General features: G+C 38.9%; 2 protein-coding genes across 4 annotated transcripts; one reads left to right on the top strand and one right to left on the bottom strand.

Annotated features, from left to right (window-relative positions):
- Positions 1-7,876: 7,876 nt before the first annotated feature.
- On the top strand, positions 7,877-74,374 carry LOC127653587 (signal transducer and activator of transcription 1-alpha/beta-like). 3 transcript variants are annotated; one of them, XR_007971833.1, is made up of 27 exons: positions 7,877-8,022; positions 28,860-28,991; positions 29,655-29,802; positions 29,922-30,017; positions 30,103-30,195; positions 30,319-30,403; positions 31,750-31,826; positions 32,401-32,552; positions 32,654-32,812; positions 32,910-32,999; positions 33,603-33,662; positions 33,782-33,802; positions 34,248-34,341; positions 34,615-34,662; positions 37,113-37,196; positions 37,285-37,383; positions 37,498-37,633; positions 38,333-38,385; positions 38,484-38,578; positions 38,678-38,817; positions 38,961-39,149; positions 49,063-49,120; positions 52,101-52,159; positions 53,669-53,701; positions 53,869-57,964; positions 71,168-71,602; positions 73,234-74,374. XR_007971833.1 is itself a non-coding variant. In XM_052140309.1 (25 exons), the coding sequence occupies exons 2-25, from the start codon at positions 28,861-28,863 to the stop codon at positions 54,258-54,260; spliced, it is 2,592 nt and encodes an 863-aa protein (XP_051996269.1). In that variant the 5' UTR covers positions 7,877-8,022; position 28,860; the 3' UTR covers positions 54,261-58,356. The 3 variants fall into 3 exon arrangements, 1 of the variants encoding a protein (XP_051996269.1); XR_007971834.1 differs by lacking the exon at positions 71,168-71,602; XM_052140309.1 differs by lacking the exons at positions 71,168-71,602; positions 73,234-74,374 and having other exon boundaries at positions 53,869-58,356.
- Positions 74,375-101,406: 27,032 nt separating this feature from the next.
- Positions 101,407-106,670, bottom strand: LOC127653595 (G-protein coupled receptor 84-like). Its single transcript, XM_052140322.1, has 2 exons — positions 106,482-106,670; positions 101,407-104,115 (listed from the first exon to the last, which is right to left on the bottom strand). Exons 1-2 carry the CDS (start codon positions 106,667-106,669, stop codon positions 102,894-102,896), a joined length of 1,410 nt encoding a protein of 469 aa, XP_051996282.1. The 5' UTR covers position 106,670; the 3' UTR covers positions 101,407-102,893.
- Positions 106,671-114,431: the final 7,761 nt, after the last annotated feature.

The raw sequence follows: 114,431 nt of genomic DNA, 5'->3' as shown, positions 1-114,431 counted from the left end.
CGTTGATCAACACGGCACAAAACACCTAACTGCTTCCTGCAATGTTCCGGCAGGAGCTACTGTATCCTTTTTCAATATATATAGCTAAACTGGGCCAAGCCCACATATTCATAAAATGAGCCGTTTGCGTGTAACGCGTCTTTTTCATGATGTTGTTCCACAAGTGTTCCACATGCAAGTGGCACATTCCGCCATCAGGCAAACTTGAGAGCTGCGTTTACGTTCACTCCATGAGCTGCATGCCGAAGCATCTCTGGATGTTACGCTCAATGATTGCCCTCGTTGTGAGGGACGATCCAGCCTCCTACACCCATCCACCTCCTCTGTGTTATCCCAAGGGACCACATGAGGAGGGACGGCAGGGCCACGATGTGGAAATGGAAGAATTTGAGGAGGACCTTGTGCCAGCACAAGCCCATCGAGCCCCCAATCTTCCGATGTAGCGTCCACGCCTTGTGCAATATACACGTGATGAGCTCTGGTCCTCTATTGGAGCACACAGCCTTATCACATTTGGTGGTTCTGATGATGGGTCCCTCGCAGCTTTAGGCAAGTGGTCTGGGAAAATGTTGCCACTCCTTCTCCCAAAGAGGGTGAGGAGCGTGCACACGCTACTGGCAAGGAGCTTCTTCACGTCCTCACTAGGGCAGTTGAGGAGATCAATCTTGAGTGGTCCACTCCAGAAGAGCTGGGAAAGTTTTGCCTGGATGAGTCATTTCTGCAAGCTGGCCATGGTCAGCAGACCGTGGTCTTGGAAAATGCACCATTCTTCCCGGAAGTGCACTAGGAGCTCACAAAGACTCCCTACTTGTCGCACACTCAGATTGGTGGGTCTACTGTTCTCACTACGGTGGACCACGGCTAGGAAAAAGGCTATTCAAAGCTTCCTCCTGTGGAACAGGTGGTTGCAACCCACCTCTGTCCGGCTATCGCCATGGAATGGAAATCCCGCCCCACCCATCCCTCCAAGCCATTGACGTCCGCACTGACTGGAAGGGCTTATAAAGCCACTGCTTAGGCCATCACAAAAACGATAAGCAACCTGGTTGTTCTGGATCTTCTTATTTGTATGACTTTCACTGAGATGAGTGACGCAGAGAAATTTGTCCACCTCGACACCCTGGCGTCTCTTGATGGTCTCTTTGGCAATGCTGTGGAAGGCTTTGCAGAGTGCTTAAAATGTACTGCTTTCAAAACCTCAAATGGTGAAAGTGTTAAATCTATGCTGTGTGAATTCATATAGTTCATATAGATTTCCAGGCTACATTGACTTACCATCTGGTGTTCACCATGTGGGGTTATTCACAGTGCTGGGCAGATTACTTGTGAATTGTAATTTGGTACTGATTACATATTACATGACAAAGAATGCTATCAGTATTGTGTTACAGATTACATTTTGGGGTAATCTAATCTGATTACTTTTGGGATACTTTTAACCTAATTCTATTTTTTTCTATGTCATATGCATTTGAGTAGAATAATAATTTTAACATAAAAGTACAAAGAAGAAGAAAAGTATTCCATTCTTTATACTAACAAAAAGAGCCTCACAAAAAGAGCTCATTATGACATATTTAAAAAGTGCATTAAACATTACATGAAAGAAATAAACATAAAATCTAACAGCAATGACAGTGCATGTCCAAAGTTTACAATTCAAAACATTGAGACATCAAGTTAATTTTAAGTGCTTAAAACATTGGCAACAATACAGCATGAACATTAATGACCATAAAATCAACAGAAAACAATCATAAAATGAACGAAAATATATGTCAAATCTTTCATCTAAAAACACTGAAACACTTTTAGAAGAAACAGCTTTCTCTAGAAATTCATAGGTCAATCATTGTGTTAAGGAATGAAGGCTATACAATGCTTGAAATTGCCAAAACACTGAAGATTTCATACAAAGGTGTACACTACAGTCTTCAAAGACAAAGGACAACTGGTTCTAACAAGGACAGAAAGAGATTTGGAAGGCCAGATGTACAACTAAACAAGAGGATACGTACATCAGAGACTCTAGATTGAATTCTACCCACTCAACACTAGTTTCATGTACAACAGTAAAGAGAAGACTCGGGGGTGCAGGTCTTATGGGAAGAATTGCCTAGAAAAGCCACTTTTGAAACAGAAAAACAAAAATGAAAAGGTTAGAGTGGGCAAAGAAACACAGACATTAGACAACAGACAATTGGCAAACAATTGAGCTTTTGTGGGATCAACTAGACTGTAAGCTGTGTGAGAAGAGCCTGAAAAGACAGCCACATCTATAGCAAGTGCTACAAAACGTGGGGTGAAATGTCACCCGAGTATCAGGACAAAGTGACAGCTAGAATGTCAAGGATCTACAAAGCTGTCATTGCTGCAAGTGGAGAATTTTTTGATGAGAACTCTGAAGTAGTTTAAGAAGTTTTGAACATTTTTTCAAATTGTAATAGTAATTTTTCATGTTATTAATATCCTGACTATACATTGTGATCAGTTGAATGCCACTTTGGTCATATTCCCTGTTGTCTTTTGTTTTTGTACTTTTATGTTGAAATTCTTGTTTAGTTCCTGTTTCCTGTTAGATTTGAAGGCCTTTGTAGTTTTATTCCTTGATTGGTTCTCCCTGATTATTTCTCATTCCCTGATTGTTTCCACAAGTGTTCCTCATTCCCTTGTTTGTTCCCTTGTGTATTTAAGCCCTTGGTTTCCCTGTGTCCTGTGTCAGTTCTTGCATGTTTAGCTTTCATGTGCTTGGTTCCCAGTGTTTTGCTTTTCCTTTTGCTCCGTGTTAACTTGTTTGTTTTTCAGTTTAATAAAGCTGCGTTTAGATTCTTATGGCTTCCACGGCTCCGCCCCCAGAGGCTTCCACGGCTCCGCCCCCAGAGGCTTCCACGGCTCCGCCCCCAGAGGCTTCCACGGCTACTCCACCTGAGCCTTCCACAGCTCTGCCTCCTGAGCCTTCAACGGCCACCTCACAGGCCCCCTGACCCAGTCCCAGTCCTACGGCCGTCTCCCGGATCTGCTCTGGTCCCCTTGGTCTCCTGGCAGCCCGTCTGTTCTGCTCCCTGACCTTGCCATTTTCCAGCATTTCCGTCATGTGTGTGTGTTTGTCTTTTGTTTAAGTTAAGCATTAAAATATTATTTATATTGACAAGCCGGTTCTCGCCTCCTCCTTTCCATGGAACTGCTTTACAAGGTATTAGACAAAATTGACTGGAGGTGGAAACAATATTTGTGCAGTGAAGCAGCTCAATGGAGCAGAGCTATTGTCGGGATATTGATGGGAGTAAAAGTTGTGTGTTTTAATACAAGCCGATTTGTATGATTCAGCCATATTGTAGTAATCGCACTATTATAAGTAGACTTATTAGTAGTAGTATTATTAGACTTCTCATGAGACTGGATTGTGTTTGCAGCAGCAAGTTTTTTTTTTGATAGAACTGGACAAAAAAAAGAAAGAAAAGGAGGACAGGACATGAGTACAAAAGGATAAAATGATGAGCACATGAACTTTAATATTTAATTAACATTTTAGACACATTTGCATAATTTCCTACTTTCCAGCCTTGGTAAGTCCATTGCCAGTGGTGTCTTAGATATTCTCATGCATATATTTACTTTTCTGAAAATACATTATTTCACAAACATGTATATTCTCAGATTTGGTTAAAACAATTATTAACTTCTAACAATTCAGATTGTACCTCTGTGTTAGGATCTGACCGTTACAAAAACAAATGCATCCCCTATTTTTTGTCCTCTTTCTCTTACTGGCCCCTTTGCCCAGTGATGAATGTGACATCACGTGGAGAGAGGGTTGATGTGTTCTATGAATGTGTTGTTTATTTACCCTCATGTCCTTTCTCTTCCTCTTATTCTCTCTCTGTTTTCTTTCAAAGACTACAAATGCTTTGTGTGACCCAGATTGCCTGGGAAGACTGTGTGTGTGTCTGTGTGTGTGTGTGTGTGTGTTAGAAAGAAATTGAGAGAGAGAAGTATTGTGCACCTGTGCATATGTATTTAGCAAAGTTGTGTTAAACATTGCCCCACTGCCCAGACCCCACATTTTAATATGTACTACTTTCAACATCGGTTTAGAAAAAATGACAAAAAAGAAACCACCTGTTCAGACATGGAAAAACCTTTATCCCCCTCTCTCTTGCACACTCAAGCACCAAAACACACACATTACTTTTAGATTATAGATTTTAGTTGTTTCTCAATCAGTAATTATTTAGATCAAAATACTTTCCTGTTGGCTGTTTATATACAGTACTGTGCAAATGTTCTGGGCACTTGTGATACATTTTGCATAGTGATGATTGTGACGAGGCAGGCAAGGAATAAGGATCTAAGCTTTATTAAACTGAAAAACAAACAAGTTAACTCGAAGCAAAAGGAAAAGCAAAACACAGAGAACCTGGCACAGCGCATAGACAAAAACATTCATACATGCAAGAACTGACACAGGAAACAGGAAAACCAAGGATTAATAACAATCTGATGAGTTTGAGAGATGAAGAGATGTTAAACAGGTGAGGCAATTGTTTTATAATATATAAGAAGCCTAGTCCTCGAAGAACAAGGATGGTCAAGAGCACCAATTTGCCAGCAAAACATTCTGTGCTTTGAGAACAATATTCCTCTAAGACAAACTGGAAAGATTTTCTGCATTTCACCCTCAACATTGCATAATACAGTATAGTTAAAAGATTCAACAAATCTCAGTGCATAAAGGGCTAGGCCGAAAACCACTTCTGAATGCGTGTGATCGCCGATCCCTCAGCTGTCACGGTCTTAAAAACCGTCCCGCATCTGTAATGGATATCATGACATGGGCTCGGGAATACTTCGGTACACATTTGACTGTCAACACCATTCGCCACGGCATCCAAAGATGCAAGTTAAAGGTGCAGTATGCAACAATTTCATGTAATATTCGTCTTTTAACGCAACTTTCTAGGTTGCCTATTAAAGCCTGTAGATTGATTTTCATGCAAAGGGAGCAGGTCGCTTTTGCCAGGAAAATTCAAAGGATGTGATGTTTATGCGTGCTCCTGAGAGCCTTCTGCTGAATTCTGTCTGACTAAGCGGGAATGTGATCATGGTCAAGCGAAAACTAGAGTGAACATCGGCAAGGCATTTGATTCCTGGAGGGACCTTTGTTCGGTTTTGGGGATCAAACGACCCTGAATTGGCATTCTTCTTATTCGACAGGTAAGCCTATACCTGCAAAGCATGTGAATTATAGTGCCATAAGGATTGATCTGTGTAATTTTAGCTAACTTGATCTTGCCTGCTAACACTGACGAATTGCAAGCTACCTTGCTTCATAACTTTCAAATAATTTCAAAGATCTTTTCTTTATAATAAAAGTCAGGTTTAAAGGATCAATTTAAGCAAATACGCTGGTTTCTTGATCGTAGTACAACATATGACATATAAAACATTCAATAGTGCAACATAATATTGCAGTGCAACAGTAAACGGTCTGGTATAGTTTGGTAGTATGTAACTGTATGTGTGTATCAGTATGCTATGTTAGCTGATAAGTAGTTTTAGTTTAGTCCCAAAGTTTGTAGTAAAACAATCATAGCTGTAATTTTAATTATGCTACCTCATCTGTCAGCATGATGCTGGGGGATCATGTTCAGTCTCTTTGTATGTTACATCATTGTTTTGGTAGATGCTCGCTCGCTCGCGTCCCTATGGAGCACAAGTGCCAGCACGAGCTACAGGTAGCTGGCTGCAGTTCACTTAAAGGCCACAGGTAAAGTTGTTGACTTTAGGAGAGCACAAGGTGAACACTCTCTGCTGAACATCGACAGCTCCTCTGTGGAGATCGTCAAGAGCACCAAATTCCTTGGTGTTCACCTGGCGGAGAACCTCACCTGGTCCCTCAACACCAGCTCTATCACCAAGAAAGCCCAGCAGCATCTCTACTTTCTTCGACGGCTGAGGAAAGCACATCTCCCACCCCCCCCATCCTCACTACATTCTATAGAGGGACTATTGAGAGCATCCTGAGCAGCTGCATCACTACCTGGTTTGGGACTTGCACCGTTTCGGACTGCAAAGCCCTGCAGAGGATAGTGAGGACAGCTGAGAAGATCATTGGGTTCTCTCTTCCCTCCATCAAAGACATTTACAAAAAACATTGTATCCGCAAAGCAACCAGCATTGTGGACGACCCCACACACCCCTCACACAAACTCTTTACCCTCCTGCCGTCTGGCAAGAGGTACCGAAGCATTCTGGCCCTCACAGTCAGACTGTGTAACAGCTTCTTCCCCCAAGCCATCCGACTCCTCAATACTCAGAGACTGGTTAACACACACACACACACACACACACACATGCAAGTGTCCTGAGTTGCACTTTAATTACTGTCACTTTATAACTGTCTGCTACCTCAATAACTGTTATATGTGCATAGAACAATATGTTTCTAAAAAATATTTGTTTTTAGAAACAAATCTTTTTGCACTACTGTTTACTGGTCGGTACTGCACTGTCTCTCACTGTGCCTATTGTCCTGTTCATTTTTAGAAATTTCTTGTACTGTCCCGTACTTTTTGCACATGTTTGCACGTGCACTTTATATATAGGTATATATAGGTATTTATTTAGTTGTGTAGTCTCATGTGGTTCTGTGTTTGTCCTATGTTGTTTTATTTAGCACCATGGTCCTGGAGGAACGTTGTCTCTTTTCACTGTGTACTGTACTAACTGTATATGGTTGAAACGACAATAAAAACCACTTGACTTGAGGTGTCATATATAACAAGGGTTTCTGAATCTTACATCCTGCACATTTAAGTTTTACTATGCAAAGCAGAAGCCCTACATCAACACTGTCCAGAAGCGCCACCATTATACAGAGGTAAACCAAACACAAACACAAAGTGTTTTTAGAAGAAATTAAGTTACACAGTGGTAAACACTCGACTGTCCCAACATTTGTTGAAGCCTGTTGCAATCATCTGATTTGAAATTAGTGTATATTTAAAAACAACAACAACAAAAACTACGGTAAAACATCAAATAATGTGTTGTTGTAGTACTTTTAGCACAGGGTGAGCAGATTTATAAATCACTACTCTGTTTTTGTAAGCATTTTCCATACAGCCCCAAATTTTGGTAATTGGGGTTGTATATGTTTGGATCATAAAGGATAATGTTCACAGTGACAATTAACAAAATCAGTTACATAAACAGGCAATACTGGAAAAGAAATACTGGAAAAAAAAAAAAAAAAAAAAAATCTTTCCAAGACATTTTGGTTGATAAAACAGAAAACGTGTGAAACATTAGATGTGATATAGGACATTTTAAAGTGGATGTCATCGAAATATGTATTGTATGAAATAAATATGAAATATGGAGCTGCTGCGAATAAGGTCTCTATAAGTGAACACGCTTCTGATGTATAACATGCACTTGTAAAATTGTTAAGACATTTTGTGTCTCTACATTTATTTTGTTCATATTATTTGTTATGGTTCAATGTATAATCATGTTTTATTTGCATAGCCTGAAATCCTGATTAGTGTGGAGTAGGATATATTGTCCCGATTACATTTCTCCCAGTTTTATCTCGAAATACTTTCACAGAGTGATTACATGATGACATTTAAAATTTCCGCGGCATCCCTCCACAACGCCACTCTCGCTTCGTCATTTCTTGGAAAACGAGAAGAGAAGTCGTGAGTTTCGTTCTACTGCTCTTCTATCAACACCCCTCTGCTCAGAAGGTAATGATTGACGGGATCTTCAACCAATCGGGTGAAGTAATGGTTCCATATGCACCAATAAACGAACGCTTGAACGCTCACAGCCGACGTCACTAAATGGGTGGGGTTAGTGGTTTAGTGGGTGGGTAAAAATTGCTTTAGCTGGAAGGGACAGCAGAGGGAGGTTTATTAAATTGCCATCGGTTTCCTGAGAAGAGCAAGACTTGTGTTTATTTACTATTCAACTGAATACATTACATTACTTCTCCCAAAGTGCATACGATTGCAGCAGGTAAGTTAGTCAATTATCTTTAAGAGTTCGCTTTTAGATTAGTTGCCAGTAACATGAAAATGGCAATGCATCACTATATGCGCTTATTTCACAATATACCTTATTTACGCTAGCGCCATCATTTTTAATGGAAATGACAGCGAGACTGTGAGGGATAAAGTTACACGAACGGTATAAAGCTTCTGTGATTAAGGTCTATACACCATTAGTACAGTAATACTAATACAGTTCGTCATAACCGACGTCCCACACGTTGACCTCATTATTACAAGGGTAAAATGTTTTTCCACTGTTTGCGAGGAGTGGTTTTATTGCAAGTGCGTCCGTGTCAATAAGCTCATAAGCAATAAGTCACGAGATGCCGTGAGGTAAAGTGATGCGAAAGTCTCTTAGATTTATTTTTTTGCACAGGTCACTTCGGGGGCTCCTTACAATGTTGAATAAATTGTAACTTTTTTATTATTAATGATTATCAGAAATGACGTTGCCTCCACTAATTAGTATACACCTTTAGGCATTTTAGAGTTGTTAAACGTGGTAACTTTAATTTTAATACAATGATGCAGTTATACATAGTTCGCTATTTTATGTTAAAATGCAGTTCTGCCTAGTTTGCATATGTGTGTAAAAATAGCTTTTTTACCCACAATACCTGAAAATGTTTCATGTATTTATGTAATTACAGCCAAATGTGACATGCTATGTTCATTACATAAAACATACAGTATGTTTATGTATGTTTTTAAGTTATGTATAGCCAGGGTTGGTGAATAACGAAATACGTGTAACGGGATTACATATTTAATGTACAAAATATAAGTAACTGTATTCCACTACAGTTACAATTGAAATCATTGGTATTTAGAATACAGATACATTCAAAAAGTATTTTGATTACTGAAGTGATTACTTTGCATTTTATTGTCATTTGTTTAATTTCATATTTAGTGCTTTCAGATGGAAAACATTTATACAAATGATGCGATCCAAAGTGCATTTAAACAGCGGTGAAACACTTTATGATTATGTTACATTCATACGAGCAGACAGAGAATACATTTGAAGTAAGTTTGGAACAGAAGAATTAGAAATAAACCTTGTGTAAATTTTCAGCTGTACGCTAAGTTAAATGTTATTTCTAGCCATTTTGCATGCACGTTACCAGGCACGATCATATTTTTTATCAAGAAAATTCACGTTGAATCATAATTTCTTTTTTCTAGTATGACATTTGATATTAAGGCAAATTTTGTTTATAGTCAAAACAAGTGAAAAAAATCTACCAGATCTGAAGAAGTAATCCAAAGTATTTCGAATACGTTAATGACCTTGAGTAATCTAACGGAATACGTTACAAATTACTGTAGTGGAATACATTTCAGAAATAACCCTTCCAACCCTGTACATAGCATTAGGTGTGTAACGATTCACTAGATTTCTCGATGCATCAATTAGTAATCCAGCCGATTATGCATCGATCTTGAAATATGATTTTTGATTTGAGAATCGTGATCAATAGTTGATTTAGACTGTTAAAAATAGAATGAATCGCGATTCAGCAAATCAGTAAAATATTTTAGAATATATAAATATTAAATTAGTTACATGTGTGATTAAAATGAGATATGAGTGGCTTCATTATCTATTCTAGTGCATCCTGGAGCACGCGACTGTGAGGGGAGAACTGTGAGGGCAATCTCCATCACTCTTCACAGGATTGCACCTGCTCTCCGTTCCATCCGTAACTCTCACTGAAACTGAGCAGCTTTTCGAGACTTCCAGATGGGAATCTCGTTAGCAAATGACAGCTCGCGATAGCGGTCTTGTCGTGAGTCAAACAGACTCAAACCTTTTGATACAGCATTCCATTCAACTTGGAGTGTCTGAATTTCCACCTTTCAACTGAGGAAAGTGCAATGGAATGACACTTTATATCAGATATCTAACTTGGAAACTCGAGCGGAAATCTTCATTCATTTAATCTAGATACAGGTGTGTGTTACGTCACACAGGGCAGGGAGGTTTAGTCAGTGACAAACATTCACTTTTGTTAAATAATATCCATTAACATGTTGTTTTGCAGAGACCGGTGTTCAAAACACTGTTAATTACACACTCTTTTTTTTTTTTATTATTTTAACGATAACATTGCAGCGTCGTGTCAGTTTGTTTGCTATGAGAAGTCTCTGATAATCAATGTACCCCTCAAAGTCACAATGTAATCAATCTCAAAATTAAAAATAAGCTCCCTCGTTGACATGTTTATGTTTAGTTATCAGGTAATTGTCACTGGATTTTTAATTAATTGAAAAGTCACATCATGCGTGATCACTCTATCATCGTTTTCATGATCTATCATTGCTGTACCCGAGTACTCGTGCCCATCCCTATTTTTTATTTGTTACCTCTGATATAGTTAATGTTGATGTAATTTTTAGGGCAAGACGTAATACATTCTCTGACTGAAGAATTTGTATTAATAAATTGATTTAATTGACATTTTGACATAAACGGATAAGACACAGTTTAGGTTTTGAATTGTTAGGAAAAATAACATGCTGCCAAAAAGGTAAAAAATACCCCTAAAAAACATTCAAGTCAAGTAATTTTTATCTGTATAGTGCTTTTCACAACACACATGGTTTCAAAGCAGCTATACAAAAGATTATGCATTAACAGAAAATGAAGCTGTAATATCTATAATGTCTTCTATGAGTCATCAGTGTGTATTTTGTTAATAATTTATAACCCCAAGGTGACTGTGGTAAGGAACACAAAACTCCATAAGATTTTGGTTAATGGAGAAAAATAACCTTGGGAGAAACCAGGCTCACTGTGGGGGCCAGTTCCCCTCTGGATGGGATCATGAATATAATGGCAATATTACTTATGTATAGTGCAAGTCATGGTTTAAAATGATCAAAATTATTAAATGTTAAGGGTCAGTGTTTAAACAAAGATTTTGTATGAACTGTAAGGTTAATGACCAATGTCTTTGAAGTCCATCCTGGATTAACTGCATCAATTCACATAGATGCAATTGTCCTTGTTAGTTGGTTGATGAAGGGTTTTATTTGCAATTAATTGATTGTCTATGTAGTCCATCATCAGACCGAGGTGATGTAGGCAGAGATCAGTTAGGTGCATCGCAGTTCAACCTGGTCAGTAATTTTGGTGAGGTCTATCATAAGTCCAAGGTTCAGGCAATGGCAGATGAAGTATCCTATGTCTTATTGTTGGAGCTGGCATCAGTTCATCCTCTGAAGTCCATCGTAATAGACTGAAGTGATGTTTGGCTGGCACCTGATGCTATTAGTCATCATCGCTCGGTGACATGTAGCATTGGAGTCCAACACGAAGCAGGAATAGAGCTGGATCCAGCAGGTTCTGGTGACCTCAGTATAGGAGTCCCGAGGTTGAGACAGGGAAACAAATATAATAAAATTAGCATAGATGCCATTCAATTTATTGCAGAGTTATAGATCACGATCAGTGTTTCTGGTGTCTGGTTCTGGCAGACCTAACTAAAGCAGCCTAATTGTGATATGATGTATAAATTAGGTGTGTGCCTGGCTAAATAGATACAGTGCATCCGGAACGTATTCACAGCGCTTCAATTTTTTCCACATTTTGTTATGTTACAGCCTTATTCCAAAACTGATTAATTTCATTATTTTCCTCAAAATTCTACAAACAATACCCGATAATGACAATGTGAAAGAAGTTTGTTTGAAATCTTTGCAAATTTATTAAAAATAAAAAACGATGTACATAAGTATTCACAGCCTTTGCTCAATACTTTGTTGAAGCACCAATTACAGCCTCAAGTCTTTTTGTATATGATGCCACAAGCTTGGCACCTATTTTTTGGCAGTTTCTCCCATTCTTCTTTGCAGGACCTCTCAAGCTCCATCAGGTTGGATGGGGAGTGTCGATGCGCAGCCATTTTCAGATCTCTCCAGAGATGTTCAATCGGGTTCAAGTCTGGGCTCTGGCTGTGCCACTCAAGGACATTCACAGAGTTGTTCCGTAGCCACTCCTTTGTTATCTTGGCTGTGTGCTTAGGTTCGTTGTCCAGTTGGAAGATGAACCATCACCCCAGTCTCAGGTCCAGAGTGCTCTGGAGCAGGTTTTCATCAAGGATGTCTTTGTACATTGCTGCATTCATCTTTCCCTCGATCCTGACTAGTCTCCCAGTTCCTGCTGCTGAAAAACATCCCCACAGCATGATGCTGCCACCACCATGCTTCACTGTAGGGAAGCCTGGTTTCCTCCAGACATGATGCTTGCCATTCAGGCCAAAGAGTTAAATCTTTGTTTCATCAGACCAGAGAATTTTGCTTCTCATGGTCTGAGAGTCCTTAAGGTGCCTTTTGGTAAACTCCAGGCGGGCTGTCATGTCCCTTTTACTGAGGAGTGTCTTCCGTTTTTCTTCTGGAATGTTCACCTCCACAGAGAAACGCTGGAGCTCTGTCAGAGTGACCATCGGGTTCTTGGTCACCTCCCTGACTAAAGCCCTTCTCCCTCGATAGCTCAATTTGGCCAGGCGGCCAGCTTTAGGAAGAGTCCTGGTGGTTCCAAATGTCATCCATTTACGGATGATGGAGGCCACTATGCTCATTGGGACCTTCAATGCTGCAGAAATTCTTCTGTACCCTTCCTCAGATCCAATCCTGTCTCGGAGGTCTACAGACAATTCCTTGGACTTCATGGCTTGGTTTGTGCTCTGACATGCACTTCTTCTTCTTCTTTCTTTTAATGGCGGTTGGCAAACAACTTTTAAGTGTGCATTACCGCCACCTTCTGATATGGAGTGTGGATCACAATAGCCTTTCCTCACTACCCTTAAACTAAATATATAAATACCTACATACATCCATACTAAAACCAATAAATAACTTCATAAATATCTAATAACATTATTAATATTCATACATTTTCATTATTAATAAATAAAATTTTCTACGGAAACTAAACTCATATCCTTCTACTAAGCCCTGTATTACTCAAAAACACAAATATCGCTCTATACCCTACATGCCCTGAATTCATTTGTAATAGTTCCTTCATTTCAAATCTAATTTTTTCTTTCCTAAATCAGTCTTTCAGCCTCATCCTTTCCTCCTTATACTTATGACAATTAATAATTACATGTTCTACTGTTTCGTTAATATTACAGACCTCACACATCCCAGTTTCATGCTTCCCTATTAATTTAAGCGTACTATTCAATCCAGTATGCCCAAATCTCATTCTTGAAATAATGTCCTCTTCCCTTTTATTCCTACTATTTTCTCTCATACCTCCTACCCTCTTCTGGATACTGTAGTACATTCTTGCTTTTGTTTCTATATCCCACTCCACTTGCCACTTCTTTCTCATTTCTTCTTTGATTATGCTTTTAACTTCCGCCTTACTATAACTTATTACCTATCTACCTCTGTTTTTTTTGTTGCATTATTGGCATATTTTTCTGCCATTTCATTTCCTTCTACTCCTATATGGGCTGGAATCCAGATGAATTTTACTACTGCTCCTACTCTATTAATTCTATAAACAGCTTGGGCTATTTCCAACAAAATATCCTGTCTTGCTTCTGATTTCATGTTCTTAATACTGGTTAACGCACTGCTTGAATCTGACCCTATTAACACTTCCCTTGACCTACTATTCCCACTCAAGGGCTAAGAGAATGGCCAGCATTTCTCCTGTATACACTGACATTTTATCACTTACTCTCTTATTTAACATAACATTCACTTCTGGTATAATGAACGCAGCTCCTACTCTATTATCTTCTGTTTTTGATGCATCTGTATATATCTTAACAAACATAGAATACTTCTCCTCTATGTATCTACTAACCTGACTCCTATCAATACTATTATCTTTTTTCCACTCTAAAAGGTGCAAATCTACCTCTAACTCCCCTAATATCCAAGGTGGAACATTAGATAATGGCACAGTTGGACTTACCGTCATATCTCCTATCCCTATCTCATCGACTGCATACCTTATTATCCAACCAAAGCTCTTAATCTGTCGTCTTTCCCTTTCTTGACATGGTTGTAACACCTTCTGAGTCAGGTGTCTTTCCTTATGCCCTTTTAAATTTGCCCAGTACGTTAATGCTATCTGATTTCTTCTAATCTCCAATGGCATCTCATTCATTTCTACTTGTAATGCCGCTACTGGGGTTGTTTTAAAAGCACCACAACAGAGTCTCAATGCCTGACTTTGAATAACAGCCAACTTTTTTTTTAAAGTTCTTGAAGCAGACTGGTAAACTGTACATCCATAATCAATAACTGCCCTAATTAATCCAATATAAACTATTTTCAATGAGGTCCTATTTGCTCCCCACTCTCTACCTCTCAAACATCTTATTACATTCAATATTCTTTTACATTTTTCAACAACTTTCTCAATATGTATTTTCCAGTTAAGTTTTTTGTCAAACCATATCCCGAGATATTTAAAACATTCCACTCTCTCTAGATTTTTGTCATAAAGTTTAAGTTGAATCTGTTCTTGATTTTTCCTTTGAGAAAAACAGATTACTTTGGTCTTTGCCACTGAAAACCTAAAACCCCATTCCATTCCCCAACTCTCTACCTTCCCAATTGCCTCTTGCATCTTCCTCACTATATATTCTATATTTCTTCCCTTTTTCCACATAACACCGTCATCTGCAAATAAAGCAACACTTATAGATCTATCAACTCTACTAAACACTTCATTTATCATAATTAAAAACAAAACTGGACTAACTATACTCCCTTGAGGAGTTCCATTTTCCACTAAATACTTTGTACTCAATTCTGTCCCTACTCTTATTAGCGATCCATCTATCAGTTAAAAAGTTTTTGATCCAACTATACATTCTCCCTCTTATTCCCAATTTATAAATCTTAATCATAAGTCCTTGTTTCCACAACATATCGTACGCCTTCTCAACATAAAAAAATACAGATAATATACTTTCTTTATTAATTTGAGCTTTTCTAATTTCACTTTCTAAACATATAGCCGGATCTATTGTGCTTCGTCCCTTTCTAAACCCACTCTGGTAATCCTTTATCAATTCCTTTGTCTCCAAATAATACTTTAATCTTTCATTTATCATTTTTTCCATAATTTTCCCTACATGTGAAGTTAAAGCAATCGGTCTATAACTTTCTGCCAAACTCGGATCCTTACCTGGTTTACATATAGGGACAATAATTGATTCTTTCCACTTTTTTGGTAAACATCCCACTTCCCATACCTTATTATATAACTTTAATAACATTTCTTTACTCTCATCATTTAAATTTTTTATCATAAAATAACTTATTTGATCATTCCCTGGCATTGTTTTTCCCGATTTTCTTAAGACATTATTCAACTCACCCATTGTAAACATCACATTTATGGTACTTTCACTATCCCCACCATCCTGTATTACTTCAACACTATCTCTTATTGTTTTCTCCCTCTGCGTCTTTTCCTCATTACTCAAATTACTATTACTATGTATTTTAACAAATGTCCTTGCCAGCAACTCTGCTTTACCTTTGCTCTCTATTATTACTTTCTCTCCTTCTTTCATTATGGGATAACCATATTCTTTTTTATTTCCTGACATTCTCTTAATCATACCCCATACTCTATCTAATGGTGTACTTCTTCCTAGAGATTCACAATACTTCCCCCAAAAGTTTTTCTTAACTCTCTTTATTGTCATCCTTACTACAGCCTGCTTCCTCTTATAATCAATTAAATTCTGGAAGTTATGTGTTCTTTTCAGGATTTTAAATGCTTTATTTCTCTCTTTAATTACCTTTGAGCATTCTTGTGTCCACCACGGAACGATTTTCTTTCTAATACTGCCTCCTCTTTTTGGTATCGACTCTTTTCCTGCACCTAAAATAATACTACTTATTTCTTCATTCAGATCTTCAACTCCCTGATTTATACAAACCTCCTTTAATTTTTCTTTGGACAATATTCTAAACTTGTTCCAATCTGCTTCCTCAAATTTCCACATACTTACTCTCTCTTTCTTTTGCATATCCCTTTCTATTCCAATTTCTATGTATATAGGATAATGATCACTCCCTATAGTACTTTCCTTATTTACTTCCCAACTACTTATCCCTACCAAAGACTGGGACACCAATGTAAGATCTATTGCAGTCTCTATACCCTTACTTAAATTTATTCTTGTACCAGACCCATCATTTAGACATACTAATTCCTTTTCATCCATTATTTCTTCTAAAATTTCTCCATTTAAATCTTCTTTTTCACCCCACACCTTACTATGTGCATTAAAATCCCCGCACCAAATAATTTTTTTCCTCTCCACTCCTCTAGTATTGATTCTAGTTGTACTCTCTCTAGTTTTTTACATGGGTTGTAGAAGTTAATCACTTTGATCTTTTCTTTCTTGTTCCACATTTCAACAACTATTACCTCTAATTCTTGTATTGTTTTTAACCTCCTATAAACTATACCCTCTTTAATAAATATTGCACATCCCCCTCCAATTCCATTTCTTCTATCTTCACGTATGGTATTATATCCTTTAATAATGAAATCCAGATTAGTTTTGAGCCATGTTTCCTGAATGCAAATGATATCTGGTTTCTTTCCAAGTTTATCAATATATCCCTTAAACTCATATCCATTTGCTATCAATCTTCTAGCATTCCATTGAATTACCAACATTAAGTTATGCTTTGAGAAGCTGTATCTGCGTTCTCTTCTCCATGGTTAAGATCAGCATGTATCTTTTCCCATGACAAATCTTTCATGTTTAGGAATTTAGCTGCTGCCTTAACTATGATTTTTATCTTCTCTGTTTTTGTTTTTGCTTGTTCTGAACAATTTATGACATATGCTACAAAAAGCACTATCCTATCCATTGACATTCCTGTATTTTCCTGTTTTGACCCCGTTCCTTCTTTATTCGTACCAATGTCTTCATTTTCTCTTTCATTATTATATATTTTCACAGCCTCTGCATATGTTATTTTCTGATTTAATTTTACTTTTTGAACCTCAACTGCCTTTTTTCGGATTTCACAGCCCCCATATGCTGCTGTGTGGTTCCCTCCACAATTACAACACTTTATTGTAACATTACTCCCACATTCTCCATATGCATGTTCTCCTCCACATCTACCACATCTCTGTTTCCCTTTACATACATTTTCAGTATGTCCATATCGCTGACATTTATAACATCTTAATGGAGGAGGTACATATTCTCTGACATTAAAGCTCATATATCCTACCATCACTTTCATAGGAAGTACATCATCTTTAAACTGTAGCATTACAGACTCACTATCTGTTTTTTCTCCATTTCTGAAAGCCTGCAATCGAGTGATTTCTGTGATCATTCCTCCTTTAATTACTTTCCTTAGTTCTTCCAGATTCTCTTCTACAGGAATTCCTGTTATCACTCCCTTAGTTCCTCTCTTCTCACCAATTATTTTTTTCTCCACTATTTCTTTCTTACATACTGATTGCAGTTTCATAGTTTTATTTTTCTGCTCAATATTTTTGCATTTCACCAATAGGCTCCCATCACGTAACACTTTCGCCATTTCTATTTCCCCAATCGCTTTCTTCAATCCATTTGTAAGAGTGATCGGGCTAACTGATGTAATTTCATTCCCCACTTTAAATTTAAGAATGATCTTAAACTCTTCCATCATTATCTTTTTCCTTACTTCTCGAATTTCTTCATCCTCTTCTAATGTTCTCTTCTTTGTCATCTGACTATTTCTATTTTCTTTTTTCCCTCCTCCTTTCCTACTCGTACTCTTTTCCCAACCCATCTGCATATCTTCATCCTCTGACAATCCACTATAGTTTGCCATTCTGATCCAGTCACAAATCAGATTATGCCATGAACCCACAAACAAAACTAAAAAAAAACTTTCCTTTTCAGCAATGTCTCTGCTCGTCCTCGCTGGCCCGTCCTGTCACGTCAAATGTGTTGATTACAGACAGCAGCCGAGCAATGCTGACCTGACATGCACTGTTAACTGTGGGACCTTATATAGCCTTTCCAAATCATGTCCAATCAACTGAATTTACCACAGATGGACTCCCAATCAAGTTGTAGAAACATCTCAAAGATGATCAGTGGTGTCATGTTCATTGGTGTCTTTTGTCTTTGTGCTTTTATGTTGAAGTTCAGTTTAGTCCCTGTTTCCTGTTTCCTGTTTGGTTTCTGTCATGTTCATTGGTGTCTTTTGTTGTTGTGCTTTTATGTTGAAGTTCAGTTTAGTCCCTGTTTCCTGTTTCCTGTTTGGTTTGTCATGTTCATTGGTGTCTTTTGTTGTTGTGCTCTTATGTTGAAGTTTAGTTTAGCCCCTGTTTGCTGGTTCCTGTTTGGTTTTTGTAGTCCTTTGTAGTTTGTTATTATGATTGGTTATCTTTCTCTGATTGTTTCCTCCAGGTGTCCCTCATTCCCTTGTTTGTTCCCTCCTGTATTTAAACCTGGTTCTTTGTTCAGTCTTTGTTGATCGTTGTATGTTTATGAAGGGTTCTCACGTGTTTATGTTTCGCTGTTTTAGATGTTCCTGTGTTTTCTCCGTTTCCCTTCCAGCTGTGTTCATCCTGCCGTGTTCTCCCAGTTCCGTGTTCCTCTGATGTGTTCGTGTTTTAATTTCAGTTTTCCCATTGTGGATGTTTCTTTTGTTCTTGTTTGTTTTCACTCTGTGCCTAATAAAACCTGCGTTTAGATCCCACTCCTTGTCTGCCCTCGTCTGCATCATTACAAGTGGAAACAGGATGCACCTGAGCTCAATTTTGAGTGTCATGGCAAAGGCTGTGAATACTTATGTACATGTGATTTGTTTTTTTTTTTTAATTTATTTATTTATTTATTTTTTTCATTTTTCTTTTTTATAAATTTGCAAAGATTTCAAACAATCTTCTTTCACGTTGTTATTATGGGGTATTGTTTGTAGAATTTTGAGGAAAATAATGATTTAATAAATTTTGGAATAAGGCTGTAACCTAACAAAATGTGGAAAAAGTGAAGCGATGTAAGTCTTTATTCTAGACTTAAACTGAGTGAGTGTGTCTGTATCTCGAACAGTGTTAGGGAGACTATTCCATAGTTTAGGTGCCAAATATGAAAAGGCACTAACTCCTTTTGTGGATTTTGATATTCTAGGAACTATTAACAGACCAGAATTTTGTGATTGTAATGAACATGATGGAATATAGTGTGGTAGAAGGTCACGTAAGTACTGTGGAGCTAGACTATTCAAAGCTTTGTACGTAGTTCTCATAATTATAAAATGAATACGAAATATAACAGTTAGCCAATGTAACAATGATAAAATTGGGCAAATATGATCATAATTCTTGGTTCTAGTCAGCACTCTGTCTGCTGCATTTTGAACCAAGTTTATTTATTGATCTTTCTGGACATCCTCCCAGTAATGCATTATAATAATCTAGTCTTGAGGTCATGAACGTATGAATGAGTGTTTTTGTCCAATAATTAGTACCTCTGTTTTGTTGGAATTGAGTTGATACACACTGCTAATTTGGAGAATTGTGAAATGTTTTGAAGAAATATAAAGTTGGGTATCATCGGCATAACAGTGGAAACTTATTCCACGATTCCTGATATCTCCCAGGGGAAGCATATACAAGGAGAAAATCCCTAAAACTGATCCCTGTGGCTCTCTATACTTTACTTTTGTTTGGTTTGACAATTCCTCATTTACATAGACAAAGTGATAGCGGTCTGCTAAATAGGACCTAAATCATGCTAATCCAACTCCACAAATGCCAAAATAATTCTCTAGCCTATTAAAGAGAATGTTGTGATCTATCGTGTCAAATGAATCACTAAAATCCAAAAGCACTAGAAGTGAAATGCAGCCACGATCAGATGATAAGAGCAAGTCATTTGTAACTTGTAAGTGCAGTCTCTGTACTGTGATGTGGCCTAAATCCTGACTGAAAATGTTCATACTATTTCTCTATAGAAATTAACATATTTGGGAGGATACTACCTTTTCTAGTATTTTCGACATAACATAAACTATAATTAGCCAGTTCTCCAGGATCAAGTTGTGGCTTCTTAATAAGTGGTTTGATAACTGCCATTTTTAAGTTTCTTGGGATATGTCCTAAGGATAGTAGAGTGCATTTTTTTTTAACATAATCGGCAACGGCCAATATCCAAGTATATCAAGCCGATTATTAGGCAGGCGCATCTGTGGGCAGCCTAGTGTTGTTGTGGAACACGTGTTCGACGCACGCTGCCCCTAGAGTCATTTTCCAGCAGAGTGAGCAGACCTCATCCAGTGCCTAAGGAAGGAGCTAAGTTCCTTGGAGAAAACAGTAAGGATTAAATTTGTATAACTTATTTATATTTAATTAAAAACTTTTGATATGTTACTGCCAACTTCAAGAAAAAACGCGACAAACGTGACGTTCGGCTACTTTGGATATTGATAGTGTAGTTGAAGTTGCATTATCACAGCAGAAGGGTTGCTATCATGTCACAATAAGTAAGCAAGAATTTTGCAATTACAGACCGTGAATCTGAGACTTTTATTTGTTCTGTTTGTGTGTCTTATATTTGAAAGGGTTGTCACTCAATGCAGAGAAATAAGTAATAAAAAAGATACCAACGCACTATAGGCTATTGAAGGACTGGCTTTGGTAAGCTCGGACGTTATCGGTTCTGCTGTTGGTACTGGAGAAATTAAGAAAATAAATGTATTATTGCTATAAAGAGAAAGTTATTTTATCTTGCTAGCCATTTCTATGTATAATAATATGAAACCATTCGTCTGTGATGCAATTTAGCTATTCGCAGTCAGAGAGAGAGAGAGAGAAAGAGAGAGAGAGAGAGAGAGAGATCTCTCACGCGGTGCTACAGCGAGCACAACACGAGCCCTGCTTAATGAGTGACAGAACTAAACATTCAAACATAGCCTGGTTTAGATCTGTGATTATAGTCTGATTTTATTTTAGATTTCGCCTTCGAAAGATTATAAAAAGAATATTTATACATAAGCAGCATTCTGTCTAGCACAACTTCCTTCCCTTCACAGCGGTGCACTGACATTTCTCCCTAAAACTCAAACTTAACGTCAGAATCAGCACGATAGGTGATTGTTGTAAAATGCAGTCTAGCTACTGTTGGTAAATTGCAGGACGCGTTTAATAATAAAAAGAATGCAAGAGATACCGTTCCCAAGGCGGCACGCGCTCCGAAACAGACCGCAAAGTATAGGCTACTTTGGGTTTCATGTGCACGTCTAAACGATCAAATATACACAAAAATATGTCAAAACGACCGGCTTAAACAAAGTTTATGTCTTAAATGGATGTAGTTATGGAAATAGTTGGGAGAAAATATGCTGCATCAGGAGCCTGTTAGATCTGAACACGGTCTTAAAGGGGAAGCTGTCTAATAAACATGCTGACGTTTGAGAACCGTTAAAGTACCGGATCGATCAGCAGTATCGGTAAGATAGTAATACCATTAAAACCTTAACGATATCCATCCCTAGTTATGCCTGTGCTTCTCTTGGATGCTGTGAATATTGGATTACGTCTCTGGATTGCCCCTTAATTAAAGCTGCATTTGGATCTCAACCTTCGTGTCTCGGAGCAGTTTGTAACACCTGCTTTGTTTATTTAATATATTTGTTATACATTATTTATACAATATGTTTTTACATTATACATTTTTAATTTAAGTGTACAAGTGCAGATTGATCAAGTGTTCAATAAATGTATTTGTTGAGAAATTTTGTCTAACTTAAGTAATTATTTGTGTTACATTTTATCTTTCAAATAAAAGGTTCAAATAAGAGGTTAAAAACAAGCACATATCGCCAAATATCGCCAAAATAAATCGACAGCATTAATCGACCGTCGGCCGACCCGGATATCAAAAGACCGGCATCGGCCTGAAAAAACCAATATCGGTCGACCTCTAAAGGATAGTGAGGATTTAATAATATTAAGAAGAGGTTCTGAGATTACAAGGAAAACCTCTTTTAAGAGCTTGGTTGGTATTGGATCTAACATGCATGTTGAGGCTTTTGATGTTTCAATAGGTTTTGTTAGGTCTTCATGACCTATGACCGCAAAGGATTGAAGTTGCACATGAGGAAAATTATAAGACACGGTTTTCTGAGATGGTGTGACATATGATTGCATAATTTAAATTTTATTTCTGATTATTTACATTTTATTAGTAAAGAAATTCTTCAAGTCATTAATCTTGTGCTGCGACGGAATATCTGTTCTGTTGAAGCTTTATTCCTAATCAATTTAGTCACAATACTGAATAAAGACATAGGATTGTTGTTGTTATTTTATATGAGTTTGCTCAAATATGCTGACCTAGCAGCTTTTAGTGCCTGTCCGTAGCTACAGACACTATCCTTCCATGCACCGTGAGATACCTCTAATTTTGCATTCTTCCATGTGCACTCCATTTTACGAGCTGCTCTGAGTCATGAGTGTGATCATTTTACCATGGTGCAGGGCTTGTTTCTTTCATCGAAGGGGGGTGACACTATCAAGAGTGCTAGAGATGACTATTTATTTTCTGTTATTTCATCAAGTTCTTCTAGGCTTTGGGGTTTACTGAGTGTATGAGATAGATCTGGAAGATTATTAGTGAAGATATCTTTAGTGGTCTAAAGAATAGTTCTACCTGAACGATAGCATGGTGTAGATTGAGTAATATTAGTTGATTGCAGCATACAAGATATAAGGAAATTATCCCAGATGTCATCGCTCTGCGGCAGAATTTCTATAGTATCAACATTAACTCCATATGACAGAATTAAATCTAGTGTATGATTATGGTGATGAGTTGGTCCTGTTCATTCCAAGAGAGATGAGAATATTGATAAATGCTAATCCCAATGTGTCATTTTCATTATCTATGTGAATGTTGATGTCACCGACAGTTAAATCTCTATCTACAGTAACTACAAGATCTGATAAAACATTTGCAAATTCACCAAGGAAATCAGAATAAGGCACAGATGATCTATATACTGTAGAAAGGGTAAAATATGAAAAAGTTCTGTCCTCTGAGTAACACCAAAAACTTCACTGTAGATTGTAGCAACATTTTCTCCTTGACCCTTCAATGTTTATAACAATAACCTGGGGGAGTAGATCAATTTAAACTAATATATTAATCTGGTTTAAGCCAGGTTTCAGTCAAACAGAGCACATCCAAACTATGATCTGTAATCATTTAATTTAAAATTAGTGCTTTGGTAGAAAGAGATCTAATGTTTAGTAGCCATACCTTCATACGATTTTTATCTTACATTTTTTTGTTTTGTTCAATTTGACCTTAATCAAATGTGTTCTAAATTATTTAGTGAGAGTTTTGCGTTTTGTTGTTCGGGGAACAGACACAGTCTCTATGTGATATCTAGGTGATACAGTCTCTGTGTTGTAGTTTATATTAACTGTGTGACGTCTCAAGACAGCTAGCAGTTGCACGGATTAACTAGTTTGTCTGCTTCTTGACCTCGGTCCCAGTTAGTCAAATACTATCATTATTAAGACTATGAGCCAAATTACTAGAGAGGAGAGCAGCACATTCCCTAGAGGGATGGAGTCCGTCTCTCTTTAGCAGGTCAGGTCAACCCCAAAAACTCTTCCAATTGTCTATAAATTCTGTTCTATTGTCCAGACACCACTCAGACATCCAGCCATTCAGTGACACTAATCTACTATAAACCTCATCACCATGACGAGCAGGGAGAGGGCCAGAGCATATTACAGTGTCTGACATCGTTTTTGCAAATTCACACAGCTCTTTAACATTATCTAGTGATTTCTGACTGGTGAAGCCGGACAACATTAGTGACGACATAAATAACAATTTTAGGAAGTCTATGTTTAGCATTAGCAAGCACTTGCAAATTTGATCTGATGTCAGGTGCTCTGGTACCCCGAAATGCATTTAACGATAGTGGCTGTTGACTCTATTTCCACATTCCTCACAATAGAATCACCATTATCAAAGGCTATTTCAGCATGATTCTCAGTGGGTGCATTAATTAACTGTGTGGGCTGTACAGCCGAAACCAAAATGTGTGTGGGTTGCTCTCTGTACTGCCTGCATCCGAAACCATATCTACTGGCTTCTCTTTCTCACTGACCTCTACTAGCGTTTGGATGTGTGTCTCTAACTCATTAAACTTCTCTGTCAGCCTGACTAATTCCTTATATTTATCACACGTGAATCCTTCACTGCTGATGGAAGAAGCTATTGTAAACATGTGACATGCAATGCAGGAAGAAATAACATGAGCGGATGCCATGACTTGTTGCCGAGTGGTGAGGGTTTGAGATCAATGTGAATCCCTCAAACAATTGTTTGTTGTTATGTTTGTTCTTTATAAGCGGTGCTTTGAGATCGATGCAATAATCCATGTAACACAGAGGAGAAAAATGGGTGCACGCAATTTAATCGCAATACAAATAGAAAGCAGATGCACGCGGAAAATGAACGCAGTTCAATCGAGATAAGAGAATAATGCGGGGGAAAAACTGATGCATGCTGAAAAATGGCAGACGTTAAGGATTAAAAGCTGAAATCAGATAGATAAGTGATGCTAAAAAAGCTAGCAGGCTACAAACACAGACTCGAGCTAGGCTCCAGCAGTAACAGGTAAAAACACACACAGATAAACAGTAGAAAAGTGGAAAAACCCGAAACACGCATTAAAATGACAAAGGATAAAATGACGAACGTATGAGAATAAGAATAACCCATGCTAAGCAGGCTACAAACACTCGTGCAGCATGCTGTCAGAAACAGGAAGTCCAATGACGTAACCAATCTGTCTGTGACACAACACAATGCTGGTAATGTCCTTGGTACTGGACAGAGCAAACTATTATGTGTAAAATCAAATAAAGGGGGGCAGATATTGACCATAAATGTAATTTCTGACACTGGGTCACTACTGAAAATAAAGTGATTTAATAGTGTGGAAACTTTAAGCCGTTACTTTTATATAAGATAAAATAGTGCCATTTTACTGATTAGTTAGGGACTTGGTGTGCAGAAAACATTTCAATTGAAGTCATCAATATGGTTTCTTTTCTATTTTCTTTGTAACTTTAATGTTGTAATATTTGGATTAGTTTACTAATTCAGTGTCCCCACAGTCATTGGAAACCTGAAAATATCAGGGAATTTTAAAATTGTGATTTTATGGTCTGGAAAAGATAATGCAGATAATAATAACAAAAATTACTTTTTATAGTGAAATATGGAATACTTTTTTAGCTATGTTCAGCTCTGAAATACTTTATTGTAGGGATGCACTGATCTGATACCTGGATCAGTATATCAGATCTCCGATACTGACTTTTTTTAAACTGATTGGGTATCGGTCCAATGAGCCCGATCCAAATCCGATACTATGTGTTTGTCATGTTCGTTACTGTCAAGTAGGGCTGCATGATTTGGGGAAAATGTCATATTGCGATTATTGAGGCTAATATTGCGATATGCGATTGCGAAAAAATAAACAAATGGTAACATGAGTCAACTTGTTTGGTTATCAAGGAAAATGCACAAATAGATTACTGATAATGCTGAAATATGTCTCAACTCAAACATACAAACTAGCAACAACAACAACTATAAATGCAGTGTTTTCAAATTAAAATATTTTTACAAAACTAAATAATATCTTTGCATTACTGCAAACTTGTTATTTTCTCAATATTACACTTAAATAAAATGGAAAAATAAATAAGAACATAATTTTTTTTCATGAAAATAAGATTGTCCAAACAAACAGGGACATTTAATCAGGATGTAACGTACTTTCTATAAACTCTTTTGAAAAGGAAACTGGATATAAAAGTGTGGTTCACTAAAACTTGTGTGCGTGTGCGTGTGTGTGTGTGCGTGTTTTTGTGATTTACGAGGACAATTTTGTAAGTTACAAATTAGTAATTACAAGGTTATTATGCTATAAATGTGATTTATGAGGACATTTCTAGTGTCCCCATAATTCAAATCGCTTAAAAATCATACTAAACAATGTTTTATTGAAAATGTAAAAATGCAGAAGGTTTTCTGTGATGATTAGGTTTAGGGGTTGTGTTAGGTTTAGAGGATAGAATCTATAGTTTGTACAGTATAAAAGTCATTTTGTCTATGGAAAGTCCTCATAATGATAGGTAGACCAACATGTGTGTGTGTGTGTGTTTTTAAATGACCAACTGGTATTTCCAAATCCTCTTTCTAAAAAGTTCTACTTATCGCTGGTACCTCTTGTCCGGTGTGTGTGGATCATTTTCTGAAATCCCACTTTGCTAACGGTGCATGTCTCTTTATATCTCTGTGAAGACTTGTCATATGGCGTGACACTGGCAAACACATCTGTAATTGTGCTTTGTTTTGTTTGGCTTACTGGCCTTTTTAATGTCGTTTTAGTCAATGAAAACTGTTGACATTTTAGTCATATTTTAGTAACATTTAGTCATATTGATATTTTAGCCACTTAACTCTGTAAACATTTTAGCCATAAGATTATCATTGATAAGCATTTGTCAATCTTGTCTATCCAAAACCTATATATATATATATACACACACACACATTTTATTATTGTTGTCCTTTTAGTGTCATTTTTCACATAAGATTGATCTTATGATGATCTCATCAATGATGCTACACGTTGCAAGCTTCAGACAGCGGGGGTGAGAGAAGAACGTCTCCGTGTTAGAGTGCGCATCACCCGGCAGAACTTAATATCTCTCCCGGTCTCGACTCCCGCTCAGATTGTGTCTCTTCCGCGACTGGTTGAAGCGGCTCTTACGGCACCGAGAATGACAGTTTTGGAGTTTGTGTTTATTTACATGGCATGCTCCCGTGTTATATGAACTTTAAGGATGAAATAAAGATACATCGCCAAGCTATGATCGTTGATATTTTTTCTGGCCACCAGTTCAGTGTCGGTCTGCTTGGCATCCATCTTCACCTGATTTCCACGCTGCACATCGGAAACTCACATGACATGACCACACGTGCCACTCCCTAAATTGAGACTGACTGGTCATCTTTTTATTAGCGGTGTAGAAAATGGGCAAACAGCTCTTCGAGAGAATGGGCTGTCATGTCCACACATGCACTTATTTATTTAATAGAATTGCAGCATTTTGCTGTCATATAATCGCACAGGATGACATCGCGATTGCGATATGATTAATCGTGTAGCACTAGCTCAAAAATGACATAAAAGAACCATAATTACACAATTAAAGTATTTCATAGGACTCGTGCATATTATTCAAAGCCACTTGAAGACGTGTAATAGCTCTGTGAATCACAAAAGGCTGTATCTTATAAATATATAAAATGCATGCGCAGCTCCAGCACATCAGTGAATGGCGCTGCTCTGTTTGCACAGACACTCATGGCTATTTTTAGCCTTCACCCAGTGCAAAATATTTGAGCCCTACTCGCAAACAGCATCTCAGATGTAAATGCTCAACAATTTGGTTCACTTATAATATGCATTTAGAATGGCACCAGAGGTGCATTTTACCAGAATTTGAATAAGATGCTAAAATACTGTGAACTTGCCTACAAACAGACACATACAGGACTTCCTGGAAAGTTCAGAATGTTCAAATAAAAGCCAGATGGTTTTAAATTTGAAGGTGCAGATATATTACTATTATAAGATATTGAGATATATTACTATTATAAGATATTATCATTTGTTTACAAATAATATTTAAGTTGAATGGGTTCCAAAAAATATGAATGAATGAAAAGTGAGCCGATATCTTACAACTAAATTGAACAAAAAAGAGCTCTGAAGTCCAGATACAAGTTGAAAAATGTTTGCACAAAGGCTTCTTTTCTACTGTTTAGAATATCTTTACATTATTGTGTGGAACTAATTGGGATTACTCTTTAATATGCAAAGAAACCCAAACCTCTAACTACATATTATTTCAATATAAATGTAAAAATGTATCCTCAGTAGAAAAGAAGCCGTTGCTTTTTTTTTTTTAAAACAAAATGTTGTACTTGTATCTGGACTTCAGATCTCTTTTTGTTTCAATTAAGTTTTAAGGTATCAACTCACTTTTCATTCACACAGTTATTTTTTGGAACCCATTCAACTTATGATAACAAATGATAATAATATATTATAATAGTAATATATCTCAATCATGCACATTTAACTTTAAATCCATCTGGCTCTCCAGGAAGTCCTGTATGTGTCTGTTTGTAGGCAAATTCACAGTAGTTTAATTAGCTTCTTATTCAAATCCTGGTAAAATGCACCTCAGTGCCATTCTAAAGTAGCTGTGAGTGTTTGCAAACAGAGCAGCACCATTCACTTACGTGCTGGAGCTGTGCATGCATTTTTTATATTTACTAATAAAACACAGCCTTTTGTGAATCTCAGAGCTATTGCACATCTTCAAGTGGCTTTGAATAAAATGTATGAGATATATGACTACTTTAATTGTGTTTTTATTGATCTTTTATGTCTTTTTTTTGAGCTTGACAGTAACGAACATGACTAACACACAGTATCGGATTTGGATTGGGCTCATCGGACCGATACCCAATCCGTCTAAAAGCTTCAGTATCGGAGATGATCCAGGTATCAGATCGGTGCATCCCTAGTGTTTACTCTATCCACCTTGTGTTGCTGTTTCCGCAAAGTTGTTGTTCTTTTTTTAAACTGTGAAACAAGGTGTTTCGAGTGCTTCTGATCATCATTTGTTCATCAAATTAATAGCCTTTCAGCTGACATGTAATATGTTTCAATTTTTAGAATGACACAGTGGGAAAGCTTGCAGCGGCTGGATACAGTGTATCTGCAAAAGGTTTTCGATTTGTACAATGGAGATGAATTCTCTATGGATGTGAGACATTACCTGGCTCATTGGATCGAGGGCCAGGACTGGTGAGTGTTGTACCTGTGGGATAAACCAGTAAAACCTGCATTGCCACCTGAACACCAATTGCTTGTACAGTTCTTAATTCCTAAATGTTATAAATAACTATGGATTACAGATTTTACTCAAACATAATATGACCTTACCAAGGAATATCTATTGCACCAATGTTTCCTACACAGCAATACAGCCCCAAAAAAAAAATTATATTTGTGTGCTTGCACTTTGAAATTGAATTTCATGAGGTAAAAATGTACTGCAAAATAATTGCAAGAAAATATGTTAGTCTGTTGCATTGTCTTTACTGACTGCTCTCGAAAACAAACATATTTACCATGAATTACTTTTATAAGCTGACACAATGTTTAACAGACTCTCAAGTGACCATTTTGAATCTGAACTACTGTCTGAATCTGAAAATCCATCAGAGGGGTTAATGAATTAAAATCTGATTTAATGAACTGCAATTATTTTATTTCTGTCAAGTCCAGCTAAAAATTAAGAAATGTTGTGTATTTAAGATTCATGAAACTAATGAATTATTGAGTGGTTGTTCATATGACATTTAATTAAAGATACACAAAAGCTTTTGTAATAAATAGTATAGCTCCCCTGCTGCAAAGACACACTGGGCACACTGTTTAATGTGATGTTTGTTGTTTATTTTGCAGGGAGCGTGCCTCTCGGGACTCTTCCCAAGCAGTGCTTCTGTTTCAGGTGTTGTTGGAGAATCTGGACAACCAGTTCAGTCGTTTTGCACAAGAGAAAGAATCTTTCCTACTGCAGCGTAATTTCCGACGTTACAAACAAAACTTTCAGGTCAGTTGATTTCTGTCCCTTGCACACTTTTTTTCTTTTGACCACAGGAAAAATGAATAAATGGCAAGGTAAAATATATGACACCTGTCTCATGATGGGTCATGTTTACTGGTTCCCAGAAGTATCAAGAGGAGCCCTATTCTCTAGCTGCTATTATCCACTGGTTCTTAGTAAAGGAGAAAGAAATCCTGAATGAAGCAGAGCTTGCTCAACAAGTCAGTAACTTAAAGCTTCTAAATTATCACTTGTCATTGTCATTATCATCCACATTTTCTAAATTGGTCTTTCCCATTGGCTCAGGTGAAAATGTTGCAGGTTCAACCAGCTGCAGTGGAGTTGGAAAGCCAGAGACACTTAGAAAATATTTTAAAAGCTCTGAAGACCAAAGTAGAGGTGTGTGTATACATGTACTGTGTGTGTGTGTGTGTGTGTGTGTGTGTGTGTGTGTGTGTGTGTGTGTGTGTGTGCGCGCAAGTATGTTTTCTCAAGATAATGATTCGTTTCTCGTTGTGGTAGGTGATGGAACACAACATAAGGTGTTTGGAGGAGCACCAAGATGAGTTTGACTTCAAATATCAGACACACCGAATGGAGAGTGGAGGTATTTTATTACACTTCCCTTTTTTGTCTTTTATTTGTCTCTCTGGTTCTCTATTGCTACATTCACACTGCAGCTGAATGTGGCCCAAAGCTAATTTTTTCACATGTGACAGATCTCAGGGTACCCACGGGTCCTTAAAAAGTCTTGAAGTCTTAAATTCACTTTTTAATATTTAAGGCTTTAAAGAGTCTTAAACATCTTTAATAAAATACAAGAATTGTTATATATCATTTTGGAGGTCTTATATTTTGGGGCATGAATAGAGGATATGCTTAAAACTGTAAACAAGCTGTTAGAGCTTTACAGGATGTGCTTTGGTGGATTATGAGGTGAAGTCATCAAACACCAAACCAGCAAAGAAGCCTGTTGTTGTCACAAATTTACTGAATTTATGAGGTTACAGATCAATATACAGAGTTTTGTGGGTTTTAAAAAGTCGTAATTTGCCCATCTGCAAATTAAGTTCTTAAATCGGAGCAACAAGTGTATAATTCATAAGGTCATGGCATTAAATGTTGCATGAGGGATTGTTTTCGTGTTGTGCTTTAGTTTGATCGCTAAATATGAATTGAACAGTGTACAGTAGGTGGCGGTATGTGTTGCTTTATTTGTCAGTAAGTGACACAGCAGTGTCATAGAGGAATATAGCTGATACAATGAGTCTGACCAGAAGGTAAAAGTCATTTCCACATTCTGATGGTTGGGAGGTATTCAAGCCTTAAGATATATCACTTTTTGTAAAATAAGTTAAAAGTAATGGAGATCTATGGAATGATGCATTTTTTAACTTTGTATAGCAGAAGTGTTGCTATAAATATGACTTTTTATAATCATACTGTATTGCTGTTGTTCCCTTAAATTTATTCCTTACATTTTCTTTAGTTGGTCTTAAAAAGACTTATATTGACTTTATTTAAAATTACTTCATCCATCTGGTCTTCCATCACATGCTGATATTTTATTAGATAGTCAGAAGTGTCCTATTCAGGTTAAAAATAAGAAAATAACTGCTAATAACAATTTTAATTTGATTAATTCAGTATACATATTAAAATAATGAGCATGTCTGGGTTTGTTATACACATACAGGTAATATCAAACATCAGCTGTTCAGACCAGTGTATGATTTATGTTAAATTTAAAATATTGTGTGAACAAAACCAAAAATAATATCTGATTTGGGCCACATTCAGCTGCAGTGTGAACATAGCCTTTCTTTAGTGTCTCTTCCTGGCTGTAATCATATTTCTGTTGGAAGAACAATTGAAGTGGCAGGGGATACATCAGATTTTGTCCACTGGTAACTGATGTCAGACCTTTGTGTGTTTGTGTCCATTTGTGTTTAGCTTGCACAGAAGAAGAGGAAAAGAAGCAGACTGTAGGGCTTCAGAAGATGCTTAACGCACTTGATAAGTCTAGAAAGGTAGGTACATGGGTATGTTCTGTTCTGTAATTGCGAAGATTATCATGTCATGGGTGGTGTGCTAATGGCTTCAGGCTGGTAGCTGGAATGTTGCTGACTCAATCACCACAAGGAGCAAGCCAAGGAATATTATTGTATTCTTGTCCACGTGAAATGCCGTTTGCAACCTATTTTACTTTTGTAATCTTGCACATTTCCAAGTGAAACTGGATATTCGGCAAAGAAAAAAATATTTAGGAAGGGACTTGATTTTTATTCATCAGAACTTGAGTGCAGTATACCTCAGTGGTGTTGGGTGAAAGGAGGGGTTGAAAAGTAAGCTTTTGTAATATCATCCAAATAGGCATGTTCAGAGTCATAATAAGTTGTAACATTTTGATAAAATATTAAAAAAACTTTTGGAACAGCGTGCACTGATGAACAATGCGCAAAAAGTGGCTCATGTCAGGCACATGAATAATTCTACCAGCACGAATCATGCGTTGATAAATAAAACCATTTTATTGATGATTCCCATGTTTTCAGTACTCAGTTATGTCTTTGCCCTGTGCCTGCACTTGTATCCTTGTCTCAGACCTTCCTATCTGACATGTCGATTGTGTTGGACTCTGCTGATTCTTTGCGCTCCGTACTTGTTGATGAGGAACTGGTGGACTGGAAGCGGAGACAACAGAAGTCCTGCATTGGCGCTCCAGATGACACAAATTTGGAACAATTAGAGAAATGGTATCCACCAGACAAGAATTTATTTTTTTAAGTGTTGGTCAATTTAAACCACATTTGGACCAGTTTCTAAACTTTGTCTGTCTTTTAATGATCTTTGACAGGTTTACTCAGATGGTGGACTCTGTTTTCCAGCTGCGGAAGTTTTTACAAAAGCTTGATGAGCTGGTGGGGAAGATGAGCTACAACAATGACCCCATTCCAGTGCAAAAGCCCATCTTAAATAACAGAGTGGACACTCTACTGACCCACCTGCTGAAGAGGTACACTGAAATGCACACATAGCATATTCACTACTATAACTTTCTACATCTATGTGTCTATGTACTGTATGTTTTATTAATTATGCATGTTTTTCAGTGCATTCATTGTGGAGACTCAGCCAACAATGCCACAAGGTCGAGGCTCACTGGTGCTGCGCACAAATGTCCAGTTCTCAGTCAGAGTCAGGTCAGGCTTTGACATTGACATTCATAAAACACATTCACAATAAGATACATACCTGTCACGTTATGTCAATTTTTGAAATACTGCAAACTATTAAGTTCTCAAAAATATTTGTGATTGTGCTCTTCCTGCAAATTCCTTTTGTAACATTATGCAGGGACACGCTCGTGTTGTGTTTTGTTCCTTTCTCATATAGTGCGTGGGTGTGTGGGAATGACTCTTGTGGAATATTTGTTTTTTCTTAAAGAGATTAGGCATTGCTATTCTCAAGATCAACATTTTTTGGTTTGCTCTTAAAGACCTGTGGCTTCAATACAAAATCAATTTCAAGTTATTTATATTGTTTTTTCCTCAGAAGTTGTTAATTAATTCAATTTTATCTAGACATTTTTCCATGTGATATGTGCCTGTAATATTCATCATCTTTCTTATTCCTGTTTTAGTCCAACTTATTTCTATCAGTTGGGAAAACAGAAAATATATTTGCCATCCTGATCATGAAAATGACCCAAACCTGAAATCTGGCTTGTGAGCGTATATTGATTTATCTAGTTTATGCAGTACAGGTCTCACGGTTTATTTATCCCATCACTTTCCTCTCTGCAGATTCTTGTATAAAGTTCCTGAGCTCAACCATGTTATGAAGGTGACTGTCTCCACTGACAAGTAAGATTTATGTTTCACTTTCTGTCTTTGTTTTGTAAGATGTGACTAATAGTATGTTTGAGAATCGTAAATGAGGATACGTTTACACACTCAGTCTCTCCTCCATCCTTTGTTTTTAGGGGTGCTCCACAAGTAAAAGGGTGAGTGTCTCCATACACATATACGGTGAACACACACTTACCTGTATACTTGTAACTTAGCACACATTAAATTACTTTACTTTTGTTAAACATCACATCTAGGTTTTTCAGAATTACACAGAACAGAATCTAACAGTTCGAATGTCAAACTGAATGAATGCTTTAACGGCATAAAATGTTTTAATCATATTTAATTAATCGCATACCTTATCAAGTTACATTTGAAATGTGTACAGTATACACATTTTCATCAGTTAAAGGACAGCGTTTAAGGAATGGCTGTTTGCCCTCATCTCATGTGGTCCAGTGTTTTGAATTGGAGATGAATCAAACAGCTAAACAGAAGAATAAAGAGCTTCAGTCCAGGCAGAAATTCAGAACCATGATATGATACTATGATGTCATTTTAATACAGTGCACGTGTGTGTGTGTGTGTGTGAAATAGGGTTCGTAAGTTCAACGTGCTGGGCACTTCGAGCAAAGCCCTTAACATGGCTGAGAGTACGAATGGGGGTATGGTGGCTGATTTCAGACATTTGGTAAGTGTCTGTTGTAATGTTTTGTTATAGTAACATTGCATCTTCAGTATGTGCTAAAACACTATATGAATGTTGCTATTTCCAGCATAATGTTAAAGTGTATTTTAGAATCTGAAGAATATCAAACCAGATACATTTTAATGTTCAGTTGATTTTAAGTGGTAGCACAACAGCATCATATATATTTGTGTACTTCTACATTTTATGTGTGATAGGTCAAAATTATGAAAAAGAGAGGGGGGGGGATAATTTATTGTGTGTACATTTCTACAGACTTTGAAAGATCAGAAGGTTGGTGGTGGAGGAAAAGGAATCAATGAGGTGAGTTTTGTAAATTGTTTTCTGTCGACGTTTTTGTTTTTCTATGTAAACGTGTTGGATGGTCTCGCTATTTTTTTCAGCGTCTTTTGCATGAGCGCCACATTTTTAAATGCTCTCAAGTTAAAACAAATTATAAAACGTGTCTTGAGAAACCTGCATTCCATTCCATTTGTTGGAATGCATTTAGCTTTTTTAAATTCAAGAGCACATTTGGTCTGAACAGCTTCTAAGTGTCACTTCAAATGAAACAGATAAGGGTTGATTCCTGAGGCAAAACAGCTACAGAAGTGAAAATAAAAGTTAATGTATCAAGGATTATTTTCATTATTCAACTTGTTCAGAAGTATTTGGGGCAACCTCCTGCTTTCATTTTCTCACAAAATGTGTTCCGGGTACTGCACGAGTCCCATCTTCTTGATGGTAGCTCGTGATTGGAACAGTGGCACGCTCCTTTCCTCTGTAGTCTTCTGAGTCTTCTCCTTCGGCAAGAGAGAACAACCCTTGAGCCCCCCTCATGAGGTTTACAACTTTCTTGATTATACCTTTTTACACACACCTTCTCCATCTAGATGTGCTTATACCGTCCTTCATCTCTCTGTAAGGATCCAGAGTAAAATAGATCCTCAGTACCCCAATGCTATTCGCAAGGAGTGATAAAAAGGGGTGATCTTTTTGCCGTAATATGCGACCCGTGTCGGTGGAGGAAGAGATCCTGGTGCCTGAGAAATAGGGTTTGCTGCGGCTGGCAATATTTCAACACTGTACTTTGGCTCATACTTCACCTAGACGGAAGGTTGGTACAGCTCAATCCAATCAATCGGCTGGTCAAGACATGCTCTGAGAGTTCTGTGATAGCTCAACAATGGCTAACTTTCCAGAATCCCCAGTATGCGTTGGCTAAGGGTCAATCGAGTGGATGGAGCAGTTTACAATCTGCTCTACCTGCTCGAGTATATCATTCTTATAGCTCTGATGCATATTCTGCTGGAATTCCATGGCGCTGTGCATCCCTAAAACTTAAAATATGGCTTCAAATCACACTTCCAAAAAGCGGTTTTTAGACTTTGAAACAGACTGTATTTCAGAGAGTAAATGTTTACTCATGCCAAATAGTAAAGAGTGGACAATGTTTATAATCCTTGAAGCAGCATCACCAGATTTGCCAATCACTAAATTTTCTCCATTTGCTATACACAAGTATATCACAAGAGTAGCAGAAACCGTGAAAGTTACGATCTGGGCAAATTCTAGTGGAATGCTTTAAAAAGGCAAATGCAGAGAATTTACTATGAGGCGCATTTCTCGTTGGAGTTCAAATAAAGGCATCACCTCAACAATAAGTTACAGCAAAGGAGTGAGCCGCACCAAAGAATTGGATTATGTTGATGAAGATGAAATTACCTGTGAGCTCAATCCCCAAGGAGTAGTAAATGTGAAAAGAATAATAATCAAAAGAGAGGACCGAGTTATCAAAACTGGTACATACATCCTCACTTTTAATAAGCCTCTTCCCCCAGAAAGAATTCAAATCGGATATCTGAGTGTCACAGTGGATTTTGTAATGTTTTAAATGTAAAAAATATGGTCATGGGTCAAACAGTTGCAAAAATAAAAGTATCTGAAAAAGAATGGTTAATGAACATCTAGTATGGATCCTGGAATCGCAACAAAGTACTGTAGATCACCTCATCAGCCTTGAAAGCTACGTACAAGATGCTTTCATCAGAAAAGTATTTTTTGACTATTCTATGCAAACTACTGGATTTGGAGGCCCAAAATTTCAATATCTGCTTCTGCTGGCTGGGTACTTGGACACTGTGGAATCCCAGGAAATGAGGAAGCAGACACTGCTTCAAAAGAGGCTTTATCAGCAGATTTACAAAAGTGTCCAATACCTCCCACTGACATAAAACCCATAATAAATTAATATATTAAAAACAAATGGCAAACTGAGTGGGATCAATGCATCATGAACAAACTTCATGAAATCAGCCCTATTGTTGGCAAAAGAAGTTCCTCCTCTGTTTTCAAATCGCTGGGACCAGATTGCTTACACCCGCTGTCGTATTGGTCACTCCAGGTTGACACACAAGTTTTTAATATTAGGAGAAGATTCACCAACATGTGCATTCTGCCAGAATCCATTATCCCTGAAACATGTTTTATTAGACTGTACTGCTCTTAACCCCATGAGAAACCTTTTTTATTCAGTCAGCACTCTGGAAGAAATGTTCAACAAAATAAAACCGAATGCAATTTTAGAGTTTTTAGGAACAATTGATTTTAAAAACCTCTTACAGAATTGCTTACACATTTCTCGCCATGGTAATAGCCATAGATGCTGGCATGGCGTTAAAAACAAACAAACAAACAAACAAACATCACAAAATGTGTTCTGCATTGTTCTGTTTATATTTGTATGTGTAAATCCTGTGACATATTTTGTGCAGCTTTCATTGAGTGTGACTGAAGAACTACACAAAGTAAACTTTGAGACACAGTTTGACTATCAAGGCCTGTCGGTCTCTTTGGAGGTGAGACATCCTTTCCTCATACAAAGCAGTTGGACATTCCAGAGACTTGGCACTCAGATTTTATAATCATCATTCCTTTTTCTCTTAGACCTCTTCTCTTCCCGTTGTGGTGATTTCAAATTCTAGTCAGCAGCAGAGTGCCTGGGCATCTGTTCTTTGGTTCAACATGCTCTGTTCAGATCTCAAGGTCAGAGAGCAGCAGTCATGCTTGCAATATATTTTTAATGAGCCATAGTAATAGTGCAACATAAAGTGTGTTGAAATTCACATCTTAACAGTTCACTTTTGTGTGTGCATCTAGAACATAACATTTTTTGAGAGCTCCCCTGTAGCCTCCTGGTCACAGTTTGGGGAGATGTTGAGTTGGCAGTTTCTCTCCTGTGGAAAACGGGGTCTGGACAACTATCAGTTGGAGACCCTCGCCATCAAACTTTTTGGTAAGCGCACATCCCACCTTTTGTTACTTAACTGAAAACACCCTCAAATAATATTATCTTCCCTTTGGACATTGGACCATATAAAGCATGCGTGTATATATACACACCGTATCAGAGGTCGACCGATAGTGTATTTTGCTGATACAGATCAGTAAAGTGGGAAAAGGGTGATAGTTTTAAAAATTGATTTATAGAATGTACAAACAAACAGACATAGATGCTACAAGAGTCCAAAATTAATTAAATCCCAGAAAACAACATGGATAATATAAAGATTTGGTGCATAATGTGGGACTTTTAACTATTAACAAGCCAGAAATACTCAAGGGACTCTTATTTTGAAAGGATAGAAACTTGACTCCGTTACAATGCTCTACATTAAAGCATTTACAAAGTTAAGCTTTTTATAGCCTATATATTTCATCACCTTTTGTACAAAGCAGTTAAGATCACAAATTTGCTTATTTGATTATTGACCTAGTAATGCAAACATCTTAAAAGCATATTCATTTTACATTATTATGTTTTTAAATGGTTCAAAATCCTAAAACTTTGTTTATTTCCATGTTTAAATTTGAACTTGAATCTCAGATTTTCAATATTGACAATTGAACTCAACTTTATATAATACATATCATGGTAAAGGCTAAAAAGTGATGATCTATAAGATAATGTTGTAAAAATGTGTTTATAAATCAGGCAAACAACAGAGTTATGACAACTGTAAAATATCCTGGGGCAGATTCAGTAAGGTAAGAACACCTGAGCACAAGGCACTTATAAAGAACTTATTGAAATATCTAATACTGATGTATGAGTACGTATTTAAGTGTGTGTGTGTGTATTTTAGGAGAATATCCCTGGTACAACCTTCACCCTGTGGGTGTGGCTGGATGGTATTCTCAACCTTGTTAAAATGTACCTCTCAGACCTGTGGAGTGATGGGTAAGGATGCATCGATCGATCAATAGATAGATAGGCAGACAAACAGACAGACATTAAGCTGTAGATGTTTGTTCAACACAAGTATGCTTGTTTCTGCAGATCTATAATGGGTTTTGTGAGCAAAGGAACAGAGAAGGTTTTATTGAAGAAGAAGCAGAACGGCACTTTCCTGTTGCGTTTCAGTGAGAGTATCAGAGATGGTGGAATCACGTTCAGCTGGGTGCAGTATACTAACCAGGGTAAGCCTTTTATTTATTTATATATATATATATACATATACACTGTCCTAAGGGATTCAACTAATCTTACTTCAGTCTATGACCATGTTGTTTCAAAGAAAATCAGACATCATTTCAACACACTTTTCTGTGTTGTCTGTTAGGCAAACCGGATGTTCGAGCAGTGCAGCCATTTACCAGTGCAGACCTGAAGCAGATTGCTTTACCTGAGATTGTCCGCAACTTTCAGATCATGGAAGCAGAAAATGTTCCTATTAACCCACTGTGTTATCTTTACCCAAACACCCCTAAAGACGAGGCATTCGGCAAGTACTACAGCGAAAAGACTGGAGGTAAGCCGATGTATGTCTTGCAGATGTGTGTGCATTTGTGAGTGAGAAAAAGAGACATTGCAAAAGAACAAGGAACAATTATGCTAAACTATTTATATGTTCTTGCAGTGAGGTGAATGTGTTTGTGGTCTGATATGCACTGGGTTTGTTTATTAGGGAGATATGCTATGGAAACTTCTTCCAAATTGTAACTTGCTAAGTAGCTTGGGAAAATATGATTACAGATTACTACTGGTAAAACTAAGATGATATCCTAATTTGAGAAGGAATCAGTTCTATTGCTTCTGAAAATGAATATTTTGTAGGGGATAGTGCATCATATCATGAACAAGATGAACAATCAATGTATGAATCAAACTCGCATGGAATGCTGTCACGGTTTTCCATGCATAATTTTTATTAGGCTATATCTATGTATGTGGTTACAGACAAATTATATAGAACAGTGAAATCGCTCACAGAAACGTTTTTAACATCTCTGTCTTGCCTGCACTTGACTCTGGTATCTTTACTTTCATTGGTAGTCACTCCCGAATGTCGCTCATCCTTTGCATCAAGTTAAACTTTTCTAAACTTTGTCTTGTTGCTCGCAACAGTGACCTCTGTCGCCAACGGTCACTGTCGCATGTTTCACCGGAAGTCACTCTGCTCTCACTGGAAGTGATCGTGTTGCTTTGTTGTCTTGATGACTTTTGCGGTGTGAACGGGGGATAAGTGGCCCAACCATCGCAAAACCGCAATATTGACTCAACCAATCATGTGGGTTTGGGGCAGCACTATCTGTTTGTTCAATTAATGGCAGAAGAAGGGAATATTCAGGAAAGCTGTTTAAAGACATTGTTTATTTTCACAATACTGTTTGGTAGCACTATTAGCACAGAAATTTAAAGTAGTTAAGTTACATTTAAACTACCTTTTTGATAAAGTAGTTTGCTACTCTTAAAATATCTAAAATGCTAAAATATAAGGAGTTAATAAACAGCTAAAAGTATCAAACTGTTATTAGTTAGATCAGTCCGCAGCATCAGTGCATGCTTCCTCTATCAGCTGTCTTCGATCCGGAAGCATTTTTTCCATACGGATTTCATAAAGTACTTCATACAAGAGTTCTAAGCCATGATTAAAAAGACAAAGGTACTTGATTGTGTACTTTAACATCTATCATGAAGAAAGTAATTACAATCCAAAGAAGCATTGCAAAAGATATAATAATATTAAAATCTATGGAACAATGTAAAACTATTGATTTAATGTTGATTGTTAATGTTTTTTTATATAATATGGAAAGAAAAAAATATGTTTAAAGTTTATTGCAAAATATTCATATATTCTTTGTGTGTATATATTTTGGGCTGAAACGATTTGTCTGCATTATCGACAACGTAGACAATAAAACATTTTCTACAAAAATGTTCTTTGTCGAATAGTCGTTTGAACTCATTTAACGTAATATGAGATTGCATTAAACTCTAATAATGACACGTGATATCAGCACTGCAGAGGAAGAATTACACATCACAGTCCAGTTGTGCTCTCAACTTTCCAAACAGCTTCAGCTTGTGTAGATCCCAAAGTATGGGATATATGCAAAAATACCAAATAAGTACATACAGAAGCACTCTCGTTGTGGAATAAGTGGAGTCGGAGCTCTTTAAAGGAAACACCCTTACAAAGGTTACATCTTAAATGCAATTTTAATGTGTTATAGCTTTATTAAAGTTCAAATAATACAGAAACAGGTCATGTAATTAACTATAAACTCCAACTCTGGCATTTCTCTGTGCAGTCAGCGCCTATTCTATGAGTTGCGAGAATGTCCTGATCTAAGGTGGAGAGATTGAAACTGCACCCAGCTGATGAACTCTGTCACAGGGACGCTCATCCCTCGAGCATGCACTTGCTAAAGCTAGATTATAACACGATGACTAGTGACTTATTGAATCATATACGTCACTGTGCATTGCTTATCGTGAAGAAAATTGGCAATACTCAGCTTTATTAATCAGTGAGAGTTTGTTTTTGTGAATTAAAGATGGATTGAAGTGAACAAAAAGGTGAGAGAGGGTAGTCTTGCCCATTATACACTGAAACAAAATATGTTTATTATTATTTGTTTTGGCTTGTTTTCCAATAAAAATATCTAAAGCTCATTTAAAACAATGTACATTTACATTAGGAACTATACTGCAGAAGAAAAATTGTTATCTGAGAATGTTGAATATAATATTATAACACAAATATTTTGAATATAAGTATATTTTGTCTTTACTGCACTCACGGTAAAAAATACACTTGTATACAAAATAAACTTATATTTAAGAGACATCCTCTTAAAGCAAGTCTAAATATCTTATATTTTGCTTCTCATGTAAATGTATCTTGTTAAGGATTTTTAGACAATTTTAAATGGAAAACAAGACAAAAATTACTGAATTAAACTTAATAAAAGTATTTTTTCCCTTTAATTCAGTGAATGTCATTTAGAGGTAGTTTTAAAAGATGATTTCCCCCCCCCTCTATTGTTAGTAAGCACATTTTAATACAACATTTTAAGTCGGGGCACAAGCTGAATAATCGGTTAAGAGCTAATGATTAATCATCGCAATAATCGCCGAATTGTTGAATAATCATTCTAATAATCGATTATCAAAATAATAATTAGTTGCAGCCCTAGTGTATATATATATATATACACACACACATACACCGATCAGCCACAACATTAAAACCACCTGCCTAATATTGTGTAGGTCAACCTTGTGTCGCCAAGACAGGTCTGAACCGTCGAGGCATGGGCTTCACAAGACTTCTTAACAGTGTTGGGTAACGTTACTTTTAAAAGAATATTAGAATATTGTGTTTCTCCTTAAACAAGTAACTTAATTAAAAAGTATTTTTTTATTGAAAGTAAATCATTACTTTTGCATTACCTTTTTCTCACAGCCAGTTTCTCTTCTGCTATGCCATGCATTCCATACAAATAATCCCTAAAGCAGCAAAGTCCAATACTTGAACCTGCATCATATCTGTCATCATATGCGGTGCCCATCAACAATGCCAGAGTAAACTTAAGATGTTTTTCTGAAGTCAGGATAAAATTAATTGGGGAATGCCAGCCTAACAGGTTCAAGGAATAAGTCTGATGAATAAATTTATATTTTCCACTTATGTCATCTCAGTGCATGGTTGTTTTGAGTTGATCCACGATGCGTACAGACGCCACAACTTCAAAGGTGCAATTTGGTAGAACTTGAATTTAATAGTTTTAATGCTACCAAAATGTCATTAAAACGGTTTGTTTCATGAATCAAACTACTTGTTTAATATAAAAAAAAAAATAATAATATTTTTAGAAACTAAGAAATTTTCTCTGCATACCCAGTCGATGTAGAACATTGCTCAAAGCCACTGATTCAGAGTCAACTTTTCTCATCCCATTCTCCCAGTTACAGGGAGCTGTAACATGGAGCAGTTTGGCTGCATAATCAGTGAAGTGAGCGAGTATTTCACCCTGTGTGTAATGTCGTGGCCAGTGCAAGATGCTTATAATCCTTCTGCCTAAAGTTGTTTACTGATATTTATTTATTTGTATTTTTTTTTTAATGCAGTGTGAATTAACACATGAATCAACCGCGTTTCACTCAACCGAATGTTGACCTCATATTACTCTAAAACACAAAATGTGCGTTAATGAGTTGATTGACAGGCGACGTCTGTATCTAAAGGTGATTGGCGCTTTTACCTGCAAGGAGGGACCTCCTTTCTACATCCATTGACTGTTGGGAGCTAGAGCTTCTTAGATGGGTGCTCCAATTCTCCCATTTTTTTTAAATAGAAGTGACTCATCTCCTCTGCTAAATAGTCTCTTGCCTCACTCCAATCATGCACTATGTCTCCTCCTCAAAGTTTGCACACTTTTACTCCTGATTTCACACAATTATAGGGACAGTAGAGGTGTACAAAAGCAGCGTGTTACTTTATTTAAAAGTAACTCTGATGTTACTCAAAAGAGTTATTTGATTCTGTAACATGCGCTACTTTTATCACGTTACCCTCAACACTGCCTCTGAAGGTGTCCTGTGCTATCTGGCACCAAGGCGTTAGCAGCAGATCCTGTTAAGTCCTGTAAGTTGCAAGGTGGGGCCTCTATGGTTTGGACTTGTTGGTTCAGCACATCCCATAGATGCTCAATTGGATTGAGATCTGGGGAATTTGGAGTCAACACCTTGAACTTTTTGTCATGTTACTCAAACATTCCTGAACAATTTTTGTAGTGTGGCAGGGTGCACTATCCTGCTGAAAGATGCCACTGCCATCAGGGAATACAGTTGCCATGAAGGGGTGTATGTGTTCTGCGGCAATCTTTAGGTTGGTGAAAAGTAACCGAATGCCACATGAATGCCAGGTCCCAAGGTTTCCCAGCAGAACATTGCCCAGAGCATCACACTGCCTCTGTCGATCTGCCTTCTTCCCATAGTGCATCCTTCTGCCATCTCTTCCCCCATGTAAATGATGCACACGCACCTGGCCGTTCACATGATCTAAAAGAAAACGTGATTCATTAGACCAAGCCACCCTCTTCCATTGCTCCATGGTCAAGTTCTGACGCTCGCATGCCCATTGAAAGGCACTCTGACCGGCTACGTAGCCCTATACACAGCAAGCTGAAATGCACTCAATGTTCTGACACCTTTCTATCATGGCCAGCATTATGTTTTTCTGCAATATATGCTACAGTAACTCTTCTATGGGATCAGACCATACAGACTAGCCTTCCCTTACCACACGCATCAATGAGCCATGGGCTCCCATGACCCTGTCTCCGGTTTGCCAGTTGTCCTTCCTTGGACCACTTTTGATAGGCACTAACCACTGCATACTGAGAACACCCCACAAGTCCTGATGTTTTGGAGATGCTCTCACCCAGTCGTCTAGCCAACCCTATTTGGCCCTTGTCAAAGTCGCTTAGATCCTTACGCTTGCATTTTTTCCTGCTTCCACATGAAATTTACATGAAATTTCAGAACTGAATGTTTGCTTTCTTCCTAATATATACCACCCCTTGACAGGTGCCATTGTAAAGTATGTAGCAGAGGTGGGAGACTCGAGTCATATGACTTGACTCGAGTCAGACTCGAGTCTCAATTTTCTGGACTTGAGACTTACTTGACTAGATCTCTGAAAAGACTCGACTTGACTTTAGACTTGCTCCTTGTGACTTTAGACTTGACTCGGACTTGTGCCTGTTTACTTGTAATGACTTGTGGAAAAAAATGTTTTTCAATTATTGTGATTTTTTTTATATATTTAAGAATGAACTATATATTTTCCAATAAGTCGGCGAACCCAAGCTACTACTCTTTATACGCATGCGTAATCAGGAAGCCGCCTGCCAAAACAGCAGATCCCTCCGCGGACAACATGGACACAGCAACAACAACACCAGCTCCAGCCCCGAGGATAATAAAGTTTGGGTTTAGAGATTACGCATATACGGCCAAGAAAAGAACGGCTGTGTGTAATATCTGCAGTGCCAAGATAAGTGATTCATCGGCCACAACTTCAAATCTACTTCCAACTTAAAGTGTAAATTAAATTGCAGGTTAACCACCACAACCAATTAATGTGTACATTTAAGTGCTCAATATTTATATTTTTAAAAATTTCTTAAGTCTTAAAATGCCTTAAAATAACATTTATTGGGGTTTCTTCAAAGGTAGCATGTTTTTTTTGTTTTTTTACAGTAACTGGGTGATGACGTTATAAGAGGGAGCGCAGGCGGTATTCCACTCACTCTGTGTGTGCGGGTTGAGGGAGAATAAAATAACATGTTTGCAGCGTTGAGCGATGTAGCCAATCACAGACATATGTGTTGATTTCTTGAACGCAATGGCCAATCAGAAGCATTTATGATAGACTTCCCTCACCGATCAAAACAGACTTTTTGTTCAGTGCTGAATTCTGTATGCTGGCAAATCCTCTAATTATAACAAACAAAGTGTATATATTATGAAAGCTTCATTGATAATAACAGAGATGTGTGAGATCGCAATGAACTGATGTCAGCATTTTAGGAATTATCAAGTCATGCCAAACCATGCACGCAGTAGCCTGCTTGCTTTTATGTTATAACAGTGGTTTGTGTTTTAATGCTTTAATAACAAATAATTCAGCTTAACCACTACCTTGACATTTGTGATGGACAGAATGCTCTTCAGTTTTGGTCTATAAATAGGAATGCATTGCCCTCTTTATTTAAGGTGACTACCAGGCTTATGGCAATTCCAGCATCTAGTGCACCAGTTGAACGTGTATTCAGCCATGGGGGAGTGATAATGCGACCCCATCGCTCACAAATGAGCGATATAATCAAACTGGACAAAACTTTTTGCAAATGCAATTCACTGTAATTTGCCTTCACATTGACATTATTTTAAACTGTCCAAACATCATAGTTTAACATTGAAGTGGTCAAGGGTTAAACTTGTTATGGACAAATACATAAATATGGTTTGATCTGATGTATGGTTAATATCTCCATAAATACTGGGGCATGACCTGATAGTTTTTTTTTTTTTTTTTACATTATTAAAGATATTAGAAAACTAATGAAAAGCCCTAGAGTAACATGATCATAATAGTTTGTGGATAACTCTTAAAACAATGTTGGGTTCATCACCTTTTAAAAACCACTGCCTCACTTGTACAGTAAGATTTTTTTTTTTTTTTCTGATATTGATATTCTACTTTGAGTATGCAACCCATTGTTTGGTGTCTGATGAGATGACAGTATAGGTATTATTACTATATGTTGAGATGGGGGCATGTGACAATGTTCAGTCCATGTTTACACAGATACATCAGGGTATTCATAGATAGAAATGATCCAGTTTAACAGCTGTAGTTCTGACTCCTCCTGAGAAGGGAACATCAGCACATTCTACTGTCTGAAAAACTTACAATAATATGAAATTCCCAGATATATGTTCTTAGTTCTTTTTAAGCATGTTCACGTTGGCCTAATTGGATTAAATTGAAACTTTTAATGTTTTTGTTTAGTTTACACTTTCATAGGGGACATCACAGCAAAATAACTATATGTAGGCCTAGCACAAGATGGGAAAAGTTTTATTAATTCTTGTTTACTTGTGTTCATTTAATTTATTTTTATTTTAGAGCATTTAAAGTGCTTCTTAATGATATTTTATTTATTACACAAGTTAATTTATTTATTTTTGTAACCCATCAGCCCTCTGTGTCTAAATAAGTAATAAAAGTCCCAGAGTTAAAAAATGTGTAAAACTAGCCTGTGTGCGACTTGGTATGACTTGATGACTAAGTTGCGACTTGACTTGACTTGACTTGACCCTTACAACAGAATGACTTGACTTGACTTTGACTTGCAATGTTAAGACTTGGACTTGACTTGAGACTTGCATTTAGTGACTTACTCCCACCTCTGGTATGTAGATAATCGATGTTATTCACTTCACCTGTGGATTTAATGTTGTGGCTGATCTGTGTGTGTGTGTGTGTGTGTGTGTGTGTGTGTGTGTGTGTGTGTGTGTGTGTGTGAATATAAATATAAATATAAATATATATATATATATATATATATATATATATATATATATATATATATATATATATATATATATATATAAATATATATATATATATCTCACTGGCGGCCAAACGTTTGGAATAATGTACAGATTTTTGTTTCGTAATTCACCAAAGTGGCATTCAACTGATTACAAAGAACATCAGAACATTATTGATGTAAAAAAAAACAGCACCATTTCATTTTTGAATCTAGACAGGTCCCATTTCCAGCAGCCATCACTCCAACACATAACCCTTGAGTAATCATGGTAAATTGCTAATTTGGTAATAGGAAATCACTTGTCATTATATCAAAAGCTATTTGGTTTGTTAAATGAAGATTAACATTGTCTTTGTGTTTGTTTTTGAGTTGCCACAGTATGCAATAAACTGGCTTGTCTGAAGGTCAATATTAGGTCAAAAATGGCAAAAAAGAAATGGCTTATTCTAGAAACTCATCAGTCAATCATTGTTTTGAAGAATGAAGGTTATATACTGGAGATATATGATTACTTGATAAACTCAGCAAAAAAAGAAATGTCCCTTTTTCAGGACATTAAAATCAAAGATAATTTTGTACAAATCCAAATAACTTTACAGATCTTTATTGTAAAGGGTTTAAACAATGTTTTCCATGCTTGTTCAATGAACCATAAACAATAAATGAACATGCACCTGTGGAACAGTCGTTAAGACACTTAACAGCTTACAGACGGTAGGCAATTAAGGTGACAGTTATAAAAACTTGGGACACTAAAAAGACCTTTCTACTGACTCATGTGCAGATGTGGCCAGGGCAATAAATTGCAATGTCCTTACTGTGAGACACCTAAGACTGTTCTACAGGGAGACAGGAAGGACAGCTGATCGTCCTCACAGTGGCAGAGCATGTGTAATAACACCTACACATGATCGGTACATCTGAATATCACACCTGTAGGACAGGTATAGGATGGCAACAACCATAACTTCCCGAGTTACACCAGGAACGCACAACCCCTCCATCAGTGCTCAGAATGTCCGCAATAGGCTGAGAGAGGCTGGACTGAGAGCTTGTAGGCCTGTTGTAAGGCAGGTCCTTACCAGACATCACCGGCAACAAGGTCGCCTATTGGCACAAACCCACCTTCGCTGGATCAGACAGGACTGGCAAAAAGTGCTCTTCACGGACAAGTCGTGGTTTTGTCTCACCAGGTTTGATGGTCCGACTCACGTTTATCGTTGAAGGAATGAGCCTTACACCAAGGCCTGTACTCTGGAGCGGGATCGATTTGGAGGTGGAGTGTCCGTCATGGTCTGGGGCGGTGTGTCACAGCATCGTTGGATTGAGCTTGTTGTCATTGCAGGCAATCTCAACGCTATGCCTTACAGGGAAGACATCCTCCTCCCTCATGTGGTACCCTTCCTGTAGGCTCATCCTGACATAACCCTCCAGCATGACAATGACACCAGCTATACTGCTCGTTCTGTGCGTAATTTTCTGCAAGACAGGAATGTCAGTGTTCTGCCATGGCCAGCAAAGAGCCTGGATCTCTCCTATTGAGCACGTCTGGACCTGTTGGATCGGAGGGTGAAGGCTAAGGCCATTCCCCCCAGAAATGTCTGGGAACTTGCAAGTACCTTGGTGTAAAAGTGGGATAACATCTCACAGCAAGAACTGGCAATTCCGGTGCAGTCCATGAAGAGATTAAATTGATAAATTGGTGTGGCCACACCAGATACTGACTGTTACTTTTGATTTTGACCCCCCTTTGTTCAGGGACACATCATTCCATTTCTGTTAGTCACATGTCTGTGAAACTTGTTAAGTTTATGTGTTAGTTGTTGAATCTTTTTACGTTCATACAAATATTTACACATGTTAAGTTAACTGAAAATAAGCAGTTGAAAGTGAGAGGATGTTTCTTTGTGCACCAGGAGTTTATATGATTACTTGATATACTGTGTATATATAGCATAGGGAGACCTTGAAATCATTCACAGTGCATCATAGGAGTGACTGTTCATTGCAGAGCTCGTTTGGCATGCTTTGTTTAAAAAATTACGTTGAAAGAACAAAACAAATACGTATACCATAATTTCAAGATTTATATGATCATATATTTCAAGATTATAGAATCATTTCACCTATTGGGAAATTAATGGGATTTTTACTTCCAGAACCAGACTGTTTAAGTGTGTGTATGTGTGAGTGAAGAGAGAAATTGTATTTTAAGACTCACTTTTACATGATATGATGATTTAAATGATATTTTTTGTTGTTGTATCATATACAGTACAGTAAGTGTGTATTTTTTGTTTGTTTCAGAGGAGAATCCTTACTTGAAATACCTCAAAACCAAATTGGTTTTTGTCTCGCATAAAGAGTAAGTATGTTTTGTTTATTCGTTTTTTTATTTGTGTGTTGTGTGCATGCATAATTATTAAAAAATTGTGTGCCATTTTTTTTTTTTTATGTTTTTTTTGTTTTTATCTGTAATAGTATAATTTAACAAATTGTATAATGCTGACTGATGACTGCTAACATTTATGACTGTGCACATATGCCCTGTGCACATATTGCTGGGGCTTAGTGCACTTTTTGTTTTGATATATTCAATGGTGTACAGGTTACTAGTTATTAGTTCAGCACTGAAGTTGCTGTGCATCATTACCACCAAGAATTTCATGCCATTTCTTGTTTTGTGTTGGAATGTTTTTGTACTTTCATAATTGCGTTTGTTGTAGTGTAGAGTTGGGTCATGCGATATATATTTGTTACATTTTAGGTATTTTAGCTGTGATGCTTTAATTAACATGCTGTTTGTTAGCTATTGGACACGATAAAACCCTCTCAGAAATGTTGTCTTTAAATGTATCCACTTTAAAGCTCAACCGCTATATACATATATATTCAGATGAAAGACTTTAGCCATTGTGTTGTACTTGCTAATCTTTTCTGTGTATAGTTATAGCCAATTTTACAACTTTGTTGCCATAACAAGGTAATGTCAAGAAATCAAGAAGCTCAGAGTTTTAACAGAACCATGTATGTACTGTAAGTGCTTTTATAAAATTATAAGCTTTAAATTTCTGCCTTTTTAAACTCCCAAAACATTTTCCCCATTCACTTTTTTTTATTGTAAGTGCAATTAAAAGAAAATAATTCACACACAAATTAAAATTCTCATAATTCACTCACCTTTATGCCATCCCAGATGTTTATAAATTTCAAATGAATATTTCAGCTCTGTAGGTCCATACAGTGTAAGTGAATGGGTTCCACAATTTTGAAGCTCCAAAAAAATCACAAAGTATAAAAGTAATCATAAAATTCAAGTGATTAAATCAATGACTTCAGAAGTGATTTGATAAGTGTGGTTCAGAAACTGATGAATATTTAAATCCTTTTTTACTAGAAATTCTCCTCCTTGCTCAGTCAATCTCCACTTTCACTTTCACATTCTTCTTGTGTTTTTGGTGATTCATGTTCTTATAGGTGCTGTAAGCTATTTTATTTTTTCCCACCTGTATATAATTTTGCTCATTCTCTCTGTGTTGTATTTGAAGTGGATCAATGAGGCTATGATTCATAATATTTGTAAGTTGAGGGCGCTATTGTGCCACTGTTGAATTTGACATTGAATTTGAAGTTTTGGAATGAAGTGGCGGGGCTAATCTCAGTCACGTGAATGCTTCTGAATTCCAAAATCGCTTATAGCACCTTTAATGCATATTGCCTCCTACTGGGCAGGGGGAAGAATTTCTAGCAAAACAAGACTTAAATATTGACCTGTTTCATATAATTTCACTTCTGAAGATATGTATTAAAACACTAGAGTTGTATGGATTATTTTTATGATGCTTTTGTGCTTTTGGGGGGGGGGGGTCACAATTTTGACACCCATTCACTTGCGTTATGAGGATCTACAGTGCTGAAATATTTTTGTAAAAATCTTAATTTGTGTTCTGCAGAAGAAAGAAAGTCATACACACCTGGAATGGCATGAGGATAAGTAAATGATGAGACAAGTTTAGTTTTTGGGTGAACTATCACTGTAAATTTGAACCCTGTTCGTTTTTTAAAGAAGAGGACAGTTCCACAAAAATCTATAATTTTTTGTGGAAATCAATATAATGCTATAAATGCTGTTGATTGAGCTTAAAGGTGCTAAATGTAAAATTTTTACTTTACTAAATCATACAATGACCATAATATGTCATTAGAGAATTAGGAAACAGGCTAAGTTGAAATACTGGTTTCTCCGATAACATTGCTACAGCCAGTATATTCTACATTGAAGTTTCCATTCCGGGCCGGAATTTCTGTTTATGTTTTGGCCTGTGTGATCCCGCCCACTGCCCACTCATCAGTAGTATTTCGACACCACCGGTTTGCCAGATTTGAACAAGTTTGAAGGCAAGCAACACTGCGGGCTGCAGCCATGGAAGCCAGCAAACGAAATGGATCAGAGATAACAGATTCCACCTGACCTAAAAAGCCTCGCCATTCATCTAAAAACCACCATAACCAGATGCCTAATAAAACAAGGATAAATATTGGAGATGCCTTTGAAAGATGGAGACAGCTTAAAGCCCAGAAATCCTTAAAACGGATGCTGAGTTGGCTAATTCTGGCAACCCGCTTGAGCTTCGAGTCTGGGGCAGGTCTGATAACTCGCCAAAATGTTAAATTCGGACTGCAGTACCCATTTCAATGATTTCTTAAAGGAATATTCTTCCACCTAGTCATTTAAGCAACCCACCAACTTGTTGATTTGGTAAATACATAATTTTGCACATCCCTATTTTAAAGGTACTATTGGAGGCTATTTTTTGCTGGTTAATTACTGCTGTATGTTTTATAAATCATAGAGTATGTTCATGTTGGGCTTTACTTAAAGCCATACAGTTTATTTAATAGCCAGCATGTTTGATTGATTAATGACGTCTTACAACGTAGAGAGTAGTACAGTTGTTTTATGAAAAATTGGGTCTGTTCAGATGGGAGTTTGATTAAATGTTATCTCGCACATTTTGGCTTCATTCAGAGCTTTGAGGTGGTGCTGGATCCACAAGAAAATCGAGTTGTAAATCACTTAAGTGGTCTTCAGCTGGTGAAGACACATACTTGTTATAATGCCTGTGTAGAGATTATACAGCACTTTATTACTGGATGTTGCATATAGCATCATCATCTGATTATGTGAGGGTCACATTGTGACATAATGCTTTTAAAGTGGTTACTACTAGTTTATCTGGAAGAATTATAGTATGTATGTGATGATGTGAAGTTTCAGGAATGTGGTGTGAGTAGGTTTACTGATTTCCATAGTAAACTGAGTGCTCTGTGCTTGGTTGCTGCAGGAACGGATGTACAAGCGTCAGAGAGGGGCCAGATTCTGACCTGTGCACTCAGCACAGAGGTGAGTCCAGCCTCCATGGCCCCTCAAAATCCAATCAGTTCATCTCTGTCCTGCCTCTCACTTGCTGGGTGATCATTGTAGTGTTACTGTGCACCTGGATTTCATGACGCATGCTTTTCTAATAAATGGAGATCTGTAATTGATCAATTGAAGCTCTTTCAGATATGTATCTTCCATTCAGAAACCATATCAAGTTGCCTGTCAATAGCCAGGATCTTTTTTAGACCCTCCCTTTCTCACTCTTTCCCTCCCTAAGTGCATTTGATTTACTTTGCACAAAGGGACCTTCAGTTTGTGTGATGGACTTTGACTGGGGACTGTGTCATTTATACTCTTCTGTTTCAACAACAAAAATCTATCCATTACTCTAAAGTGCTTCCACATGCAGATACAAGTCTGTGTATTGGAGCGTCAGCTTATTCAATTTTAATGTTATTTACAGATATAGTTATATTTATGATTGAAAATTCTTCCATTAACACATTTAGTGGAAACCTTGCCTTGAGTGTTAAATGTATATTTGTTTTACTGACCAGCAATGTTACATGTTTTAAGGCCTTGTTGAATGTGTGCTTCAGGCTGGCTTTATTGATTTATCCCTAATATATTTTAGCTGTTAAAAGAGCTGAAGTCACTCATAATATTCCACATATTCTTCAAATCAGTCTAATAATTGCAGTCATGCTGTTTAATGGTGTGGGGGTCTCATATCTTGTCACTGAATTGCTTGTATTTTTCAACAAAGGCTTCTTTTATCCACTATGCAAATGGCTGCTAAAAAAATATAAATTCTTGAAATTCTGCTTTTTTATATTCATTTAAATATTTTTGGATTACTTTTGATTTTCCAAATAGAAATGAACAGGCAACTACAGTAACCAGGTTTTGTTTACCCCCACTATAAACCACACACACATAGAGACCCGGCGTTGCCAACTTTTTGTTAATGCTAAGCTTTGGGTGTTATCCTATTAAGGATTCTCATAGCTGTGGATGTAAATTAATTCTTGAAACTTTTATTTTTATAGATGGGGTTTGAAGTCACAGAAGTTTTTTTTTTATCATTGCATTTTTGTTTCAAGTAAAACTGGATAATGTTTCGCTTAGTCTTTGAGGTGCTGGAAAAAGATTATTTAGGTAGCTTGAGAGTGCTGCAAAAGTGCTAAAATGTAATTCATAGAAAGCTGTGCAAACCCTGCATGTGGAGAGCAAAGCAGCGCTTGAGGGTAGCATTCTGCTGAGCGTTGACGCCCTGACGTCATGTGGAAGCCGCTTAACATAAATGTATCTTTCTTTGTGTGTGGAAGCTTGTATCCTATCTCTTCAGGTTGCATGCCATTCTCTTGAACTGACATTCTTAAAGTGATAGTTCACCCAGAAATGAAATTGATCTTATTTACTCTGCCTCAGTCACCATTCACTTCCATTCCGTCTTTTTCCATACAATGAAAGTGAATGGTGACTGAGGCATTCAATCCCTAAAATGTTTTATTTTTTTTTCCCCCACAGAAAATAGTCATATGGGTTTGGAACAACATAAAGGTGAGTAAATAATATACCTTTATATTGTGTTAAAATGCATGTAATGCCTAATGCTCAGTCCACCAAAGAAGGAATGTGTCAGAACTAAACAAATCTGATATTGTTATAATACTGCACTTATTGGGTTTATAATATCTCCTTATGTGTCCTTTTCTTCACTAAAAAAGACCCTCCCTTTTCTGAGATGGCCAATGAGGTCATGCTCCAAGGGCCTGAGAATTCACCCATGCTTCCAAGCTCTACCATTTATGATGACCTGCTTAACAGCATTTTAGAGGATCAATTCAGTGATCCACAAGTATTCCCAGAGACCGTTCCCAACATTTCATCACCATGCTTCGAAGAACCTCTTCCCATGACTAGCGTAGATGTCCTCTTTCAAGAAGCATTCTCTCCTCCTGACACTGATGGCAATATCACATTGCAAGAGTTCCTAAACGATCCGAACATCCTGAATGGAATTAACCCTTCTTTCATGCAGGAGGAGCCAGAGGACACAATCCCTGATCATGGTCTTCAAGATTTTGGTTTCCCTTTTAACAAGCCACTGACACCCTGAATGTGACCCATTTACCTTAAACCCATGACCTAATTGACAACTCAGTTTCACATAAACATTTTAACATCTTAACCTTTTCTTCTTGCAGATTTAATAGTGTCAAGTTGCATCATTTCAAGCCGTTTTACATAGATCTGGTTCTGTATCAGTGATGCAACATGCTTATCACAGCTCATAGCTTAATTTACAATATTAATTTCATTTATTTAGACTTCCATATATATCAGTCTGTTCTTACAAGTATTTGTTACTGGTATATATTCTCTGTTTTAACAGAAGCAAGCCTTTGACCCATCCAAGTAATAAACAATGACGGCACTCTGGGATGAGGTCATGTGACCCATTCCTACCATTCGTAAGCTGCTAGTAATTATTTGTCTCTAGAAAAATAAGTTAAGTGGAACGGGATGAAATGTTTTATTGAAAATAATTCAAACTATATCACCGTACCTTTGTTTTAGAAGAGTACGTGGACAGGGGCCTGGTTAGCTCAGCGAGGGCGTGCAGAGAGACTCCAGCCAAGTCTCCTAAGCAACCAAATTGGCCCTGTTGCTAGGGAGGCTAGAGTCACATGGGTAACCTCCTTGTGGTCACTATAATGTGTGGTTCTCACTTTCTGTGGTTGAGTTGTGCATGGATGCCGCGGAGAATAGCGTGAAGCCTCCACGCGCGTTGTGTCTCCGCAGTAACGTGCTCAACAAGACATGTGATAAGATGCACGGATTGACGGTCTCGGACACTGAGGCAACTGAGATTCGTCTTCCACCACCAAGATTGAGGCGAGTCACTACGCCACCACGAGGATTTAGAGCGCATTTGAAATTCCAAATTGAGGAGAAAAGGGGAGGAAAAAACTAAGAAAAAAAAGAAGAGAATGTAGACATTTCTGTTATATAGACTGTGTAAAATTACAAATCCCTACCATTTGATCCAAGTAATGATTCGTTAAACAGTAGTTTGTCCTGTTCTATTCTAAAAAAATCAAAAACATTAAGAAACATAGAGAGATTATTATTGAAGAGATATAATTTGATCGTTTGAGCTGTAAACTTTATTAAGTCCCTAATAATGTGTTAATAGATGTCAGCACCTTAATGTCAGTCAGACGTTGCTTCCCAGGCAATTTTTAAAGGCATGTCATGTACAGCATTGTCAGTTCTGTGGTCACGTTGTGCATATATTTATGATTGTAGAACAAAAAAAGTATTGAATCGTAAACTTAAGAAGATAAAGTGTAAAACACATGAAAATGTCTTTACAATAGCGTTTTTGATTATTTGTATGCCTTGGTTTGGAATTTGGGAATTCGCAAACCTTAAAAGAGATAAAAGTTATATTGGTTGTTGAGATGTAATCTCTTAATGTTACACTGAGGGGAACAATGATTATTATGCTACTACAGTAGTCTTTTATTTCTAAGGTTATGCTTTTATCTAAGTTCTGCCTCTTTGGATTATTTGTTAATGAGAAACAAACATAGCTAAATGTTGCCCTAAAAATTGTTGTGTGTAAAATTATTTTCTGTGAAATGGTGAATGTTTGTCTAGTTTTGAGGTGTTTTCTTTTTTTTTTTCCTCTTAAAGGCAACCTTATAATTTGTATTTGTCCTTTATAATCAGATTTTACACCAATATTGATTTGGCACAATGTAGAGAAGTGCCAGGAAATATTTTTGAATATTTTGTTTCGAGTCCGCTGGATTTTCTTCTTTATTTTTTTTAATGGAGTTAATCATTTAAAAGGGAATATGATGTTTTTACTAAATTACACAACTTCAAGAATATAGAAATGTTGGATTTTCCTGTTTCCTGGATAGGTGTTTAAACAGTAGGAAAGTTTTGAGTAGTCATACACTGATGTTAGCTTGGGAGTGGTACTTTTTCAGCACTTCCGGGTTCAATACAAGTTGAGCTCAATCGACAGCATTTGTGGCATAATGTTTATTACCATAAAAATACATTTAGACTAGTTCCTCCTTAAAAAGAAAAGAAAACATTGAGGTGAGGCACTTATAATGGAACTAAATGGGTGGGCACATTTTTTTTTAACAAAGTACAAAGACAAACAACGTGTGTAAACGTGATTTTTAGTGTCATAAAATCACTTACAAACCATTTCTGTGTGAAGTTTTATTTTACAACTTTGTTGCCATGATGATTTTATGTCAACAAACCCTAAAATGATTGTAAAAACTACAATTTGGTAACATTACAGCTCCAATAGGTCATGAGTTTTAAAAAAAGAATTAATGAATGTACATTTATATAATTATAATCTTCAAATGTATGCCTTTAAACCCTTGACAAAATTGGCCCTATTAATTCCATTGTAAGTGTCTCACTGTAACCGTTTGATTTTATTTTTTTTATTTTTTTTTTCAAAGAAAAGTATGAGCATGTTGAAATACATTTTTATGGTACTCAATATTGTGGCACAAATGCTCTCGATTGAGCTAAACTTGTACTGAAACTGATTGTATTTTATCATCTTAAACTGAAGATATATTCTCTTAATCTTTTGTGTTCCTGTTTAAATATATATTTTTTAATTATATTTGTTTTATAAATCACAAAATAGTTTGGTGTGACTTGTCCTGAATGTCCTCTCTTGGTTGAATTGTCAATCCACAATCAAAAACAGTGAGTTGTAAATTCTATGGGTGTCATGGTAATGGCCATGTAATTTATAGCTTCAGTGTCATGCTAGAATGTCCATATTAATAATCCTTCAAATTAATTTGAATTAAATTGATTGAATGATTTATAATAATGCGCTGTCCTTGCAAATGGCAGAGAATTGCACTTAAGATTAAAGGTACTAGCACGGAATGAAATCTGAAATGACTGAAATGACATTTTGTGTCCAAAAGTATTTGGGCAATCTGAAAAAACTAAATAAATATTTTTCCCCTCTGATGATTCACTCAAAATATATCACCGGTATGATCAGTACCGCATAATACGCAGTCTGCGTGCGTAAGTCTACGGAAAGTCCACCAGCTGCCCTTGCACGTTAATCGTTATTCAAGGACCCGAAAGCAGTTGCGGACACAGACGATCGCTTCATAAACCATTATGATATAATAGGTTGTAGTTGTTTTTTTTATGCATATTTGTATTTATCATGCACCATCATCACCCAAATTAAACTGTCTGTCTTTGTAACATCCCTCTGTTTGTTCCAAATTTTAATTCATGTTCTGAAGCATGTTGTGTGTTTTATACACTCAAAAATCAGTTATATACTAGAAATTTGATTGTATTGTAATTTAGGTTTTGTACCGTCTCTGTAGCGACTCTTTTTGTTTGTAATGTGAGTTTGTTAGTAATGGTGCAATATTCCCCCCAAATATACTATATATATATTCAGAGTCAGAGACGGACCTTGTAAGGGAGGAGATCGCTCAGCATATATACTCCAGTCCATTCAACAGTCAGTATATAGTTCTAAAATTACGGTTATTATTTTTTTATGTCTTGTTTTCTCGTGATCTCGTCATAACAAAAAGTTGTTTTTCTCGTGATCATAAGATAAATTATCGCGAGAAAAAATCTTGCGATTTGAGAATTTGATTTGGTGCTGCATGCAGGTTGTCATCCTCCTCTTCCATCATAATTAATATAATTGCACGCTGTACTAATGGACTTCATCTTCGCTTTAAGAGAGCGGGGTGTCCCAGAGGAGACAAAATGGAGGACGATAAGGTATGTCACTTGCTGGGTTAACAAAAAGCTTACTTTTAATGTTTTGTGGTTATTAAGATGGTCACACTATGACAGTACAATGATGGATGTTTCAAACTGGTACAAAACAGTGCGTGTCCTGCGTTTGTAAACTAATAAATGCACATAACGTTCCTGACTGACTTGAAAAACAGAAGAAGTAATGTCTGATTCGCGAACTCTTTTCTTTTCAACCATTAAACTACTCTTTTGACCCGATTCGTTTTCAAGTATGATTGAAACAAGTGATGAATCATTACAACTCTCACGAGTTATCGACTATCAAATCAATCAGTCAGTCAGAGTTCAGATAACTCTACGCATCATCTGTACATCTATACCTTTCAAAACTATCAATATTATAACGATGTGTTAGCAACTTAATCAACTAATGATTTAGTTGATAATTTGCGTGTGCAATTACAGTAATTATCAGTTAGCCTGTTGTGGTGGCCATTTTGGCTAATGAAGTTTTCAGTTTCAAAAGTCAAAAAGAACATATTTAGCTAATTGAGGCTTCAGTTTATTTAACATAAACTAGTCTCGAAATTCCAAAACTGAAATGCATATTATTTATGTATTTCACCAGTAAAGATATCCTGTAATACTATCTTGTGACCTGGAGAGAGATGATTCAGAGAATATTTTATATGTGCATTAGCATGCCTCTTGGCTGAACAGTCCTTCAGGAAGAATAAAACCACCTTATCATGCCTTAATAAAAAATATATATAAAACAGGACATGAATGAGTGAATAATTCTAAGAATCAAAAGTCAAATTTGTAAATTCACTCATTTGATGTGCAAAATAGATCACACTAAAATCAATGACTTTACATCTCTTTACTCTGCATAACACCCACACACATAAAGTGTGGCACATTATTTTTAAGGGTACAATTATACATTTGAATAGTGATTTGTTGCCATTTTTTCACCTACCTCATATGTATAAATATATAATATGACAAAAATAAAGTGTGATTATTGTGGCTTAGAGAACTTGACTTTGTGGCTTAGTACTTAAAAACAAAACGACTCGGTTACTAACGTAACCTCGGTTCCCTGAGAGGAGGGAACGAGTATTGCGTAAGTAGCTTACGCTATGGGAAAACTCAGTTTCTCGAGAAATATTGAAGTCTTTATGTAAAACGCATTGCAGCTGTACAGCAGACAGTAATGAGCGAGGCAGCTCGGTCATTGGCTGTGCTGCGGCAACTGCTCGAACCAATGACGGGGCGACTCTGAACGCGCGACCAATGGGCGCGTGCCTCGCGTTCGCGCGCTCCGAGCCCGCCGAAATTAGCATAGCCAGGCTATATAATGGGCACCCCGTCATACGAGTTCCTTTAGGTTCAATCGACTGAAGCAAACTGACCAAGCACGGCAGCTTACGCAATACTCGTTCCCTCCTCTCAGGGAACCGAGGTTACGTTAGTAACCGAGTCGTTCCCTATCGAGAGGTCTCTCCTATTGCGTAAGTAGCTTACGCTATGGGAACACCATGTAAAACGCCGTGCGTGCTGACTTCGCTCTATAAAGCCAGAGGCAGATGCCTGAGCCTTAAAGCAAAGTGATTATTCCACGAGCCGGCCAACGGCGAGCTACATAATGGGATAGTATAGAGCGCCCTTCCAAGGTGGTCCATGGTGGGGCGCTCATAGTACAAACACAAGCACATCTTATGTACTGAGTTTTCTATGTGCTGATATGCATAAAAAATCCTTTAAGTCAGTCAGAGACGGACCTTGTAAGGGAGGAGATAATGCTCAGCATATACATACTCCAGTCCATTCAACAGTCAGGCTGATAGAATGTTGGAATGCATTTTTCTATGTACTGATATGCATAAAAAATCCTCTAAGTCGGTCAGGGACGGACCTTATAAGGGAGGAGATAATGCTCAGCATATACATACTCCAGTCCATTCTACAGTCAGGCTGATAGAATGTTGGAATGCAATGAGGGGACCTGTAGGTTATAAAACCTGATAAATGTCGAAGGCGAGGCCCAGCCCGCCGCCGCACAAATATCTTAAATGGGTATCCCACTCGACCAAGCCCACGAGGAGGCCATGCTCCTCGTAGAGTGAGCTCTGATGCCTAAGGGGCATTGAAGGCCCTTGGCTTCATAAGCTAGCGCTATAGCATCCACTATCCAGCGCGATATTCTTTGCTTTGAGACTGCGAGACCTTTAGTGCGGCCGCCAAAGCATACGAATAATTGTTCCGTCTGTCTGAACAGGCCAGAACGTTCCAAATATACTCTGAGCGCCCTGACGGGGCAGAGTAAATTAGCGTCGCTTTCGTCTGCTGGGGACGATAGCGCTGCCAGAGATATCATCTGTGCTCTGAAGGGTGTGGAGAGCACTTTAGGAATATACCCGTGCTTTGGCCTAAGGACAACTCTGCAGTCGTAAGGTCCAAATTCCAGGCAAGCAGCGCTTGATGACAGCGCGTGCAGGTCGCCCACTCTCTTGACTGAAGCAAGCGCCAGCAAGAGCGCAGTTTTGCTGTTTAAGGTGCACGGTTCGGAGAGGTTCTAACGGGGCACTCTTGAGTGCGTCCAGGACCGTGGCCAGGTCCCAGATCGGCACCGAGGGGGGGCGGGGAGGGTTCATCCTCCTAGTGCCTCTTAGGAAACGAATGATTAGATCGTTTTTCCCTAATGAATGTCCTTTATCAGGATTGTGTGACGCCGCTATGGCAGCCACATAGACTTTGAGCGTGGAGGGTGTGCGACCCGCCTCCAGCAGCTCTTGCAAAAGGCGAGTACACTTGGTATCTCACACGATTTGGGGTTCAAGCTCTTGGTATCACACCAGTCACTGAACACTTTCCACTTTTGGGCATATAAGCGCCTCGTAGAGGGTGCTCGCGCCTCAGTGATGGTTCTCAAAACTCCACTGGGGAGGTTCTCGGGAACCCGTTGAGGGGCCATGCATGGAGGGCCCTCCATAGAGTGCAGGGAGCTCAACCTAAGTCCACCCTGGCGATTTATATACTGAAACTACCGTCATGTTGTCCGTTCGGACCAGGATGTGTTCGTTTTTCAGGTACGGAAGCAGGGCTCTGAGAGCCAAGGCGACCGCCTTCATTTCCAGACAGTTTATATGTAGGCGCTTTTCCGGGTTTGACCAAAAGCCGGAGACAGGCCTGCCCTCGTAAAGGGCCCCCCATCCTATTTTGGAGGCATCTGTCGTGATCATTTTTCTCTGCGTGTTCACGCCCAGACTCACGCCGGTTTGATACCAGTTGATGGCTTTCCAGGGCGTCAGGGCTTTTATACAGCCGTGATTCGCTCTGATCAAAAAGTGGCCCGAGCGCCACGCGTGAGTGGGGACACGGCTCTTGAACCAGCGCTGGAGAGGACGCATGTGCAACAATCCTAGCTGGAGTACAGCTGATGCCGAGGCCATGAGACCGAGCATTCTTTGAAATCGTTTGACGGGGGCGCGCGCGCCCTTTCTGAATGATGTTGCAAGGCGTCGAATAGAGAGCGCGTGCTCTGATGAGAGGGCGCTGTCATCTGCACTGAGTCTAGCACTATTCCCAGAAGAGATATTCTGGCTGGGGGATAGCACGCTCTTTGCAAAATTGATTCTCAGACCCAGGCATTCTAGATGGCTGATAATCCAAGATCTGTGCGTCGTTAACTGACCCTCTGATTGTGCTATGATTAGCCAATCGTCGAGGTAATTCAGTATTCGCACTCCCCGCTGTCTCAGGGGAAAGTGCCGCGTCCATACATTTCGTGAATGTACGGGGGCCAATGATAGGCCGAATGGTAGTACTGTGTACTGGTATGACTGTCCCTCGAAAGCGAATCTCAGAAAAGGCCTGTGATGAGGCGCTATCGGAATGTGAAAGTAAGCGTCTTTCAAATCCACTGATAGAAACCAACCCCGGGCTGAACTTGCGCGAGGATATGTTTGGTTGTTAACATTCTGAACGAGCGAATCATAAAAGCTTTGTTCAGATGTCTGAGATCTAGGATGGGGCGGAGGCCACCGTCCTTTTTCGGGACGAGAAAATAGTGGCTGTAAAAACCCGCCTCGCTCATAGAGGGAGGAACAGTTTCTATAGCGCCCTTCTCTATCAGTTCGAGCACTTCGGTGCGTAGAACATGTGACACATCTTTCCTCACTTTCGTCTCGACCACCGCTGAAAAGCGGGGTGGTCTGCGAGCGAATTGAAGTGAGTAACCGTGTTTTATTATGTTCAAAACCCATTTTGGCATGTCGGGGATTTTTTCCCAGGCTTTTGCTCGCACAGATATGGGCTGAATGTTGGCTGGGGGCGTGTTGCAGTGACGTATGGGCCCCACCGGCAAATTGCCTTGTGCTAACACTGAGTTTACAGCTCCCAGAGGCACAGGTGCGCGCTGAGCAGCCTTGTTGAGTGCCGAGTGCAGGGGTGCGTGTGAGCTTACAGGCACGCACGCTATCTCCGTAATGCTCGCATCGTGAGCTGGAGAAATGTTTGAAACTGTATAGACAGTGTTTACAGGTGGGGGTGCATACATTGTAATAGGCACGCGCGCCACTTTCATAAAGCTTCCCGCTCTTAGCGGGGAGTTTCTTGGCTCGCGCGTCACATCTGTGATGCTCGCGACATGAGACAGAGAATTGTTTGAAACTGTATGGGCAGCGCTTATGGGTGGGGGTGCATATACTGTAGTAGGCACGCGCGCCACTTACATAAAGCCTCCGCTCGCGGCGGGTGTTTTTGGTCATGCATACAGTGTTTGTAACTGTGGGAGTGCGCACTTTAGTGTGGACACGTGACCCCTTAGTGACACAGGCAGAAAATGTGCTAACACTGAGCTTACAGCTCTCAGAGGCGCGGGCGCGCGCTGAGCAGCTTTGTTGAGTGCAGGTGTGTGTGTGAGATTACAGGCATGCGCGCTATCTCCGTAATGCTCTCAGCAAGAGCCGGAGAAATGTTTGAAACGGCAGTGTTTACGGGTGGGGGTGCATACATTGTAATAGGCACGTGCGCCACTTCCATAAAGCTTCCCGCTCTTAGCGTTTCTTGGTTCGCGCGTCGCATCTGTGATGCTCGCGGCTTGAGCCAGAGATCTGTTTGGAACTGTATGGGCAGCGCTTATGGGTGGGGCTGCATCTACTGTGGTAGGCACGCGCGCCACTTTCATAAAGCCTCCCGCTAGCGGCGGGGTTTTTGGCCATGCATACAGTGTTTGTGTGTAGGGGTGCGTGCAGGACAGCAGGCACGCGCGCTACATTTATAGTATTTCCCGCTTTTACTGGGGAAGTGTTTATAACTGTGGGAACAGTGCTTGTGTGCAGAGGCGCTGCAATAGGGCAGGCAAGGCAGGCAATTGCCTGGGGACCCGCATTTTGAGGGGGCCCCCGAGGGCCGATCATTTAAACAATCAGAAATGTTCATATTAATATAACACGCAGTGACGCCGCAACACCTCCGCATCCCCCTTAGTGGGCCCCCCTCTCTCGCAAGGCTGCGTATGCTTTTGCTGCTTCTGGCGCCTTTTTCAAACTGTCGCAGCGCTTACTCGCGTTTCTGTCTTTCTTTTACTGTCTGTACCGAAAATGCATGAATTCGTGTATTAAAAATGAAGAGGACATATCCATCTGGCAGCCAGAAGCGGAAAAAAAAACAAGATGATGGGGAAAAGAGAAAACATGACTGCGGTAAGTGATGGAGAATGAGATGATGATGATTAACTTAATTGACTTAACATTTACGTTAAGGATAATTAATGACAAACAAATCGTTTCGTCGTTCAATTCACATTTATTTTTCACAGTAGTAACGTTACATATCGTTTTAAAGCACCTTTACATAAAATACATGTGGGTAGTTGACAAATGGCCAAGAAAAAGTACTTTTTTTGGAAAACATAACTTTTTAAGAAAAAATACATATATTTATGGAGTATGAAAACTGTAGTTTCAGAAAATAGTAGTGGTCACTCATTTTGTCAATGACTTCACATATTTGTTTCACGTTTTCACTCAACAGTACTGTAAATGTGTCCTATGGTGTGACATTTAAAAAGTACTAAGAAATTATATTCAATAACATAAAAAAAATACTTGAGAGAATTGTTCACATTATTCAAACATTTTTTTATTAAAGTGCTATTTATTTTACATGAAAGTACTAATTAGAATAATTTTCACCATGAATAGATGAACTTGATAAACTTTTCCCTACAAATGTCAATAAAACTTTTTCGCCAACCTTACAAAACTGTTTGAAATTGTACCCATCTAAGAGGAGATATTATTGTAACTCCCCTAATGCCAAACTTGACTCTTTTTTTAAAAGATATTTTAAAATAAGTATATTTTTCTGTTGTTTTATGTTTGTCACACCATAGGACAAAACGTCACACCAAAGGACAAAGATAGTCATTGCATAATGAGTCAGCATATATAGTGTTTATTGTAACAATTATAAAGGAGGACATTTGTTTTTATTTTTCAGCAATATAAACTGTGCAAAACATATCACACCAAAAGTAACTTTGATACTTATAGATCCATCAATAAGAAAGCATTGATGCTTATAATATCTTATTATAGGTAGTGATTTAACATATATCTAATTTATTTCTCCTCTCAGTCTCCGTGCACGAGTGTGTTCGGCTGTTTTGAGTAGTGATTTAACATACACTCACCTAAAGGATTATTAGGAACACCATACTAATACTGTGTTTGACCCCTTTCGCCTTCAGAACTGCCTTAATTCTACGTGGCATTGATTCAACAAGGTGCTGAAAGCATTCTTTAGAAATGTTGGCCCATATTGATAGGACAGCATCTTGCAGTTGATGGAGATTTGTGGGATGCACATCCAGGGCACGAAGCTCCCGTTCCACCACATCCCAAAGATGCTCTATTGGGTTGAGATCTTGTGACTGTGGGGGCCATTTTAGTACAGTGAACTCATTGTCATGTTCAAGAAACCAATTTGAAATGATTCGAGCTTTGTGACATGGTGCATTATCCTGCTGGAAGTAGCCATCAGAGGATGGGTACCCGGTGGGGTCTTCTGCTGTTGTACCCCATCCGCCTCAAGGTTGTGCGTGTTGTGGCTTCACAAATGCTTTGCTGCATACCTCGGTTGTAACGAGTGGTTATTTCAGTCAAAGTTGCTCTTCTATCAGCTTGAATCAGTCGGCCCATTCTCCTCTGACCTCTAGCATCAACAAGGCATTTTCGCCCACAGGACTGCCGCATACTGGATGTTTTTCCCTTTTCACACCATTCTTTGTAAACCCTAGAAATGGTTGTGTGTGAAAATCCCAGTAACTGAGCAGATTGTGAAATACTCAGACCAGACCGTCTGGCACCAACAACCATGCCACGCTCAAAATTGCTTAAATCACCTTTCTTTCCCATTCTGACATTCAGTTTGGAGTTCAGGAGATTGTCTTGACCAGGACCACACCCCTAAATGCATTGAAGCAAATGCCATGTGATTGGATGATTAGATAATTGCATTAATGAGAAATTGAACAGGTGTTCCTAATAATCGTTTAGGTGAGTGTAGGTTATCTGTTTGAAATAATGATAGAATATAGATTAATGGATCAACAGAGAAATTAATGTAATGTATACTTAATTATGAACTCATGACCTACTGTGTTTTCCCTACAAATGTAACCACTTACTTATTAATTTCTTATAAAACACAATATAGTTTATTATTCTGTAATAACAAGCTTATTATGTAATATTGTTGAACCTGAACCTCACACAGGTCTATTCTGATACTGAATAATAAGCAGTCATTCAGTCACTCAGCAAGATCCCTGAATTATTTTAAGATGTATATGGCAACATTTCAGTTTGATTTACTTTCTCCATTGTTCTCTTAGGATCGCATCCTTACTCTGTGGATCCTTTTAATTCAGCTCCCTATACTGTCTGGTCCTCTCTTTTGCACTCATCTCTCCATCAGTTCTTTCTGTTCTAAAAAAGTTAAGTAGCATTATAAGTAGTAGCACTATATTTATGTACTTTATATTTGTTTATAGTTGTTACATTATACATTATAGTTGTTTTAGTAACACTTCAGAAAATTTTATGTAGTCTCCAAAAAATGGCAATAAACATTCAAATGTAAGTCATTATTGAATTTAAAATCATCAAAACTGGTCAAAAAAGAATTAAAAATATGTTAACAAACTTTATCTATTTGTTTTAATAGCTTCTTAAGGAGGTCTTGTCCTATTGTGTGACATCTGTGTCCTTTGGTGTGACAGGCCAAAGTGTCACACCAAAGGACATTTCCTGTCACACCAAAGGACATTTGAGCTTTTGTGGCATGTTAATAACCATGCTAATGCTAGCTGAACTGTCATTAGCAATTGGCATGATACATTTGCATAATATTATATAGTCCTGCTTTTAAAAATACAAATTTGAATTAAAAAAATTAATTTAGGGGTGTCACACCAAAGGACAACAAAACTTAACAACTTCAGTGGTCTGAAAACATAGTTAAATATTTGAACAATTCTGAGAGAAATACTTACCATGTGCACTGCTCATGGGCTTCATAGGGGTATTCAGTCACATGACCTTGAATGGTTTCTTTCAAATAAATGTAGTTGTCCATGATATTGCCCAACTTAATATCAGGTTATTGCATAACACCAAAGGACATTTTTTTCTGTGACAAACTTTATGAAATTCCTACACTTTAAAAAATTTATGTATAGGAAAAGTGATGACCACTTAGTGAAATAGACACTTGCACAATTATGCCAGGAGTGTCCATTAAGATTTTTAAACATTATTTTCTTTATTTATAAAAGTTAATATTTATGAAATAATTTTGTCTACCGTCACACCATAGGAGGATTTTGAGATTTGGCTCAAAGTTATAAAAAAATTAAAAATAACTCTGATATTAAAACAACAAATTCATGTAAAACAAGAAAATGTTTAACCATTTACAGTATTCTAAATGATGAAAATGTGAAATCATTTATTTTTTTTCTTCTGTGACGGTGAAAAAGCCACGTCACGTCAACTACCAATGTAAGTTATCTCGAGTGATCTGTTATCAGAGGTGACTGTTAAGTAATGGTAGCTATTTTAAGAAATGTACAAAACAAATCACACAATCCACGTTGTTAATTTCAGTTTAGTTTCACTTAAGATTAATTACAAGTAACGTTAATATGTTACTGAAAAACGGTTTAGCTAGGGGGTTGCACTTAGCAACAGCATGTAAAGTGTTAGACGGTATTAATGCAGGCTGAAATAGAATACCGTTAAAGGATTAACGTTAGTTCACCTCAAAATGAAACTTTCCTACTAATTTACCCCAATGCCATCCAAGATATCCATGTCTTTTTTTCCTCAGTGGAAGAGAATGTTTTTTTTTGAGGAAAACATTTCTGGATTTTTCTTCGAATAATGGACTTCAATGACAACCAACGTTTTTAAGTCCAAATCAATGCAGTTTCAAAGGTCTTTGAAGTGCTTCAACGGGCTGTGTACGATCGCATCTGAGGAAGAGGGTGTTATCTAGCGAAACGATAGGTCATTTTCTAAAAAAATAATATACTTTTTAACTACAACTGTTCGGATTGAGCTGATCTGCAACGCGCCGGGAACTACGTCATCACGTTGAAAGGTCACGCTCGATGTCGCCGGCGCCGCCCCACTGTTTACAAAAGGGACCGTGCGAAGGAGGATTGTTCAAATTGTATTGTATGTTGAATGACATATTTATGTCTTTGTGTCATATTATTGTTTAAAATGGTCCGTGGGGCGGTACTTCCGACGGCGCTGGCGACATCGAGCGAAAGTATATAATTTTTTTTGAAAATGACCTATCGTTTCGCTAGATAGCATTGCTCTTCGTCTGCTTCTAACTCTTCCTGTCACCGTTGCCTCTGGTGAGAGAAGTTTTTCAGCTTTAAAGCTGATTAAATCATACCTCAGGTCAACAATGAACCAAAAGAGGCTCTCAGCACTGGCACTAATTTCCATTGAACGGAACACACGAAGGTCTTTGGATATGGAGGACATAGTGACAGCATTTGCCGTAGCTAAGGCTCGTAAGCAGCGTTTTTAAGGTGACAATACATTATTAATATGAAGATTTATGTACACTCAAAAAAATTATAAGTTAATTTATGGAACCTGTTGACATAAAAAAGTTAATTAAAGCCAACATATCATTTAAGTACTTTAATGTTGTAAACAATAAACAATTTATGTTCTGTTAGATGTGTTTTGACTACTTTTTGTATGTTGTATAATTATATCTCTAGGTAACAAAGATATATTTACAAAAAATATTTTAGAAGGGCCTCATTGATTAATTTTGCCTGGGGCCCCCACTCAATGTTGGTTCGCCTCTGCTTGTGTGTAGTGGTGCATACATGACAATAGGCACACGATCTACATTTATGGGGCTTCCAGCTCGAGCTGGGAAAGTATTCGCCACTGTTTGGACAGCATTGATATGTGGGAGTGCGCACTTTAGTGTGGACACGTGTAGGGCTGGGGCGGTATGGATTTTTTCTAACCGCGGTTGAAAAGCAAGATATTCCCGCGGTATAGCGGTAAACCGCATTAAATACATTAAATACATTACATTGTACAGACCCCGACAGACTTTGGCGCACACATCAGAAGTCGCTTTTGATAGACAGACTTTAAGTATTGTCACCTACATCCGAAGAAAAAAAACGAGCACAATTTTAAATAGTCAAATTTTCATCAAGCAGTAATTTGGCATGAACTAATCACTGTATAGATTTCCTTATTTAAGATTATTCACAGATACATTCGCATTGAAGATGGGTCAGACATGATTTTGACCACTTTATTAAGTTTTGTTTTGTAGAAAGCCTTTCTTTAACTTAAAATTTTGTTTTGTATAAATTGTATCTTAATTTTAATCACTGTTTCATTAACTAATTGCCTGGAATTAATAAATAAGAAGCAAATATAGCAGACATATAATCAGCAGCAGGACGTGGAAGCGCCGATGCGATCTCTTGCGCGTGAGCTCTCTCATAAACGAACCGAAACTCGGCGGCTAGGCCTACTGCCTCACAGACATGAGAAATAAATAGAAATCTTAAAATGCATTTTAAACAAAATTCAAAACAAAATGATAAAATTTTAGGCTACAGTAGCCTAGTAGTCAGGTTTGCCGATGTGCGTTACTATTTATTTATTTATTTTTATCCCTGTGCCAATCGGAAACGGACTTCACTGCTGATATTCTGGGGATACAACATAGCCAATAGGCTATAGCCTACTAGGGACTTTAGCCTTTAAAATATCTTTGCTGCATTGGATCAGTCTCCTTTCTAGAACAGCCAAGAGCTTTCTAGCCTCGCGGCAGCAGCGCCTTGCATCGCTCAGACCTTAAAACAGTCAGCGCCGCGGATGCGGTTTTGAAAATTTATCAAAAAGCGTTGGTGCGGACAGATGAGTTTTGTGATGCGGTTGCGGATTAAATAATAATAGCCCATCCGCGCATCTCTAATACAAATGGAATGTTATTATGTGTCATGGAACATTGCGCTCCCCAACTCGCGAAAGGTCGGATTTGCTCCATATTTTGATAAGTTTTGTTTAGAAAACCTTGAATCCATGTAGGCTAATATCATTAGACATAATCCATATCATTAGAATCAATGAATCCATGTCATTAGACACAACGTGCACACATGTGCAGGCCAATGTTTTTTTTGTTTTTGTTTTTTTGCGGTGACGATGGTGACAAGCTCAGACCCGCGGTTGGAGTCACGTGACCGCGGTATTGCGGTAACCGTCCCAGCCCTAGACACGTGACCCCTTAGTGACACAGGCAGAAAATGACTCTTGTGATTTCTGTGTGTTGCCGTTAAAACGGCATTTGATTGCAGGAGAGCGAGTTCTGTGACTGGCCCATTGACTGCTATACAGACATTTCTAGCCGCCTGTAAGGGGACTGGGTAAAGTTTTACACGTTTTGCTCGCTGCAGTGAAGCGTTCAGCGAACTCTCTTACCGTGCTGGTGCCCGTGCGTGTCCGCTAATGTCGACGGATGCAGCGCCAATTGGAAAGGCTGTCATCCTTTTCACCGTCGTCCCCTGGCGCGCCGAACGAGATGAGACCCACCGCTCTGTTGGAGGGGTGCTGGTCCATCTGCGTGAATTGGACTGGCGGCGGGGAGTTCTCGGGTGGTGGTGAAGCACGCGGGGACTGGCCCGGCGTGACGTCACTGAAGTCCGCGTGCTCTGGCGGCCTCCGTGAGCGGTGCTTTTTTCTTGCCTTTTTTCTTCCTCCAACAATCCGGAAGATCCAGCGAAGAGGAGGTCTTCGCTGAAGGAGATTAAATCTAAAGGAACTCGTATGACGGGGTGCCATTATATAGCCTGGCTATGCTAATTTCGGCGGGCTCTGAGCGTGCGAACGCGAGGCGCGCGCCCATTGGTCGCGCCTTCAGAGTCGCCCCGTCATTGGTTCGAGCAGGTCGCCCCGTCATTGGTTCGAGCAGTTGCCGCAGCACAGCCAATGACCGAGCTGCCTCGCTCATTACTGTCTGCTGTGCGGCTGCAATGCGTTTTACATAAAGACTTCAATATTTCTCGAGAAACTGAGTTTTCCCATAGCGTAAGCTACTTACGCAATAGGAGAGACCTCTCGATAGGGAACACAAGACTAAACACATGCTAATAGAGTATAATGTTTGTGTTTCAGATTGATCCTCATGTTGCTAGACTACTTAATGAAGAGAAACTGTCAAAATATTTACCTCGATATGGTGTCAGGGTTTTTGCAAATAACTGGGTACAGGTAAACACAGAGGAACAGGTAAATGAAGACAAGAAACAGAAATTGATTAACCGGTTGAGAGAAAAAAATTAAACTACCAGCAATTTAGAGAACACAAGATATTGTTGTTAAAAAAGATGACACCGTGTCAAATGTTCTGAATATTGGGAGGAAAAAAAAAATTCCCTGATGGAGAAACAACAAATGGTAAAGCTGACGATTTAAACTTTGTGCTTCTGATGATGAAGTGGTGTTCCTGTTTAATGATGTGAACACATCCTTTGACATCTCTGAGACACTTGTATACTCACCTGTACATGTTGTTGTTGTGTGATGACTGAAAAATTTGTTAAAACAATACTGGAAACAGTTCTGACCGAGTCCAATCCAATCTTCATTTCAGAAAGCACATTCTGTGAAAACACAGCTGTTGAAGTGACTGAGACAGCAGTGCCAGTGCCAGAAGATCCACCTCAGTCAGCTAACTCTCAGGAGCCAACAGACACTGAATTGTATTTTGAAAACCCCAGAAATGAGACTGAAAGTGAAACAATTGTAGTCCGCAGAGTTCACTGTGTAAACTATATGATTCATGCTTTCTCAGACAAAAACGCCACATGCCAATGTAACATTTAAACATCTACTCAAAAATGGTGAGGAAGAAGCTGCAATTGGAGACTGAGTGTTCCAAGACTGTCTGGGACACGTTTTTTGCAACAAGAACTCGTGGAACAAGATACCTACTCAACATCACACTTACCAAGAAAGAGAGTGGGAAGCTGTCGCACACATTTTGGCCATTGGATGGCTGCGCTTTGGATACTTGCCAATCCAGCTGGTATCTCCTTTTTTTAAAACATGCACTGTCCCTTCCTTCACCAGAGACCAGTCTTATGGAGGTGTTTCTCAATTACATTAGTCCAACAGAGAAGGATGTTTTAAGTGAAGTACTCAAAGACATCCAAAGTGCTGACATGGATGAAGTCCTAAGTATTCTTAGCAGTCACAACTGCTCGGTGCTTTCAAATGAAAACAATATCCAGAAAATTTTGTAAGAAATTGCACATAAATATATGGTGCAACAACCAGCCTACATAATAAAAGTGCTGGCAACCTATTCTGAGATCTGGCAAATGGGTGGACGAGATAAAAAAAATCTCCAACCAAAGTCGAGAAGTGTGGCAAAATATGTCAAGTTCACAAAATCAATGTCCCCATATGAAATCACTGTATCCAAACATATCAAACGATTCATCAGAGAAAGAGACCAGAAGGAGCTTGGTCTTTTTCTCAGATATTGCACAGGCTCTGATTTATTCCTATCCAAGACAATTAACGTAACATTTACAGAAATGAATGAGTTTTCAAGTAGGTCTATTGCCCACACGTGTACATATCACCTGGAACTGGTGTGTGACTACAGCACTTATGCAGAATTTAGGGCAGAGTTACACTGTCTTAAACAGTGGAATGTGGGTAATGGATATCTCATAGATATGAGTGTTACTGTGAAAGTGCCTACATCAAACAATAAAGTTGATTGAAGTTGTAGTTGGATTTCGTTTAAAAATGGTACAAACTGCTGTGAATAGGATGGTTGACTCCTGGTTTTCCAATTTTATAGATAAGGTACGTTTTATAGATGCATTTCTAACAGATATGCTAATTTAGTGGAGTGATTTCAATGTGGCTGGTGTTTTTTTTTTTTACATTTTATATCATTTATAAATTCAACGAGTATCAGGGCATGTCATTGATATATGTACTGTAAAAGTGCCTGCACCAAATGAAAAATATCACACATCAACCACGGCCCAACCCTGTAGTTCCATATTTATGCATGTTTCTTTGTATCTCTAACATGCCAATATCTTTAGACAGTCCTGCCCACAGAAATCGACAGGAGGCTATAATATAATGCACGGAAGCCCAGGCCATAATATCTTCATAGCATTAAAGGCATAATTACTTCGAACAACATATCAATCGATATGGGTCACAAAGTCTTTAACATTTCCACCGTAAAATATTTTATAAGGACAAGCAGATACCATCTTTAAACTGAATCACAACAGCACTGTAAACATTATTCGAATTAACTACTTTAATGTCCCCAAATTCAAATTTTACTTTAACTTAATTTTTTATTTTTTTATTTAAGTCAGTTTAATATAATTTAACTGAAATGGCTTGTGAAACGTGATTTAACTTAAAACGTTAAGGCAACCATTTTCAATGGGCTTTATTAAAAATGAATTTAGGCTAAAATTAATTAACAGATATTTGAAGTTGATTTGGATATATGTTAAATTAAGATAAATAAATTGAAGGTTTAATAAGAGTACCTGATGTAATGAGAGAAAGCAAAATTTTACAATTCCTTTGTCAAATGCATTGCCTAAGATATGTTCAACGAACTGCTGTCAACTGGTGATTTCAATCAAGTAATCTGCATTTTGTCTTCTGTAGATGCCCTCAACTCTCAGTTCTCTGGTTAGCTGGACTTCCTTGAAAGACATAAGGTCCATGGACAGTGCCGGTCGAATCTTCACAGAAAAACTCTTGTAGCCTGTTCACATGGACTTTTTCCATACCCAAATCAGATCTGATTATTTGTGAACAACCACCTCTTTCAGCATCAGCACGGACATAATATCCAGCAATTACTCTAGGATTATTATTGGTCCAGATGACGTGCCTCGAGAAAACATCAATGCAGCCGTTAACTGCTATGCCATATGGCTTTAGTTTGTCTTATAAATCCATATGCCACAGATAGTTAGGGCCCGGTTCTCGGTAATGTTGCCTCCGCAACCTTCTCCCTCTCCTTTCCTCCACACCTAATGGATCCAGACTTAACTGCACATCTCTCACCATTTCTGTGGTCAGCTGCAAGCCATTTAATCGGCATCTATCAAACATCATTCTGTAGCCATGCAGACGTCCCGGTCCATCAATATGGCTGGCAATGAAATTGACCAAACGTTCAGGGTCACTGTATTTTCTACGACAAATTTGTAGACGTGATAGTCTTGTCTGGCACTAATCTGGATGTTGTCAATGACTGAGCGACATACAGCTATTTCAGCTTGAGTGAGTCCTTGATCAAAGTAATGGTGCATTCGTTCGTCCATTATGCAACAGAGTGTTTAGCTGTTGCCTCCTAATTTGAAAACAACTTTTTGTTATGTCGAGATCTCGAGAAAACAAGACAGAAAAAAATTATAACGCAGGGCCTCTTTGAGCTGCTGTAACCATGACATTTATCTGGTCAGGTAGATTTTTTCATATGGCCTCTATAGAATGTTGAGATTTTGTGCCAACAAAATTTTTTTAAAAGAAAAATCAAATGGGTGACCAGTCAATATCAATATTCAAATGAATTGCTTGTTATATTTTACTCATATTCCACTGTGTTATGTATACACATTCAGTTGAGATATTTGAAGATTTACAAATTAGATTTTATGTCTAAGATTTTTACAAATTAGATAAATTAAATTTTGCTGCATTCTGCATTTGGTGTAATCTGGTTAAGTATGACCTTAATGTAACAACAAGCACATTTTTATTGACTTTTTAGAGATGATTCAAGAGAATTTGGTTTGGATGCCCTTTCGAAATAAAATCTTTCTTTTTTGCTTGTTTTGTTGTTCAAAATTGCTTGTTTTTAGCTTACCTCAGCTTTGTATTCACTGAGTGTGGCTGTGCCTTTGTTGCAATGTTAAGAATGCTGAGGTTGCAGTTAGAAATATGTGCCTAGGCTTGTGAAATGCTGGGTTTCCTAGCATTACTGCAGACTTTGTGTGTGTGTGTGTGTGTCCAGACAAAAGCTGAAATGTCTATTATTTGAGACTTTAAAAAAATTATATATTTAGCATTTCACAAATCAGTTGAAGTTAGAAGTTCACATACACCTTTGCCAAATACGTTTAAACTCAGTTTTCCACAATTCCTGACATTTAATTGTAGAAAACATTCCCAGTCTTAGGTCAGTTAGGATCACTACTTTTATTTTAAGAATGTGAAATGTCAAGGTCACGTGAAGCCATGCAATGATCGGACGTGTGAACGGCAAGCTCTGCGCACTTTGCTAGTTTTAACACTTTTAACAATATAAACCGGTGAGATTCTATACACTCTGTTCCATAACTGTTTTAGGAGGACAATATGTCAAAGAATTCAAAATCCTTGGGCTCTGGAGACATTAAAAGACACTTACCAGCTCAAGCTGACACCCCTGAGCAGGCCACGAGCCATGGAGTCGATTTAATCGGGGAAGTGCGGGAAATGCAGTGAGAGCTGTTATGTTGGCGATGCTGACGAAGGTCATTGCTGACTTGGAGGAAATTATCTGATAATCCGCTATAGACCAATGTGGATTTGGAGCATGTCTGGGAGAAGTTGGAGGACATGGATAGCCGGCAGAATAATGTCCGTATTGTAGGAATTCTAGAGTGCGAAGAAGGACAGGATATGATGAAATTCCTGAACAGGCTCTTTCCAAATCTACTCGACATAGCAGGCCATAAGCTGGAAATTGACCGAGCTCACAGGGTTCCGGCTTGGAGACTCACTGAGGAAGGCAGGCCCCAATCAATTCTGGCCAAATTTCTGAGATCATCCAATAAAGATCTTGTATTACATGAGGCAAGGATAAAGGAAGGCTTTCTTGGAAAGATCACAGCATTTTCTTTTTCCCAGACTTTGCGAATTTGACGATAGAAACGTGAACAATTCATGGAATTCAAGAAACTTTTACATCAACGGAAGGTCGCTTTTGGACTAATATTACCGGCCAAATTGAGAATAGATGCTAAGGATGGCCATAAAACATTCACATGCCCACAGCAAGCAATGTCTTTCATAAAGTAATTGGAGTAAGTTGTCTTGTGGTGCTCACGTTGCAGCCGAGTGGACTGGATGTTTTACTGACAGAAGAAATTGAGCAATTTTTGTTTCTTTTTGTGCTGGTTCTGCCTAGCGGCTGGAGTTTGTTTTGTGGAATAATACTCCTTCAGGACAGTTTGTGAATGAATCTGCACATTCTTTGTGCCTATGCCTCCTATTGGCTGGAGTTTTTTGTGGAATATTTCTTGCAGGACATTGGAGTGATTAGGTAATTTCTTTGACTGCCCAAGGAAACTGAACGAGATGAAATACTTTTAAACAATTCTCTCTTGATATATCTATAGTTCCACGTCTTCGTCTACAGATGAAGATATTAGACATTTTTTAAACCTTTTGAACTCCCTAAACTGACAGTTGAGCAAAAAAATGCTCTTGCTTCTGAGATAACCTTGGAGGAGTTTGGCAAGGTAATTAAGGTCTTGCCTACAGGCAATGCTCTGGGGCCAGATGGCTTTGCCATTGGATTTTTTAAATTCTTATGCTACAGAACTAGCTCCACTTTTGTTGGAAGTTTATACAGATTCATTAAAGAATGGAAAGCTTCCACCAACCATGACATTTACATTTATGCATTTGGCAGACGCTTTTATCCAAAGCGACTTACAGTGCACTTATTACAGGGACAATCCCCCCGGAGCAACCGGGATTTAAGTGCCTTGCTCAAGGGCCCAACAGTGGCATCTTGGTGGTGCTGGGGCTTGAACCCCCGACCTTCTGGTCAGTAACCCTGAGCCTCAACCACTGAGCCACCACTGCCCCATGACACATGCCTAACAAATTTTGGCTAACCGATGAAGTAAAGTTATGACATCTCTTATACATATAGATCAGGGGCCTGGATAGTGCAGCGAGTAAAGACACTAACTACCACACTTGAAGTTGCAAGTTCAAATCCAGGGCATGCTGAGTGACTCCAGCCAGGTCTCCTAAGCAACCAAATTGGCCTGGTTGGTATGGAGGGTAGACTCACATGGGGTAACCTCTAAACTAATGGATTAATTTCTGATTATTTTACTCTGGATAGGAGCACCTAGCAGGATTTTCCTCTTTCCCCATTATTGTTCTGTCCTGCCCTGGAACCATTAGCAGCTGTGATAAGAAAGGAGGAGGATTTTCCAGGGGTGGTTGCAGGAGGTTTCACACATAAGCTTTTGCTTCATGATAAGCTTATGATTCTCAGGATACAGAGTGAATTGGTCTAAATCCGAAGCTTTGGCTCTGACAGCATACTGCCCAGTAAAGTTTTTTCAGCCAGGCACCTTCCTGTGGCCCAAACAGGGCATTAAGTATTTGGGTATCCCTGCAAATTTGTGTTTTGAGTTCATTTTGACCCATTAATATAAAGGATTTTGATATATATATAGAGAGAGAGATAACAAATTATTTTTATTTTTTTTTTGTCTGTAACTTAAGTTGTGACCACAGGGATATTTGTTGAGGGTCAGGGTGGGATTTGGAAAGGGGAAAGGGAATAAAGGGGTTTATAGTTGATTCTATGAATATATGTTTTTCTTTTCTGTTTCAAATGTGTGAATCAATAAAAAGTGTTAATCAGAAGAATGTGAAATGTCAGAATAATAGTAGAGAGAATTATTTATTTCAGCTTTTATTTCTTTCATCACATTCCCAGTGGGTCAGAAGATTACATGCAATTTGTTAGCATTTGGTATCATTGTATATCTTGGGTAAAATATTTTGGGTAGCCTTCCTCAAGCATCTCACAATAAGTAGCTGGAATTTTGGCCCATTCCTCCAGATAGAACTGGTGTAACTGAGTCAGGTTTTGGCCATTTTGTCTACTCCAGTACTCTGACTAATTACTCGAGTTCTCGCAGAGTACTCAAGGGGCAATTACATGTTCATAACTGTATATATAATAACTAGGGCTGCCGATTTAATGCGTTAATTCAGCGCGATTAATTTGACTAAAAATAACGTGCTAAAAAAATGTACACAATTAATTGCAATGCCCGCAATGATATGGAAGATTCCTGAGAAATGCAAGGTTGTAGTACCACCTGTTTACTCCAGAGGGCAGTAAGTGAAACTTCAGCTGTGTGGCAATGTGCAGTTTATACAGTGAAGAAAAACAGCAGCAGACAACACTCACTTAAAAAAGTTGGGTTAAAAACGACCCAACAGCTAACCCAATGGTGGGTTGATATAGCACCGACCTATTGTTGGGTTATTTTAACCCAATAAATTAAGGTAACTAGTTTTAGGCTACCCAATAAATTGGGTTACAAAAAACAAATTTATTGGGTTATTTGGCCAAAATGCTTTAATCAACCTATTATTAATATTAATTATAATTACTATTATTGCCATGTAAATAAATAACTCACAACTTAAGTATATTAACAATGCTTTATTTACATTCAATTAGACATTGCATTCAAAAGTTATTGTTGCAATTGTTTTAATGTACTTACCTAAAGGTAAGAAATTGTTTCAATAAATAAACATAAAAAAACTAATGCAATTATAAACTGCCTCATCAGGTGACGTGTTGAGGGAACACCTCCAGGCACGGAATATTAATGTTAAAATTAATTAATTTAGAGTTATGTTTTATGTTCTAAGAAACATGGATCACAAAAACACAAATAAACAGTTGTAAACATTACAAGTTGTAATCAGTTTCATTAAGTTATTGTTTGCAATTGCTTTAATTTACTTCCTTAAGATAAGAAATTATTTCAATAAATAAATAAATAGAAGTAATGCAATTATAAACTGCCTCATAAGGTGACAGTGTGTTGAGGGAACACCTCCAGGCACAGAATATTAATGCTAAAATGAATTTATTTACAATTATGTTTTAAGTTCTAAGAAACATGGAATACAAATACACAAACAAAACAAACCAAAGCTTGTCCAGCTTATCCAATTATAAACTGCCTAAGTAGGCGACAATGAGTTGATGGAACTCCTCCTGGCACAGAATATATTGTGTGTTGTAGAAACTGCCAAACAGCTGCCGCAGGCAATGGATAATCAATGTCTAAAACATAAAATAATTTAAAGTATGTATCCACAGCTTGTAAAAGGCTGTCTTGCTCTAGTGCCGCTCCTCCCACAATGACGAAGGCTTGTGAGCAGTTGAATTTGTCCCCAAGCTGCAGGACATGAGGGAATTGCCTCCGTTGCTCCTCCTCCTCCAAATATTGGATGATGTTTGTTCCAACCTTTAAATAGAATTTTTAAATGGTAAATATGCACACATGGATCAAATATTACCCCAAATGTGTTGTCATAAATGATGTACCTACAGGCTGTAAATCAACAAATGCTTGTTTTGCCTCCTGGTAAGAGGGCCGAACCATCTTGCAGCCCGTTTTGTGTGGCAATGGAGGAAGGATAGCTGGCAGGGTTTTTAAAGCAACATCTCCAAGAGTGTCTTTACATAAAACAGAAAGAACAATGGATTAATCTTTAAACAAGTGCATTATATTATAGACAAAATATTATAACTTGACATGAAAGTACAGAGCTGTTGTGCAGGATTTTCTCACCAGAAGAAATGTTAGTCTGAACAGGAAGAAGATCCAAGGCTCTCTTCTCGGTCTTGCAATACGAAAGGATTCGCTGAGGTGCATGTCCCCAAATTTCAAAAAGTTTATCTTTGGCATGTGGGTATAAAATACCAAAGTCCTGAGCAATCTCAAAATTAATAAAGAAAAAGAAAAGTTAAAATCACACCAACACCTCATATGTAAGGGATAATGTAGAGCGAGGCGGTTGTTATAGTGAATACAACCCCGACAGGCTGATTATGACCCCGACGTGAAGCGGAGCTTGAATCAGCCTGGGGTGGTATTCACTATAACAACTGCCTCGCTCTACATTATCCCGCTTATTACATGGCTACCTACCAAATAAATCAATAATTTGACACAAAATATTGATTTAAAAAGAAGTTTATTGATTTAAAAACGATTGTATTGCTTCCGCTAAAGAAAATAGTCTGTTCCGTCTCTACGGTTAGAATCCAGCGTCCATGGCAATGCTCTGTTTTTCATGGCAACGGTGTGTTATACTTAGCAGCGGTGTGTTATCAAGAAATAACAGACTGCATTCTACATTATTCAACCAAGCCATGTAATAAGGTGCAGTAACAATGAAAGTATGGACATTTGTTTATCAATATGAAAAAACAAGCCTAGTGAATCAAATCAAGTGGGATTCATTTTTTTAGGGCAGGACACAGTGATTTTTATACTATGTCCAAGCAAACAAATGAATTGTTTAGGTTAGTATTAATTGTTTATTACGATTAATGCAAACCTCATTTTCTTATTATAGATTTAACATTTCTTTACCATTCCAGGGGTGTCCAGAAGTCTTGGATACTCTTGGGTGATCTCTATTAAAGATTTAGACCCGTTCTCTCTTATCCACTGTGCTCTGTAGATAGCTGTTCCTCTCATAAATTCCTCAACTTGACTAACTGGTTGCTTATTCTTTTTCAGCCACTCTGTCATTTTGTTATTGTCTGCCTCACTGACTTGTGAATCTGCATGAATCAAACAGCATCAGAGTGATTAATATCTCAACAACGTAAAGCAATGTTTGAAGAATGTTAACAGGCCGATGTAACAGTTACTACTAAAATGACCAAAATTAGGAGAAAAAAAATCTGTGGCACAGTTTCACATTGAACTGCTTTGATCACACCACAATTTTGATTTAAGGAATAAAAAAGGAATAAGTAAGAAAGTAGAAAGAAGAACGTAAATAAGGTTTCAGCACCTTTGGTTACATTTTTCTTATACCTGGCAATAAAGTAATCCTCTCAGTCACTGTACCTCGGCGCTCATCTGTGGTTTGTGACCTCTGTCTAGATGTTGAACTGTGCCTGTGGAGGCGTTTCCTGATATTACGGAGTTGTTCCTCCATAAACCCTGTGGCCGGATGGCGATATCGCCCTGGTGTATACCATACCTCCTAAAACATCAACACAAATGTTAAATGGATAGTTTTCCCAAAAATGTCTTAAAAATATCTTGAGTTTTTCAAATATTCTACTTCTGTGTGAAGGTGAGTGTAGTTCTGATAAACTTGGGATCAGCATACTCGCATATCCACTGCCCTCTGAATCTCTAAGGCATGGAAATTGTGTGACCAGGGTCAGAGCCAACTCTTTCTTTCGGTCTGGTGATGGACTTAGTGGTAGAAGGATTGTACAGATATTAGGTTACTCTTGTGTAAATTGAATTGACAGCTTATGACTGAATGACTTTATGTAAAGTGGAACAATGAATAAAACATTACTTACTATTCCCCAAACTTCTCCATTAAATGGGACACCAAAATGCGAACCATTTTCCTTCGGTCTTCAAGACATAAGTTGTGGTTTTGTTCCAAATTGGAGAGAATAGAAGACCCATGTGTGGTCGTATATCCATAATGGAGAATTGTTTTTTATTTTTTTTATCACACATCAGCATAACTTCATAATGCTAGAGAATTTCAGATGCCAGAGAATTTCAACATCACAGATGAAGGTGTCTATAAAGTGTGTATTTGTAAGGTATTAAATATCAGGGAAAAGGAAATACGTACAAATGAGGTTGAATTTTCCACAGTAGTCAGTGTCACAGTAGGAACTTCAGTAGGTACCTCGGTTTCACTAGCATTGTTTTCAGAGTGTTCTTCTGTCTGTATGTGAAAAAAATACATTTTGGTTTTTAATTGCAGTTACAATATACTTTACATAACCAACCAAATAAAAAAAAAGCTATATTAATAATTGGACAATACAGCTCCAGTAGATTACCAACCTAACATATGCCCTGCAATTGATTAGTGCACCACACCAAGAATTGGCCTTTTAAAATTATAATAACAAACCTTAAAATTCTAATATACACTCACGTAAAGGATTATTAGGAACACCTGTTTAATTTCTCATTAATGCAATTATCTAATCAACCAATCACATGGCAGTTGCTTCAATGCATTTAGGGGTGTGGTCCTGGTCAAGACAATCTCCTGAACTCCAAACTGAATGTCAGAATGGGAATGAAAGGTGATTTAAGCAATTTTGAGCGTGGCATGGTTGTTGGTGCCAGACGGGCCGGTCTGAGTATTTCACAATCTGCTCAGTTACTGGGATTTTCACGCACAACCATTTCTAGGGTTTACAAAGTATGGTGTGAAAAGGAAAAACATCCAGTATGCGGCAGTCCTGTGGGCTGAAAATGCCTTGTTGATGCTAGAGGTCAGAGGAGAATGGGCCGACTGATTCAAGCTGATAGAAGAGCAACTTTGACTGAAATAACCACTCGTTACAACCGAGGTATGCAGCAAAGCATTTGTGAAGCCACAACACGCACAACCTTGAGGCGGATGGGCTACAACAGCAGAAGACCCCACCGGGTACCACTCATCTCCACTACAAATAGGAAAAAGAGGCTACAATTTGCAAGAGCTCACCAAAATTGGACAGTTGAAGACTGGAAAAATGTTGCCTGGTCTGATGAGTCTCGATTTCTGTTGAGACATTCAGATGGTAGAGTCAGAATTTGGCGTAAACAGAATGAGAACATGGATCCATCATGCCTTGTTACCACTGTGCAGGCTGGTGTAATGGTGTGGGGGATGTTTTCTTGGCACACTTTAGGCCCCTTAGTGCCAATTGGGCATCGTTTAAATGCCACGGCCTACCTGAGCATTGTTTCTGACCATGTCCATCCCTTTATGGCCACCATGTACCCATCCTCTGATGGCTACTTCCAGCAGGATAATGCACCATGTCACAAAGCTCGAATCATTTCAAATTGGTTTCTTGAACATGACAATGAGTTCACTGTACTAAAATGGCCCCCACAGTCACCAGATCTCAACCCAATAGAGCATCTTTGGGATGTGGTGGAACGGGAGCTTCGTGCCCTGGATGTGTATCCCACAAATCTCCATCAACTGCAAGATGCTATCCTATCAATATGGGCCAACATTTCTAAAGAATGCTTTCAGCACCTTGTTGAATCAATGCCACGTAGAATTAAGGCAGTTCTGAAGGCGAAAGGGGGTCAGACACAGTATTAGTATGGTGTTCCTAATAATCCTTTAGGTGAGTGTATATATAACCTATGGTAAAGTGTGTATGTCTAGATGTACAAGAAGCTTCTATTTATAACATGTATTTAATAAAGATAGATAAGGGGGGAAAAGTAAAAGCTTGTACAACTGATTTCATGTAAAGGAAAAAAAAAATCCTGCCTTAAAAACGTCTGTAGCGCAAGGGAATGTAGTACAAGTCATCGTCTACATTATATGATTTCACTGCATGCAAGGGCTGAAAATCATGCAGTGAGTTCACAGAGACAGCCTCGAGAGCTTCATCAGGGGACACCGCGTATGCAAAGTAATGGCGGTCAAAACCCACAGTGTGCCATTTTTTTTACAACAAGTTTCACATCAACATCGAGGCCGATAGTTACAATAGCTTTTATCAGCCCAAACTGAGGTACTCCATCCTCTGTGCATCCCCTTGTAATGGTCATGCCTGGTCTGTTCTCTGTGCCATTAACTACTACCCAATCAGGAACATAAACCTCAGCAAATGGGGGTTCTTCAAGACCCTTCACAAATTCTCCCTGAATTGCAGCAAGAAATGAGGGTCCAAAAATCCTGGTCCAAAATCTGGGTTTTTGGAGAAAACACTTTCTGTCAGTAAGCGGTAGCACAACATCAACTGATTCCTGAATGCCATAGTTTTGCAAATATTTTTAAAATTACAAACTACATGGCCCAGCTGTTTAAAGAAATTATGTCTTGCCTCAAATCGCATTGTCCAAAATTATTTTAATGGACCAATCTTCCAAATAGCTCTTGGGTAATGGAGGAGAAAGTGGTGTTTGGGTTTCAGGTGCAGATGTGGGTAAAGTTGCAAAAAAACTGTGTGGTGTTCCGCAATTAGATGTTTCAGGTATATGGTGGCCTCTGTTGTAATGGAAGGGGAGAAAATGAACTCCATGCTAGAAAGGAGAAGTAGTAACAGTTCCCAATGTTTGTTCTCTTTTGGTACTTTGTCTCCAATGATGATGGGCAAAAACCTTAAGAAGCACCACATTTGAGCAGCAGTCTGTCTCATTGCCCCGTCAGGGTTCTTAAGTTCATGTTGTCCCAGTACAGTAGGTTTATTGCAACTATCAGGAAATCCATAATCAAAACTTGTCAATCTGTAGTTCAGTGTTTCTAAACTCACAAGCCCTTCAGCCAACAAGGATGCCAAGACCAATTTGACTTCAAAAGGTCCAATTCCCTCAAGAATGTCATGTATGATGTCCGGAGCTACATTGTCCACAACACTGAAGTACTTCAAATCATCCGACACATTTTCGTTTGAGTCCTGTTACTGAAGGGTTGTTGGATGACAAGTCTTCTGCATAATTCTGAGCATTGCGAACCATCTCTAGGTCTTCCACAGTCTGACTCCACAAATCTTCTTTGTGGACCTTACACCAACGACAGCAGTGGTTAGCACTGAAACTTTCTGAGTAGCAAAGGAGTGAATTCAGTTCTAAGTTGTCACCACAAACTTGTTCCACGCTGATCTTAACAGTACCAGAAAATTCTGGAGTGTCAGTGTGGAGTCCCCTTTCTTCTAAGTCCATAATATCGTCAGTTATACGTTGCAGAACAGAGTCAATGCCATATGTTTTAGCATCATCTGATTTATACACCGCTAACAGAAAGCATGAAGACAGAGAAGACAACAGCATGGGGGGCAAACATTTGATCTGGAAGTATATCAATCCTAATTTGTGCACACCAGTTTTGGAGCCCAAGGGATTAACCGTCTCACAATCATCGTTGTACAAAAGAAGTGGGATGGAAAGCTCTTTGGAAAACAAGGAGTGGCTTTTGTAAAGCTCTCCATCATGAAAGTCTTGTAATACTCCTGCATCACGCTCTGTGTTTTGATAGTCAATGATGATTGGCATTGTTCCAGGTGTTTCAAGAACTTTTTTCAGGAGTGAACGCAATGGAATGTACTGAAATGTATCAGGTACTGCCGTCTGTTTAACCATTCCAGATGTAGAGTCAAGCCGCTGACAATAGGATACCCCTGGAAAATACTCTACAACAGGCTCAACGAAACACCCCGTTTTTGTGAAGTATTTCATTTGCTTGTTCTCAGATTCAAGCTCTTTTAATGGCTCAGAAGCAATTTCAAATTGAGCTTTAAAATTTTTTACTGCTAGGTCATCTTGGTGTCCAAAGCGCTGAAACAAGGACATGGTCTTCTCCTGTAGACCACCAACTATATCTGTAATTAAACTTGCAGTTTGTTTGACAACAAAGTTGACGGCAGAATATGTTTGAGAAGATTTAGCTCTCAACTTTTATAACTTTTAATCTTTATAGAGTTGTCTAGATAAAACGTTTTTTTTTTTTTTAAGGCGGGATCTAAAGCAATGAAAAAAAAAAGCACACAATGAATGGCGTCCCGTCCGGACGCATTTTCTTTAGGTCCAAAAAAAGGACATGTCCGGGAAAAAGAAGACGTATGGTCACCCTAGTTTAACACTTTGTAGTATTTTAAATTCACACTGTAGTTGGGATAGCCCAAGTAAACATTTGCGCTACAATGTAGGCCTTTATATAACACAGCATACCTTCTTCCTGTAAGTGACTGCAATACTGGATGGATGGACCAGGCTTCCGCTGGGTCTTGAAGCCGAGCGCGTCGGTTAATATCTGAAAATATGAATAACTTTCCCAAAAAGTATTTGAAAGACCATAGAAATTTAGGAAGAGTATCACAACCGAGTAGTACTAAGAAATTGGCTGGCTATATGGCCATATTGGTGTCGTTAGTCGCAGATAGCGGACAAAAAGCAGTCATACAGGGGAGATATAAACATGGAAATAATTGGCTGAACATTTAGAACGGAAAAACGGCAATAATACTATGTAAGAGCTTAAAGTCACGTTATAACGAAAAAAAAAAAATAACTTAAATATGCATACTGTAGTGTGTAATATTAACTCACCCGTGTATCTTCTGTCAGCTGTGGTGGTCAACCGTTGAAATTTGAATTTTAACCTAACGGACTGCGTTGTTATAGAAACAACCCAATAAATGTTCCGAATAACCCAACAGAACGACCCAATATATTTAACCCAGCTATTGGGTACACAAAATAACCCAACGTTTTATTGAGTGCACAAACATTTGTTACGTTCAAAACATTTGATGGAGCGCAAATCCAAACTAAGGGATCTCAAGATGTGTTCTAAGTATTAAACTATATTTAACTTGACACAGTGACCTAAAATTTGTATATTTATGACACAACGCACCCGAGACACTACACAAGCATGTCTGAATTGACGGTCCTTAAACAAGCCCTCATAATAAATCTCCAACTGATTCACTTGTGAAATGGATTGCTGTGAACTGTATGCCAAAGATTGACTAATATATATATATATATATATATATATATATATATATATTTTTCTTTTTATATATATTTAAAGATAACTATGTATCATTATTTCATCATTATTTATTGAATTATATTTATATGAGGGGCTTTCTCAGCAAATATTTGTATATGCGATTAATTAATCGGGACACCAGCCCTAATCATAACATGTCCGACAAACGTCTATAACTGCTTCTGTAACGCTGGGAAGAAGTCAAGAGAGTTGGATCTAGGTGCAGCTAAGGGTTTTTAATGAAAATAAACAAACACAAATAACTGGTAGACACAGGAACAAATAAATCATCCACGATGGGAAACAGGAGCAAACATCTACGAAGGGCACTGGTTAAACACATACAACAACTGACAACGAATGATCAAACAACAGTGCTTAAATACACAAAGGATAATGACTAAATGAAACACAGGTGAGGACAATGAAGGACAGCTGGCAGAGATGAGAGCAGGGAATTATGGGAAGTGTAGTCCTGGAACAGATGACGGGGAGAAACACAGGCCAGACAACAGTGAATCGTGACAGCTGCATTGCATCTTATTGTACCAGTGTCTATTTATTTTTATAGGCTGTTATAAAATAGTATGTTACAAAATGTACAAAAAATTGCATAATCAAAATATAATGCATCATATTTTGTCATTATGTGAAAATTCGCTGCCCAACTCTGGAAGAATGTGCACAATGCGCGTCTGTCTGTTCTTCTTCAGGTTACCGTAGTAATCTCAGTGAGTGCACATCAGTTTTTTTTAGTGACTGTCTTAACCGTCTATTTTCAAATAACAGGAGATGCCATAACCATTGCGTTTTAATATGCATGTTAAGTTGAAGTTCAGTTTTGAAGATGCTACATTGTGTTCCATTTAACTTCGCTCTGTCTGGCTGTTTGAAAATCTCGCCTGCTGTACACTGTCACACGTGCCTGTTGTGTATGTGTAAGTGTGAGTGTGTGTGTGTGTCCAAATATTCACTCTTGCGAGGAAAGCCGCTATGCTCTGTATTGTTGTTGCTGTGATTCATGAAGCATTCCATTCAACTCGGAGAGTCTGAATTTCCACCTTTTAACTAAGGAAAAGTGCAACGGAATGTAAATTTATATCGGATATCTAACTTGGAAACTCGAGCTGAAATCTTCATAAATTTCGTCGAGATGCAGGTGTGTGTTACGTCACTCAGGGCAGGGAGGTTTAGTCAGTGACAGTCATTCACTTTTATTAAATAATATCCATTAACGAGTCAAAGTTCTTACATTAAATGATAATAAAGCGTGTTTAGCAAACGTTTTACAGAGACCGGTGTTCAAAACACAGTTAATTACACCCTTTGTTTTGATTATTGTAACGATAACATTGCAGCATCTCATTAGTTTGTTTGCCATGAGAAGTCTCTGATAATCAATGTACCTCTCAAAGTCACAACGTAATCAATCTCAAAATAAAAAATAAGCTCCCTCTTTGACATGTTTGTGTTTAGTTGTTAGATAATTGTCACTGGATTTCAAATTAAGTGAAAATTCACATCATGCGTGATCACTCGATCATCATTTTCATGATCAATCATTGCTGCCACATCCGAGTACCCAAGTCCTCAAGTACTCGTGCCCATCCCTATTTTGTAGGCCTCCTTGCTCGTACTAAAATTTTCTTTCAGATTGAGTTCAGGGCTTTGAGATGGCCACTCCAATATCTTGACTTTGTTGTCCTTAAGCCATTTTGCCACAACAATGGAGTATATTTGCATGTTATATAGATTTTTTAAAAAAAGCATTCGACTCGATTTGGCATGATGGCTTATTTTACAAACTTCTTCAAATTGGCATTGGTGGAAAAACCTTTGATATTATACAATCCCTGTAAGCAAACAGTAAACGTGCAATCACAATGAGAAATCAGAACAGTATTATTCCAGCAGGGATGTGTAGTGAGACAGGGATGCAGTCCAACCCTATTTAACATCTATATAAATGATTTTGCAGCAGCTCTGGAGCAGTCCAGTATCCTTGGCCACGCTCTACGTGACACTGAGGTCAAATGCCTGCTGTATGCAGATGATATAGTCCTGCTGTCTCCCACAGCAGAGGGTCTTCAGCAGAGCTTGTCCCTGCTGGAGGAGTACTGTCAGGATTGTGCCCTTACAGTCAACCTGGACAAAACCAGAGTCATGGTATTCCAGAAGAAGGCCAGAGATCTCAGTGAAGCAAATACCAGTTCACCTACAGAGGAGTGGTCCTACAGTACAGAACCAGCTACAGTTATCTGGGCATTGAGTGAAAAGGCTTGGAGGGAATTTTATGCAATTAAATCATGATTCAGCCATATTAAATGACTAATTAAAACATGGATTAATTTATACAACTCAATCATTAAAGCAATTCTATTAAATGGCTGTGAAATTTGTGGACCGGTCTTCAATTTTCAAAATTGGGATAAAACTGCAGTAGAAAATATTCAGCTGGAATTTGCAAAGACTCAGTCCTTCAGGCACTTCCAATACCAGCTGAAGGACTGAATTAGGCTTGTATCCCCTAAACATTGAAATACAGAAGAGATCTGTTCAATTCTGGCATCACCTCCATCAGTCTGATCCTGAGTCTATAAAATATAAATCCCTCCTCGCCAGTGAGATCCTACCAGTGTCTCATCCTCTAAATACACTGGTTCTTAAACTAGTTAATGAAACTCAACCTGTGAATGACTCCAGGTACAACTCTAAAATATTTTTTTTTCCTCCCCAATTTGAAATGCCAATGCGTTCTTGGGTGGCGGAGGACAAATCTCAGTTGCCTCCATTTCTGAGACTGTCAATCCATGCATCTTATCACATGGCTTGTTGAATGTGTTACCAAGGAGATGGCATCTGCGCACCACTCACTACGGGCCCCACCGAGAGCGAGAACCTCACATTATAGTGACCACGAGGAGGTTACCCCATGTGACTCTACCCTCCTTAGCAACCGGGCCAAATTGGTTGCTTAGAAGACATGGCTGGAATCACTCAGCACACCCTGGATTCGAATTCAGGACATCAGGGGTGGTATTCAGCGTCAATACTCACTGAGCTACCCAGGCCCCTCCTAAAATTATTATTAAAAACATTGAGAAAAATCTAAAAGATATTCATGATAAAACATTGAAAACTCAATTTGACCTCCAAAATAAACTCCAATGTTTTTTGGCCCTAAATAGAACCACAGAATTGGCAAACTACTTATCTATTAAACAATTTACATAGAGAAAAGTCCTCAGATTAAGTGAAAATACAGATTAAGTGATCATGATCTAGAAATAGAGAGGAAGACATAAGAAAGCCTGGACGCCAAGAGAGCAGAGAATATGCAGACACTGCGATCTAAAGCAAATAGAGGATGAGAAACACTTTCTTCTCATCTGTCCCAAGTACCACACTGTGAGATAAATGTTTTTCCCCAAAACTGAAAGACTGAATCCATCATTCCTTACACTCAGTGATACAGAGAAAATCCCCTATATACTTGGAGAGGACCACAGCACAGCCACACTAGCTGCTAAATATGTGTCTGCTATTCATACTGTTAGACATGACTAATTCACTGTATACATTTAATTCATATTGTATATATTCTCCTATTTTGCATATACTATATATCTTTTTATTCTATTTAATCATTCTTATTTCAATGTTTAAATTGTCTTTTTTTTTACTACTTATTATTGTATTATTATTATCATATTTAAAACAGTTTATTTACATAACCTTAAAATGCTTTGGCAATACTCCAATTGTCATGCCAATAAATCTGAATTGAATTGATAAAAATATTTATATAATACATTTAGTGATGAAAAAAATGAATTCTCTTAATAAAGATACTAAATAAATGTGCAAATATTCCTCAAGACTTTCAAAATGCAGAAAGGGGTTCTTATTTCACATGTAGTTGGCCCAGCATGAAGAGCTGACAGATGCTTCAAACAAAACCAGTAAAGTAAGCAGAGGAGAGTACTTAAGAAACATTGAAGTCTCTTGTTGTTTCATATGAGAGATAATAAATGAATCTGTGAGGCACTTCTGCTTGTTTCACTATTTCCATACTTTAAACTTTCATGATCATTTGTAAGTGAGGTTACAAATGTCCTATTATCTCATTATTATATTTAACACAATATTTACCCTTCCTGTGTGTAATCACAGAAAAGAAGAACTGAAACAGAGAGAAAGTGTGTGTGTGCAGTGAAAAGCTTTTTGGAAAATCCCACATCTCAAAAAAGAAATGCATACAGAGCATATGTATAATTACAGAAGCCTTTATTATTACAAAATGAGCTTAAAAGCACACCAGCAAACCAATTCTTATTGACAAAGTTTATAGAAAATAGGCTTTAAAACAACAGACAATATAAAACACAAGGCAATATAAAACATAAAAGTCGGAGACCACATGAAACCTTTGGGATTTAAAATCTAATTTAAAGTTTTCGGATTTTGAGCATCCGAAAACTAAGACAAAAACATAATATTAGGATGTTCTTCTTTTAAGTCACTAATTAAATTAGCAAATTTATGGCATTGACCATGTTAACTCTGAATAAAAGGTCAAATTTCCTTGCTTCCATTGAAGCACACATGATGTCTTTGGAACGTTTGTCATGTTATTTTGGAATTACATGGATCATCAGCTTTTGCACAAACTTGTAGACTCCAGGCCAGCTTGAGTTCACATTCTTATTGATTTATTTATCAATTTAGCTTTATTATGTGTTACTAAAATACAATTTTTATTAAGAAAAATGTAATAAGAAGATTTTTTTGACTGCAGTCCTTATGCAGTCCATATTTGCTGTAGCATTTTAGTCCATTTTATTTTTAGTTAGAATTAGTTGTGGTGGCAACCTCAACATGTGCGTTACATGTAGAGAGCATCTGTTCGGTTTTTCATGAAACCAGCATCTGTAAATAAAAAATTGATAACTCAGAAAGAATAAGTCCCACCGAATTGCATTCATTGAAATACAGAAGAGATCTGTTCAATTCTGGCATCACCTCCATCAGTCTGATCCTGAGTCTATAAAATATAAACCCCTCCTTGCCAGTGAGATACCACCAGTGTCTCATCCTCTAAATACACTGGTTCTTAAACTAGTTAATGAAACTCAACCTGTGAATGACTCCAGGTACAACTCTAAAATATTTTTTTTTCCTCCCCAATTTGAAATGCCAATGCGTTCTTGGGTGGCGGAGGACAAATCTCAGTTGCCTCCATTTCTGAGACTGTCAATCCATGCATCTTATCACATGGCTTGTTGAATGTGTTACCAAGGAGATGGCATCTGCGCACCACTCACTACGGGCCCCACCGAGAGCGAGAACCTCACATTATAGTGACCACGAGGAGGTTACCCCATGTGACTCTACCCTCCTTAGCAACCAGGCCAATTTGGTTGCTTAGAAGACATGGCTGGAATCACTCAGCACACCCTGGATTCGAACTCACAACATCAGGGGTGGTAGTCAGCGTCAATACTCACTGAGCTACCCAGGCCCCTCCTAAAATCATTATTAAAAACATTGAGAAAAATCTAAAAGATATTCATGATAAAACATTGAAAACTCAATTTGACCTCCAAAATAAACTCCAATGTTTTTTGGCCCTAAATAGAACCACAGAATTGGCAAACTACTTATCTATTAAACAATTTACATAGAGAAAAGTCCTCAGATTAAGTGAAAATACAGATTAAGTGATCATGATCTAGAAATAGAGAGGAAGACATAAGAAAGCCTGGACGCCAAGAGAGCAGAGAATATGCAGACACTGCGATCTAAAGCAAATAGAGGATGAGAAACACTTTCTTCTCATCTGTCCCAAGTACCACACTGTGAGATAAATGTTTTTCCCCAAATTTGAAAGACTGAATCCATCATTCCTTATACTCAGTGATACAGAGAATATCCCCTATATACTTGGAGAGGACCACAGCACAGCCACACTAGCTGCTAAATATGTGTCTGCTATTCATACTGTTAGACATGACTAATTCACTGTATACATTTAATTCATATTGTATATATTCTCCTATTTTGCATATACTATATATCTTTTTATTCTATTTAATCATTCTTATTTCAATGTTTAAATTGTCTTTTTTTTTTACTACTTATTATTGTATTATTATTATCTTATTTAAAACAGTTTATTTACATAACCTTAAAATGCTTTGGCAATACTATACTCCAATTGTCATGCCAATAAATCTGAATTGAATTGATAAAAATATTTATATAATACATTTAGTGATGAAAAAAATGAATTCTCTTAATAAAGATACTAAATAAATGTGCAAATATTCCTCAAGACTTTCAAAATGCAGAAAGGGGTTCTTATTTCACATGTAGTTGGCCCAGCATGAAGAGCTGACAGATGCTTCAAACAAAACCAGTAAAGTAAGCAGAGGAGAGTACTTAAGAAACATTGAAGTCTCTTGTGGTTTCATATGAGAGATAATAAATGAATCTGTGAGGCACTTCTGCTTGTTTCACTATTTCCATACTTTAAACTTTCATGATCATTTGAAAGTGAGGTTACAAATGTCCTATTATCTCATAAATGAGTTATGTAATTTGAACGGTATTTTACTGTAATACGTACGGCAAGATACTGTAAAATTTGTATACAGTACATTACTGTAAATAGCAAAGGATTATGGGAAAATTTATGGTGAGTACTGTAATTCTACAGTAATTCTTCTGTACTGTAAATCAATTTACAGTAGTGAACCTGCCCACAAAAAACTGACCAATGGCAAGAGAGATTTCTTTTCAAATATTTTTTTCCATGCTGTTTGGTGAAAGTGAGATAAAGGACAACTGGGAATGACATTTTACAAAGGTGATTCATCGAAAAGGTTAGTAGTATATTGTTTGTTTTATTATATTTAATTATATAAAACAGAGACATTATCAAATGTATTGATTTGTAATGTTAACAGCATACTGACGTGCGTCACAAGAAAGTTTTATAATCAGTAACTTTTTGTCTTTTGGCGCCCGTTTTTTTGGCTGTTGGCTAGGAGTTGTCGGTGATTGCCGCCATAACGGTGATATTATCAACTTGTGAATATGTTAATATAAATTAAATTAGCTGAAGAAACCCTTAGTTAAACAGAGAAACGCAACTTTTGTGTGTTCCTCTGCCGCTTTAACGTTAGCTAACCAGGAGGAGTTTAACTCAACGCTAATAGCTAATGTGAAATAATAAAGAGTGTTAGGCAACACCGATGTTCAAACAGAGTTTATTATTATTTTATGAGACAGTGTTTTCAAGTGCATCTTTTTTTTTTTTTTTATTTTCAAGTTTGTGGTCTGGATCGTGTTCGAGTCTGTAATGTTGGAGTAACGAGGCAGACGAGGAGTTACGGATCCAAACGCAGTTGAGGCTTTATTGAAAAAACAGAAGATAAACACAAAAGAACAACCCACGATGGGGAAATAAAACATAAAACAGTCAACTAAACACGAAGGAAGCAAACGGAGAACTTGGGCAGGGAACACATACCAGGTTTACACCAAACAACGATAGACAAGGACTGAACAAAGAAACAGGGTATAAATACATAAACATAGGAAAGAAGGGCCAATCAACAAACAGAACTCAAACAAGATAACAAGGTGATTAACAGAAGCAAAAGGCAAACTAATGAGGACAGGTGAAAACAATGACAGAAAACACGAACGCTAACAAAGAGACTATGGAGGGACCAGGGTGACAAAAGTGAAAACAATGAACAAGACTATGGAGGTGCAAGGGTGACAAAAGTGAAAACTAAGGAATAACAAAAGTGACAAAATTACAAACAAAGGGCCACAGTGAGACAAGACAGGGTAAACATAACAGAGCCCCCCCTCAAAGGATCGGCTTCCAGATGATCCTAGAAGACAAAAACCCACAAAAACAACATGAGGGCACCAGGGGCAAACAGACAGTCCAAGTGGGCACATGGGCAGACAGACAGACCAGGGGGGCACAAAGGGAGAAGAGACAGTCCACGGGGGCACAACGGGAGATGAGACAGTCCACGGGGGCACAAAGGGAGAAGAGACAGTCCACGGGGGCACAACGGGAGATGAGACAGTCCACGGGGGCACAAGGGACAATTAGGCCATCCATGGGGGCACAAAGGGACAGGTTTAGGAGGCCGGGGTGGTATCGACCGGGCAGGGACAGGTTTCGATGGTCTGGGAGCTGGCCACCGGGCAAGGGTAGGTGCAGGAGGCCTGGGAGCTGGCCACAGGGCAAGGACAGGTTTGGGGGACCTGGGAGGAGGCCACTGGACAGGGACTGGGTCAGGAGGCCTGGGGGAAGGCCTCAGGACGGGAACAGGGTCAGGAGGCCTGGATGGAGGCCACCGGACAGAGACTGGGTCAGGGGGCCTGGGAAGAGGCCACGGGACTGGGACTGGGTCAGGAGGTCTGGGAAGAGGCCACAGGACAGGGACTGGGTCAGGGGGCCTGGGAAGAGGCCACAGGATAGAGGCCGGCTTTGGTGGCCTGGGAGGTGGTCGTGGGCCAAGGGCCGGTTCAGGGGACCCGGGAGGTGACCACAGGACAGAGGCCGGTTTTGGTGGCCTAGGAGATGGAGTGGCTACTGGGGAGGCCGGCGGAGCCGCGTGAGGCGGAGCCAAGGAGGACCTCTGAGGCGGAGCCGAGGGAGGTGATGGCTCAGAAGGCCCAGAAGGCGGAGCTGAGGGAGGCTCAGGAGGTGGAGCTGAAGGAGGCTCAGGAGGCGGAGCCGAGGTAGGCGGCGCCGTGGGAGGCTTTAGGAACGGAGACCAGGAAGGCTCTGGATTCTCTGGGGGCAGAGACGTAGGAGGCTCTGAGGGTGGAGCCGTCGAAGGCTCTGAGGGTGGAGCCGTCGAAGGCTTGAGTGACTCGAGAGGCGGAGCCATAGGAGGCTCGGGAGGCTCTGAAGGCGGAGCCGTCGAAGGCTTGAGTGGCTCGAGAGGCGGAGCCATAGGAGGCTCTGGAAGCGGAGCCGTAGGAGGCCCCGGAGGCAGAGCTGGGGGAGGCTCTGGGAGCTCAGGAGGCAGAGCTGAGGGAGGCTCTGGGGGCTCAGGAGGCGGAGCTGAGGGAGGCTCGGGGAGAAGAGCCCTAGGAGGCTCGGGAGGCGGAGCCGTAGGAGGCTCGGGAGGCGGAGCCGTAGGAGGCTTGGGAGGCGGAGCCATAGGAGGCTCGGGAGGCTCTGAGGGCGGAGCCCTGGAAGGCTCGAGAGGCTTGAGGGGCGGAGCCCTGGAAGGCACGAGAGGCTTGAGGGGCGGAGCCCTGGAAGGCTGAAGAGGCTTGAGGGGCGGAGCCCTGGTAGGCTCGAGAGGCTTGAGAGGCGGAGCCCTGGAAGGTTCGAGAGGCTTGAGAGGCGGAGCCCTGGGAGGCTCGAGAGGCTTGAGAGGCGGAGCCCTGGGAGGCTCGAGAGGCTTGAGAGGCGGAGCTCTGGGAAGCTCGGAGGGCGGAGCTCTGGAAAGCTCGGGAGGCTTGAGAGACGGAGCCCTGGAAGACTCGAGAGGCTTGAGAGGCGGAGCCCTAGGAGGCTCGAGAGGCTTGAGGGGCGGACCCCTGGTAGGCTCGAGAGGCTTGAGAGGCGGAGCCCTGGAAGGCTCGAGAGGCTTGAGAGGTGGAGCTCTGGGAAGCTCGGAGGGCGGAGCTCTGGAAATCTCGGGAGACTTGAGAGACGGAGCCCTGGAAGACTCGAGAGACTTGAGAGGCGGAGCCCTAGGAGGCTCGAGAGGCTTGAGGGGCGGACCCCTGGTAGGCTCGAGAGGCTTGAGGGGCGGACCCCTGGTAGGCTCGAGAGGCTTGAGAGGCGGAGCCCTGGAAGGCTCGAGAGGCTTGAGAGGCGGAGCCCTGGAAAGCTCGGGAGGCGGAGCTCTGGAAAGCTCGGGAGGCGGAGCTCTGGAAAGCTCGGGAGGCGGAGCTCTGGAAAGCTCGAGGCAGAGCTCTGGAAGCTCGAGGCGGAGCTCTGGAAAGCTCGGGAAACTCGGAAGGCGGAGCTCTGGAAAGCTCGGGAAACTCGGAAGGCGGAGCTCTGGAAAGCTCGGGAGGAGGAGCCCTGGAAGACTCGAGAGACTTGAGAGACTTGGGAGGCGGAACCCTAGGGGGCTCGAGAGGCGCTGGCTCTAGGACGGGCATGACCACTGGCGCTGGCTCTTGGACGGTCATGGCTCCTGGCACTGGCTCTTGGATGGTCATGGCTACTGACGCTGGCTCTTGGACGGTCGAGGCTACAGGCGCTGGCTCAGGGACGGTCGAGGCTACAGGCGCTGGCTCAGGGACGGTCGAGGCTACAGGCGCTGGCTCAGGGACGGTCGAGGCTACAGGCGCTGGCTCAGGGATGGTCGAGGCTACAGGCGCTGGCTCAGGGACGGTCGAGGCTACAGGCGCTGGCTCAGGGACGGTCGAGGCTACAGGCGCTGGCTCAGGGACGGTCGAGGCTACAGGCGCTGGCTCAGGGACGGTCGAGGCTACAGGCGCTGGCTCAGGGACGGTCGAGGCTACAGGCGCTGGCTCAGGGACGGTCGAGGCTACAGGCGCTGGCTCAGGGACGGTCGAGGCTACAGGCGCTGGCTCAGGGACGGTCGAGGCTACAGGCGCTGGCTCAGGGACGGTCGAGGCTACAGGCGCTGGCTCAGGGACGGTCGAGGCTACAGGCGCTGGCTCAGGGACGGTCGAGGCTACAGGCGCTGGCTCAGGGACGGTCGAGGCTACAGGCGCGCTCACCGTGGCTGATGAGGACTCAGGCTCGCTCACAGTGACATGCGTGGGCTCTAGCTCGCTCACCGTGACATGCGTGGGCTCTGGCTCGCAGACCGGGGCAGACGCGGACCGGGAGGCGGAAGCCCGTCTTCTCTCCCTCCTCCGGGCAGACGAAGTGGGCCGCGCTGGCTCATGGAAGGTGACTGGCGTGGGGATGGGCTCGCTGACAGGTGGGGCTGGCGCGACAGGAAGCGCCAAGGACGAATGGGGAGTCACCACAGTGGGAGGAGAGGTGGAATCCTCCTCGGCGAAGACCACGGTGTAGGGTGAGCCGCAGACCAGTAAGGTCGCCTCCAGGAAGTCGTGGAGAGTCCAACCAAGCGTTGCCGGCGGCAAACGCTCCCTGAGCGAACCGTGTAAAGTGTCCCTGAAGAAAACCACCAGGGCTGAGTCCGGGAAGTCTGTGAACTTCGCCAGCGCGAGGAAGTCGCTGATGTGGTCTTCAACAGGGCGGCCCTCTTGTTTGAGGTTGAGCAACCGGCAGTTGGCCTGTATAACTGCTGGATCCATAGTTGGTCTATCGTTCTGTAATGTTGGAGTAACGAGGCAGACGAGGAGTTACGGATCCAAACGCAGTTGAGGCTTTATTGAAAAAACAGAAGATAAACACAAAAGAACAACCCACGATGGGGAAATAAAACATAAAACAGTCAACTAAACACGAAGGAAGCAAACGGAGAACTTGGGCAGGGAACACATACCGGGTTTACACCAAACAACGATAGACAAGGACTGAACAAAGAAACAGGGTATAAATACATAAACATAGGAAAGAAGGGCCAATCAACAAACAGAACTCAAACAAGATAACAATGTGATTAACAGAAGCAAAAGGCAAACTAATGAGGACAGGTGAAAACAATGACAGAAAACACGAACGCTAACAAAGAGACTATGGAGGGACCAGGGTGACAAAAGTGAAAACAATGAACAAGACTATGGAGGTGCAAGGGTGACAAAAGTGAAAACTAAGGAATAACAAAAGTGACAAAATTACAAACAAAGGGCCACAGTGAGACAAGACAGGGTAAACATAACAGAGTCCCAGATTGGAGGTGTCTTTTGTCTTTTCTGGTGTTTCCGTCGTAACGGTAATTTAAGCAGACAAAGAAACTGGTGCTTAAACCAATGTTATTTGACTTTAATATTAAAACGTTGCCATTAAATCAGCAGCCTCTCATAATATTGTTTCGTGGTTGATATTTATCGAGCAACTATTTTGTGGTTACTGTAAAAATGACCGCGCGATTTGTGTGCAAACAATGTAATATCTGTGTGAACGCTTTCCTGGTTTTACCACCATATCAAAATATGAACCTGACTTATTCTATATTTGCCAACTTGACCTTGCAGTTTTCATCTATGATTACCACAATGACGTACTTCAGAGAGAGGGAGGATTCACTCTTTCTTTTGGCTGATGTAAGTATTAATGCTAATTTGAACAGCTGTTTCTAGAGAATATTGATTGTAATTAGGATCATAGTTTGACATTTCAAAGACTATTCCTGTTTTGTATACATGTGTCATGCATTTGAGGGTCCATTTTATTTGCATCGTTCAAAAATCAAACTTTACAGGTAATAAGCCTGATATGGAATTTAGCTGTGAATTGCAAGATAGGCAGACATACTTGAGCTGGTCAAGGGGTTGTATCACAAGATATAACACATAGTGACATATAAGCATAACCTCTATAGAGGAGCCTATTAGAAAGTATTGTAAAGAAAGACACAAGTATGTTCTCTATATATTTAATGAATTTCTTCCTACTTTTTGTTAATTGCTGCACTTAGGTCACTGCAACTCCAGCAGATGTAGAGAGAAGCTTCACTGTTCCCAGCATCCCAAGGTGATTGCACTTGGTAAGGCTATGAAAATAAAGTAATTAATTGATACTATGGCTGAGATTATGATCAGATGGTGGGTCTGTACAACACCAGCTTTAAGATCTTATGCAAAGGCTGAACATAGCCTGTGACAATACTAAAAAGCTGCTGTGATGGTGTTTGTTACAGGAGATTCTGTTCTCCAAGCAAAAACATGGATGGCAGCGTCATCATCCAGCTGCAGGAGCTAACAGATTTTTCATCAGCATTAGCTGTCCTGTTTGGCTGCTACTATGTATTCAATGTGCAGTACCAGGAAGAGGCGGCCAGTACACTGGAGTTTATTCAGAGGTTCGTACATCATTAAATACTTCAAAAGCAGCATAACGCTCGTTTCACACATACTCAGTTTGCAGTGCATATGCGGTGCGTATTTGTTTCCATACCCATGTTAACAGGTTAGAGCTTTCAGACTGCATGCGGATGCAGTCCATCGATCCGTTCCAGTTGCGGTGTGTATACAGCAGTGCAGCGATCGTTTACGCACCGAGTCTATTTTTGCTGTGCTGCACCGCAATGAATTAAAGTGGCAGCGCATTGATCACATTAAAATAGACATAGATTGTCAAGAAACTGTAATCATTTCATCAAATACGCATAATTACAGTTAATGTGTTCTACAGTTACTAAATTACAGGGTCAAGAAAAACAAAAAAGTATGATTATAATCCCGAAAGTTGCAAAATGGCATCATATATGATTCGATGGACGCACGATACGTTGTGGTTTGCCTTGTGATGTCTGCTCCAACCAGAGAAAGAACATTATCCATCTGTTCGGCACTCATCCGAAAGTACTTTAGGTGCCGGTCACTGTAAAGTCGAAGTTCTGAGACAAGCACCAAACTGTCTCCTGCCTCATTTGACTGAATGAACCCAAATGCATCTCGTTCTTCTCCTTCTTAGCAAAAGATATAGCGCGATAGTTTTTCTTCTGTCAACAACTCGAACTACATGTAAAACAAAGAATCACAATGATTCAAATTAATTTTCATACTGTTTCAATGTCTTAAACAATGTCAAAGTTAACGTTTGGATTTAAAATCAAAATTACTAATACATTTTTGATTTTGTGGCACACAGAAACTGCGGATCAGTAGCGCACTGCAAACGCAGCATATGTGAAAGCACTATAGCACGTGCTGCTCCTGTACCGTATACACACCGCATACACAACGCATACGGAGTATGTGTGAAACGGGCGTAACACCAATTGTTAAATGACAGTGTGGCAACAAATTGCGCAGAATTTATATTCCTAATTTGGGTTAGGGTCAATCCACTTTGATATATATTTTATTGATCAAATATAAATCCTGTGTAAGCACATTGAGAGCAATGAAAATAACTGTGGTCAAATTCCTTGTATGTGTACAAATACTTGGCCATTAAAGTTGATTCTGATTCTCATTTTGATATTAACCGTCAATGTAGTAGATGAGGGATGTGAAGTGTATTGGTGGGAAAATGGACAGTGATTTTGTTGTAATGCCAACCTGTCTAGGCTGAAAAATGGCAGCTCAGTGGTAAGAATTGTTGCCTCAAAGTAAGAACATCCTGCGTATGCATGTGCCGGCCAGCTAGGGCCTTTCTTTGAGTTTCCCCCCATTGATATACTTTTTCCCACATATAGGTTAGTTTAATTAGTGAGTCTATAAATCTTTTTATATATTTTTTAAAAATGATTCTTTTTTTTTTCAAAATGAGGGTTGCAGCATAAGGTAACCCAAAATATATTTTGTTGTTATGGTGATTTGAATGATTCAGTGATTTGAATGTCATGGATCATCATCTAATTATGCACTTTACCTGTAGGTATTCAGTACATATTGCTATTATTGGCCCCAAAGTGCATACATTACGGAGTTATGACAGTTGGAGAAACACTGGTATGAGAAATAATTAATTTTTTCTTGTGCTTGCAGGTTCATTCTGAGAATCAACCCTGATGGCACCAAAGAGCAATCAAAGTCACACATCAAAAATCTGGATAGATGATGCAAAGAAAAAGCATCAGTCTGAATCTCCCTGTGGTATCTCTCATCAGAGAGATTGTTGACTTTTATTGGCAAAATTACTAAAAAGTAACAAACTGATTTTTTTTATTGCATTTTATTTTGGCTTGTATCACTTTGAAAATGTGTAAGTTTTAGCTATGTTACATTACAGATACATTGGAACTTGTTTTACTAAGTAAATGTTCAACAAAGACAATAAATGTAAAATCTGCATGAGTAATTCTGATTTTTTTGGGGGTTGGGGGGGTGTTGCTACAATTAGATTTTCTTACAGGTGGAAAATATTAATAAAAAAAAATACAAATGAAATCTTAACTAAATAACATTTAAATTAAATTAATTATAAATGAAAATACAGTGCATATGCTGTAAATGAAAATACGGTACATATACTGTAAATGAAAATACAGTAATATTACTGTAAATGTAAATACAGTAATATTACCATAAATGTAAATACAGTAATATTACTGTAAATAATTTTACAGTAACTTACTGGCATCCAGCTGCCAGTAAGTTACTGTAAAAATTACAGCAAACTTTTTACAGTATATATTTAACACAATATTTACCCTTCCTGTGTGTAATCACAGAAAAGAACAACTGAAACAGAGAGAAAGTGTGTGTGTGCAGTGAAAAGCTTTTTGGAAAATCCCACATCTCAAAAAAGAAATGCATACAGAGCATATGTATAATTACAGAAGCCTTTATTATTACAAAATGAGCTTAAAAGCACACCAGCAAACCAATTCTTATTGACAAAGTTTATAGAAAATAGGCTTTAAAACAACAGACAATATAAAACACAAGGCAATATAAAACATAAAAGTCTGAGACCACATGAAACCTTTGGGATTTAAAATCTAATTTAAAGTTTTCGGATTTTGAGCATCCGAAAACTAAGAAAAAAACATAATATTAGGATGTTCTTCTTTTTCACTAAGTCACTAATTAAATTAGCAAATTTAAGGCATTGACCATGTTAACTCTGAATAAAAGGTCAAATTTCCTTGCTTCCATTGAAGCACACATGATGTCTTTGGAACGTTTGTCATGTTATTTTGGAATTACATGGATCATCAGCTTTTGCACAAACTTGTAGACTCCAGGCCAGCTTGAGTTCACATTCTTATTGATTTATTTATCAATTTAGCTTTATTATGTGTTACTAAAATACAATTTTTATTAAGAAAAATGTAATAAGAAGATTTTTTTGACTGCAGTCCTTATGCAGTCCATATTTGCTGTAGCATTTTAGTCCATTTTATTTTTAGTTAGAATTAGTTGTGGTGGCAACCTCAACATGTGCGTTACATGTAGAGAGCATCTGTTCGGTTTTTCATGAAACCAGCATCTGTAGAGGATGAATGGAAATAAAAAATGTATAACTCATAGAATAAGTCCCACCGAATTGCATACAATTTGTAAATATTAGATGTCACTGAGTTCCTACAGATCAATATCACTTAAAAGCAGTGTTAGGCAAGTTACTCTAAAAAGTAATACACTACATATTACTAATACTAACTAAAATTGCAATTAGACTACTGACTACATCTTTGGGAAATTGATCACATTATTAATTACTTAATTTTCTAAAACACTTTCCACTTAACAAATTTAAAACATGGTCTATATTTCATCCTTGTTCATTATTGCACTCAAGTCATACACACCGCATCCCACATTTCTTCAATACAATGACTTGTTATGGACCTCTTAACGGATGTACATATGAACATAATTCATGATTTAAATATATTCTACATATATTCTACATAAATAGTATTATTTTAGAAATGTATAACCCTAGTAATTAATTGAAACTGAATTGAAAAATTAACCGAAATTGAAAATAAAATTTCAACTAAATTGAAAATGATTGAAACTGTAATCTGATTACAAGAATTTAAAATGTAATGTGTAACAATACCTTTTGACTTGTAAGTAATTAGATTACATCAATAAAACAAAACACTGCTTAAAACGCATTAGCTTGGTGTGATTCACTGTTATACAGTTTAGTTTGAAATTATTTATGGATTGCAAATCTTCATTCTTCACTAAATCCTGAATCATTTAGATCTCCACATCCAGGTGAGTGGCTGTACAGCTTTATGTAGCAGGTCTTTGTAGGCCTGGTTAAACTGTCGATTCATGGCTGCATACAACAAAGGGTTAATGCAACTATTTAACCAAGTAAGGTTTGCACAGAACATATGAATCACCTGTGGAGCACGGTTTGCTTTATCAGCGACATTCACTAACAGAAATGGTGCAAAGCAACCGACAAAACACAAGAAGACCGTGAAACACATTCGAGTAACACGTTTAAATTCACTGTCCTCTCCTGTGGCGGAGGCTGGAGTTGTGGTCTGGATTTTATTGGGAGAAGGCTGAGAAGATGCCTTTGAAGTGTCCTGAATGGTACTTGTAGTCTTCTTTGACTCTTTTTTGGTTGTATGGCCCTCAGGATCCCCAGAGTTCTCAAGGGCTTTGTCCTTGTGCTCTGGTCCAATGCCATCATTGCTGATCTCACAGCTTTGAGATGTTGAAGCTCCAGCACTGATTCCACTGTCGTCAGTCCCCACCGGTACAGCCTGCTTGCGTTTGGAAGAGCGAGGACTTGGCCTGTACTTCAGAAATGCTTTAGAAGCTACACTGACCTTACGGTAGATCAAAAAGTAGAACAGTCCAACGCAACCCAGGCCAAGGAAGAAGTAAAGGAAAAGCAACACAGTGGTGTAAGGTCGCCCCTTTGTGCGATGGAAACTACAGGTGCACACTTGTGGAGCAAATACATAGACGGGCCAAAGGGGACCAAAACTGGCCAGACCCATTGTCCAGGATGAAATGAGGAGCACAGCAACACCACGTTGAGACAGCAGCAGACGAGCAATGCGTGAGGTGCGATGAGCAACAACCAGGTAACGACTCATAGCGATGAGACATAACGTAATAATGGAAACACTGTTGGATAGGAACAGAAGGAGTCCAAACATCTGGCACCACATGGCTCCACCCCTCCATTGCAGGTGCAGATATGAGTCAACGCTGACTGGCTGAAGAACAGTGCAGTAGAGGAGGTCAGCAAGGGCCAGGTTTACAATGAGAACATTAAAACGTGTTCTGAGGTTGGTATCAGTTGCAAATGCAAGCACGGTCAGAATATTCCCTAATGTTCCTACTATGGTGACAGCTGATCCCAAAAGGACACCAAAATAACGGTAGCCCTCCACTGATGGGGAAGCACAAGAAAAAGAATAATTTTGCTGAAGATCTGAGTCGTTCCACATCCTGAGAAAAAATAAAAAAGTAACAATGTGATCAAGACTTTTTGTTCACTTGTACTTAACAAAAAAAGCATGTAAAAACTTTGTGGGCAAGATCTGTGGTTCTCAACTGGTGGATTGCAAAACAAAAAGGGTTGTAGGTCTAATAGTGTCACAGACAGAAGGGAAAGAATGATGCTATATATGCAAATAATAAAATGCATCTAATATAATTGTACATAGTTCCAATATCAAAATAAATAGGCTTGCCAACTTTCCTTAACTTGTATAGCTTACGTCAGTTATCCAATCAGACTATTGTATTTTGGCACAAATTCAATTCGCTTGGCAGAAGTTAACAAAATTAGACTAACATGGACATGTTGCATGACATACCCTCATCCATAAGGACCATGAACAAAACTACATAGTAAAAGAAAATATGACACAGGCTATAATAAATACAGGCTTTGCAATTTGAATTATTGACTGCTGAGCATGAAATTATACCAATATAAACCAATTTAAGTTCAATATGTTAATAAATGTTAATATGTACTTTTGTTTCATAAATAATTTTTGGTAATTGTTGCCACTTGATATCTGTGATAAAAATCAAGGCTGTCACAAAAATAATTACATCAGGAATCAGCCTCTACTAATTGGAACATACCATTTCAATAAAAGGAACTCTTGTCATTCTTAAATTATATTATAGACATAAATAAAGATTAAGGACAAGAGTTAAAATGAAAATCAATCAATAAATAAAATAAATCAGATGGATAATAATAATAAAAAAAAAACAATTACACAATAAAACAGTTCAGATTACTAAAACAGATCAAACGAATGCTTCCACATTAGGTGCACGTGGAGGTGGATAATATGGCCATGCATGCTCATGTTCATTCAAAAATCGACATCAACACACCATTAAGCAAATCTGAAGTCAAAGGACTAATTAAAACTGCTGTTAAAGGGATGTGGTAAGAGAGGCAGGACAAGGAAATAAAAGGATGATATCTATATAATATCCAAAAACAAGTTGGTTATGAAAGGATTAACTATGGCAATAGGAGGAATGATACAGTAATATCTCAATTATGTATTGGACACTCAGCTCTAAATCACTCATCATAGGTAAACATGAATCTGGCACCTGTAATAAATGTGGGCTTCCTGATACTGTAGAGCATGTGCTACTAAATTGCACGGCATATGACAGTGAAAGACTCCAGCTCAAAGAAGTATTAAAATCTCTTGGTGGAAACTATCTGACATTACAGAACCTTTTGAACAAGTCTTCAAAAGTGTATAAAGTTCTCTTAAATTATTTAAAAGAAACAGATATGTATAGAAGAATTTAGACTAAATAAAATCAGCAACCCCCTATGAAAAAATAATGACTGAAAAAAATGAATACAATAATACAGAAATCCTTTAAGCACAGTTCAAATTCAGTGTTGGGAGACTCTGTCACAATGGGCAATGTAAAATCTGAGTCCTCATGACCTGAAGCAAAACTAGTTATGAGCCATTGATCTAGAACAATATGTGTCACGTTTCTTTAGTACACCCTTAATGAGACCATTGACCCTTACGCACAAACATCCTGTCTATTTAAGTCCTTTATAGTCCACATTTCATTTTAAGAGCCGCTTTATTGGTTTGACTTTGAACACGTAACTGGATGCAGCAACATAGGACAGTTAGGGTAAGTAAGTGTTTCTAGGTAGTTGACACATAATACTGTATGTCCATGATTTTTTTTAAATATGGTCATTAGGGGGCCTGGGTAGCTCAGCGAGTATTGACACTGACTACCACCCCTGGAGTCGCAAGTTTGAATCCAGGGTGTGCTGAGTGACTCCAGCCAGGTATCCTAAGCAACCAAACCCAGGTCAGATATGTCCTATAATTAACATTAGATTAATTAGATTAATTAGATGAATCAAGGCGAAAGATTAAATGTATAAAAATTTGTCAGATTTATTTAACTTGCCCGATTTAAAAGGACGTAAAATTAGCTGTAGGTAATTTTCGAGGTGATAAGTGTATTGTTGTGCACCACACTCACATACAGGATAGGCGGTACCTCTCACAAATCAATTATGTTTAAATTATAAGCAGATTAACAGGAAGATTTCTTGCTGTTAAACTTATATTTTGTGGTGGTAAGTCCACTAATAAGAATCAGTGGTATGGTTACAATGCAGACAGTTTGCTTAACAAATATTCATATAATTAGTGTTTAGCAATTTTCACTTTTACTCTTTTCCTGTTCACCGAGGTAAAATAAAGTAAATAGAGATGTCACTAGAAACTCAGTTAAACCCTAAAATCTATGCAAAAATTCTTTAGTTAAATAAAAAAACAAATGTGTCTTACCTTGCAACAGTTATGGTGTGTCCACTGATACCCTTTTCTCTGATTCTGTTTCTTCCTTCCTGCTTTATATATCCCTTTTCTGATCCCTTTATCATTAAATGCAATTTGCCTCTGACTCTGTCTGAGCCTGTGTATGTCTCTTTACTCTGTTTAATCAAATAGGTCCAACAGTCACGCCTCCATTGCATCCCTCAGCCTAGTCTCGTACTTATATTTTAACACAACAAAGTATGTGGGTGTGTTTAGACGTCTGTGCTCAGATATGAGGTCACTGTGAGTCAACTGTTTCTCAATCTTGGAAGAAGTTTACACAGCCAAGGTATTTTGCCTATAGATATGAAGAAAAAAGGGAAAGTCAAGGCCTTACTACCCTTTCTGCTGCTGATTTTCTTCTCTAGATATTTCAACTTTTTTAATCTGTATTTTTAGATTGAATGTACTGTTAAATCTCTTCTTCCTCCAGTGTTGTTTTTTTTTGTTTTGTATACGATGTTTGTCTTATGTCACAGGTCATACGCAATACACCCAGACATATACATCAGCCACTTTAATAGGTACACCTGCACATCAACTTATTCATGGAATTATCTAATCAGCCAATTGTGTGGCAACAGTGTAATGTTTAAAATCATGCAGATGTGGGTCAGGAGTTTCAGTTAATGTTCACATTAACCAAAAGAATTGGGAAAAATGTGATATCAGTGATTTAGACCATGCCATCATTGTTGGTGCCAGATGGGCTGGTTTGAGCCCATCTGCCTCATTATTCAAAGTGCTGTATGTTCAGAAATGCTTTTCATCATAGAACTGTTGTAACGTGTGTTTTTATTTGGGTTACTGTCACCTTCCGGTCGCCTTGGACCAGCCTGGCCATTGTCCTCTGACCTCTGTCATTAACAAGCCTTTTCACCAACAGAATTGCCACTCACTGGATATTTTTGTTTTTCGCACCATTCTCTTTACACTCAAGAGACTATTGTGTGTGAAAATCCTAGGAGATCAGCAGTAAAAGAAATACTCAAACCAGCCCGTCAGGCACCAACAATCATGCCACGGTCTAATCACTGAGAGCAAATTTTTTCCTCATTCTGATGGTTGATGTGAACATTAAGTGGAGCTCCTGACCCATATCTGCATGATTAGTTGATTAGATAATCACATGAATAAGTAGATGTACAGGTGCACCTAATAAAGTGGCCGAGAGTATACTTAGTTAAAAGCTCTTAGCTGATAAATAGTGCAAGGTTATCCTGGAAGAAAACGTCTAGGTTACGTATGTAACCTCCTTTCCCTGATGGAGGGAACGAGAGGTTGTGTCAGAGAAGCGGCACTAGGGGTCTCTCTTGAGCGCCGATATATACCTCTGTTCTATGAAAAAAGGCCAAGGAGAAGTTGGCAGACGGTATTTGCATATCCCGCCCCCGGACATACGGGTATTTAAGCGGGGCGAATACGGGAGTTCATTCAGGATTTTTCTGAGGAGCCGGAAATGGTCCTGCCACAACAGTGGCTCGGCTCAGCGATGTGGCGGGGAAGACACAACGTCTCGTTCCCTGCATCGGGGAATGGAGGTTACATATCTAACCTAGATGTTCCCCTTCTGTCGCTCTCTCCACGTTGTGTCAGAGAAGTGACACTAGGGGTCCACTTTTAAACGTGCCATGCGCTGAGCCGTGTACGTGAACTGCTGATACAGGAGCGGGCAGGTATTTATTATGTGCAAAGGCGACCAGCTGTATCAGGCTGCACGTAACCTTCCCCAATGCCCCATTAAAGCCATCAGAATCCTTCTGATTACCCTGGAGAGGGGAACAAGGTGATGCTTGCCAACCTGGGAATGGGCCAAGCCTGGCTGGGCCTCTTTTCTCTCTATGTTTCTCGCATAGAGCAACTACGGCAGGGGCCCTTACATGCATTAAGGGAAGCGGGTCTTACCCCGTTTCCTATTCTTTCAGGGGGAGAAGACCCTGTGGAGACCACACCTACCCTGCAGGGGAGGCAAAGAGTGGCGAATACATCACATGGCCGCTTAGGACCTATGTGGGAAAGTTGGCGCGGTGTTAGATCCAGCCTCGTAGAGGGGGGAAGCTTACAGCACGGCGACCGAGGCAGCTGTAACTGCCTAAGGGAGACACGGGAGTCCGCTCGTGAGGGGACAGTACCGCGAAATTACACACAGGGGGAGTCCAAACTGGAAGCCTTAACCTGTGGAGCACCTATTCCAGTACAGGGTAGATTGAGTACCCGTAGTGGCTTGGGTCGGCGAGTTCCTCCGCTGAACTGTGGACTCAAAAGGGCTAGGGAGGAATCAACCAGGGATCAGAAGATGGGGTCTCCTGGGAACAAAGGCGCACTATTTTACCTCGGCTGAGGGAAAGGGCGCTAGGCGCAAGCGATTCACCCGGCCAGATCGTCAGCGTGTTACCGAGTTCTACGGGCTCAGACCTGAGAGAACACGGGACGATACTGACTAAATTCGGAGATTGTAGAATCTCGTGAAAGTGTTAGGTGTTGCCCACCCTGCTGCTCTGCAGATGTCTGCTAGGGAGGTGCCCCTGGCCAGTACCCATGAGCTCGGACCCACAAGGGGGGGGCACGGCCTGGGTGTGATAAGCCAGTGAAATGGCGTCGACAACCCAGTGAACGAGCCTCTGTTTGGAGACTGCTTTCCCTTTCTGCTGTCCCCCGAAGCAGACAAAGAGCTGCTCAGAACGTCTAGAGCTCTGCATGCGGTCCAGATAGATACACGTACCGGACACAGCAACGAAAGGGCTGGGTCTGCCTCCTCCCGGGGCAGTGCTTGCTGGTTCACTACCTGGTCTCTGAAGGGCATGGTAGGAACCTTGGGCACGTAGCCCGGTCGCGGTCTTAGGATCACGTATGTGTCTGCCGGACCGAACTCCAGGCAAGTGTCGCTAACAGAGAACGCTTGCAGGTCCCCGACCCTCTTGATGGAGGCGAGTGCGATCAGCAGGGCAGTCTTGAGAGAGAGGGCCCTGAGTCCAGCTGAATCTAGCGGCTCGAAGAGGGGTCTCTGGAGGCCCGTGACGACGATCGAGAGATCCCAGGAGGGAAACAGGTTAGGCCAGGTGGGAGTTAGCCTCCGGGCACCTTTTAGGAACCTGATAATTAAGTCGTGCTTACCTAGAGACTTGCCGTCTATCGTGTCGTGGTGAGCCGGGATGGTGGCGACATACACCTTGAGGGTGGAAGGGGACAGCCTCCTCTCCAGCCTCTCCTGTAGAAACACGAGCACTGACCTAACCGCGCACCTCTGTGGGTCTTCAGCCCAGGAAGAACACCAATTTGCGAACAAGCGTCACTTTGTTGAATAGATGTAATGCCCTCCCCTTACATCTATTCAGTCTCACCTGCGTTGCTGATGCCTTCGCATAGCACCAAATAGAATTTCCATTAAGAATCACATAAAAAGTGAGCTCTAAATTACTGTTATCACCTTTCAGCCCTCTGAAACTGGAAGATAATTGGCTTGGAAGGAAATGCCTTAGGAATACTTCTGAATAGAATGCATCAACGCAGGACCTAGATGGTGGAAAGTGGCTGGAGTTTATTCATATTTTTCATGCAGCCATTATTCTGAGGTTTCTTGGAATGAACAGCACGAGTAAGTGTTCTTTATTCTTTATCTTTAAGTGTATTGTGATTAAAAACATTGATATGTGATCTTTTACTCTTGTTTCTCATTCATCTGTATTGGACTTGCAGCAAAGACTGCTATTTGCACTATTTTTGAGCTGGTTATGTAGTAATGTGGTCAGATACATCATCATTTGTTTCTCAATTCGGAGGAAAAGCTGTCAGACTTGCTATTGAGATCGCTTCACATTTCCCCTAGCTCAACACTGAACACCAGCTCTGGCATGAAAAGCAGCAGCAATGTAAAGTAAAGAATATTGGCTATTTTTCTAAAAGGCATGAGCTGTTCAACAGGTCACACCCCAACTTCATGTGTCAGTAGGAAAAAAGTCAACAGAACAAAGAAAAGGCACTTTACAGGGACTTAAATTTTAAGCCCAAACCCAACCACAAAATCACTCACTCTCAATAGAGTTTCTCCTAAAAGCAATTCATTTGTTGCAATATGCTGTATTTTATTTAAGCACTATATGCAACTTTTGTAACAGTATAGTAACAGCAAACACACAATTTTAACAAGGCACACTGGACCCTCAGCACATGAAAGAGAAAAAACATTATAGCTATGCCCCAAATGACTCACTATGCCCTGTGTACTTATACTGTACACTATGCACATGGTGTATGAATCTAGTGCACTAATTTCCAAAGTGTAGAATCTCCGGAAATGGAAAACTAATGTTTTTTGTTTGTTTTTTTATACTCTGAGACAGAAGTGATGTTTTAAATGCATGCCATGTTATCCAAACTCAGTTCAACACTTATATATCAAATAATGCAAAAAAAGGCTCCATATATAGCATGGGTAATGGTAAAGTATTACATTTGTAAAGTGCTGTCGAAACAGAAGTTTTGATATTTGCCACATTTACCATTAATTAAAATGTTTTGTCAGACCAGCATTGAGGCCTAGTCCAATACGTAAATAGGGCAAGCTGCGGCCTTTGAGCGCATAAAGCATCCAACTTCTTCATTATGGCGGGAACTCCATGCCAAAACCAAGCGTCCGATCGACCGACCAACCGACCAAACCCCTTGTGCTTTAAGGGTCTTACACGCCGGGTGACCCATGTGACGACCTGACGCGACGTCAACGTCTTGTAATTATCTTGTTTTCAAGATAATTGTGGTCCAGACTAATGTTTTCATATTCAAATATAATTTTTTATGCTATGTACAAGAGAATAAAAAAATAAGTGGTTGATAACTCCTTTAAGTGTCTGCATGCATGTATAATATTTTTTGGAACAGTTGGATGTATTCTTTAGTGTCCACAAATACTACAAGAGTGGGATAAAATGACGCTACCTGAAGCAGCTCAGTGCATTTTGCCAGGCAGAGCAGAGTAAAAGCGGGCCAGTCTCACTAATCTGATGAACTTGCTCTGCGCATGTGGCGTGCTGTCCCGAGGTTAACACAGTGCGAGTCATGTGCGACCCATTGGAATATGACTCAGAATTCTCTGTAATAAACCCATCTGATACGAGACACTTAAAGCTGTGTTTCCCATTAATTGACTAGAATCTAGCAGCCAGCCACAGTCTAATTTGCTCCTCCATGGTCTCATAATGAACCAAAAATTTCGCGCTCACACACACTCGCAGATATATGCACTGGAGTATTACTGGGGCTACCCCTGACCAAAGATTTTCCTTAGTCGACTAGTAGAAGTTAATTTAAGCCATTAGTCGACTAGTCACACGTTTATGATATTTATTTAATTACTTGAATATATTTTTTGGGGGGCATCAGAAAATTGTTTGAGTTCCAGGGCTGAGAAAGAATGTTATACGAAACATTGCTAACACTATTCTACATTACATTACAGAGAAATACTAAACCATAATAATGAGCCTTTAAAATATACATTTTAAAAGAGCACGCACGAGGCAGGCTGCATTGACACCGGCAATGTGTCGGAAAAACCGCGGGTTCATTGCAGTTCACAGACGCTATTACTGGACACGTGCGCCTGTGTAAGAGAAAAACGATTAATACAGAGGTACATGATTATAATACACCATTTATTGTAAAAATGGCATTTGAATCTGTATATCAGAATCAGCTTTATTGCCAAGTATGCTTACACATACAATCAATTTGTCTTGGTGACAGGAGCTTCCAGTGTACAACAATACAAACAATACCAAAACAGCAGCAAGACATAGGTAATTAAAAAAATGCAAAAAATAATAATCAATTAAATAATTATACATATACGTACATACACTCACCTTCATACATACACACGTAGTGCAAATCTATTACAAATCTGTTATATAAAGAACAAAAATACAGTATATTATGTACAGTAAGTAATGGCAGAAGTGGATATGTTGGATAATATAAATAGAATTAACTGTGTATTGCACATAATTATTGCTCAATGGGGCAATTTAACTGTTCATGAGATGGATAGCCTGAGGGGGAAAACTGTTCCTGTGCCTGACAGTTCTGGTGCTCAGAGCTCTGAAGCGTTAGCCAGAAGGCAACAGTTCAAAAAGGTAGTGGGCTGGGTGAGTGGGGTCCAGAGTGATTTTTACCAGCCTTTTTCCTCACTCTGGAAGTGTATAGTTCTTGAAGGGGGGGAAGGGGGCAACCAATAATCCTCTCAGCAGTCAACTGTCCTCTGTAGTCTTCTGATGTCTGATTTTGTAGCTGCACCAAACCAGACAGTTATTGAAGTGCAGAGGACAGACTCAATGACTGCTGTGTAGAACTGTTTCAGCAGCGCCTGTGGCAGGTTGAACTTCCTCAGCTGGCGAAGGAAGTACAACCTCTGCTGGGCCTTTTTCAAAATGGAGTCAATGTGTGTCTCCCACTTCAGGTCCTGTGAGATGGTAGTGCCCAGGAACCTGAATGACTCCACTGCTGCCACAGTGATGTTTAGAATGGTGAGGGGGGACAATGTTGGGGTGTTCCTCCTAAAGTCCACAATCATCTCCACCGTTTTGAGCGTGTTCAGCTCCAGGTTGTTTTGACTGCACCAGACAGCCAGCCGTTCAACCTCCTTTCTATATTCAGACTCATTGTCATCTCGGATGAGGCTGATGACAGTGGTGTCATCTGCAAACTTCAGGAGCTATGTATAGTTGTTTAATTTTGTTTATTTCTACCAAAATGACTGGTCTGTGATCAGGCCAGGTTTTTTTCCTTCCTTGTGTTTTTCTATTTCTCGATTTTTGTTACTTCTGTGAGCTGAAACTTCACATTTGATGGCGAGCCACCCAAATTCTACACTGGTACCTAGAAAAGAGGACAACAAATCATAAAGAAGAGGATAATTTCCTTTCTTTCATCCACCAGTCCTACTTCATGAAAGTAAGGCAATTCCAAATTGGATAACAAATTTTTTTTTCCCTGGAGAGATTTGACAAATATCTGATCAGTATTTTACAGAACACAACTATTGATGGTGTATGGAGTGGTGGTGGCGTTGTGGGCTAAAGCACATAACTGGTAATCAGAAGGTCGCTGGTTCGATCCCCATGACCACCACCATTGTGTCTTTGAGCAAGGCACTTAACTCCAGGTTGCTCCGGGGGGATTGTCGCAAGTGCACCGTAAGTCGCTTTGGATAAAAGCTTCTGCCAAATGCATAAATGTAAATGTATGGTCACCCATAACCATTCGATTGATATTGAGATCCTTATACAATGAACAGCTGTGATAATCTGAGATAATTTATTCCTTTATTTTCTTTAATTTCATTCTGAAACTGAAAATACCAACCTGTGTGTATTTTCAGGGTAAAAGAGAAGTGCACTTAAGGAAAGTTTTCATTGATCATCTGTATTGTATATTGTAAGTATAACATTGTAATTTACTTTATTTTAGTATTATTTTCACTCTATCAAAAAAAAAGGAACAAAATAATATTCCAAGTTCAAATCCAGCTCAGTGCCTGTCTGTTATTTCTCATTACAACCCGCTACCTCCTTAACGTTCCCTAAATCTTAAACCTATCTGGTCCAAAAGCAGTTAATTATTGCCAATACCTTAGACACCTGCTACATACATCCCACCACTGAACAATGTCATCATAATTTATTTTTTTCCACTCAACCAAAAATACATCAAATTATTCACAAAAAAGTACATCTTGTAACAGTTTCACATTAAAATGCAAATAATAGCTATGACTTTGTGACATCTTTACATTTATTTGAATGATACATATGTGATTAATGGATTAATGAATTTGGACAAATTGTAGATTTTAAAATTCTATTACTATTATTCTTATTAATATAAAACGGTCTAACATGGCAGTACAAATACGATCATGAGAAA

This window comes from Xyrauchen texanus, chromosome 13 (assembly GCF_025860055.1).
Source record: "Xyrauchen texanus isolate HMW12.3.18 chromosome 13, RBS_HiC_50CHRs, whole genome shotgun sequence".
Taxonomy (NCBI): Eukaryota; Metazoa; Chordata; class Actinopteri; order Cypriniformes; family Catostomidae; genus Xyrauchen; species Xyrauchen texanus.
This window is presented reverse-complemented; position numbering and strand designations above follow the sequence as displayed.

Excerpts from the sequence above, each read along its gene's own strand:
- LOC127653587 (XM_052140309.1), top strand. The coding sequence starts at position 28,861 with ATGACACAGTGGGAAAGCTTGCAGCGGCTGGATACAGTGTATCTGCAA. Across the intron at positions 28,992-29,654 it reads TGGATCGAGGGCCAGGACTG|GGAGCGTGCCTCTCGGGACT; the intron begins GTGAGTGTTGTA and ends TTTATTTTGCAG. Across the intron at positions 34,342-34,614 it reads TGGCTGATTTCAGACATTTG|ACTTTGAAAGATCAGAAGGT; the intron begins GTAAGTGTCTGT and ends ACATTTCTACAG.
- LOC127653595 (XM_052140322.1), bottom strand. The coding sequence starts at position 106,669 with ATGCAATGGAGGCGTGACTGTTGGACCTATTTGATTAAACAGAGTAAA. Across the intron at positions 104,116-106,481 it reads CACACCATAACTGTTGCAAG|GATGTGGAACGACTCAGATC; the intron begins GTAAGACACATT and ends ATTTTTTCTCAG.